Below are 144,179 nucleotides of genomic sequence, written 5' to 3' on the forward strand. Positions count from 1 at the left end.
CAAGACCAAAACCGCACGCCATAAGAACAGTTTCTTTCCGTCTGCTACTGGCCTCTTCAACAAGGCCAAGGACTCCCATTGACATTCATTCACTTATTTAACTATAAGTCCATCTAATGGCAATTCAGTATGCATAAGCCACTTTATCTCAGTATCCGATTGCACTATGTTGACCATTCACGCTGTTCATTATTCTTATTTTTATATATATTTTATATTTAAATTGTTGTATTCTTAGATTGTTTAGTTCTTAGAAATAGTTAAACTTTTGTACTTTTACTTAATTTAAGATCTGTATATGTTTAGTGTTTTGCACCTCCCTGCCACAGTAAATTCCGTGTTTGTATAACATACATGGCGAATAAACCAAATTCTGATTCTGATTCTGATAAGGGGAATACTGCCCTTCGAGGTGTCCATTATCAGGAAATAATGAACTCGGAGAGGCAACCATTCTGGCCTCCCCGTTGTCCTTTCCTGATTATGAACACCTTGTCGGGCATCATCCCTTACTTTTATTTGTGGAATACTTTGCATCTGAAGTGTCAGGAACATCAGGCAAACAGGAAGAAATAAAAAGTCTGTTTATCAAAAAGCACAAGAGTTGGAAAAAGACAAACATGTAAATAAAAATGTTGCTGGATTAAATCATGCAAATTCAGACCACTTAGAAGAGTAAGTACAGGCAGAGGCGATTCTAGGTTTTAAAACTGGGGGTGCAAAGGGTAGTGAATAATTAGTTTTTGCTTACAAAACATACTCAAAATTAAGTCTTAAAATGTACAATTTATCATTAGAGTACAACAAACCATGATAAAACATACAACTCTGACATCACTTAAAAATGTTCTAAAAACATTTCATTGTTTTTTTTACATTAATTTGAAAATGTTAATGTTTTCATCCCAACAGTAGGGGATGTAAATGCACCAGTGGCGACTGCTGGTCTTTCAAATAGGGGAAGCTCATTTTCGGCCTACATATACATTTTCCATTTATTTTGCTAGTTCACTGGCTAGTTCATCCCTACGACACTAGCCTACCCTAATGTATGAATGAACGAACGATCTAACTATTAAACTCGAAGCAAATGTGGGAATTAGATTAAACTGAAACAAGGAATGTGGTGTAAAATTGTATGAAATGTATGATGAATATTGGCTAGCAATTCCGCCAAGCAAATACCAAGAAATAGGTTGTGTGAAGGAATGATAACATACTGCTGATCAATGCTGCTATACCAATCACTACCTCATATGTATACACAAATGTCATGTAATGCTTAATACTAATATATACATACAGTTAGGTCCATAAATATTTGGACATTGACACAATTTTCATCATTTTGGCTCTGTATACCACCACAATGGATTTGAAATGAAACAATCAAGATGTGCTTTAAGTGCAGACTTTCAGCTTTAATTTCAGGGTATTTACATCCAAATCAAGTGAACGGTGTAGGAATTACAACACATTTTATATGTGGCCCCCCCCTTTTTAAGGGACCAAAAATAATTGGACAAACTAACATAATCATAAATCTAATTGTCACTTTTAATACTTGGTTGCAAATCCTTTGCAGTCAATGACAGCCTGAAGTCTGGAACCCATAGACATCACCAGACGCTGGGTTTCGTCCCTGGTGATGCTCTGCCAGGCCTCTACTGCAACTGTCTTCAGTTCCTGCTTGTTCTTGGGGCATTTTCCCTTCAGTTTTGTCTTTAGCAAGTGAAATGCATGCTCAATTGGATTTAGGTCAGGTGATTGACTTGGCCATTGCAGAACATTCCACTTCTTTGCCTTAAAAAACTTTGGTTGCTTTCACAGTATGCTTCGGGTCATTGTCCATCTGCACTGTGAAGCGCCGTCCTATGAGTTCTGAAGCATTTGGCTGAATCTGAGCAGATAATATTGCCAGAAACACTTCAGAATTCATCCTACTGCTTTTGTCAGCAGTCACATCATCGATAAATATGCTGGGACAGTAACTCTTCGCTGCTTAAGGACGAGTCAGACCGGCTGGTCTGACTTGCAGTTTGGATATACTCTGTTCTGAGGTCACATTCCCTTGGAGACCCTGCCCCTGTTCCCCCCCTTTCACACCTGCATTCCCTTGGAGACCCTGCCCCACCTTTCCCCATACATCATCGACCCTGGCCTGGTCTGCCTCACCCCTTCTCCTGGAGACACGACCCCCCCTTCCTGGGAGGCGCAGCTCCCATCTCCCTGCACGCCATCAGGACCTTGGGGCGATCTACTCCCTTCCCTGGAGCCCCCCCCTCCCTTGGATTACCTCAGACCTGTGGGTCTTGTCTGCCCCCCTCCCTGAGTAGACCTGTGGGTCTTCTCCGCCCCCTCCCTCTCCGAACATCACCAGATCCTTGGACTGGCCACCACGAACGCCCTGGACATTTAATTGGACAACCACATTCCCACCCCACGGTCTTCTGACCAATCGCCTGTCACAGTCCTCCCTTTCTGGGGGATACAAGACCTGTCTCCCGAGGACAGGGAGACAGATCTTGGTGTGGGCAGAACTCTCTCTGATCTCTGTCACAACCACTTTCTCAACGAAGGCCTTCGTTTGTTCTATTCTGAGACTCTGTTTCTGTGAGACTGCTGTTGCATCATCGATTGATTCATTGTATTAGACTACGAACATCCTGGTGTGTTGTTTTCATTGTGTATCTTGTGATTGCATCATTACTTATATTAAACTACAAATAACTTGGTCCGATATTTAACCGTGTATGATTCTCCACTACCCAGTTACACCATCCTTAACAGTTGCAGCAGTTAGTCTTTCAGCTAAAGTTGCTAAATCCGCAACGGGACTGAGTTCGAATAGCTTCGGCAACTTTTTATAGTACAAAATCGCTGTCAATCAAAAGGAGATGCAGTCTTTCGACAGACCCTCCAATAATCACGCCGGCATCCATGCCAGCCCACTCCTCCATTCACCCCCAGAGAAGCTGAGCGGTGGTTTATATATGGTGGTTTATACGGGACATTATCGCAGCATTTATCCAATGACCGTATAGTTTCGAAGCACTGAAAACAAAGTTCAAAGCAGCCCAAGTTCATGGAAGCTGGGAACAGGGAAATGCACTGTGAGGCTACGGGAATGTATGAAAAGGAAATCAGTCAGTCGATCCGGACCGACCTGCTAATATATGTAGCCAGGGGCGCCGTATAGGGGGGAAAAGTTAGGACGATTCAAAAAAAAAAAATAGGCAAAAGGTAATATAAAATTATATTATATAAACCATCATCGAGTATATAATACATTAAAAATATAATAATACAATGAATGATCTCTTTGTTTTTACTTGTGTTTGGCAATAAAGGTTAAATATTCCTATTGACCAAAAAGTAAACATCCATATTGACCGACCATCCCCCTGTATCTGCATGAAATGGTTTGATCCTGCCTTAGCGCACTTATCGGCAGTGTTGCCAGGTCTGCGGTTTTCCCGCGGAATTGGGCTACATTTGAAGTGTTCCCGCGGGTTTAATTTTTTGTCCGCTGGTTCGGGTAGACCTATTTTGCATGCAAATTACATGAATATCTTTAAATAAAAATCCATATTTTAAATGAAATTATTTATACCCAAATCCTACCAAACTGACTCCAGATCAGCACTTACACACATTGACATGGGACAAGCCCTCATACACACATGCACTGTGCTTGTGCTGAACCTCCTTGAAACAAGCTATTCTAAGTAACAACGTTGTCACCGGCAGTATTGGATAGAATAGCCATTGAAACAGTACCATCTGCTAAATGAAAATGCCCCCAAAAAACTTAAATAAGCTTGACATTTATTTAGGGGGAAATGGCTAATTCAAAAGAAGTTTGCTGGAAGCGATCATTGTCAGTAACAATGCCAAATACGACCATTTGATCTTAGACTAGAGCCCTGCACGGTGGAGAAGCTGGCCTCGGTACAGTAAATTGTGCTAAGCTAGCCTAGCTGCTGTTGCTAGCCAAACTTAAGGGGATTGTTTGAATGTGCCGGACATGAAAAAAGTTTCTTTTGACATCAAGTTTAGGCTGTGGAATTGAAGACAGCGACACACCACACAAGCTTGAGTTTAAATACATTATTTAATGTGAAATTACTTACTGTACATGCAAGTCTTGAATTACTTAAATGTATGATGCTGCCAGTAGCCTACTGTGCGCAACAGACTTACTACATCTATGCATGTTGTAGTTATGCGACGTTGCTAACGTGTGCTGACGTTGTGACGTTGGGCTGATTCCCTTTGGTGACAAAAAGGGGAGGGGGGGGGTGCAATTTTTTGCTTTTTTTTTCTCCAAATTTTTTTACATTTTAGGGGAAGCAGAGCTTCCCTTGCAGTCTTAAAGAAATCGCCACTGAAACGCACCCCCTGCACCTGCGGTAAAATCGCCTGAGTACAGGTATACTATTTTAATGACAAATATAAGGTAAGGCTATGAATATGGGAATTTTCATGTTTCAGACTTGCAGGTATTAAAATTCAATGACACAAATTACACAATTCTCTTTTCCATCCATCATATCTTCCTGTCAGGGTGTGAGGAGGGGTAGGACCCAAATGCACGAGAGATGCGAGGCATGGTCGAAACAAGGGTTTTAATTCTCAAAAACGGGGAACAGATAGGGCACTCACAGGGACAGGTATGGTAAGGACAAGACAAAGACTGGACACAAAACAGAAACCTAAATACACAGAACCAAACGACACACAGGTGGACACTAACGCTAACGAGAACAGGTGAAGACAATGACAGGGAAACACTAGGACAGGGCAAAAAACTGAAACCAGGGGGGGCACGGCTGTGGCCGTGACAGTACCCCCCTCTCAAGGGACGTCACCTGACGTCCCACAAGGCCGGAGCAGGTCCGGGGGTCGGCCCGGAGGCAGGGCAGAGGGCCGGGGCAGGTCCGGGGATCGACCCGGAGGCAGGGCAGAGGGTCGGGGCAGGTCCGGAGGTCGACCCGTAGGCAGGGCAGAGGGCCGGCGCAGGTCCGGGGACCGGCCTGGAGGCTGGGCAGAGGGTCGGGGCAGGTCCAGGGGTCGACCCGGAGGCAGGGCAGAAGGCCGGCGGCCCGGAGGCCGGAGCAGGTCAAGGGAACCACCCGGGGGCAGGACGGGCACAGGGGACGGGCACAGGGGACAGGAGGCGCCTGGGAGCGCGGACGAGGGGGCGCCTGGGAGCGCGGACGAGGGGGCGCGGACGAGGGGGCACCTGGGAGCGCGGACGAGGGGGCGCCTGGGAGCGCGGACGAGGGGGCGCCTGGGAGCGCGGACGAGGGGGAAGGCTGCGGCCAGGAGTCCTCGGGCGGAGGAGGCGGCCAGCAGTACTCGGGCGGAGGAGGCGGCGGCCAGAAGTTCTCGGGCGGAGGAGGCGGCCAGAAGTCCTCGGGCGGAGGAGGCGGCGGCCAGGAGTCCTCGGGCGGAGGAGGCGGCGGCCAGGAGTCCTCGGGCGGAGGAGGCTGCGGCCAGCAATCCTCGGGCGGAGGAGGTGGCCAGACGTCCTCTGGCGGAGGAGGCGGTGGCCGGGGCACAGGGCAGGACCGAGGCTGGGGCACAGGGCAGGAACGAGGCTGGGGTACAGGGCAGGACCGAGGCTGGGGTACAGGGCAGGACCGAGGCTGGGGTACAGGGCAGGAACGAGGCTGGGGCACAGGGCAAGAACGAGGCTGGGGCACAGGGCAAGAACGAGGCTGGGGCACAGGGCAGGACCGAGGCTGGGGCACAGGGCAGGACCGAGGCTGGGAACAGGGCAGGACCGAGGCTGGGGCACAGGGCAAGACCGAGGCTGGGGCACAGGGCAGGAACGAGGCTGGGGCACAGGGCAGGAACGAGGAACAGCCTCGGTGGTCTGGGTGCTGGGCGGCGCAACCTTGTTCGTCCGGGCGCAGGGCGGCACAACCTCAGAATGAGGCAGGGGCACAAGGCAGGATCGAGGCAGGGGCCCAGGGCAGTACCGAGGCTGGAGTACAGGGCAGGAACGGGGCTGGGTACCAGCGGCAGGCGGCCAAGACTCCACGGCAGGAACAGCCTCGGTGGTCTGGTTGCTGGGCGGCACAACCTTGTTCGTCCGGGCGCAGGGCGGCACAACCTCAGGACGAGGCAGGGGCACAGGGCAGGATCGAGGCAGGGGCCCAGGGCAGGACCGAGGCTGGAGTCGGTGTTCCGGCTGGGGCTGGAACCAGGACTTGGGGTGGGCCTTGAGCTGCAGGCTTCGGGGTCCACCAAAGGCCAGGCGGGTCCCTAGGAAAGGGTTCAGGGAACTCTCTGCTGGGTCCATTTGTGGTCTTGTCCTTCTGTCAGGGTGTGAGGAGTGGTAGGACCCAAATGCACGAGAGATGCGAGGCATGGTCGAAACAAGGGTTTTAATTCTCAAGAACGGGGAACAGATAGGGCACTCACAGGGACAGGTATGGTAAGGACAAGACAAAGACTGGACACAAAACAGAAACCTAAATACACAGAACCAAACGACACACAGGTGGACACAATAACGGGGGGGGGGGGCCGTGACACTTCCTCTGTCAATTGTTTTCAACATAGGCCTAATTATGGGAACAGACCTCCATGATGTAAGCACATTTCAACTTGAGCAAGGCTGTGAAATGAATCATGATAGAATAAAATTCAACATTGTGGTCTTAAAATGTCTTTGTTTTCTTAAAGAGAGGCAAACCACATTTGAACGTCAAAATTATGGATTTCATACAACATTCAACCCCAAAATCAATGCTACAACTTTGCAGTGTTTGTTCTATGACATACTTCCGAGTGTTGAATAAAGTTTCTTCATATTGACCGAACCTTATATTTTGATGCCATTAACAAATCTATCTTTTCCTTTTCAAACATGATGGAAGTATTTGGTTACGAATTTGAGTCAGTGTAATACCATACATGACAGGGTTGACTATTGGAGGAACTATAATCATTTCTGTTGACAAGAAATTCTGAAGACTTTGTGATAAATCTGAGGAGCCATATCGCATATACATGACATCAAATAGAGCAGAAATGACGACGTTGAATAATGCCATTAAATGTGGAACACAAGTTCTCATGAACTTTCCTCTGTTCTCCAAGGACACCAAACATGATCTGATCAACTGTACATAAGTGAAAACAATGAAAATGCTGAGAATAACATAAAACATTATTGTCACATTAGCAACTACATTGATTGGTGTGGTTGAAGTCATCCAACTGGTCGGAGCACAGGACAGCTTAGCAATCAACCAAGGAGCACAATATAGTTTCTGTATGTGTGAGCCACACAACTTCAACAAGGAAATAAATATAATAATAGTAGATATAAGTCCTAAAGGAACAAGCCAGGAGAAGGTGAGTAACTGAGCAACCCTCTGCCTGGTCATAACAGAGTGATACTCCAGTGGTCTACAGATTGCTACATACCTGTCATATGCCATCACTGATAACAGACAAATATCAATGCACACAGTGGAGTATATTACTAAAATTTGAATCATGCATCCTGTATAAGAGATGACCTGGTGATGAGACAATAGATCCAAAAGGAATTTGGGGTAAAATCCTGCAGTTCCAAAAAGTCCATTTACGCACAAACTACACAGGAAAATATACATTGGCTCATGGAGGTTTCTATTCATGATAATGGTCACAATGAGAGCAACATTTACTATACAAATCATGCAGTAAAACAGTAAAGTGAGACAGAAGAACGTTAGTTTGTAACCCAATATCTCATTGAACCCAGACAGAGTAAACTCTATTAGAGATGTCACATTTTCCATTCCAAGGGAACACCAAACTATCTGTAAAATAAAATATACCTTGTCGTCTCTGTCACTGTTACGAACCTTGATATTCTTATTTACAATAAATAATATGACTAAATAAGATATCTCAAGCTAAATTAAACATTACATACAATAGAAAGGTCGCTTTCTAGAAATACACTATAGTGTCCATACAGTATAGTGCATATTAAGTCTGCTGTGTAGTTCCATCAAATGTTCTCCCCCTTGTGAAGGTCAGTGTCTCTTTCTCATCGTATAAACACATGAGCAGGTTGTTCTGGGAATCAAGGTGTCCAATCAGTGATTTCCATTTAGATTATTAAGTTCAATGAGCTGTTTAGCATGACATAGCCTAAAGATGATGTGTTTGTACTCTGCTGTCCCTGCAGATGTGTTGCTAGACAGAGAGATCTATGGGGGAACAGGCCCCTACTCATTATACGTACAGTTCAGGGAGGTACGTTTTATATCAGCTTTGGTAGGGACATTAATAATTATTGCCCATTTTAATTTTTTTTATGTAATATAATACGTTGGACTAATATAATACGTTGGACTAACGTTGGATACGTTATTATTATGTTTGAGTCAAAATAAGATGATCAGTTGGATTATTGTATAAAAACTTTCTTTAGTTTCATAATGTTTTCTTAGCCTACATTGATTCTGACTTATGTGCTGACACCTGGACTTTTGTGTGTGCGCTGCAGTGGCTATTATGGCAAGCACCGAAGAGCGCATGGATATGTAATTCTGCGGTCACGCATCAGTTTGTGTTTTTGGTTAAACTGCCCCAGTAAAAAGGGTCTGTCCCTGCTTTATGGGCCGGTCGTTGGCCAATTAAAAAAATATATATATCTTTTTTTGTTGCTAATTTTAATGGAACATGTTTTTTGTCATGTCTTGATATACTTGCAGTGTTGAGTGAGAGATATTAATGTCCTGCCACTCTGTTAATAAAAGATTAACAAAACATGTATTTGGATGTTTTTATTTTTTTAACTGACACATTGACCCCAAATGTTATTACATGCAAACTGTTTCTACTACACTGATGCTTTGCAGTTTAGAAAAAACTAACGAATAATAGCCTTTATACCATGGTCTGGGTGAATATTCGATTCTGATTGGCTGCAGGGGTGTCCGTTATCGGGTGATAACGAACACCTACTACGTAATTGCAGCAAAACTGTCTTTTCACCGTTCTAAATTATTGCGCTGCCTACATAGTATCATGAGCCTGTACAAAGTGTCTGAAATAAGTAACCATAACAACAGGGACGGAGTCAAAGCCTCCATTTACAATTTTTAAAGACTTTAACAAGCTAACTTGTATTTACAACAATGAGTGACTTCAATATTTATTTTAACCTATTTGAAAAATGTTACTTTTCTAAATGTAGTGTGTCAGTGTTACGTAACCGCTCATCTCACATCCCATTCGCTATTCACCTCGCTAGTTAATCTACTGCAGACAGGCTGCGGCCAACACGACAGTAGCAGCAACTCTACACATGGCCAATTATTTTCTTCTTAAAAATCTTGATTTAATTTGGGGACAATGACATGGCTCGATAGCTGGCTAGTCATGTTGTTAAACATACTGTCAAATTATAATTACTGTTTGGAGAAAATGTCAACTTTGATGCGGTCATCTCACATCCATTTGCTATTCAACTCGCTCCACAGGCTGCGGCCCTACTGTAGTCTAGTACTAGTATGGCCGATACTTTGTTCGTGAAAATCTTGATATTGATTTTGGGACAGTGACATGGCTGGTTAGCTAGCAAATTCTTATTGTCAAACATACTGTAAAATTATATTTACTGTTTGTCAACCGTACACAATGGTATTGCCTCTGAATCTTGCTAGCACAACGTTAGCTTTCGGGCTAATAGCTCAGCCAAGGGAAAGCCGGTGTTGGTTCAATGAGCTGAGCGGTCTATAAAATATCAGAGTTGGCTAACGTTAAAAAACGTTAGATTTCTTTTGCAAAACGCCTGAAAACATAAATTAATGTTTGTAAAAAAAAAAATTGTTGGCAAGTGACCATGGTATAAGCGGGATAATGCCCAACGAGGTGTCCAATATCACATGAAAATGGCGACGCATTCGAACAAGTGAAGCATTTCTATATGGATACTTATTGTAACAGCAATAATGGAATCGTCACATGGTGACTTCATTAGACTGTGAATGTCAGGCCTGCTGGGTGGCAGTCAGCAGAGAGGGAAACCAGGTACGTGTGTCTGCTGGCTGCTGCTGCAGTTCGTGAGCAATAACATTACGCGCACATTTTCAAAAGAGGAGCGAACCATGGACCAAACCATTTTTTTAAAGAAGGGTGTTATTGCTCGGAAAATAGAAACTTTTTTTTTTTGGCTTGATTTTGTGGCTTTGTTTTAACTCTGATGCATTAGTATGAGTATTAGTTAGGCCTATGCATAATAATTTAGTCATAGAAAGGGAAGCCTACATAATAGGCCACTGGGGTTTTGTGGGCCCCCCCTGGGCTGTGGGCCCCTAGAATTGTCATCACCTTTCACCCCTAAACGACGGCCCTGCAAGGGACTTAAATTACATTGGATGAACGATCTGGCTAGGTGTAGGGCAGACATGCATGAACCTAGTTGTATCCCATACAGGAAAGTGCTTATGATACAGGTTGGTAAAAGGATAAACCCTCGGCCCTGGTCATCAGAATGGCTTCAAACACCAAATGTGAGACTGCATCATGGCAGACCAACTGGACCAAGTGTTGCCTCTGTCAAACAGAGAACAGCGAATGCCTAACATCTCCACTTGAAAATCCTGCCCGAAGGGTAAAGGATGGATACAGCCTCTTAGGGAGGAATATTCCTCTATTTCATGCAGTAAATGCACTACCGATCAAGATGGACCCACAAAGGCTTGATGACGGCAGTGGGATAGAGGCAACCCTGAGGTAAAATCAAGCACAGTACCATGCTAGTTGTAGGCTTCTGTTCATCAACACTTAGTTACAAAGGGCAGAAAAGAAAACGTCTCCTGCGATGGATGAGAACAGCAGCAGCGGCAGCAGCAAAATACCACGGACAATGTCAGACCCCAAACGGATAGAATGTTTCATATGTGAGGAGGAGGTAGATCTCGATGACTTTAGACAAGCTATGACCATTAAACTGAACAAGAGAGTCAAGAAGTGTGCAAAGACTCTCAATGATGGAAAGCTGCTTGCCAAACTGAGTGCTGGAGATGTGGTGGTGCAGGAACTGAAGTACCACAGTGCATGCTTGGCTGGTCTCTACAACTGAGAACAAGCTCATCTACGTCTACGTCTGCGAGTGTTGTAATGAGCGGGAATGCTGAAGAAACACATGCTAGTTATGAATATGTTCTAGGTAGAATAGAATACAAATAGGTTGATACTTATCAGAAGAGGTGATCCGCCTCGTCGGCCGTCCTCGGTGGACTCCCGCAAGTAGACTCCCTGTCTTTGTTCGACCAAGTCTTAATGCACCGAGGCTGCCAGACGAGGCTGCCTCTGCAGTGCTAGCCGCCTTAAATATGCTAAAGGCGCAGCTGACAATGGCCCTAATTGTGTAAACAAAGCCAGGGTCTCACGCGGCGGAGAGTACCCTGAAGGTCGACCTCTAGCTTACCCTCTGTCCTTGAGACAAAGTTTTAGCTAAACACAAATGAATGAAACAAACTCTGGTTACTTACAGTCAAGATGGCAGTCACGAAGTACACTCAGTAAGACACTATTCAAACATCATGGACGTGATGTCCTACTGGCCATTAAGAAGGGTGTAGGGTCAATTATTGCACAAGCAAGCACATATGGAGAAGCCTTTCATCTTGCAAAGGCTGCTGGAATGATAAGACGTGAAATGCTTCAACACAAATCACAGTGGAATGGCACATTCCATGATGGGTGCCTAGAAGATGCTGTACCGTCATCACTGCTTCAGTTTGTTTGCATGATTGAACATGGAGCAGACATCAAGTCACAACTCCAACATGGAGCCTCAAAGTCTGACCTTGCTATGGCTCAGCTCTTACAGTACAACTGTTTTGCCAAATACAAGGCCGGATCTCACGTCCACAGACATTCCAAGGACCGGGAGACACTATTTTTTTGTGTACATGGGCATGTCTGTGTTTGCAAAAACAAGGAAGAGGAAGCTCATAGACATGCTCCATGACAATGGACTCAGCATCACCTATGATAGAGTCTTAGAAATCTCAGCCCAGCTTGGAGAAGCTGTTGTAGCGCAGTACGTGGATGATGATAATAATAATAATAAGACTTTATTTATAAAGCACATTTCATACAAGAATTGCAGCTCAATGTGCTTTACATAAAATCAATAAAAAACAAACAATAATAATAAAAACAATTGTGATAAAAGTAATACAAATAAAAAAATAAAAAATAAATACAATAAAATGTAACACAACAAAATACAAGCCGCAGTCTTTGCGGGAATCAAAAGTCCATATAAGCCGCAGTCTTTGCGGTGTCTCGAGTCCGTCTTAGACTCGAGCTGCCTTTGCAGTTTCCAAAACATATAACAACCCAGACTAGCCGCAATCTATCTGCGGTCTCTCTAATCCGTCTTGGACTCAAGCTGCTTTTGCAGTTTCCAAAACATATAACAAACCGGACTAGCCGCAATCTATCTGCGGTCTCTCAAATCCGTCTTAGACTCGAGCTGCCTTTGCAGTTTCCAAAACATATAACAAACCAGACTAGCCGCAATCTATCTGCGGTCTCTCGAATCCCATTATGGAGTTGTCTGTCCACCAGTGTTGAGGAAACAAGTGTTCACAACGTCCGCGGTTGACAACATCGACCACAACCAACAGCGACTACAGCTCAAGAACCCCAAACCTCCAGCTGTGCCAAGCAAATTATACCAAGCACTACACTCAATCCAGTCACACCTGAAGGAAGAGTACAAGTGGCTACAAGAGGTGTCTGTCACTGAGAGTGTGGGTGATACTCTCAGTATCACATGGGCAGCCCACCATGCAGCACAGAAGAGGAGCCAGCCTTTTGAAGTGAGAATGACATCATTGTTGCCTTTGATACGAGACCAGGCTCACTCGGTTGCAACAATCAAACATGCCATGGGGAAGATTCGAGATACAGTGGCTTTCCTCAACCCAGGGTAGACCCCGGTCATAGCTGCTGACCAACCACTGTTTGCACTAGCAAAACAAATTCAGTGGCAGTGGCCTGAGTATGGAGTGGACACATTTGTTATCATGTTTGGGGGACTTCACATAGAGAAGGCTGCTCTTGGTTCCCTTGGAAAACTACTGGAACAGAGTGGCTGGACCAGTGCTATTGCTGAAGTAGGGGTGGCCTCGTCCGGTACAGCTGAGTCATTCCTGACTGTGTCAAGTATCACCAGGACAAGATTGGCCACGGGTGTACACTGCGATTTACTACATTTGTGGAATTGCTTTTACATTTGTGGAACGCGATGACAGACATAAAACTGCCTTTACAACGGGTGATAGCTTATATCAGTTTAAGGTTATGCCTATGGGTCTTAAGAATAGTCCACCAACGTTCCAAAGACTGATGGAACTGGTCCTCAGAGGACTACATTGGACGAAGTGTGTAGTTTATTTAGATGACATAATCTGCATGGGAAAAGACTTTGAGGATCATATGGCAAATCTCACAGAGATTTTGACCAGGTTTAGAGAAGCAGGTCTCAAGCTCAACCCTAAAAAATGTTTTAGTTTTGTCAAGCATCTGTGAAGTACATGGCTCACATTGTGTCAAAGGAGGGTTTGGCTCTTGACCCAGCTCATAGTCAGCGCGTTAGAGATTGGCCAACACCTAGGTCTCCCACTGAGGTACGAACTTTTCTGGGATTGTGTAGTTTTTATTGGCGATTTGTTCCAAACTATGCTGTTAAAGCTCAACCCTTACACAGACTGACTCATAAGGATGTCCTCTTTGAATGGACAGATGACTGCTCAGTGGCATTTCAGCAGCTGAAAGATGCTCTGACTTCGCCTCCTGTCATGGCGTTTCCAAACTTTGATCAGCCATTGAGCACAGATGCATCTTATCTGGCAATTGGTGCTGTTTTGTCCCAAATCCAACGTGTTGTGGCATATGCTAGCCATGTACTGTCTCCTACAGAAAGAAAATGGTCCACTTACGATAAAGAATTATGGGCAATAGTTTGGTCGTTTCTGCATTTTCGTCATTACTTGAGCAACTGCCCTTTTACAATCGTGACGGATCACAAACCTCTTGTTGGTCTTAGAAAATTAAAGTTTGACATTGGTCCCAAAGGACGTATAGGTCGGTGGACTATGGACCTAGACCCGTATGAATGGGTTATTGTACATAAGGAAGGACGGAAACACACTAATGCAGACGCTATGTCTAGAATTCCTGTGGATTTATCTAAACCACTGGACGCTCTTACAAAGACAGTGGCTATACAAACTGAAGAGTTAACTGACATCTCTCGGACAGGCGTTGTTTCTGGAGTCAGTCATTTGGACAGTCGTACTAGTTTGCAGCCTCTAAGTTGCTTGACTCCGGGTGGTAATGACACAAACATTGAGTCTACTGTAAACCCTTTGCAGGTTTCTCTGAGTAGTGAGGGAAAGGACATTTCACAGTCCCAGAAAAGATCCTCATCTCTCACAGGTTTTTAAGTGGCTTCAGAACAAAAAGAGACCTAATCTTAGACAGGTTACAGGGAAATGAAGACAAGTCTGGTGGCAGTTTCCCCACCTGGTGTTACGTGGTGACGTGCTATGTCGTACTGCTCACCTAGCTCCAGGTCAACCTGAAATGTACCAAGTAGTGATTCCTGAGGCTGTTGTCCAAGACACTTTGCATTGCTTACATGGTGATCCTTGTGCCGGACACTATAGTGCAGAGCGCACACTTAAACAAGCTCGGAGTTGGGGTTTTTGGCCAGGAATGAGAAGTGCAATTGAACAATATCCTGAGTCATGTGAAGCTTGTGAATCTAGGAGGAAGCCGGTTCCTGAACGACGGGCACCTCTTCAGTCTATTAGTGCTGATAGGCCTTTTCAGCTTGTGTGCACTGATATTACCGAAATGCCTGTTACTTCTGGAGGAAATAGGTATGTGTTGGTAGTACATGATAATTTCACTAAATATGTTAATGCATATTCCATGGTAGATCAGAAGGCCAGCACAGTAGCACAGCTGTTCTGCGAACAGTATATACCCGAGCATGGGGTTCCAGAGGAAATATTGTCAGATCAGGGCCGTCAGTATGAGTCGGAGATCATACATGACATTTGTCAAAGACTTCAAATAAAAAAGAAAAGGACCACCCCGTATCATCTACGTGGTAATGGAATGGTAGAACGATTCAATAGGACGCTGAAAGATCAGTTGTCCAAAGTTCTTTTCAACAAGGATGGTGAATGGGACCAGTATTTGTCGGCAGTTGTACTATCATTTAATGCTACACCTCATTCTAGCAGTGGTTACTCTCCATTTTTCCTAGCTCATGGTAGGGAGCCTCGTTTGCCTGTACACATACAGATTGATTCCCCTATGGAAGTTAATTTGGAGACCCCTCAGAACTATGGCTCTATGGTTGAGCGCATGGAAACTATGTTTAGAGAGGTGCTTAGTAATGGGATGGATCAGAAACTCAAACGGGAATATTACTTTAACAGGTATGCAAAGTTTCTGCCTTTTAAAGTTGGAGACATGGTGTGGATGAATGATCCGACCACACTAAGAAAGAAGTTAGAGCCCAAATGGAAAGGGCCATATCGTATCATTTCTGTGGACATGGATGGTATAATTTACTCAGTGTTAAACTTAAGGGATGAAAAAGCAGGACTCAAAGTTGTGCACTATGATCGTTAAAAGCCGTATAGATCCAGCTGGAATATTCAAACTAACCAGTCCACCGGTAATGGTCAGAATGGAGAGGAAGAGGTACCCGAAGCAAGACCAACATATACATCTTTATCAGGATCTCTTCCTTTGACGGCACAAGTACCTGAGGCTGCAGAGAATAGCACTCCAACCCTGATGGCTCGTCCCTACATCCGTAGGCCATCAGGACGCATACCTCCTGTTCAGCAGCCGATACAACAGCCATCTCAAGGGCTGGAAGGTGGATCTTCTGTAGTGGGAGAGCCCTCGTCAACTGAGGGGGTAGTAACTCGTTCAGGGCGGATTAGCAAAAGGCCTAGGAAGTTTATATGACCTGTTATATAGCATAGTTGCTGTTTTGCTTAAAAAAAAACAATAAAAAAACATGTACAGGTTACACTGATACTTAAGTGGTAAGCATTGTTTGTTACACAATGTTGTGTTCTTCTTATAATATGGCACGCACATTAGTGGCCAGAGAAAGGCAATATATATATGCAAGAATGATAATATATATTTCTATACTTTTTTTCTATTATTTGAAATGAGGACATTTCTTTTTCTCAGGGGGGGAATAGTGTGAGATTTACTTTTCTGTTTAATATTTTGTACAATTAGAGTTTTAAATATTGTATTTTATTTTACACATATGTGGAAGTGACGTATTAAGTTGAGGTTGATTAGAGACATGCGCAGAAGAGAGCGCGGGTAGAATCGTATCTGTGTCAAATGTTAACAAATTTGGCTCGGCTAATAAATTAAGTCTGTACAGCTTTATTTTGTGTGCCTGCATCATCTTTCTAACCTACGTTGAAGACTGGATTATTAATAAGCTTTCTTTAACCCCTCTTACACTAATAGCATAGATTTTCGTAAAGTTCACATTATATATCTGCTTCTTGATCGGACTTGTACCCCATTCTGCCAGTTTTCTAACTCCACTGCAATGCCCAGGTGGAACCCCTGAACCCTAGTTCACTTGATACACAGTAGCCTATGTAATAAAACTTTACTCATAATGTAATTGAATAATGTGATTTAATGTTTTCAAACCTGTTGAAAAAAACAAATGACTCTACTATTGTTTGTTAATTTCAGTTCTTAAAAAATGGAATAACAATTCATTAAGGCTTAGCATCTAAAGTCTCAGAAACATCGGTTATATAATAAGAATTCCAAAGTATGTTTTGAATAACAGGGGTGCACAATTCAACATAATAAATCTTTAAACATGTTTCATTGTAGCATCGACTCAATTAGAAAGTTCAACTTTGCAAATTTTTCTCACTCTATAGGATAATTTGATGAGTAATATTTCCTTTTGCCTTTTTCTTCCAATCTCTTCTGTGTCCTTGGGTATAAATTAGACACACTTCAACTTTTCTTCTGCAAACATGGATGCAATATTTGGTTACGAATTTGAGTCAGTGTCAGACCATAAATGAGGGGGTTAACCAATGGAGGAACAATAATCATTTCTACAGACAAGAAGTTCTGAAGACTTTGTGGTAAATCTGATGATCCGTATCGCATGTACATAACATCAAAAAGAGTAGCAATTATCACATTAAATAATGCAATGAAATGTGGGACACAAGTTCTCATGAACTTTCCTCTGTTCTCCAAGGACTTAAAACACGATCTGATTAGCCGCACATAAGTGCCAACAATAAAAATGCCAATAAATGTATAGAAGAGAATCATTATATATGCACTTATATTAGTTGGTATGGTAGAAGTCATCCAACTAGTTGCAGCACATGAGAGTTTAACAACCATCCAAGTAGCACAGTAAAGTTTCTGTATGTGGGAGCCACACAACTTCAATCTGGAAGCAAATATTAAACCAGAAGATGAAAGACCCAAAGGAGCAAGCCAGGAGAAGGTGAGTAACTGAGCGACCCTCTGCCTGGTCATAACAGAGTGATACTCCAGGGGTCTACAGATCGCTACATACCTGTCATATGCCATCACTGATAACAGACAAATGTCAATGCACACAGAAGAGTATATTACAAAAGCTTGAAACAGGCATGCCGCATAAGAGATGACCTGCGCATGAGACAGTAGATCCAGAAGGAACTTGGGATAGAATCCTGCCGTCCCAAAAAGTCCATTGATGCACAAATTACAAAGCAAGGCGTACATTGGCTCATGGAGGTTTCTATCCATGGTAATAATAACAATGACAGCAACATTTACCATAATAATAACACAGTAAAACATTAAAGTGAGACAGAAGAACGTTAGTTTGTAATCCAATATCTCATCAAACCCAGACAGAGTAAATTCTTTTACAGATGTCACATTTTCCATTATAAGGGAAAAAAAATGATCAAAAAGACATCTACTGTCCTCTCCCTCCCTTGATTGTCTTATTTACACTAAACAACACAACTAAATGAGATATACATAGATAGCTATACAGATGAATACTGTCTAACACTGAAGATTACAACAAATAAAAAATACAGAAATTACACAAAAAGTATATATGTAATTACTCTATGAGCCTGTGCTGTAACCTACAGAAGCACTCTCCTCTCTTCTCACTCCTTGCTGACTGTCAGTATACTCTCTCCCTACATGTATAAACACTAGACAACGTTGCTCTGGGATTCAAGGTGGCCAACCAATGATCTTCTTTAGATGATGTAAGTTAATAGTTAGATAACCTAATGTTTGATGCAGTCAGCTATCCCTGTTGGATTGAGCAGATTAAGAGGTGGGCTGGTCAGTGTAGAAATGGTTTTCACCTGAAGAGGTCTGTCCTTAACCACTGATCAGTTGATTACTTTATTACTTTTTCACTGTTTGGAATGCTCTGAATATAATAAACAATGTTTGATCGATACCCTGCTATATTAAGCTCATGAGAACATAACCCTTCTTTGGTTATGTCCAGGAGAGAAATATGCCTATCTATGAATTATGTTGCTTGTATCATTGATAAACTGACATTAGGTTTGCTCATGCCTTCATAAGTTAGTTCTTTGTAAGTTGCGACTAGGAAATGCCTGTGATACTAGTGTAGGTCAGAGGTCACAATATTACCAAAGTGTATAATGCCATGGAACTTTGAACGAGGAAGTAATAAAATAATCATTATCTTTAATTATTTTTAACTGATCATAGATGATTTTACCGCGGGTGCAGGGGGTGCACCCCTACTGTTGAGATGAAAACATTAAAATGTTCAAATTAATGTAAAAAAACGATTAAATGTTTTTAGAACATTTTTAAGTGATGTCAGAGTTGTATGTTCTATCATGGTTTGTTGTACTCTAATGATTAATTAAAAAAAATAAGATCCAGTATTAATTTTGAGCATGTTTTTGTCAGCAAAAAGAATCACTACCCTTTGCACCCCCAGTTTTAAAACCTAGAACCGCCTATGCTGTAGGCTATAGCTGAACACTGAATGTTCACTTGGCCCGCAAAACGTCTGTAACGTTATAGCCAAGTTTTGCGTACTTAGCAATTTTAGCTTGAGTTTGAAAGTATTCAAACCAAAATATCCCAACCCCTCACTTAAAGCCACTCCCCAAAACTCATGATAGCGCTGCCTCACTATTGACAGGAGGCAGACAGACAAGTAGGCTGTCCAGTCATTGCATTCGGTCCTTAAAGTACGGTGGCCGACGTGCAAACGGCTGCAAATTAAGAAAACACATGCAAATAGACAAAACACAAGCAAATTAAGAAAACATCTTCATGAATTTGACAACACATGCGCAGCATTCAGCAAACGCGCTGCAAATACACACAACACAACCAAATACATAAACGCGCTGCAAATACATAAACGCGTTGCAAAAACGAAAGCACGCAAACCAAAAACGCTGCAAATACATAAACGTGTTGCAAAAACGAAAGCACGCAAACCAAAAACGCTGCATCCAGTTTTCACAAGGGAAGTTGACCAGGCCTCTAGGGGGAGCGCTAAGTGGAACAGCTTGATTTTTGGCCCCACGGAGCTAAAGAGAGAGAGCATATGAGAAGTGAATATGAGAATGAAGACGCTGAAATGCTGTCTTCATTCCTGTTAATATATTTCTGTATTGACCAGGAACTGAAAGACAGCCAACAAAATCATTTGTTGCTGTGGCCCATCAGCCTTGGAACCCGTAACTCGTCATAAGGGGAAAGGTTACCTCCCCTGTCTCTGCTTTGCCCACCCAGAGAATTGGGCCCGCCAATGAGAAAATGAGCTATTGGTTTTTCCTCAAGAGACACCATGGCTTGTAAACGACTGAAGCATGGCAGTTAGCTCCACCTCTTTCCTCCTCATAGCATTTAAAGCTACAGACACAGAAATGGCACGTCCTAAGGAAAGCTCATTGTGGGACTGCTCATAGTGGCTGTAATTCTGCACCAAGGCTGAATTTCGGTAATTTTCCCGAATGGGAAAATGTGTCCAAACTTAGGACTGGTACTGTATATCATGAAGTGCTTCTCATTAACATTACCTACCCTGCCTTTAAGTTAACACCATTCAATATGTAACAAATATGTAATATATGTGTTCTCTTACATGTCATCTAATGTGTGGTAGATGAAAGTGTCTAAAATACAATTGCGTTGTGGAAATCAATGTAATTATTTACAACCTATTGTACTTGTCTTAAGGAAATGTTTAATAAGCAGCATGTCTTGTGTTTATCTTTAGTTTCCATGGTGCAAATGTGATGCTCATTATTCCAGAAGAATAAAAATAGTACACCTGTTAGGGACTCTGCTATGATTGTAGCCAATATCTGCTACAGCTTATATTTTATATAGAAAATAGTTATTACAGTATTTATAAAGTCTGATCATGGAGAAGCATAATAGTATATTATATTTTACAATTTTACAATAACTGCACAGTCTAGAGCATTTGTACTCATTTTGTTAACTCATTATTATTAAATAATTGTACATTAAAACATTGAGGCCTACGCATTCAGTATCTCATGCATTATCTGTATGAAACACTGTTAGAAAGTGTTATCTGTATATATATACAATCACATACTAAAACCTTACTCATTATTTATAATTGAATGACATTTGAATAATGTTTCACAAAACTCTTACTCAGATTGATGTACATTTTGGGTCGTAAAGAAGACTTTGTGGTCAATCTATATGAGAACACATTAATTTATATCAAATGTATTAGTTATGTGGTACAGATGAAAACACCACACATAACTCTAGCGTACATGTATTTATCAAATAAGTACTGTATAATTCTAAAATAACTTTAGAGTACACATGAAAAGCTATACACAAGCAATCTGCAACATGCCCTGTTTTCATCAGGCTCATAAAAAGCCTCAAAGCAGACGGGGGGGAGGTCGTGAGAAGCTTCACTGAGGGAAGAACATTCCATGAAACAAACTGGCAGAAACCACAATGCAGGTTATACACAAGCACAACACTAATGAACAATGCAGGACAGGTGTGCAGCAGGTTAGACGGTTGGAGAAGCAAGGCCAGAGAAGCAGGTGAAAGGTAAAACCTGGACCGGAACACACCTGGAATACAGGCAAGAACAAGTGACAGGCAACAGAGAAACAGGGAGGAGCAGAGGTCAAGAGGACCTACCAGCTGAACAATGACCTGACAATTTTAACATACACTCAAAACTCCAAAGTCAATGTACCGCTAACAAATATTTAAGATTCATCTATAACAAACAATCTTTCATTTAAAGTAACGTAGTTTGCAAAGAAAAAAATAATTGAACCATCTAATTGTCATTGAAAGTAATGGAAATGTAGTTATAAAGTATAACCTGATATTTTAAAGATTATGTTTTAAGAGATCATTTTCTGAAATGACAACAATTTTAAAATGTGTTTTCTAATTTCTGGCAACTTCAAACCATAAATAAGAGGATTCAAAATGGGAGGAATAACTACAAACTCCAATGATAAATTACTAGTATAAAAGGATTCAGTTCATTAGGTTCATAACGACTCAGAGTAATTTCACAGAATGTGGTGATTGAATAGTTAACAAATGTAACAATATGAGGTAAACAGGTTTGTAATGCTTTTCCTCTATACTCTGTGGAACTTTTCCGACAAACTAATAGAATTCTTAAGTAAGTATACAAAACAAAGACCAATGGTAGAAATATTGAAGTAATAGTCCCCAACATTCCTATAGCATTGTTCAGTCTTGTGTCCACACACGACAATCGAACCACAGCCCAATTTGAACAAAACATTCTTGCTATTCTGTTGTCACACAATGGTAGCTTGACAGAAAGGTACACGATTAATCCTACAATGAACATAGGATAGGTCCACGCAAAGGCTATTAACTGACGGATCTTTAAAGTTACATTGTTATGGTAATGCAACGGTTGACATATTGCAACATATCTGTCATAAGCCATGATCCCCAGAATGCTAAATTCATATGATGCATACAAGTAAATGACACATATTTGTGTGAAACAAGCAGGACGGGAGATTAGATGAATATCAGAAAGAAGATCCATCATGAATCTTGGGAAGAAAGCAACAGAACCATAAAGAGAATTGATTGAGAGACATGAAATTAAAAAATACATGGGTTTATGCAATGTTTCCTCAAGAGAAACTACAATTATTATAATAATATTTGATGTGATTATAGCAATGTACAAAGGCAAGCACATACAAAAGTAAAGATATCTGTAGAGTCCTTGGTCCTCAAACATGATGAAGTTGAAATAAAATGGAGAAGTTCCATTCTCCATGTCATTGATGTTTAGTAGAGGAAAACCTTGGTGAAAAAAACTGGTGATGATGCTGTAAAAAAAAAGAAGTGAGGACCACAAAATATTGTGTTTGGAAAATGAACAATGAATGAATGAGCTTACCACTTTAGATGATTCAGTGTACAGCTAGTGTACTCACGCTTGGCACGTCTTTTTATGTAGTTCATCTAGTGGGCGAGGTGGAATATATCCCAGATGGAATATAGTGCTCATCAATAGAAGATGGTTGGATTACTATGGGGTTTTATTGTGAATCTGAATTAGTATCTCCTTCCAACGGTCAAATACTATGTTTATCCAGATAGTTACTATACCAATACAGAACACATCAGATAATGATCCTTCAATTGTCTATTTTAAAGCTGTGTTTTATTTGTATTCTTCATTATCTAGGAGGCCTTGCTCAATACACTTCCTTTGTAAAAGTGTAAATGTTATAACAGTTAGATCAGAAAATACTTTGAAAATAAAGAAAATAGCAGAAAATCTGGTTTCATAACAATTCACACATATTGCACACACATGTATTGTAGGAAGGTTATAAATTGCTCACAAATCCCTTTTTGTTCATTCTCTTCTTATTTGTCACAATGTATGTTTATTGATGAAAGTGCAAAAGAGACATATGACACTCTCAGGTTGTATAAAAGACTTGCAGGGGAAAATGGTTAATAAGTAGTTAATCTGTTTCATTGTTTTATTCTAGAGTGCTTCATATAGGTCTTCCTCCTTCAGTACTGTTATCCAACATTGAACATGAGGCCAAAACAGTGTTGAAATGTCCACTGTATTGTTCTCAACGGAACGGAAGTTCAAGTATATACAGTACAAAACATTAGCTGAATTAGTAAATTGCGTAGGTATGAAAGAAATAGTTATTATGATTTTGGAAAGCATGTGACAAATTGGAGCAGTGCTAATGTTATGGCTTTGGCGCGTTGGTGGTCTTTAGTCAGTGTTCCTGGACTCCTCTGATGACATAAATTAACTTACTGGTGTGATCTGTAGCTATATTACATTCTGTACGGACTCTGTGATCCCTACCAAGGAAGTTAGAATATTCCCAAATAATAAACCCTGGGTTTCAAAAGACTTGAAGAGTCTTTTAAATCAAAGGAGAGCTGCATTTAAGTAATAGAGGAGTTATAGCCAAGGTTAGAGAGTTGAGAAAAGAGCTACGGGCTGAAATTAAGAAAGCAAGTTTCAAGTTTAACTACAGAGACAACATAAAGACAGAATTTAGAAGTAATAATCTAAGAAAAGCTTGGAATGGCATGAAAAAGATGACTGGATGTCATATGAGGGGGTAATAAGGCAGTCAGTCTGGAGGGTTTTAATTCTGACAGTCAATTAGCTGATAGTTTGAATGATTTTTATTTAAAGTTTGATAAACAAGATTTTAATAAACAGATAGACGAGATGAGGTGCAATACTAAGTCGAGTCAAACATTGACCATTGATGTTGACTTTGTTGCGAAACTGTTTAGGCACACCAACAGTAGGAAGAGTCCAGGCCCTGATAAGTGGCAAAGTACTAAAGACTTGTGCTGATCAGCTCTGCAATGTTTTTCAGGTTATTTTTATGAAATCTCAGGAGTTACAAAAGATTCTGGAAACATTAAATTATTGTCCCTGTCGCTAAGTGTACAAAACCCTAAGTCCTTAAATGATTTTAGACCGGTAGCACTTACATCATTACTTATGAAGGTTTTAGAGAAAGTGGTGGGACGGGCTGTTAGGCAGCAGACCCAGGGTTCTCTGGATCCTCTGCAGTTTGCTTACAGAGCTGGTAGGGGTGTTGAAGATGCCTCTCTGATGCTGCTGAACAGCTTGTATCATCACCTTGAGGGCCCACTAACTCATGCCAGACTTCTGTTCATTGATTTTTCTTCTGCTTTTAACACTATTAAACCACACTTGCTAGTAGAGAAACTTCTCTCTGACTTCAATCTCGATATTAATATTATTGGATGGATCTTAGACGTTATGACATAAAGATTACAGTGTGTGAGAGTTACTGGCATCCTCTCAGACAAGCTCCATTCATTCATTGCCTCACCACAAGGTTGTGTGCCCATTCCTAGATTCAAAACTATTGAGGGGATTGAGATTGATTTTGTTGAGAATTATAAATATGTGGGTACTGTGCTTGATAACAGGCTGTAACTTAAGACCAACACAGATGCCATCTCTAAAAACGTACAGCAACGTCTCTATTTCCTGAGAAAAATTAACTCTTTTAAGGTGTGCACCAAAATGATTTATAGAACTTTTATTGAGTCGGTGCTGACCTTTTGTGGTGTGGTTTGGGAATCTGAATCTGAACAGGCTTGATCGGCTTGTCAGAGTGGACAGTAAAGTCATTGGGGTAAACCAAGTTTAGCTCTCTGAGCTTTATGTTAGGCAGGTTGTAAGGAAGACCCAGGCCATATTGGCTTGTACTGACCATCACCTGAAGGGGGAGTTTGCGCTCTTGCCTTCAGGAAGAAGGTATTGAGTTTCCACCCACAGAACAAAAAGATTTGGGGACTCTTTTGTTTGTTTTGCTATTGGGAGGCTACATTTGCATAAATTAATGGCACTAAGTATTCATTGACGGAACTTATTTCTGGGTTTCAACATTAAGTGATCCTTGTACTGTACTGTGTTGTGTTGTTGTCTCTGTGTGGTGTCAGGTATGCTGTTTATGTAGTATTTATGATGGATTGAATGTGTTAAACTGTAATACCTGTCTAGGATAGCATGCAGCAAGACAATGTACTGCCAGAAAAGGTTTTCGGTTCTGTGATGGCATTTTTTGATATAGTTACTAAGAATGTATTTTTAATAGACTGAGGTTGTGTTTAAACAAATGGATGTTGCAGTTGGTCTTAAGGTATTTATGGTGTTGGGTTATGATGCCTGATTGAGAAGCTAGGGGCACGGAGGTTGGGGGATGTTTGAGTTCTGTGGCCTAAAGGGAGATAGGTCAGTTGATCTAGCAGCCCTGACCTTTTGGCCGAGGAGATTGTGTCCTGTGTCCTGTTTGTGTTTCATTAAGGGTATCTTTACTGTCCTCATTTAGAGAAAGAGCCGTGACATCAAAAGACTTTGGTCACTTGACCTGGGGGGTTATATTGTCTTAACTGTCACTGAGCAGTGCTGACCAATCACAGAGTTCAGAAAAACCATTTGATCTAAAGTTTATATAAGGCAGGGTTTTAGGGTTGTTCTGGATCACTCTGGCGAACGACCTGTGGCTAGCACCTCCTTCGTTATGACTGATCACAAAGTACTTTGTTAAATCATGATCTGTATGAGCAAAATAAATTGTAATAAACCCACATCTCTTGACTACTCAGATCTACACAGTGCCGCTTGAATTTCCACCATTACAGTTCTAAAAAGTGTTTCAGTGCCAGAAAGTGAGAAACTATAGGCGGGTGTTTGACATGCTTGACTGGAAACTAAGACAAAAGCAAAAAGCTCCCATCACTATAAACAGAATCGGGCTATTAGTCCAAAGGTTGCCGGTTCGATTTCTGGCCGTGCAAAATGACGTTGTGTCATTGGGCAAGGCACTTCACCCTACTTGCCTCAGGGGGAATGTCTCTGTACTTACTGTAAGTCGCTCTGGATAAGAGCATCTGCTAAATGACTAAATGTAATGAAAGGGATTTTATCTTACAGCTCTTGTCATATGAAGAAATCCCCCGGGAGAGATGCAGCCCTAATGGTATGACATGGTATGACTTTCAGACAGAGACCTAATGGTTACTGTAACTGCAATAGAAATAGCGTGTTTACTAATATTAGTGTGTTGCATTAACTAACAACCACATTGTTACATATTTTGAATACAAAAGAAAAGCACAAAGGTTTTTGGAGAAAAAGCCCATGGCATATGTGTTCATACATTAAACACAATTCAACTAACTGAGGCCTGGTTTTAGGTTTTGGATTTATTTGTATTTGATTAATGACACATTTTAGCAGAAATAAATAAGAGGAATAACAGGATGGTCTTTGAAGTTACTGATGTTGACCGCTACAGTTGACAGTTGCATATTGCAATAACATTGTAAAGCCCTTTATGAATCCAGGCTGTTTAAAATAGTGAATTAATATGTGAAATACAAAATGTTTTGTATAACCTTCACATGTTGATGAACTAAAACACACCATGGTTAACTGAAACACAAAAAATGTGTGAGTAAAAAATAAAAGCCTCCATCTGGAAATATTACCTCTTGGCTGAAGCAAAGGGGTCGTTCTCTACAACCACTCAGGGTTCCTACTGCCCGCTGATGCTTTTAGATGTGAAGGATGTAGAATGGAATTAACACTTGCATGAGGCCCTATGTATTATTTACATTTCACTCTATTAGAATTTCTCACAATAACTCAGTATTCTCTTTCTCACTTTACTCAGTTTAAGGCCATAAATGAGGGGGTTAAGAATCTGAGGAACTATCAGAAACTGTAAGGCCAAAAAGTTCTGAAGACTTTGTGGTAAATCTCTTGAGCCATATCGGGTGTACAATACATCAAAAAACAAAGCAACTGTTACATTTAGTAATGACAGTAAATGTGGCATGCATGTCTGCATGAACCTACCCCTGCTCTCTATGGACTTCAAACATGACCTGATCAAATATACATATGAACACACAATAAAAATGACATGCCCAAAAAAGAAAAATATGACAATATATCCAACAATGTTGTTTGTAATTGTGGAAGAGCAAGCGAGTTTAACTACAGACCAGTTCTCACAGTAAAGTTTCTGTATCTGAGAACCACATAGTTGAAGTCTGGATGTTAATCCCACTAAAACGGACATGCAGATATAAGGACTCAACCATGACAAAACTATTAAAAGGCAGACCCTCCGCCTGGTCATAACAGAGTGATACTGCAGTGGTCTACAGATTGCCACATACCTGTCATAAGCCATCACTGCTAGAATAGAAAAGTCACAGCATACTGAAGAATATATTACAAAAGCCTGAAATAGACATCCTGCATAAGAGATGACATGAGCACCAGACAGCAGATCTAGAAGGAACTTGGGGTAGAATCCCGTAGCACCATAAAGTCCACTGATGCAGATATTACACAAAAAAATGTACATAGGTTCATGGAGATTCTCATCCAAGATGATAGTTAAAATGAGACCAACATTTAACAGAACAATCACAAAGTAACACAATAAAGTGAAAGAGAAGAGTACGCCTCTATAGTGCATTGTCTGATTCAACCCAGAAAGAGTAAACACTGTAATAATGGATGCATTTTCCATTGTATACAACCTACAATAATATTGTCTATATATTGATAAATCTCATTTCAATAATGTGTGTCCTTCAATTTACACTATCCATGAGATCCCAAACCATATTTACCTGTACCTTACATCTAAAATCAGCCAACTGGTTCTTCAAAAATTCAAACAAGGTCTATGATCAATATGACCATATAGGAAAACATACGTGTCTGATGTTTTCTCAGTAGTGGGCATCTCCGGCCTTACACCATCAGATCTCACCTGTTAACCATATTTATAGTCTCTCCAGCTGCGTGATGGCAGCATCTTACTGCTCTGGGACTTCAGAGAGATCCGTTGCCTGAACTGAGCTCTGCTCCAATCAATGACTCCATGTTTGATCTGTCATCAGTTGTTCATGAGAGACAATTATCAGTGAATTACAGAATACAAACCTATTGATGTGACAATGAAAGAAAACTAATAAGTAACATGCTGGTATATTCTCAATGAGCATGTATGAAAACTGTTGTGCGCAATTCATATATTGTGTAATTTTTCATAGGTTGTGTAAACGTATAGTACCCTGTAATGGTGTGATCATCCTGGTTCACAGGAGTAGGTAAGATTAGGACATGGTTAAAGGTATTAAGCTTTCCACGCATTGCCCATTTTTACATTAGGCTTATTTCAAGAAAAAGGTAGAATATTTTAGCTAATTTTAAAGGTAGAATATTTTAGCAAATTTCAGCACTTACTGTGTGAGCATTTTTTGAGTATTTCCTCAGGAGTGTTGATACATTTGTAGTCAATAAATGAAAAGCCCTGCAGCAAATGTTTGTGTCACAAAGTATGGCAACGTTACATTACTCAATTTCATTACTTAATTGAAATGCATTTTTGCTTTGAATCCCCTGATGAATCCTATTGTGTCAGTATCAAAATAGAGGAAAAGTTATCATCTCAGTGTGATACAAAAATCTATAACATAACATAAAAGGACAGGAGCTAAACCTGACTCACAGAGAACTTGGGTCCAGGGATGGAAAACTATGTGTTGTTTATGCTCATCCACTCAATGTAAGTAAATTACACCTGTGCCTGTTCTAACAAATTCTTATAAAACTGTTAAGAAATCATAATTATGATGCATTTATTTTCAAATGCTTCTATTCAGAATGATGACCTTTAACGTTTCTCTGTAGTGATGCTTCTGTAGGCCCAAGTCTGCACATAACCTTTCTGCTGGTCTTGGGGAGGTCAGCATCACCACTCTGACCCTCTGTGGGTCTCTGTGGGTCTAGTGACACTCCCTTTCACCAATACTTGTACTTATTTGATAGCTAGGTATAATTATTCTGACAGTTGTTGTGAAACTGGGTATGTTTAGCTTTACATAGATGGTACAAGAAAAGGTCTGAGCGTTATGCATACAGGCATTTATTAAGCTTAAATCAAACCTTTTTAAACAAAATGGAAACATTTACAATTGTTCTTGCGTTTCTAAAATACCTATTACTACCTGGAGACCCTGCGATTACATCATAAGAGTTTCTGTTTTCCCTGAAATTATGATGACAACATGTTTTGAATGAAACCCTTATTAGTTACAGTAATGACCTTCCAAGGGCCACTATTATCAACAATTAGGAGCTTTAGCCGGTCCAGGTCCCGGAGGTCGTTTGCTTTCAGGCCGGAGGGTTGGTCCAGCAGGGACACGGACCCACAGCCGAGGCCTTCACTGGGGATGAAGTAGCTTAATGACACTCATTACTGTAAAGTTGCATCACTTCGGGGACACCGGATGACTTGTCCGGTACTGATTAGACTGTTAGCTGTCTTTTCGTCATGAATAGAACTATGAATCAGAATCTGATGAACTCTCAAGTCCCTGTCTCTTCTTTTACTGTATCTGTTCATTTTGGTGTGAAATTTAATGATTTGTAACTTATATTTTGTAACTTAATCATTTTTAACAGGGCAGGTCCATAATGCTCAATAAGACAGGGGCTATGTGATTACACACAGATGTGTGTTGGATATGCCACTACATACACATATACTGGACAGTCAAAGTTGTTGCATTACGAGATTAATTTAACACACAGATGTTTAACACTGTTACATTCCATATAAAACGCAAGTTCATTCATGTTCCTATGTTGATACCCCACAAGGCCCGTAGCCTGGTTCTGAGATTAGCATAACCTGACCTCAGTCACATGGGTTCAAACAACATGATCAGGTATGTTTGCCGAATCTAAAATTCTACACAAGTACATGTAAAAACATTAAAAACACTTAGTTCAAGATTTAGTATTGATGGATAACACATCCACTTTATTTACTCTTTCTGGATTGGATATGACAATAGACTACAGAGCAACACTCTTTTCTCTCACTCTAATGTGTTACTGTGTGATTATTATGGTATATGTTGCTCTAATTTTCACTATAGTCCTGGATGAAAACCTCCATGAGCCAATGTACATCTTCCTGTGTAACGTGCATCAGTGGCCTGTTTGGGACTTCAGGATTCTATCCCAAGTTCCTTCTGGATCTGCAGTCTCATTCTCATGTGAATTTGTATGCAGGATGTCTAATTCAAGCTTTTGTAATATATTCTTCTGCCTGTAGTGACTTTTCAATTCTAGCAGTGATGGCAGTTAAACTGTGTTTAGTTTCACATGATTGTTCCTGCTGACTGTGCCAGCTGAAAAAAAGTCTACATTTCAAGAGCTAGGCTCAATGAATGAGTTTTTGGACCAGAGTTAAACATGCAAGCTGTCATTGTTGTTTACTGTTAAATGTACCACATTTCCATGCTCTTAGACTTTGATGTGCTTGGATGTTTTAAGTAAGAGATTTGTCTTTTGATATACAGAATGACTGAATGTTTTCTTGTGTGAATATACAAACTATACATCTATGCAGTTTTGCACTGAAATTAAATTATGAACTGGTGAAAAGACAGTCTGGGATACAAAGTACTCAATTATTGGTACCAGAACAACATGAAGTTCCATATTAACTGAAGTCTAACAACTGTACCTTATGAAAAAATAACTGCCTCATAAAAAATTTGCTGTACTAGGAAATGCCTTCCAAAATATAACATGTACTTTGTGTCTTTTAGCATATTGTATCTCTCTGGAATTGACACCTATGTTCCCATATGCCAGGTTGCAGAGAGTTCTCTGACTTCACATCTGTGTGAAATGTCGGCCTAATATCTTTGATATGACAACACCAGTTTGAACATGAGTGATCAGATTTGGTAAAATGCCTGTGGTTTAAAGTGTGGGCAACAGCATTTACTTGACAGTTTTGGATATTTATCACTTTATTACCGACATTTGTTTATTTATGGCCCTGGGGAGGAGTCCATGAGAAAACTAAAAACTTAATGAACGCTGTCATTGTGTATTTTGTAATATATATCTTAAATTGCTTCCTCAATTTCAGGGTGGTTTGATTCCCAAAAGTTAATTGTGAAGACTTGGAGTAACATATACAATAAATCCTGATATCAATTAAAGTGCAACAACCATGAAATATCAATGTAGCACAGCAACACAGACGACAGAAAATGTAACCAGTACAAAGCAAACCAGGGCTGGCCCAAGCCTTTATGGGGCCTTAAGCAGAATTGATTTTGGCGCCCCTCGGCGTTGCTTTTTTATATATATATAAATATATATATTTTTACATTAAACTGTTATTTCATTTGATCTTGGGGGCCCTCTGGTGGCCATGGGGGCCCTAAGCAGCCGCTTAGTTCGCTTATGCCTTGGGCCGGCTCTGAAGCAAACACACAATTAACCATATATACTGTACATACATAACATAACATAAGGAGCTAAACCTGACTCACAGAGAATTTGGGACCAGGGATGGAAAACCATGTGTCATTTACGGTCATCCACTCAATTTATCTAAATTACACAGTGCCTGTTCTAACAAATGCTTATAAAACTGTTAAGAAATTATAATTATGTTGGTTTAGCTCTCGCTTTACTACATTGTGTTTTAGCCATTAATTAAACTGCCTAGATATAATGGAATAACAGGATCACATATAACATTTTTATCATTTCATCAGCATAGAGAAGCAACGATTTCAACTGAGTGCATGTCACCAGCGACACAGCAGGTTTCTTAATGACAGCAATTTAACCGCTCAGCCTCCAATAGTTTCTGTGTTGAGTGAGAGCAATGGTGCCAACTCCTGTGATTTCAATAACTTTAGGATTCTAGTGAGTCAGTTATATTAGATGTATGTATCACAAGCAGATTGATTTGTCTTGGATATTAATTTAGATTGCATGACATGTCTGGCCTTTTACTCATCTTAGCCCTATAATTGTTGTGGATGGTTTGGAAAAGGCTTCTTCAGCTGTAGCAGTTGTCTAGCTAAGCAGTTTGGAGGCAGTTATCTTTTTGGCTTTGCCCCACAGTGTTCTCAGTGTCATTCTACCATCTTCAGCCACAAGCTTCTTTCTTTAAATTACATGTATTTTATGGCTCGTGAAGCAACAATCTTACTAACAATATATGGTCAACTGTCAACCAACTCTGTGAAAAGTATAAACAGTTATACGCTATAGCACAATACTTGTATTTAATTGCTAGCTTTCGTTAAAGGGGGCATTCACTGTTTTATTTTCAAATGCATCTATTCAGAATGATGACCTGTAAAGTTTCTCTGTAGTGGTGCTTCTGTAGGCCCCGTCTGCACATGACCTTTCTGCTGGTCTTGGGGGAGGTCAGCATCACCACTCCGACCCTCTGTGGGTCTCTGTGGGTCTAGTGGCAGTTGGCAACAAAGATCTTTGTTTTGTCTTGTGCTCATTTGGTCTCACAGGTCTGTAGTATGTAAATTGACATCAAAGGATTGAGGACTAATGACCTGATGAGCAAATAATAGATGTTTATTTTATTTTATATTTTATTGTATAGTTTATTTTAATCTAATTCCATTGCTAGTTATGTACCCTTAGTTTGCTAGTTATGTACCCTTAGTATAGTTAGTCCTCATATTTAAATTTTAGATTCCTATATGTTTAATGTTTGCACCTTCCTGCCAAAGCAAATTCCTTGTCTGTGCAAACTTTCATGGCGAATAAAACCCATTCTGATTCTGATAAGCATGTTTATGCTTTCATAGTTACCCTCCCTTTCACCCTTTCATTATTTTGACAGTTGTTGTGTCACTGGGTATGTTTAGCTTTACATAGATGGTACCAGAGAAGGTCTGAGAATTATACATACAGGCATTTATTAAGATTAAATCAAATCTTTTTAAACATTATAGAAACATTTACAATTGTTCTTGCGTAAAATACCTATTGGTACCTGGAGACCCTGCGATTACATCATAAGAGTTTCTGTTTGAGTTGTTTTCCCTGAAATTATGATGACAACATGTTTTGAATGAAACCCTTATTAGTTACAGTAATGACCTTCCAAGGGCCACTATTATCAACAATTAGGAGCTTTAGCCGGTCCAGGTCCCGGAGGTCGTTTGCTTTCAGGCCGGAGGGTTGGTCCAGCAGGGACACGGACCCACAGCCGAGGCCTTCACTGGGGATGAGGAAGCTTAATGGCACTCATTACTGTAAAGTTGCATCACTTTGGGGACACCAGATGACTTGTCCGGTACTGATTAGACTGTTAGCTGTCTTTTCGTCATGAGAAAAACTATGAACTCTCAAGTCCCTGTCTTTTTTTTTACTGTATCTGTTCATTTTGGTGTGAAATTGAATGATTTGTAACTTATATTTTGTAACTTAATCATTTTTAACAGGGCAGGTCCATAATGCTCAATAAGACAGGGGCTATGTGATTACACACAGATGTGTGTTGGATATGCCACTACATACACATATACTGGACAGTCAAAGTTGTTGCATTACGAGATGAATTTAACACACAGATATGTTTAACACTGTTACATTCCACATAAAACGCAAGTTCATTCATGTTCCTATGTTGATACCCCACCAGGCCCGTAGCCTGGTTCTGAGAATAGCATAACCTGACCTCAGTCACATGGGTTCTGAGGTCACCATAACCTGACCTCAGTCACATGGGTTCTGAGGTCACCATAACCTGACCTCAGTCACATGTTCAAACCTTTAGAAGCCTTGCAATAATTTACACGACGTCAATCAGTGACCATCTCTGTTGATATGCAACAACTGGTCGGGGTTAGAGTGAAGGTTAGTCAATAGTACGTTAATGTGTATCAATAATGTTTTGAGATTTGATGCAAAAACTATTCAAATAGTGTTACCATCGCCTATGTTACAATGACACATTTTGTGAGCACATAAAGTAAATGTAACACTTGTTCCACACTGAATATGTCAACAAAGTTTACTGTTGCTATGTAGTCATTGTCAATGGTCCTGATGACCATTTGTAAACAGGCCTGTGAGAAACATTAAGCTGCCACAAGCAGCATGAGAAATCACATTTGTGGAATGAGCCAAGACAAGGTATCTTTACTTCCATGACGAACAATCAGTACATGTTCAAGATTTAGTATTGATGGATAACACATCCACTTCATTTACTCTTTCTGGATTGGATATGACAATACACTACAGAGCAACCCTCTTTTCTCTCACTCTAATGTGTTACTGTGTGATTATTATGGTAAATTTTGCTCTAATTTTGACTATAGTCCTGGATGAAAACCTCCATGAGCCCATGTACATCTTCCTGTGTAACTTGTGCATCAGTGGCCTGTTTGGGACTTCAGGATTCTACCCCAAGTTCCTTCTGGATCTGCAGTCTCATTCTCATGTGAATTCTTATGCAGGATGTCTAATTCAAGCTTTTGTAATATATTCTTCTGCCTGTAGTGATTTTTCAATTCTAGCAGTGATGGCAGTTAAACTGTGTTTAGTTTCACATGATTGTTCCTGCTGACTGTGCCAGCTGAAAAAAAGTCTACATTTCAAGAGCTAGGCTCAGTGAATGAGTTTTTGGACCAGAGTTCAACATGCAAGCTGTCATTGTTGTTTACTGTTAAATGTACCGCATTTCTATGCTCTTAGACTTTGATGTGCTTGGATGTTTTAAGTAAGAGATTTGTCTTTTGATATACAGAATGACTGAATGTTTTCTTGTGTGAATACACACTATACATCTGTGCAGTTTTGCACTGAAATTAAATTATGAACTGGTGAAAAGGCAGTCTGGGATACAAAGTACTCAATTATTGGTACCAGAACAACATGAAGTTCCATTTTAACTGAAGTGTAACAACTGTACCTTATGAAAAAGTAACTGCCTTCTCAAAAATTTGCTGTACTAGGAAATGCCTTCCAAAATATTAAATTTACTTTGTGTCTTTTAGCATATTGTATCTCTCTGGAATTGACACCTATGTTCCCATATGCCAGGTTGCAGAGAGTTCTCTGACTTCACATCTGTGTGAAATGTCGGCCTAATATCTTTGATATGACAACACCAGTTTGAACATGAGTGATCAGATTTGGTCAACTGCCTGTGGTTTAAAGTGTGGGCAACAGCATTTACTTGACAGTTTTGGACATTTATCACTTTATTATCGACATTTGTTTATTTATGGCCCTGGGGAGGAGTCCATGAGAAAACTAAAAACTTAATGAACGCTGTCATTGTGTATTTTGTAATATATATCTTAAATTGCTTCCTCAATTTCAGGGTGATTTGATTCCCAAAAGTTAATTGTGAAGACTTGGAGTAAAATATACAATAAATCCTGATATCAATTAAAGTGCAACAACCATGAAATATCAATGTAGCACAGCAACACAGACGACAGAACATGTAACCAGTACAAAGCAAACCAGGGCTGGCCCAAGCCTTTATGGGGCCTTAAGCAGAATTGATTTGGGCGCCCCTCAGCGTTGCTTTTTTATATATATAAATATATATTTTTTACATGAAACTGTTATTTCATTTGATGTACTGTACATACATAACATAACATAACATAAGGAGCTAAACCTGGCTCACAGAGAATTTGAGACCAGGGATGGAAAACCATGTGTCATTTATGGTCATCCACTCAATTGAACTAAATTACACAGTGCCTGTTCTAACAAATGCTTATAAAACTGTTAAGAAATTATAATTATGTTGCTTTAGCTCTCGCTTTACTACATTGTGTTTTAGCCATTAATTAAACTGCCTAGATATAATGGAATAACAGGATCACATATAACATTTTTATCATTTCATCAGCATAGAGAAGCAACGATTTCAACTGAGTGCATGCCACCAGCGACACAGCAGGTTTCTTAATGACAGCAATTTAACCGCTCAGCCTCCAATAGTTTCTGTGTTGAGTGAGAGCAATGGTGCCAACTCCTGTGATTTCAATAACTTTAGGATTCTAGTGAGTCAGTTATATTAGATGTATATATCACAAGCAGATTGATTTGTCTTGGATATTAATTTAGATTGCATGACATGTCTGGCCTTTTACTCATCTTAGCCCTATAATTGTTGTGGATGGTTTGGAAAAGGCTTCTTCAGCTGTAGCAGTTGTCTAGCTAAGCAGTTTGGAGGCAGTTATCTTTTTGGCTTTGCCCCACAGTGTTCTCAGTGTCATTCTACCATCTTCAGCCACAAGCTTCTTTCTTTAAATTACATGTATTTTATGGCTTGTGAAGCAACAATCTTACTAACATTATATGGTCAACTGTCAACCAACTCTGTGAAAAGTATAAACAGTTATACGCTATTGCACAATACTTGTATTTAATTGCTAGCTTTCGTTAAAGGGGGCATTCACTGTTTTATTTTCAAATGCATCTATTCAGAATGATGACCTGTAAAGTTTCTCTGTAGTGGTGCTTCTGTAGGCCCCGTCTGCACATGACCTTTCTGCTGGTCTTGGGGGAGGTCAGCATCACCACTCCAACCCTCTGTGGGTCTCTGTGGGTCTAGTGGCAGTTGGCAACAAATATCTTTGTTTTGTCTTGTGCCCATTTGGTCTCACAGGTCTGTAGTATGTAAATTGACATCAAAGGATTGAGGACTAATGACCTGATGAGCAAATAATAGATGTTTATTTTATATTTTATTGTATAGTTTATTTTAATCTAATTCCATTGCTAGTTATGTACCCTTAGTTTGCTAGTTATGTACCCTTAGTATAGTTAGTCCTCATATTTAAATTTTAGATTCCTATATGTTTAATGTTTGCACCTTCCTGCCAAAGCAAATTCCTTGTCTGTGCAAACTTTCATGGCGAATAAAACCCATTCTGATTCTGATAAGCATGTTTATGCTTTCATAGTTACCCTCCCTTTCACCCTTTCATTATTTTGACAGTTGTTGTGTCACTGGGTATGTTTAGCTTTACATAGATGGTACCAGAGAAGGTCTGAGAATTATACATACAGGCATTTATTAAGATTAAATCAAATCTTTTTAAACATTATAGAAACATTTACAATTGTTCTTGCGTAAAATACCTATTGGTACCTGGAGACCCTGCGATTACATCATAAGAGTTTCTGTTTGAGTTGTTTTCCCTGAAATTATGATGACAACATGTTTTGAATGAAACCCTTATTAGTTACAGTAATGACCTTCCAAGGGCCACTATTATCAACAATTAGGAGCTTTAGCCGGTCCAGGTCCCGGAGGTCGTTTGCTTTCAGGCCGGAGGGTTGGTCCAGCAGGGACACGGACCCACAGCCGAGGCCTTCACTGGGGATGAGGAAGCTTAATGGCACTCATTACTGTAAAGTTGCATCACTTTGGGGACACCAGATGACTTGTCCGGTACTGATTAGACTGTTAGCTGTCTTTTCGTCATGAGAAAAACTATGAACTCTCAAGTCCCTGTCTTTTTTTTTACTGTATATGTTCATTTTGGTGTGAAATTTAATGATTTGTAACTTATATTTTGTAACTTAATCATTTTTAACAGGGCAGGTCCATAATGCTCAATAAGACAGGGGCTATGTGATTACACACAGATGTGTGTTGGATATGCCACTACATACACATATACTGGACAGTCAAAGTTGTTGCATTACGAGATTAATTTAACACACAGATGTTTAACACTGTTACATTCCACATAAAACGCAAGTTCATTCATGTTCCTATGTTGATACCCTACAAGGCCCGTAGCCTGGTTCTGAGAATAGCATAACCTGACCTCAGTCACATGGGTTCTGAGGTCACCATAACCTGACCTCAGTCACATGTTCAAACCTTTAGAAGCCTTGCAATAATTTACACAACGTCAATCAGTGACCATCTCTTTTGATATGCAACAACTGGTCGGGGTTAGAGTGAAGGTTAGTCAATAGTACGTTAATGTGTATCAATAATGTTTTGAGATTTGATGCAAAAACTATTCAAATAGTGTTACCATCGCCTATGTTACAATGACACATTTTGTGAGCACATAAAGTAAATGTAACACTTGTTCCACACTGAATATGTCAACAAAGTTTACTGTGGCTATGTAGTCATTGTCAATGGTCCTGATGACCATTTGTAAACAGGCCTGTGAGAAACATTAAGCTGCCACAAGCAGCATGAGAAATCACATTTGTGGAATGAGCCAAGACAAGGTATCTTTACTTCCATGACGAACAATCAGTACATGTTCAAGATTTAGTATTGATGGATAACACATCCACTTCATTTACTCTTTCTGGATTGGATATGACAATAGACTACAGAGCAACCCTCTTTTCTCTCACTCTAATGTGTTACTGTGTGATTATTATGGTAATTTTTGCTCTAATTTTGACTATAGTCCTGGATGAAAACCTCCATGAGCCCATGTACATCTTCCTGTGTAACTTGTGCATCAGTGGACTTTTTGGGACTTCAGGATTCTACCCCAAGTTCCTTCTGGATCTGCAGTCTCATTCTCATGTGAATTCTTATGCAGGATGTCTAATTCAAGCTTTTGTAATATATTCTTCTGCCTGTAGTGACTTTTCAATTCTAGCAGTGATGGCAGTTAAACTGTGTTTAGTTTCACATGATTGTTCCTGCTGACTGTGCCAGCTGAAAAAAAGTCTACATTTCAAGAGCTAGGCTCAGTGAATGAGTTTTTGGACCAGAGTTCAACATGCAAGCTGTCATTGTTGTTTACTGTTAAATGTACCGCATTTCTATGCTCTTAGACTTTGATGTGCTTGGATGTTTTAAGTAAGAGATTTGTCTTTTGATATACAGAATGACTGAATGTTTTCTTGTGTGAATACACACTATACATCTGTGCAGTTTTGCACTGAAATTAAATTATGAACTGGTGAAAAGGCAGTCTGGGATACAAAGTACTCAATTATTGGTACCAGAACAACATGAAGTTCCATTTTAACTGAAGTGTAACAACTGTACCTTATGAAAAAGTAACTGCCTTCTCAAAAATTTGCTGTACTAGGAAATGCCTTCCAAAATATAAAATGTACTTTGTGACTTTTAGCATCTATTGTATCTCTCTGGAATTGACACCAATCTTCCCATATGCCAGGTTGCAGAGAGTTCTCTGACTTCACATCTGTGTGAAATGTCGGCCTAATATCTTTGACATGACAACACCAGTTTGAACATGAGTGATCAGATTTGGTCAACTGCCTGTGGTTTAAAGTGTGGGCAACAGCATTTACTTGAAAGTTTTGGACATTTATCACTTCATTATCGACATTTGTTTATTTATGGCCCTGGGGAGGAGTCCATGAGAAAACTAAAAACTTAATGAACGCTGTCATTGTGTATTTTGTAAGATATATCTTAAATTGCTTCCTCAATTTCAGGGTGGTTTGATTCCCAAAAGTTAATTGTGAAGACGTGGAGTAACATAAACAATAAACCCTGCTATTAAAGTGCAACAACCATGAAATATCAATGTAGCACAGCAACACAGACGACAGAAAATGTAAACAGTACAAAGCAAACCAGGGCTGGCCCAAGACTTTATGAGTCGCTTTTTTATATATATAAATATATATTTTTACATTAAACTGTTATTTCATTTGATCTTGGGGGCCCTCTGGTGGCCATGGGGGCCCTAAGCAGCCGCTTAGTTCGCTTATGCCTTGGGCCGGCTCTGAAGCAAACACACAATTAACCATACATACTGTACATACATAACATAACATAAGGAGCTAAACCTGACTCACAGAGAATTTGGGACCAGGGATGGAAAACCATGTGTCATTTATGGTCATCCACTCAATTTAACTAAATTACACAGTGCCTGTTCTAACAAATGCTTATAAAACTGTTAAGAAATCATAATTATGTTGGTTTAGCTCTCGCTTTACTACATTGTGTTTTAGCCATTAATTAAACTGCCTAGATATAATGGAATAACAGGATCACATGTAACATTTTTATCATTTCATCAGCATAGAGAAGCAACGAGTTCAACTGAGTGCATGTCACCAGCGACACAGCAGGTTTCTTAATGACAGCAATTTAACCGCTCAGCCTCCAATAGTTTCTGTGTTGAGTGAGAGCAATGGTGCCAACTCCTGTGATTTCAATAACTTTAGGATTCTAGTGAGTCAGTTATATTAGATGTATGTATCACAAGCAGATTGATTTGTCTTGGATATTAATTTAGATTGCATGACATGTCTGGCCTTTTACTCATCTTAGCCCTATAATTGTTGTGGATGGTTTGGAAAAGGCTTCTTCAGCTGTAGCAGTTGTCTAGCTAAGCAGTTTGGAGGCAGTTATCTTTTTGGCTTTGCCCCACAGTGTTCTCAGTGTCATTCTACCATCTTCAGCCACAAGCTTCTTTCTTTAAATTACATGTATTTTATGGCTCGTGAAGCAACAATCTTACTAACATTATATGGTCAACTGTCAACCAACTCTGTGAAAAGTATAAAACAGTTATACGCTATTGCACAATACTTGTATTTAATTGCTAGCTTTCGTTAAAGGGGGCATTCACTGTTTTATTTTCAAATGCATCTATTCAGAATGATGACCTGTAAAGTTTCTCTGTAGTGGTGCTTCTGTAGGCCCCGTCTGCACATGACCTTTCTGCTGGTCTTGGGGGAGGTCAGCATCACCACTCCGACCCTCTGTGGGTCTCTGTGGGTCTAGTGGCAGTTGGCAACAAAGATCTTTGTTTTGTCTTGTGCCCATTTGGTCTCACAGGTCTGTAGTATCTAAATTGACATCAAGGGATTGAGGACTAATGACCTGAAGAGCAAATAAGCATGTTTATGCTTTCACAGTTAACACAAAGGGGGGGTTGCATAAGAGGACTGTTAATTAAGCCCAATTTGTCCAGTTAAGTTGTTTTCAACAACAACTACTCATTTCCAAGTTCTTAAACTAATTTGCACCCATGACACTCCTTTTCACCAACATTTGTTCTTATTTGATAGCTATGTACATTTAGTCTGACAGTTGTTGTATAACTGGGTATGTTTAGCTTTACATAGATGGTACCAGAAAAGGTCTGAGCATTATGCATACAGGCATTTATTAAGCTTAAATCAAACCTTTTTAAACAAAATGGAAACATTTCCAATTGTTCTTGCGTTTCTAAAATACCAATTAGTACCTGGAGACCCTGCGATTACATCATAAGAGTTTCTGTTTGAGTTGTTTTCCCTGAAATGATGATGACAACATGTTTTGAATGAAACCCTTATTAGTTACAGTAATGACCTTCCAAGGGCCACTATTATCAACAATTAGGAGCTTTAGCCGGTCCATGTCCCGGAGGCGTTTGCTTTTAGGCCGGAGGGTTGGTCCAGCAGGGACACGGACCCACAGCCGAGGCCTTCACTGGGGATGAGGTAGCGTAATGACACTCATTACTGTAAAGTTGCATCACTTCGGGGACACCAGATGACTTGTCCGGTACTGATTATACTGTTAGCTGTCTTTTCGTCATGCCACACTGATGAACTATGAACTCTCAAGTCCGTGTCTCTTCTTTTACTGTATCTGTTAATTTTGGTGTGAAATTGAACGTAACTTAGTAACTTATATTTTGTAACTTAGTCATTTTTAACAGGGCAGGTCCATAATGCTCAATAAGACAGGGGCTGTGTGATTACACACAGATGTGGGAGTCCGGTGGCTGAGCGGTTAGGGAATCGGGCTAGTAATCTGAAGGTTGCCAGTTCGATTCCTGGCAGTACAAAATGACGTTGTGTCCTTGGGCAAGGCACTTCACCCTACTTGCCTCGAGGGGAATGTCCCTGTACTTACTGTAAGTCGCTCTGGATAAGAGCGTCTGCTAAATGACTAAATGAAAATGAAATGAATGATGTGTGTTGGATATGCCACTACATACACATATACTGGACAGTCAAAGTTGTTGCATTAACTTCTGAGATTCAACCAATGATGTAATATAGCTAACAAGGTTAATAAACTAACAACTGAGACCTCCTTGATTATATATACAACTATTTATTACAATTAAACCCACCTCTACCACTCTATCCAGTCAATAGTATGTTAATGTGTATCAATAATGTTTTGAGATTTGATGCACAAACTATTAAACTATAAACAAGGTCTAGATCATTCTGATTTAAAGTATTCCATATGTATATCTACAACAACAGTATGGCTTTAATTTGTCTTTAAATTTGTCATACATATATTAGTTATTGCACTCTACACTGTTGGCAATAAACAAATGGATGAATGATAACTTTCTTAAATTAAATGAAGACAAAACCAAAGTCCTACTATGTGGCCCCAAATCCAAAAGAGAGATGCTTACTAAAAACTACTGTACTACTGTAACGCACTTTTCACTGGTCTTCCCAAGAAAACCACTGAAAGACTACACAGCTCATTCAAAATTCTGCAGCTAGATTATAACCAAAACTAAAAGGAGAGAACATATTAGTCCTGTCCTAGCTACTTTACACTGGCTCCCCGTTACCTTCAGAATTGACTTTAAGGTCTTTTTCCTCACATACAAAGCTCTACACGGACAAGGACCTAGCTACATTGCTAACTCCCTTATAAACTACACACCAGCTAGAACACTGCGATCATCAAATACAGGCCTATTAGAGGTCACCAGAAGCAGTCATAAGAAGATTGGTGATTCGGCCTTTGTCAATTACGCCCCAAAACTATGGAACAAATTACCCATAAATATTAGGGAAGCAAATACGCTAGACATTTTTAAAAGACAGCTTAAAACCTACCTTTTTACCAAAGCATTTAAGTAATTTTATCTCAGAAGGGTTTTACTACTTTTATTAGTTATATTATTGTTTTTATAATTTGCTATTTTAATTATTACTTTTATCACTTGTATTATTGTTTTTATTGATTTTATGTAAAGCACCTTGAGCTACAATTCTTGTATGAAATGTGCTATATAAATAAAGTCTTACTTACTTAATTACATTGTACTATAAGTAACTCACCACAGCAGAGACCTAATGGTTACTGTAACTGCTATTGAAATAGTGTGTTTACTAATATTAGTATGTTGCATTAACTATCAACCACATTTTTCCATATTTTGAATACAAAAGAAAAGCACAAAGGTTTCTGGAGAAAAACGTACAAGATTAGCAGCCCATAGCATATGTGTTCATACATTAAACACAATTCAAATAACTGAGGCCTGGTTTTAGGTTTTGGATTTATTTGTATTTGATTAATGACACATTTTAGCAGAAATAAATAAGAGGAATAACAGGATGGTCTTTGAAGTTACTGATGTTGACCGCTACAGTTGACAGTTGCATATTGCAATAACATTGTAAAGCCCTTTATGAATCCAGGCTGTTTAAAATAGTGAATTAATATGTGAAATACAAAATGTTTTGTATAACCTTCACATGTTGATGAACTAAAACACACCATGGTTAACTGAAACACAAAAAATGTGTGAGTAAAAAATAAAAGCCTCCATCTGGAAAATATTACCTCTTGGCTGAAGCAAAGGGGTCGTTCTCTACAACCACTCAGGGTTCCTACTGCCCGCTGATGCTTTTAGATGTGAAGGATGTAGAATGGAATTAACACTTGCATGAGGCCCTATGTATTATTTACATTTCACTCTATTAGAATTTCTCACAATAACTCAGTATTCTTTTTCTCACTTTACTCAGTTTAAGGCCACAAATGAGGGGGTTAAGAATCTGAGGAACTATCAGAAACTGTAAGGCCAAAAAGTTCTGAAGACTTTGTGGTAAATCTCTTGAGCCATATCGGGTGTACAATACATCATGTACAATACATTTAGTAATGACAGTGTGGCATGCATGTCTGAATGAACCTACCCCTGCTCTCTATGGACTTCAAACATGACCTGATCAAATATACATATGAACACACAATGAAAATGAAATGCCCAAAAAATAAAAATATGACAATATATCCAACATCCATGTTGTTTGTAATTGTGGAAGAGCAAGCGAGTTTAACTACAGACCAGTTCTCACAGTAACGTTTCTGTATCTGAGAACCACATAGTTGAAGTCTGGATGTTAATCCCACTAAAACACACATGCAGGTATTGTAGATCAGGTATGTTTCCCCTTTCTAAACTTCTACGAAAGGATGAGCAGTCAGAAATACAATTTGGCTAACTACATAATTTTTTCTCCAACCCTCCCCTCCTGATCAATGATGTAATATAGCTAACCAGGTTAATAAACTAACAACTCAGGCCTCCTTGATTATATATATAATTATTTATTACAATTAAACCCACCTCTACCACTCTATCCAATTACAACAATATTGATGATGAAACCACATTATTAAGTTTAGTAATATTATTGTAGGCGTATCTTTAACTTCAACTTAAATTGACTATTAATTTTATACTTCTCAACCATACCTAGCCATGTTCAAACCTTTTGAAGCCTTGTAATAATTTACACGACGTCAACTAGCTGTCAATCTCAACCATTTGTATGCAACAAATGGTTGAGGTTAGGGTGAAGGTTAGTCAATAGTACATTAACGTGTATCAATAATGTTTTGAGATTTGATGAACATTTCAAACTATTAAAATAGTGTTACATTCACATCTGTTACAATGACACATTTTGTGAGAATATAGAGTAAATGTAACACTTGTTCCACACTGAATCAACAATGTTTACTGTTGCTATGCAGTCAGTGTCAAGGGTCCTGATGACAACTTGCAAACAGGACTGTGAGAAACATTAAACTGCCACACGCAACATGAGGAATCGCATTTGTGGAACGAGCCAAGACAAGGGATTTTTACTTCCATGATGAACAATCAGTACATGTTCAAACATTAAAAACACTTAATTCAAGATTTGGTATTGATGGATAACACATCCACTTTATTTACTCTTTCTGGATTGGATATGACAATACACTACAGAGCAACACTCTTCTCTCTCACTCTAATGTGTTACTGTGTGATTATTATGGTAAATTTTGCTCTCATTTTGACTATATTCCTGGATGAAAACCTCCATGAGCCCATGTACATCTTCCTGTGTAACTTGTGCATCAGTGGCCTGTTTGGGACTTCAGGATTCTACCCCAAGTTCCTTCTGGATCTGCAGTCTCATTCTCATGTGATTTCTTATGCAGGATGTCTCATTCAAGCTTTTGTAATATATTCTTCTGCCTGTATTGACTTTTCAATTCTAGCAGTGATGGCTTATGACAGGTATGTTGCAATATGTAGACCACTGCAATATCATTCTGTTATGACTAAGCAGTGGGTCACTCAGTTAGTCTTTTATCCCTGGCTCTCTACATGCTGTTTTTTCACTACTGCTTTTACATTAACCAGTACATTGAGGTTGTGTGGATCCCATATAGATAGACTTTACTGTGATAACTGGTCTATTGTTAAATTATCTTGCACTTCAACCATTCCAAACAATATCATTGGATACATAATCATAGTCTTCTATTTTGGTCATTTTATTTTCATTGTGTGTTCATATGTATATCTGATCAGATCAAGTTTAAAGTCTATTGAAAGAAAGGCAAAGTTCATGCAGACCTGTATGCCACATTTTCTGTCATTATTTAATGTAACCGTTGCTTTGCTTTTTGATGTATTATATACTCGATATGGTTCAAGAGATTTGCCACTAAGTCTTCAGAACTTTTTGGCAATAGAATTTCTTGTTGTCCCACCAATTCTTAACCCCTTAATTTATGGCCTTAAATTGACTCAGGTTCAAAACAGAATACTTAGATTATGTACGAAAGTTAAAACAAATAAAATGTCTTTAATGTAAAATATATTTTCTTGCTGACTGTGCCAGCTGAAAAAAGTCTGAATTTCAAGAGCTAGGCTCAGTGAATGAGTTTCGAACCAGCGTTAAACATGCAAGCAAGCTGCCATTGTTTTTTTTACTGTTAAATGTACCACATTTCTATGCTCTTAGACTTAGATGTGCTTAGATGTTTTAAGTAAGAGATTTGTCTTTTGATATACAGAATGACAATGTTTTCTTGTGTAAATATACACACTATACATCTGTGCGAAGTTTTGCACTGAAATTAGATGATCATCTGGTGAAAAGAAAATCTGGGATACAAAGTACTCAAATAACATTATTGGTACCAGAACAACATGAAGTTCCATGTCAATTGAACTGTACATTATCCAAAAGTAACTGCCTTATCAAAAATTTGCTGTACCAGGAAATGCCTGCCAAATATACAAATGTACTGTATGTCTTTAAGCATCTATCATGTCTCTCTGGAATTGACACCAATGATTCCATATGGCAGGTTGCAGAAAGTGATCTGACCTCACATCTGTGTGAAATGTAAGCCTAATATCTGTGATATGACAACACCAGTTTGAACATGAGTGATCAGATTTGGTCAACTGCCTGTGGTTTAAAGTGTTGTCAACAGCATTTACTTGACAGTTTTTTACATCTATCACTTCATTACCGACATGTGTTTATTTAGGAACCTGGGGAGGAGTCCATGAGAAAACTAAAAACTTAATGAACGCTGTCATTGTGTATTTTGTAAGATATATCGGTAACACTTTACAATAAGGGTGCATTAATGAGCGTTCATTAATGCTTTAACTAATGCATGAATCATCATAAGTTAATACATAACGTAAAAGGTACTTAATTATGCATTGACACATCATTTGTTGATAGGGAGTCAAATATGATTTACTATTAATTAAATCTGGCATCATGGATCAATTCCTATTGATATTAACCCTTGTGTTATCTTCGGGTCGTTCTGACCCATCAGTCATTGTGACCCACCGTTGTATTGCGACAACTTTACCGCATACAAAAACAAAGTGAAGCATTTTCTTTTAACCGTTGGGCTGTCTCAGACCCCCCACATTGCGAAGGTTAAAAGAAAATTATTTTTATTTGTTTTTGTATTGGGTAAAATTGGGTAAACACAACGATGGTTCGTTATGAACCTTTGGGTCATGTGACCCGAAGGCAGCACGAGGGTTAACACATGAACTGATAGGTGAGTTAACTGCTTTAGTTAAACGTGTAAACTAATACTGTTAGTTAACTGTGTGAACTAAAACCCTGAGTTAACAGGGTAAACTAATGGTAATACCGTTAATTCATGTGTTAATTACCACAATGGCGGCATCCATGGATTGAGACAATACTTAATCATTTGTTAATAGTCATGTGCCTCCCCAGGTAAAGTCATAATATAATGATACATTCACAAATCATTAAAGATCCTGTAAAGTAAATTCCATGTTTTGCTTCTAAGTACATTATATATGTGTGAAATGAGTTCCTGAAAGCATATGCAAAGCGCTAAAACTTTGTCGCACTGAAATGTGGAGTTAGACCGAAGAACAGTTTCTCTTCCGTTTTCAGATCAGGTTTTAATGGGCGGAGCCCAAAAACTACCTATCTACGTCATTTCGACCTATCTACGTCAGATCACTGAATGGCTCCTCCTGCTGTACTGTTATTGGGTGTGCTTTGCCTTCGGCAAGGGCACAACCTTTGTTCTCTCACATATATATTATTATTATTGGGTGTGCTTTGCCTTCGGCAAGGGCACAACCTTTGTTCTCTCACATATATATTATTATTGGGTGTGCTCAAGCCTTCGGCGAGAGCACAACCTTTGTTCTCTCACATATATATTATTATTATTATTTTTATTTATTTTTGCCCCCCTAAAACTCAGTCAATATTTGGCCTACATAGACAACGTAGGTGTCAAAAGTTTCGTCTTGGTAGCGATTGAGTTGCTTCTATTGGAATTTACGTTCCGTTGCATGGTTTAGGCTGAAGTTAAGTTTTTGTGGCGAAAAGTGAAGCGAACGGTGGCTAATTTGCTAGCCACAGTCACTGACGTTACTAACGTCACTACGTCACTAACGTCACGAAAACACGCGTGACTGTAGCAGAACATTCGTTTCGCATCTGTTAACTTGGGGGATAGCTAGGCTAACTATAGCTTTACTGCAAGGCAGCTGCAGAAACGCCACAAGCAAAGAGGCCAGGGTGATAACTATTTACTCATTTTACTTTGTGATATGACACACAATTGTGATGTGTAATGTACAGTATAAGCTGATATTATTAAGGAAGTACATCTACTTTCGGAAACAGTAGTCTACTATTTCACTGAAGTATTAGCATCATGACATTAGCCTGTGTTGCCCGGGCAACACATACTACAGTGGTCTATGATGTAGCGTTATCTGTTTTCAATCGTTAAAATAAACATTCCTCACATATACATTTTCGTTGTAGGATTTATTCTGACATTAGTAAACGATGTGTTGGTGAAATTACCATTACCTGTGGTTTCAAACCAGTGTAGCTCACTGGAACGCTGTAGCTTACGCGAGACACACGACAAAAACATCTAACTTACACAGCTGTTTAGGAAGTCAAACGGCGACAGAACATGTTCGGCACTCCCCTTACTTAAATCAAAAGTCTATCTAACTACTAACCTGAACTTCATTGCCACAGCCTAAACGTTGTCAATCTGTTCATGAAAATAATTAATTTCAGCTTAAACCGTACAACGGAACGTTAAATCCAATTCAACCAACGCAATCGCTACTGTACCAAGACGAACACAGCAGTAGTCTAGTACTGTACCGTAGTAGTACAATTTACCGGGGCAGCTTCTCCACACAGGGCTATATCGCATTTTGCGTTGTTACTGACAATGATCGCTACCAGTGAGCTTTTTATAAATGAGCGATTTTCCACTAAATAAATGTCAAGCTTATTTACGTTTTGGGGGTATATTTTCAGTTAGCAGATGGTACTGTTTGAATCGCGATTCCATCTTCTACTGCCGGGTAACGTCGTAGAATGGTCTTCAAAGGGGGTTCTTTATTAATGAATGAATGCAATGAGTAGGCTAAATGCCTGAAAATATCATGAAAAGGGAAAAACTTAAAATGACGTTTAAATCATAGAGATTAGGTCAATTTTTACACCGGTCTGCCAAATTTATTAGTTTTGATTCAACGATGAGGCTGCCTCTTGCAGGGGAAATGAGAAGACATCTATTTCATTCTAAACTTCACTCGTATTTTCAGTTGTAAATGAGCAGCAAAAAAAATATGCTTTTAAATCTATGTAATCTTTATAAATAATAAGTATGCATTTTTATATAACATATACAGAAATATCAGTTGTAAAAATGTCATTCAAAAACGGACCCCTGTGCAACCGACGCAAGCAAGCACACCCCTCAATTTCCCCAGAAATTGTACCCTCTCTAGTTTTAATAACATTGTCAATTTTCTTGAACATTCATGCAAATTATCAGGTATAAACCTGATCTTGACAAACAGGTTTACATATTGAGACATTTTGAGTATTTCCAAATAAATAATTGATCATATCTAGTTTAGCAGTTCATAATCGTCTATATAAATACATTGTAACTTTTATCTTCCTGTTTCAGTCTCTACATATCTAACAGTTTAGAAATATATACAGTAGTATATGCAGAAGTCTTTCCCAACCAAGATTTTTTCACATGAATGTTGTCTTTTTTAATTGTGGCTAAGACTTCTGCACAGTACTGTATAGACCTTTTTTGGAAGATCAGTTTAGAACGTAAGGCCCTGAACTACATCCGGCTATCCGAAGTGTAAGGCCTGAATATACTCTTTGTATTGGACAAAAACTCATAGAACTGGTAACTCTTGGAGCTAACAACAATCTCCGTTTATTTCCTTTCTCCACACTTTTCTCTCCGTCGCTCTCTGCACGTCATCAACATGCCACACCGGCCTTAACAACAACATTATAACCATAGATATATATAAAGGCTAGATGTCTCGTCCGCGTTGCCGGACAACGGAGTCGAATGTCCGCACATGGCGGCCATCTTGCTACAGTCAACTCGCTCACCCATGTGCGGACGTTCTAGACTCCGCCATAAGACATCTAGTCTTATGACTGACTAGGGAGTCAGGTGGCTGAGCGGTTAGGGAATCGGGCTAGTAATCTGAAGGTTGCCAGTTCGATTCCCAGCCGTGCAAAATGACGTTGTGTCCTTGGGCAAGGCACTTCACCCTACTTGCCTCGGGGGGAATGTCCCTGTACTTACTGTAAGTCGCTCTGGATAAGAGCGTCTGCTAAATGACCACCGAAACACTGTATATTTCAACTCTACACTACGTTACCATCGAGTTAACATGACTAGCGCATATTACCATCAATTAACTGGCTGTGAATAGCAGCGATACATCGAATAGTGTCCCCTAACCGACCCACTGGATCAGAATGTTATTTATTTTAGGCTATAATTTATTTTAAGATGATCTGAAATGTGTAGCCTAGGTAGAGCTACTGTACAGCTAATCTATCCCGATGTCTACCACTATTTCAAATAGGCCTAGTACCTACCAATACAATTAGCCTAACAAATAGTATTTGATAGAGTGCGTTTACAGTAAGGAAAGAGGCTACGGAAGCCTACAAAAGTCTGATGCCTACAACAATTTTTTAATGGGAGTCAACAAACAATGCACATATTAAGACAGAGACGGCTTAAAAAGACTGAGACCACCAGCTGTAATGCCTGCATACTAAAAAGCAACAGGGAGGTGTGTGCAGCACCAGCGGGTAGACTATGTTTATTTGCTGGTTACTTGTTGAATAATTGCTGTGAAATTGTAGTAATTAATAACCACACCGATAAATGTTCAATATGATCTGCTGTTTTTACATCACCAACCTGTCATTTCTGAACCCACACAGACAGACAAAGATTTCTTACATTATACTATGGATGACAGCAGTGGTATTAAACAATCCCGATGCAGAATTGAGAGATGTTTTCATGGAACCATCTAGGATCGGACATGACGTGGGGGGTTCTGTGATCAACACCACCTGTTGTTTTCCTGACTACTCCTAATCTCTCGAAGAACAACTTGGTAACATACAGGAGCTTCTGTTCACATACAGCCATCATCATCATCATGTAGGATCCCTTCTCATGGGCATCACTGATGCTGCAGTCAACAATATAGCAGATTAACCTGACTTGTTGCTGCACCAGTACATCCTATTCAGTCTTCTCAAGTGCTCCACACAACTCTTCAGATTAGCAACAGTCAGACGATTACATCTTTTTTGGATACAGACCTGTGCATTAATTTTCATTAGAGTTCTAAAGGTTTACAGTATGACCACATTTAGCAACACCCCTCCTCCCTTCACTCCTTTCAAATCCAAACAGTGTCAAGGGCCTGAATTCCCTGTCCTTCCACATGGTATGAGGTAATCGTGCAAGAGGGCATAAAATACTGCTACATGTAGGGTGCCATTAGGGTTAAGATCTCATCTATGGTGTGTCCCAGCACCAAGTAATATACATGTTTGTGCTGTATTGGTCGCTATTACAATGTTACACTGTATGTCTCTTTGCAGACACGTTATATATTGTGTAAAATTAACATATTAGTAGTTATACTATAGTCAGCCTATATCATTGACTTTTTTAATCCTTTGATTTCTTCACAGAAATCAAATGACCTTTAGTGACAATGCATCAACAGTGACATGGTTTATTCTTTCTGGCTTTGATGAGATGATGGAACACAGAGCCACGTTCTTCTCTCTTACTTTACTGTGTTACTGTGCGATTATACTAGTAAATGTTGCTCTTATTTTGACCATCATCCTGGATGAAAACCTCCATGAGCCCATGTACATCTTCCTGTGTAACTTGTGCATCAGTGGCCTGTTTGGGACTGCCGGATTCTATCCCAAGTTCCTTCTGGATCTACTGTCTGATCTGCAGGTCATATCTTATGCAGGATGTTTAATCCAAACTTTTGTCATTTATTCTTCTGCCTGTGGAGACTTTGTAATTCTATCAGTGATGGCATATGACAGGTATGTGGCAATCTGTAGACCACTGGAGTATCACTCTGTTATGACCAGGCAGAGGGTCGCTTGGTTAGTGTCTTATCCTTGGCTCTCTACATTCTGTTTATTCACTGTTGCTTTAGTAATGACTACTAGACTCAGGTTATGTGGATCACATATAGAGAAGCTCTACTGTGCAAACTGGCTTATTGTTAAACTTTCCTGCTCTTCAATAACAGTGAACAATATAATAGGGTATATTGCTATTCTGTTCTATGTTACACATATAATATTAATTGTTTGTTCATATGCATATATTATAAGGTCATGTTTGAAGTCTATTGAGAATAGAGGAAAGTTTATGCAGACCTGCATGCCACATTTACTGTCCTTAATTAATGTAGCAGTTGCTCTGTTGTTTGATGTTCTGTACAGTAGATATGGTTCGGCAGACACATCACAAAACTTTCAGAATTTTATGGCAGTACAATTTTTAGTTATTCCTCCAATTTTAAACCCGCTTATTTATGGTCTGAAACTGAAGCAGATTAGAAACCGAATTTTGAGTTTCTGTATGATAAGTACGAGAAATAAAAATGCTTTAATGTAAAGAGAACCGTATTAGGTTTTGGGGAGAATAGTAATTTAAGTACCACTTTACAAAGTTTGTAAAAAACCTGGTAGAGAGCAGTACCTGACCAATGATACAATCTCATTCAGCCTTACTGTACTCTATGGCAGCATTCAACATATCCCTCCTTCACTCTTTTCAAATCTAAACAAGTATCAAATTATTTAATTTCCCTGTTCATCTAGCCTACATGGCACAAGGTTATTATGCTAGTTCATAACAATTTCATCTCATGTTAAATGTATCATTCCTCTAAGAAGATCTCATCTACATGCAAACATTCAACAGCAGGTCAAGTCTGTGTTAACTGGGTACATGGATAGGTTACATGTTGTGCAACCTTACTGCACCATTTAGCATAAGCAGCTATACTGTGTTCTTACAGTAACTTTTAGGGAGGTGATTGTTAGTATTTTCTATACTTGTATTTGTTTTACAGATACCACCATGACCTTTAGAGTGTGTGAGTGATGTTAGATTGTAATGTTTTTAATTATGTTACTTAGAATCCTTCATTGTGTTTCTTGAATAAAGAGTCGAGGACGACATGTTATGGAGAGAGGACTTTATTGATGTAGTTGCCAGCAATGTCAATGGTGTTACAAGTCTCACACTTTCTCTCTCTATTTCGGTAAGTTTTCTTATAAGACTTATAACAGTGTGAAAACGGTGTTTGGTGAAGAAACAGGGGCCTGTTATAATGGTGCCTCGTGGACCTACATATCCAAACTATGATAAAAAATACCAGCCTTGTGCTTATCAGAAGGCCAGGTGTTCTGTCAATTTACTCTACTATGTCAGATTTTCCTACCGTAACACTAAATTGACTGTAATCCTAATCTTGGTGTGTGCATGTGCCATGAGCCCTGGTAGGACAATCTGACAGGTGGGTTCAAATGTCAGGACACCTGCACCCTGCTACAGACTCACACACCCTACCTTCTGCAAGCCTCCATGCTGACATCTATCTGAACGGCTTTTACGATGAGTTCACAAAACAGATTTTAACAGATGTAACAGATTTACAAAACAAGTCAAATCTCACATTCCCCTAATATGAATACTGAAACTTAAAGCAAATAGTCAAATACATACTATATATGTATACACTAAGTAACAAACAGTAGTGAAAAAAAAAGAAATTCAGCATGAAAATTCTGCATTAGGAATACATTTCTTTCGACCTTCTTAGATAGTTCTAAAGGTTTACGGTATGACCACATTTAGCAACACCCCTCCTCCCTTCACTCCTTTCAAATCAAAACGGTGTCAAGGGTCGGAATTCCCTGTCCTTCCACATGGTATGAGGTCATCGTGCTAGAGGACATAAAATACTGCTACATGTAGGGTGCATGGGTGAGTCCTAAAATATCCCATCGATGGTGTATCCCAACACAAGGTGATGTACATGTATGTGCTGAATGTATTTCTCATGTACCATTGTAGTCATTGCACTGTTACACTGTATTTTTCTCTACTAATATTTTACATATTGTGTAACCTTCTTACTTCTACTAGCCGGCATACTTTGATCATTTACATTTAGTCATTTAGCAGACGCTCTTATCCAGAGCGACTTACAGTAAGTACAGATCAGTCTATCTGTAAGGAGCACAGTGATTGAATTAGACAATAAAATGCTTTTGAAACCCTTTTTTTCTTCTTCACAGATATGACCTTTAGCGACAATGCATCAACAGTGACATGGTTTACTCTTTCTGGGTTTGATGAGATGATGGAACACAGAGCCACATTCTTCTCTCTTACTTTACTGTGTTACTGTGCGATTATACTAGTAAATGTTGCTCTCATTTTGACCATCATCCTGGATGAAAACCTCCATGAGCCCATGTACATCTTCCTGTGTAACTTGTGCATCAGTGGCCTGTTTGGCACAACAGGATTCTACCCCAAATTCCTTTTTGATCTACTGTCTCATCTGCAGGTTATCTCTTATGCAGGATGTTTAATCCAAACTTTTGTCATTTATTCTTCTTCCTGTGCAGATGTTGTTATTCTAGCAGTGATGGCTTATGACAGGTATGTGGCAATCTGTACACCACTGGAGTATCACTCTGTTATGACTAAACTGAGGGTCACTGTGTTAGTCTATTATCCCTGGCTCTCTGTATTCTTTATATTGACTGTTTCTGCTATATTAACAAGTAAACTGAGATTATGTGGATCACTCATAGAGAAGCTCTACTGTGCAAATTGGTCTATTGTTAAACTCTCTTGCTCTTCAATTACAGCGAACAATATAATAGGGTATATTGCTATTCTGTTCTATGTTACACATATAATATTAATTGTTTTTTCATATGCATATCTTATCAGGTCATGTTTGAAGTCTATTGAGAACAGGGGAAAGTTTATGCAGACCTGCATGCCACATTTACTGTCCTTAATTAATGTAGCAGTTGCTCTGTTGTTTGATGTTCTGTACAGTAGATATGGTTCTGCAGACACATCACAAAACTTTCAGAATTTTATGGCAGTACAATTTTTAGTTATTCCTCCAATTCTAAACCCGCTTGTTTATGGTCTGAAACTGAAGCAGATTAGAAACCGAATTTTGGCTTTATGTGTGAGAAGTACTAGAAGTAAAAAGTCTTTAATGTAAAGAGAACTATGTTAGGTTTTGGGGAGAATATTAATTGTAGTGCCACAGTAAAAAGTTGCTGTCTAACAACCCTGGTAGAAAAGCAGTACCTGTTTAATACTCTCAGTTCTGACCAATTATTTAATTGGGTGTGCTCAAGCCTTCGGCGAGAGCACAACCTTTGTTCTCTCACATATATATTATTGGGTGTGCTTTGCCTTCGGCAAGGGCACAACCTTTGTTCTCTCACATATATATTTATTTATTGTTTATTTTCGCCCCCCTAAGGATCAGTCAATATTTGGACTACATACACAACGGCGGTGTCAAAAGGTTCGTCTTGGTAGCGATTGCGTTGGTTGTATTTTTATTTACGTTCCGTTGCATGGTTTAAGTAGAAATTGCATTTTGTGGTGAAAAGTGAAGCTAACGGTGGCTAATTTGCTAGCCACAGTCACTGACGTTACTAACGTCACTACGTCACTAAAACACGCGTGACTACCTGTAGCAGAACATTCGTTTCACATCTGTTAACTTGGGGGATAGCTAGGCTAACTATAGCTTTACTGCAAGGCAGCTGCAGGAACGCCACAAGCAAAGAGGCCAGGGTGATAACTATTTACTCATTTTACTTTGTGATGTGAAACACAATTATGAAATGTAATGTACAATATTAGCTGATATTATTAAGGAAGTAGGCCCACATCTACTTTTGGAAACGGTAGTCTACTATTTCACTGAAGCATTAGCATCATGACATTAGCCTCTGTTGCCCGGGCAACACATACTACAGTGGTCTATGATGCATCTGTTTTCAATCTTTAAAATAAACATTCCTCACAAATACATTTTCGTTGTAGGATTTATTATGACATTACATTACAAGTAAACGATTTGTGGGTGAAATGATCATTACCTGTGGTTTCAAACCAGTGTTGCTCACTGCAACGCTGTAGCCTACGCGAGACACTACAAAACCATCTACACAGCTGTAGGAAGTCAAACGGCGACAGAACATGTTCGGCACTCCCCTTACTTAAATCAAAAGTCTATCTAACTACTAACCTGAACTTCATTGCCACAGCCTAAACGTTGTCAATCTGTTCATGAAAATAATTTATTTCAGCCTAAACCGTACAACGGAACGTTAAATCCAATTCAACCAACACAATCGCTACCGAGACGAACACAGCAGTAGTCTAGTACTGTACCGTAGTACAATTTACCGGGGCAGCTTCTCCACACAGGGCTATGTCGCATTTTGCGTTGTTACTGACAATGATCGCTACCAGTGAGCTTTTTATGAATGAGCGATTTTCCACTAAATAAATGTCAAGCTTATTTACGTTTTGGGGGGCATATTTTCAGTTAGCAGATGGGACTGTCTGAATCGCGATTCCATCTTCTACTGCCAGGTAACGTCGTAGAATAATCTTCAAAGGGGGTTCTTTATTAATGAATGAATGCAATGAGTAGGCTACATGCCTGAAAATATCAGAGAAGGGAAAAACTTAAATTGACGTTTAAGTCATAGAGATTAGGTCAATTTTTACACCGGTCTGCCAAATTTATTCGTTTTTATTCAACGATGAGGCTGCCTCTTGCAGGGGAAATGAGAAGACAGCTATTTCATTCTACACTTCACTCGTATTTTCAGTTGTAAATGAGCAGCAAAAAAAAAATGCTTTTAAATCTATTTAATCTTTATAAATAATAAGTATGCATTTTCATATAAAATATACAGAAATCAGTTGTAAAAATATCATTCCAAAACGGACCCCTGTGCAACCGACGCAATCAAGCACACCCTACAATTTCCCCAGAAATTGTACCCTCTCTAGTTATTATTCTTTTTGCCCCCCTAAAACTCAGTCAATATTTGGCCTACATAGACAAAGTAGGTGTCAAAAGTTTCGTCTTGGTAGCGATTGAGTTGTTTCTATTGGAATTTACGTTCCGTTGCATGGTTTAGGCTGAAGTTAAGTTTTTGTGGCGAAAAGTGAAGCTAACGGTGGCTAATTTGCTAGCCACAGTCACTGATGTTACTAACGTCACTACGTCACTAACGTCACGAAAACACGCGTGACTACCTTTGGCAGAACATTCGTTTCGCATCTGTTAACTTGGGGGATAGCTAGGCTAACTATAGCTTTACTGCAAGGCAGCTGCAGAAACGCCACAAGCAAAGAGGCCAGGGTGATAACTATTTACTCATTTTACTTTGTGATATGACACACAATTGTCATGTGTAATGTACAGTATAAGCTGATATTATTAAGGAAGTACATCTACTTTCGGAAACAGTAGTCTACTATTTCACTGAAGTATTAGCATCATGACATTAGCCTGTGTTGCCCGGGCAACACATACTACAGTGGTCTATGATGTAGCGTTATCTGTTTTCAATCGTTAAAATAAACATTCCTCACATATACATTTTCGTTGTAGGATTTATTCTGAAATTAGTAAACGATTTGTTGGAGAAATTACCATTACCTGTGGTTTCAAACCAGTGTAGCTCACTGCAACGCTGTAGCCTACACGAGACACACTACAAAAACATCTACACTACACAGCTGTTTAGGAAGTCAAACGGCGACAGAACATGTTCGGCACTCCCCTTACTTAAATCAAGTCTATCTAACTACTAACCTGAACTTCATTGCCACAGCCTAAACGTTGTCAATCTGTTCATGAAAATAATTAATTTCACCTTAAACCGTACAACGGAACGTTAAATCCAATTCAACCAACGCAATCGCTACCGAGACGAACACAGCAGTAGTCTAGTACTGTGCCGTAGTAGTACAATTTACCGGGGCAGCTTCTCCACACAGGGCTATATCGCATTTTGCGTTGTTACTGACAAGGATCGCTACCAGTGAGCTTTTTATGAATGAGCGATTTTCCACTAAATAAATGTCAAGCTTATTTACGTTTTGGGGGGCATATTTTCAGTTAGCAGATGGTACTGTTTGAATCGCGATTCCATCTTCTACTGCCGGGCAACGTCGTAGAATAATCTTCAAAGGGGGTTCTTTATTAATGAATGAATGCAATGAGTAGGCTAAATGCCTGAAAATATCATGAGAAGGGAAAAACTTAAAATGACGTTTAAGTCATAGAGATTAGGTCAATTTTTACACCGGTCTGCCCAATTTATTCGTTTTGTTTCAACGATGAGGCTGCCTCTTGCAGGGGAAATGAGAAGACATCTATTTCATTCTACACTTCACTCGTATGTTCAGTTGTAAATGAGCAGCAAAAATAAATGCTTTTAAATCTATGTAATCTTTATAAATAATAAGTATGCATTTTTATATAAAATATACAGAAATATCAGTTCAAAAAATGTCATTCAAAAACGGACCCCTGTGCAACCGACGCAAGCAAGCACACCCTACAATTTCCCCAGAAATGGTACCCTCTCTAGTTGTAGCTTACATCAGCTAGCTGGCTAGCTTCAGGATGTCTCCCACCACCCGCAACTGCATCTTCCCTGATGCAAGAACTCCAGCTGCGCTGCAACGCCATTTAAGTTCCCTATTGATAATGAAAGGAAAAATAGGTGGATAGATTTTGTGAAGAGCCACGCTCATGGAAAGCTTCGGATAAACTACAACAGCCGCCTCTGCACTGACCATTTCACGGCGGACAGTTTTAACATGGACCAGAGACAGACGGGGTTCACCAACACACGGCTTCTCTTGCAGCGCGGAGCCGTACCGAGCATCGCCCCCCCGGCCGTTCATCCTCCGGTCGCACCTGGACCATCCACCGCCGCCAGCAGTTCATCACTCAGTTCCGTGTGCTTGTTATAATTATACTAGATAATTTTCCAGAGTCAGGTGGCTGAGCGGTTAGGGAATCGGGCTAGTAATCTGAAGGTTGCCAGTTCGATTCCCGGCCGTGCCAAATGACGTTGTGTCCTTGGGCAAGGCACTTCACCCTACTTGCCTCTGGGGGAATGTCCCTGTACTTACTGTAAGTTGCTCTGGATAAGATAATCTGCTAAATGACTAAATGTAAATGTAGAATGATGGTATTTTGGTGAAATGGTAGCTAATGTGCTAGAAGTAGTTGGAGAGCTCACTGTCTGCTGTCAATTTTTACTCCTGTGTTACAGCTCAGGGGAACATTTCATTTATATGCATCTGTATGTTTCACTCATTGAACAAATACATTCTAATTCTATACTGTTTTGTTCGGCTTGACGTAGCGTCCATTATCTGGGTCGTAGGTAGCTTACTTGAGAGAGGTGGCACCTTCCAGCGAGGGGCGGAGCTTCAGCTCCTTCAGGCGACACGCCCCCCCAGTCTCGAACAGAGAAGACTGCTGATTTTCTTACGATTTCAAAGCCTAATTTAACATACTTGTCTGTGTTTTTATTTTTATTTGGATGGGTAGTTATTAACACATTATTCTGTGGAGTGGTGAACTTGAAACTCGTTTTTAATTCCACTTTACAGGATCTTTAACTAATTATTCACTAAAACAAATAATTAGTTTTTTTCAGAGAGACAACATTTAAATAAACTATTATGAGTTGGAATCCTGCATTACAGTCAAAAACGAATTGATAACTACCATGCCGTTCGCAAAAATGTTTTCACTCGGACAACACATGCAAGGCCACCTTTCTAAGACGATGAAGTCCACTCAAATTTTCGATCAGATCTTCTGTAGAACATGCCTGGCTGCAACACATCCTGGAGTCTGGGCCAATCCATGACGGTGAACTTCTATCTTCGAATGTTAACTTTCCACTATCCCCTAAGCTCAGCATCAACTTGAAAAGGGTGAAAGCTGACAGAGAAGAATTTAGCCTTTGAAGGGTAAAGGCAAACTACGTAGAGCTGACTGCCCTCCTCAACTCATACAAACTTAACAATGCTTTCTCCATGGGTGACTTGCACTATCACCTTACAGCATGAAGGTCTATGGTTCGATTCCCACTTGGAGCACAGTTTGGTCTTGGGTGTCACCCTGGCTTGTCTGTTCTCCCCATGCACCCATGGGTTTCCTCCCCCCAAAAAATCATGCTAAAAAGATGGCCAGGATATTGGTGAGCACTGGAACTTGGCCCGCGGTTGCGTTGAAATGGCTGGTCAGTGCACCTGGCTGGTCAGCTTTGCTTCAACAATCACTGTAGTATTCATTGAAAAACCAACAAGACTCATAGAAACTAGCTACTGCATACGGAATGGGTTTCACAAGAAACCAAAGAGTCAAGGATAGGTTTCCTGTTATATGAGGAAGCCGTCAATAGAGGTAAAGCATGGCTTTTGTCACCACATTAGTTTGGGATAAATGCTGTCTCTCAGCAGCTAACGTGAGCAAGAAAACTACCCACATGAAAAACTAGTTGTATGGCCAGCTTGCTTTAGTAGAGGCTAAGCTGACAGCTGAAGTTATTCAGGAAATTGTGAAACATGGAAATGTACAAGAGAATGCACATTCTGTCTAACTGGAAAAACTGGCAATGAGGCACAGTCTGAAAAAATCGATATAGCAGAAGATACATTCACACTTCATAACTACTCAGTTTTGGGCTCTGAATGTGTCTGTATGAGCTTGCTTTAACAATGTGTCATGTCACCACAATGAAGTGTCAGAGTAGCTTGGCAGTATCGTTTTCCTCCTCACATTCCCTGCACCAGACCTTTACCAGTGAAGGTCCTTTACCTACGAACATAACAGACATCTTGTCATAAACATTGTTTCAGTCAGCTACAGGGTCAAAGATCCAACAACTTAACCCTTGTGTTATCTTCGGGTCATTCTGACCCATCAGTCATTGTGACCCACCGTCGTATTGCGACAAATTTACCGCATACAAAGACAAAGTGAAGCATTTTCTTTTAACAGCTAGGCTGTCTCAGACCCCCCACATTGCAAAGGTTAAAAGAAAATTATTTTAATTTGTTTTTGTATTGGGTAAAATTGGGTAAACACAACGATGGTTCGTTATGAACCTTTGGGTCATGTGACCCGAAGGCAGCACGAGGGTTAAGAGGCTGGTTGAGCTATGTTTACATGTTAAATTTAAAATGTATAGGTATGATAGTAGATTATCCCGTATGTTTCCTGCTAATATTAGACAGCCCTGGCTTAAATGTGTACAGATATCCAACTTGAAGCCTATTTTAGGTCTATATATTTGTGACATAAGCAACAAAAATCTTAGAAGCAAGATGGCGTATAATCATTGTGCTGTAACACTTTCAAATTTTGTAGAATTTGTTTACAAAGAGTTGACTCAAACATAGGACTATATTTACATACATTTGGTATTCTCTCATTTAGTCAAAGTCAAGACAACATCCTCTAAGGCTTTGTGAGTTGCCGCTGTATAAAACTACCACATCTATCAGTGCCTACAGTGTTGTAAAGTGCAAAGTGTTGTGATCACACAGGTCCCTTCTATGGAACCACCAAGCACACAAAACAGGTATCTGCTTTCTCTTTTTAAATACATGTTTTATAAGGAGAAAACACTTGAATTTCTTAATAAGCTTGAGCGGTCACAATATGGTGAGAAAACCATGTACATTGTATGTATAAAACTAATCAATAATAATTGAAAATGTCTTCTTTCTTCCCAGATATGATTTTGGATGAAAATGTCTCTATCATTACAGTGTTTACTCTTTCTGGGTTGGGTGAGACAATGGACTACAGAACCACTCTCTTCTCGCTCACTTTATTGTATTACATTGTGATTATTATGGTAAATGTTGCTCTCATTTTGACTATAATTTTGGACGGAAATCTCCATCAACCCATGTACATCTTCTTGTGTAACTTGTGCATCAGTGGACTTTTTGGCACTTCAGGATTCTATCCCAAGTTCCTTCTGGATTTGTTGTCCTATCATCATGTCATCTCTTATGCAGGATGTCTGTTTCAAGCTTTTGTAATATATTCTTCAGCCTGTAGTGACTTTGCTATTCTGTCAGTGATGGCTTATGACAGGTATGTGGCAATCTGTAGACCACTGGAGTATCACTCTGTTATGACTAAGCAGAGGGTCACTCAGTTTGTCTGTTATCCATGGATTTTGACTTTTTCTTTATTTACTATTGCTGTTACAATTAGCAGTGAAATGAAAACTGTCAAACTCATATTGAAAGACTTTACTGTTCAAACTGGTCTGTGGTTAAGCTCTCTTGTAGTTTAACCATACCAGATTACATTGTTGGATACATAATCATACTTTTCTCAATTGGACATTTTATTTTCATTCTATGTTCATATACCTATCTGGTTAGATCATGTCTGGAGTCCATCAAGGACAGGGGAAAGTTCATGCAGACCTGCATGCCACATTTACTGTCATTATTCAATGTTTCACTTGCTTTGCTTTTTGATGTTCTGAACAATCGATACGGTTCTAGAAATTTACCACAAAGTCTTCAGAACTTCATGGCAATAGAATTCCTTGTTGTCCCTCCAATTCTAAACCCTATCATTTATGGTCTTAAACTGACTCAGCTTCGAAACAGAATTCTGAGAGGATTTATGAATGGGAAAAAACTATTTTCCAAATAAATTACACTGGCTAAGTAGTTTAGCAAAACCGAATAGTCTATAATAATAAATTGTAACTTTAACCATTTGTAAAACTTGTAACTGCAACCTGCTTCAGTCTCTAAATATCTTAAAGTTAATAAATTAGTATAAAATATACTGTGCAGAGGTCTTAGGCACCCAATATTTTGTTTTACATGTATTTTGTCTTATACATGTATTTTACTGTCCTCTGTATTTGTGCGACAGTATAAAAGTGCAAAGATGTTTGTTTCATCTTTTCATTTAATAATTTCTTAAAGCATTTTAGCTTTACTTTTTAATTATAATCTTTTTACTGTGCCAAAGACTTTTGCTCAGTAATGTATATACATCACCTTTTTTATATGTTACAAAAAACACGAGATTCTGCTTTGTATTATTGATGGATCATTCTATTCTACGCAAAATATAAGACTATGCACATTTATTAGACTAATTATTTTATGATAATTATAAAGATGTATCTATCTGTGGGTTACCCCTCTGTTCTATTGTTATAGCTCAATCTGATACTGAACTTGAGTTTGTACACTGCTCTCACCATCATCTTTTTTCTTGTGGAATGATGTATGGAATATGTTCTTCTAGCCATTCTTCTAGTCATCGTTCATTTATTTTTTTATTGTTTTGAATAAAATATTGACATGGGGTGAGAGGCCTAATGAAGCATGGATTGTGTTTGTTATCATAGTACACTTCAGATTTTAGTATTTAATTTTTACTTGAAGGCAAAGTATAAATAAAAGTTGAAAAGTAAAATGTTCAGGTTCATCCAGCCTTGTGGCTGTGGACTAATAAAATGTGGGGGTGAAGTTGCATCTGTGTTTAAAACTATCACCAACATCTGACCTTTTTGTTGTACCACCAGAATAAACGGATTACCAAAATGTTTCCCAGATTTCATACATTCACTAGAGAGGGTACCATTTCTGGGGAAATTGTGAGGTGTGCTTGTGTCCGTTGCAGATGGGTGCGCAATATAAAAGTTATATTTCGGTAATTTATTATGCATATTTAAGTATGCATACTTATTATTTATGAAGATTATAGATTAAAAAGTTTACATTTGTTGCTGCTCATTTACACTTCAAAATAATAAGAGTGAAGTGTATAATGAAACAGTGTTCTTTTCTCATTTCCCTTATCATACCCTGCAAGAGGCAGAGGCAGATCTACCGGGGTGGCATGGGGTGGCAAATGCCACCCTAAAAATAGCCCTGACACCCCAGTTGGCAGCTTTGAAAACAAAGAAAAGTTGTGGCTCATCGGACTTTTGCGAGAGCGAATTTCTAATATCCCACTGAAAGTGAATGCAGCACTAGACGACTCCAACCACCCTCCCCACTCCGCCGAGTCCGACATTAAGGGGGTCAGATGGCTGAGCGGTTAGGGAATCGGGCTATTAATCAGAAGGTTGCCAGTTCGATTCCTGGCCGTGTCAAAATGACGATGTGTCCTTGGGTAAGGCACTTCACCCTACTTGCCTTGGGGGGAATGTCCCTGTGTTACTGTAAGTTGCTCTGGATAAGAGTGTCTGCTAAAATGACAATGTAATTTGCGAGAGCGAATTTCTAATATCCGAATGCAAGTAAATGCAGCACGAAACGACTCCATCCACCCTCCCCACACCGCCACCGAAGTTGCTTTCATTTGAACGCAAGGAAGGCGCGAACTGACCATAGAAGGCTCCAACTCAAGGAAGAAATCATCGGCACAGACAGCAGACCACACCAGAGGAATGAGGTGTTAAGCATTTATCTATTAATGACTAAGAATAATGATAAAAGTGCAGGGATAACGGAATTGAGCTTAATAACGTTAACTCGTGAATGCTTCGGGAAAGCAACAACAAAGATGACTGTGGTAAAGCAGGGCTGCCAACTCTCACGGTTTCGTCGTGTGACACGCATTTCAACCAACCATTTCACACGCTCTCACGCCACATCTTGTATATCTTACGCTGAAAAGGCAACGCCAACCATGTAGCTCTGCTAACGTTGTAAACAGTAACGGACGAGGCAACATAGACGCGCTAACAGTCCTGAAAACTCGGCTGTGGGGGGGGGGGGGGGGGGAAGCTCGCCTCGGGGGGGGGGGGGGGGGGGGAGTGAAGCTCGTGAAAGCTTGCCTCGGTGTGTGTGTGTGGGGGGGGCTTTGCAGGAAAATTGTGGTTGGCCTACCAAATCTCACTCCAAGGTTTTTGGAAAAGTTTAAAAAAAAAGCTGTGATGGCATTTTTTGATATAGTTACTAAGAATGTATTTTTAATAGACTGAGGTTGTGTTTAAACAAATGGATGTTGCAGTTGGTCTTAAGGTATTTATGGTGTTGGTTTATGATGCCTGATTGAGAAGCTAGGGGCACGGAGGTTGGGGGATGTTTGAGTTCTGTGGCCTAAAGGGAGATGGATAGATGGATCAGTTGATCTAGCAGCCCTGACCTTTTGGCCGAGGAGATTGTGTCCTGTGTCCTGTTTGTGTTTCATTAAGGGTATCTTTACTGTCCTCATTTAGAGAAAGAGCCGTGACATCAAAAGACTTTGGTCACTTGACCTGGGGGGTTATATTGTCTTAACTGTCACTGACCAGTGTTAGCCAATCACAGAGACCACTGCATTGATGAATTGAACATTTATTAGGGGATATGTTTTAAGTGTATAAAAGCACAAGCTTTATGATTGTTCTTTATCACTCTGGCGAACGACCTGTGGCTAGCACCTCCTTCGTTATGACTGATCAGCAAAGCTTTGTTTAATATTACGTAATTGTATAGTCCAAATAAATTGTATTAAAACCACATCTCTTGACTATTCAAATCTACACAGTGCCGCTAGAATTTTTCCTGAACAAAGCCTCCTGCCTTCTCTTAAAAGAATGCCACCAGCCAAGCGTTCAGAGCTCAAATTCAATATACACCGCTTGTTTTATGAGGCAGAGGCTGAGTTGCGGGCCACAGAGTGAAAGCCTACTAAATAAAAATGTGTCACTGACAGAATCTTGTGTCCATTTTATGTAATTGGTACTATGAATCGTTGGTATAATTTTTGTTTAAACATACACAAAGGATCTGTAATGTTTGGACTTATCACTTTCACAATCTGGAGGAAGTCGCTTTGGATAAAAGCGTCTGCTAAATGCATAAATGTAAATGGAGGGTGTTTAGTATTATTTTTCAGTATTTAACTATTTCTACATTGTCTATGTACTGCAAATATTCAGGTTTATTTAGGGTTGGGAAAAAAAATACAAATAAATATATATATGACATAACAATAGGTTGTGCTCTTGCCAAAGGCAACACACCCAATTACACAAATGCTGTCAGTGTGTGAGGTAGGGTAGAACCCAAATGCAAGGGAGTTGCGAGGCATTGCGTTGAACGGAGGGTTTATTATCAAAAACCGGGAACACAGCTAGGGTACTCACAGTGACATGGGTAGTAAAGACAAGACAAAGACTGGACACAAAACAGAAACCTAAATACACAGAACCAAATGACACACAGGTGGACACAATGAAGCTAACGAGAAAGGTGAAGACAATGACAGGGAAACACTAGAGCAGGGCAAAAAACTGAAACCGGGGGGGCACGGCTGTGGCCGTGACAAATGCTGTAAATTTTAAACACTGATTAGACATTGGAGGTGTTGTGTACTGCAAGGCCAGAACAAGCAGACTTCCATGACATTAACACATCTGTAGTTTGTAAAGATCTATGGTCAATACTATGACATTTAAATAAATCACTAAATTGACCAAACATATCTAGACAACAGCCCCTCACTATAACATAAAATATAATGACAGTGATTTGAAGTATGTGATTCTCTAGTCAGTTGAAAAGGTCATCAAAATGGATGGTTTGACATTAAACCAACAAGAGGTGAAGGCGACGCCTACTTCATGTCATGTAGCACCTTGGGACAGACCCCTCAATTCCCTGTCAAGAGTCTTTCTGCAACAACACAATGCTAACCTATAACAGCATCAAAACTCTTCCACCTCACCCCACTTCCACTGAGCAGGGAGGCAACAGCTGAGGCAGCAGATATTCTGAACCAGAGGGGTCTGTATAATGTACATATATAACTTGTGAAGAATGACATGTCAATGACTGAATACTAAATACCTGATGTTCATTATCAATGATATCAGTTAGGGTATATATACGCATTACCTTGTGAGTTTAACTTTTTCAAGATTTTTTATATGATCCCATTTACATGTTCTGTATCTAAAGATTTAAACATAAACCTGGATATACTTCATTTATACTTCATATTTTTACAATAATTGCTGCGAATTCACCACTGTGTGACCAGCTGCTGTACTGATCTTTGTTTTGTCTTAAGTTACTGTACATCCAGCACCATCAGTAGGTCACATGGAAAATGACACTTCTCCATTCTACTTCACCCTCACCCTCTTTAAGGACCTAGGATTGTACAGATATCTTTATTTTATGATATGTTTCCTTCTGTATGCTTTAATGTTGTCTCTAAACATCATGATCATAGTAATCGTATTGTTGGAGAGAACACTGCACGAACCCATGTATGTTTTTATTTCATGTCTATCCATCAATTCTCTTTATGGCTCTACTGGTTTATTTCCTAGACTCATGGTGGATCTCTTCTCTGACACGCATCTAATCTCCCGTCCTGCTTGTTTTACACAGATTTATGTTGTTTATACGTATGCATCCTATGAACTCATCATTCTGGGCATCTTGGCTTATGACAGATATGTTGCAATATGTAAACCGTTACATTACAACAGCATCATGAATTCAAAGACTGTTGTTCTCTTAGTGGGTCTTGGCTGGGCCTATCCAATTTGTTCCATTGGATCTTTACTGTACCTATCTGTTAGGTTGCCGTTATGTGGTAATGAAATAGCAAGGGTTTTTTGTGTCAACTGGCCTGTAGTCCAGCTTTCATGTGTGGACACCACACAAAACAATGCTGCAGGACTGCTTGTTACTATTACAACAGTATTTTTACCACTGGGCTTTGTTTTGTATACTTACTTTAGAATTATACTTGTTTGTCAGAAAAGCTCCACTGAATACCGTGGGAAAGCCTTAAAAACATGTTTACCTCATATTGTCACATTTGTTATGTATTCCATAGCTTTGTTTTGTGAAGTATCTCTAAGTCGATATAAACATGATGAACTGAATCCAGTTGTGACTGTGATTCTGTCACTTGAGTTTTTAATAATTCCACCTATACTAAATCCACTTGTTTATGGTTTAAACCTGCCACAAATTCGAGGCATGATATTGAGATTGTTACAGACACCTAGAATAGTTGCCTGCATGTTACGATAATTACCTTCTATTTCAAGGCAAAAACAGAGCCTTCCTGCACATGGAAGGCAGTATGGATGTACATTTTCTTCTGTCTTTTTCAATGTGATACTTGGCTGGTCAGGAGGAAGAGTTACTTAGCAGCAGAGCAGGATTTTGCAAACTGATTAAGTTCTTACTCTCATTTCTATACTTTTTTCAAACATTTGTTTCCAACTTAATATTTATAGTCTTCTTTTTTCTCATAATGCTTTGATTGTACACCATTTATTTATGGCTTTCATCCAGGACAATAAAAGTAATAAATACAACTCATTCTCTAGATCTCTGATTTGTACAGTATCTGGATACAACAGGTTTACTCTATGACCTCGTTCAGTAACCCTCCACCCCCCTCATATCCACATCAGTATCAAAGGACCTGACCCATATGTTCATCCACAAGGAATATGATCATAACGTTACCTTTGGACAATAAATAACGATGACATGTTGTGTGAACTGTAAGAAGCTCTCATCTAAAGTTCCTCCCAACCTGAGGAACAGTATCTGCTGACAGTATCTCTCTGTGTCCAACTGCTACGTGGAAGGAGCACAGTGGTAGAATTTTGAATGAAATGTTTTTGCTTCACTGACATGATGAATAATGCATCAGTAGTTAAATTGTTTACTATTTCTGGGTTTGATGAGATAATGGAAAACAGAGTAACACTCATATCTTACATTACTGTTACTGTGTGTTATACAATTAAATTTGCTCTTATTTTATTATTTGATAAAACACCTAAAGAAGCCCATGTATATACTTGTGTGTGACTTGTTCATGAGTGGACTTTTTATGGTCTTAAACCGAAGCAGATTAGAAACAGAATGTTGAGTTATAACAAGTGAAATAAAGAAAGAACTGTCAAATACCTGCATTTCTGCTGAAATCGATGTGTTTCAATGGAACATTTCAAAGCATACACAGTCTCAAATGTAAGAATTATGTTTATTTCAAAAGATAATCAACTAATGTAACAAGGCCACATGATGTAAATGAAACATATTGTTGCTGTGAATGTTTGGTCATCATTCCTTACATTTTAGCCTTCATTCAACAAAAATCTCCCGTAATAAAATACACCAACACTACATAATGAAAGATAATGAAATGAAGACTGAAGAAAAAGAATTTCAACATTGCACTTTTATACTGCAGAACAAATACCCAAAATATTGGGTGTTAGCTGACTTTTGCAAAGTACTGTAAGTAATAACAAAGCAGTTTGTGTGCAATCAAAGATTGTTTTTTGACTTTAACATACAGCATCGTCACAATATGGTTTTCGGGTTGGAGTTTAGTCGTAGACTGTCTATTGAAATAGCATATTTAGATTTTAAACAGCCCCATCTTTAGGTGCTGCTCTTTCTCTGAGTTCACTAAATAGATAATAACAGATTTAATTTGCATAATTAGCCAAATCCCATAGTCCCCCTATGATTATAGAAATGTGAAGCAATCAAACCAAAACATGTATAAATTATGCAATCAAACAGGATGAAAGACAATAAAATGGAACAAGAACATAAAAGAAAACATAATAAGTCATGAGGGTAATGTTGTGTGTATATATTGTAATCATGATAATCACAGTAAAAGTATTAACCAATCCCTATGTGGAATATCGAGATGGTTATGGTCTGGGATCGGACATGATTATGGTATGCTCGTGAGCGGGGTCTGTGAAAGGTGATCAGCACCACCTGCTGTTTTCATATACCTGACTACTCCCAATCTCTAGAAGAACAACTTGGTAACATACAGGATATTCTGTTCACGTACTGCCATCATCATCATCATGATGTAGGATCCCTTCTCATGGGCGTCACTGATGCTGCAGTCAACAATGTAGCAGATGAACCTGACTTGTTGCTGCTCCAATACATCCTATTCAGTCTTCTCAAGTGCTCAACAGTACATCTTTTTTGGATACAGGCCTAAACTTTACTTTTAATTACTCATTAGAGTTCTAAAGGTTAAATAGGTTTAATAAATTTCTTCGACCTTCTTAGAGAGTTCTAAAGGTTTACAGTATGACCACATTTAGCAACACCCCTCCTCCCTCCACTCCTTTAAATCCAAACAGTGTCAAGGGCCTGAATTCCCTGTCCTTCCACATGGTATATTATATGTATTTACATTTAGTCATTTAGCAGACGCTCTTATCCAGAGCGACTTTCAGTAAGTACAGGGACATTCCCCCAAGGCAAGTAGGGTGAAGTGCCTTGCCCAAGGACACAACGTCAGTTGGCATGACCAGGAATCGAACTGGTAACCTTCGGATTACTAGCCCGATTCCCTCACCGCTCAGCCACCTGACTCCCTGAGGTAATCGTGCTAGAGGGCATAAAATACTGCTACATGTAGGGTGCATGGGTGACTCTTAAAATATCTCATCGATGGTGTATCCCAACACAAGGTAATGTACATGTATGTGCTGAATCTATTTGTCATGTACCATTGTAGCCCTTGCACTGTTACACTGTGATTTTCTTTACAAATTTACCATACCTTACTATGGTAAGGTATGGTATTATGGTCTCTGTGTAAGAAGCACAATTATTATAATATTTTTTTTCTTCACAGATATGACCTTTAGCGACAATGCATCAACAGTGACATTGTTTACTCTTTCTGGGTTTGATGAGATGATGGAACACAGAGCCACGTTCTTCTCTCTTACTTTACTGTGTTACTGTGCGATTATACTTGTAAACGTTGCTCTAATTTTGACCATCATCCTGGATGAAAACCTCCATGAGCCCATGTACATCTTCCTGTGTAACTTGTGCATCAGTGGTCTTTTTGGCACAACAGGATTCTATCCCAAGTTCCTTCTGGATCTACTGTCTGATCTGCAGGTTATCTCTAATGCAGGATGTCTCACTCAGTCTTTCGTTATATACTGTTCAGCCTGTGCAGATGTTGTTATTCTAGCAGTGATGGCTTATGACAGGTATGTGGCAATCTGTACACCACTGGAGTATCACTCTGTTATGACTAAACAGAGGGTCACTGTGTTAGTCTATTATCCCTGGCTTTCTATATTCTGTTTATTCAGTGTTGGTATAGTAATAACTAGTAAACTGAGGTTGTGTGGATCACATATAGAGAAGCTCTACTGTACTAACTGGTCTATTGTTAAACTTTCCTGCTCTTCAATTACAGCAAACAATATAATAGGGTATATTGCTATTCTGTTCTATGTTTCACATATAATATTAATTGTTTGTTCCTATGTATATCTTATCAGGACATGTTTGAAGTCTATTGAGGACAGGGGAAAGTTTATGCAGACCTGCATGCCACATTTGCTGTCATTACTCAATGTAGCAGTTGCTCTGTTGTTTGAGCTCATGTACAGTAGATTTGGATCATCAGATTTGTCAAGTTTTCAGAATTTCATGGCTGTTCAATTTTTAATATTCCCTCCAATTCTAAATCCTCTTATTTATGGTCTGCAACTGACACAGATTCGTATTCGAATGCTGAGTTTTTGTATAAAATCTGGAAACAATAACATTCTAAAATGAAAGGGGGAAAATGTATGCTGACCTGCAGCCACCCTTACTCTTAATATGAAACAGACAGTTGTTCAGCATTTTTGATTCTTTTTACAATTCAGATAGATTTGTATTGAAATGTTTTTAACAACATCATGTATGGAAAAATTTGATCTTACTATACTTTTTACACCAGTTAAAGAATCTACACCACAAATTCTATAGTCTGTCTACATTCATATGTTGGAAATGTCTAAATCTACAGTAAAATGCTATTCTTGCTACATTATATCAATGCTATATTGTGACTTAAAAGTACATGTATTTTTCGTTTTAACATTATTACAGCTCTGACATTTTATCTTTGTCATAAAAAACATCTATGAACCTTCGTTTGGGAGCATCAATGGAAAGCTAGATTACAATTTTTTTTAGACTGTATATGTTTGATCTTATTAAGCCTTGAACTGGATTTCTCTATAGTCTAGAACATTCCCCAGGGTGTTTAGACAGCCTCCGCATTGTGGCTTTAGCTCTGTGACTGACATCTGACATAAAGAAGCCAACAAGAACAAACAACAAAAAAACACAGAAACAGTTGATGGACAGGATTGGAATAGGACTAGGATACATAGACGCTTGGTTGGGAACAGTTGTGATTATGGTGATGAAAGAAATTGAATCACAGACGGAAAACAAAAAATATACATTGACATAGAAACCCTCTTCTAGACCAGTGGGCCTATACCCATTGTAGCTCTATTTGAATTAGGGTGGATTCAGCAAATGTAAACTGAAAAGGGACACTTTAAATTGCCATTCACATCTACAGAAAAAAAAAAAGAAAAAAAACATTATAACATTGTTGCTGCAACCTAAGAACTAGAGTCAGGAAGGAAATACAGCAATAAGATGATCATGTTCTCAGTGGCTCAGTTAATAATGCTAATAAAGAAAGGATCACATATAGAGAAGCTCCACTGTGCAAACTGGCCTATTGTTAAACTATCTTGCTCTTGAACCATATAAAACAATATTATAGGGTAGGGCTGACTGATTAATTGCATTTGCGATTATATCGCGATGTGACAAAACAAGATTTTGTAATCGCAAAGGCTGCAATTTTACTTTGGTGCACGTTATGGTACGTGTCCACTACAGCATTTTTTAACGCTCTGCACCGCTTGCCTTCCCACAGTACACTACGCTCTGGGGCGTGTAAGACAAGTTAATAAAGAGTTACATTACATTTACAATTAGTCATTTAGCAGACGCTCTTATCCAGAGCGACTTACAGTAAGTACAGGGACATTCCCCCGAGGCAAGTAGGGTGAAGTGCCTTGCCCAAGGACACAACGTCAGTTGGCATGACCGGGAATCGAACTGGCTACTTTGGATTACTAGCCCGATTCCCTCACCGCTCAGCCACCTGACTCCCCACCTGACCACCTGAGTTGTAGTTCTCTAAGGTCACTTTTGTAGTCATGGCCAAGCACACAGACTGAATTTAAAGATCCTGTAAAGTAAATTCCATGTTTTGCTTCTAAGTACATTATATACGTGTGATATGAGTTTCTGAAAGCATGTGCAAAGCCTAAAACTTTGTCGCACTGAAATGTGGAGTTAAACCAAGCCCCCACCCCTCGCCCCTCGGCTTGAAGCAACGGCCCCGGTGGATGTAGGTGGTATTGCATTTCTTGTTAGATTTCCGGCTCTTCCGGTCGTTTTTATTCTATTAACTCCAGTCAACATTTACAAAACTATCTCCCCCAATAATTTTTGTTCGATTCTCGAACCTGGCTCATACTACTAGCTTTTTCATAGAATAATTTTTCCTGATTTTTGCTAAGTTTGAAACCAATCCGAAATGGGTAAAGTAGCACCCCATTTATTTGCTTACGTCAATAAAAGTTGCCTGCAAATGTGCTCGCGGATACGAACAGGGCACGAGCACAAATGTTCACATTGGCCGATTGCCGATTTACCTGGAGCTGAATGAGACAGACTTATATTGAATGAGCACAGGGAAAAATGGCTTGAGTTGCCTGCCCTGATGTAGCAAGTTTAGCAAATGGTTGTCACACATACATGAAATGTTGTTAATATAGTTTATTCCCATTATTTTAAAACAGATTACATTTTTCATGATGGCAAATATTGGCCTATTGTTAAACTATCTTGTTCTTGAACCATACAAAACAATATTACAGGGTATATTAACATACTTTTCTTTGCTGGATATAGTATAATATTAATTATATTTTCATGCATCTTATCAGGTCATGTTTAAAGTCTATTGAGGACAGGGGAAAGTTTATGCACACCTGCACAGCACATTTACCGTCCTTGATGAATGTAGCAGTTGCTCTGTGTTTTGAGGCTTTCTGCGGTAGATATGGTTCAACAGATGTAGGCTATCACAAAACTTAAGGAACTTTATGGCAGTACTACAATTCTTAGTTTTTACACCAATTCTAAATCCGCTTATTTATGGTATTAAACTGAAGCAGGTTAGAAAATCAGATTTTCTTCATGACGAGTAAAAGAAAGATAAAGTCTTTAATATAAAGAAAACTCAAGTAGGTTCTGGTGAAAATATTAATTTGACTATAGACGCTGTTTAACAACCCAGGTAGAGTAGGCCTACCTGTGAAATACTTTTATTTCAGACCAATGATGAAATGTAATTCAAGATAAATTAAACTTTTTTATTTAATTCAGCTTGTTGAATATTTCAAAATAAAGTAAAATTAGCAATCAAACCTTGTATATTCGCAATATGTATTTAGTTCTGACTGTACAGTGTTGTTGGCGATTCTACAGCAGCAAACGGCGATTCTACATCAGCAAATGGCAGCTCAGAGTACCCACCCTTTTTGGAGTCTCTGGGGGGAGTGCTGGAAAGCCCTCCTCCCGGAGATGCCCTCGTCCTCCTGGGGGACTTTAATGCTCATGTGGGCAATGACAGTGAGACTTGGAGGGGCGTGATTGGGAGGAACGGCCCCCCCAATCTGAACCCGAGCGGTGTTTTGTTGTTGGACTTCTGTGCTAGACACGGCTTGTCCATAACGAACACCATGTTCAAGCATAAGGGTGTCCATATGTGCACTTGGCACCAGGACACCTGAGGTCTCAGTTCGATGATCGACTTTGTAGTCGTGTTGTCGGACCTGAGGCCAAATGTCTTGGACACTCGGGTGAGGAGAGGGGCGGAGCTGTCAACTGATCACCACCTGGTGGTGGTCCAAAAAAAAAAGGAGTTCGGCGAGGCCATGGAGAACGACTTCCGAACGGCTTCGAAAAGGTTCTGGACCACCATGCGGCGACTCAGGAGGGGGAAGCAGTGCATTGTCAACGCTGTATATGGTGGGGATGGTGCGCTGCTGACCTCGACGGGGGACATCCTGGATCGGTGGAAGGAATACTTTGAAGACCTCCTTAATTCCATCAACACGCTTTCCGATGTGGAGGCAGAGTCTGGGGACATCGGGGGGGGCCCTTCTATCTCTGGGGCTGAGGTCGCCGAGGTGGTTAAAAAGCTCCGCGGTGGCAGGGCCCCTGGGGTGGATGAGGTCTGCCCGGAGTTCCTTAAGGCTCTGGATGTTGTAGGGCTGTCTTGGTTGACACGACTCTGCAACATCGCGTGGACATCGGGTACAGTGCCTCTTGACTGGCAGACCGGGGTGGTGGTTCCCCTCTTTAAAATGGGGGACCGGAGGGTGTGTTCCAACTTTAGGGGGATCACACTCCTCAGCCTCCCTGGGAAAGTCTATTCAGGGATTCTGGAGAGGAGGGTCCATCGGATTGTCAAACCTCGGATTCAGGAGGAGCAATGTGGTTTTCGTCCTGGCCGTGGAACTGTGGACCAGCTCTACACCCTCGTCAGGGTCCTGGAGGGTGCATGGGAGTTCACCCAACCAGTCTACACATGTTTTGTGGATTTGGAAAAGGAGTTCGACTGTGTCCCTCGGGGGCTCATGTGGGGGGTGCTCCGGGAGTACGGGGTACCGGATTCCCTGATCGGGGCTGTTCGGTCCCTGTATGACCGGTGCCAGAGTTTGGTCCGCATTGCTGGCAGTAAGTCGAACTTGTTCCTGGTGAGGGTTGGACTCCGCCAGGGCTGACCTTTGTCACCGATTCTGTTCATAACTTATATGGACAGAATTTCTAGGTGCAGCCAGGGCGTTGAGGGGGTCCGGTTTGGTGACCTCAGGATCAGGTCGCTGCTTTTTGCAGATGATGTGGTCCTGTTGGCTTCATCGGACCGTGACCTTCAGCTCTCACTGGAGCGGTTTGCAACCGAATGCGAAGCGGCCGGGATGGGAATCAGCACCTCCAAATCTGAGGCCATGGTTATCGACCGGAAAAGGGTGGAGTGCAATTTCTGGGTCGGGGAGGAGATCTTGACCCAAGCGGAGGAGTTCAAGTATCTCGGGGTCTTGTTCACGAGTGAGGGAAGAATGGAACACGAGATCGACAGGCGGATTGGTGCGGCGTCCGCAGTGATGCGGGATCTGCATCGGTCCGTCGTGGTGAACAAAGAGCTGAGTCGAAAGGCGAAGGCTATTTACCAGTCGATCTACGTTCCTACCTTCACCTATGGTCACGAACTGTGGGTAGTGACCGAAAGAACGAGATCGCGAATACAAGCGGCCAAAATGAGTTTTCTCCGCAGGGTGTCCGGGCTCTCCCTTAGAGATAGAGTGAGAAGCTCGGTCATCCGGGAGGGGCTCAGAGTAGAACCGCTGCTCCTCCGCGTCGAGAGGAGCCAGTTGAGGTGGCTCGGGCATCTGATAAGGATGCCTCCTGGACACCTCCCTGGTGAGGTGTTCTGGGCACGTCCCACTGGGAAGAGGCCCCGGGGAAGACCCAGGACACTCAGGAGGGAATATGTCTCTCGGCTGGCCTGGGAACACCTCGGGGTCCCCCAGGAAGAGCTGGTGGAAGTGGCCGGGGAGAGGGAAGTCTGGGCCTCCCTGCTTAGGTTGCTGCCCCCGCGACCCGACCCACGGACAAGCGGCAGATGACGGACGGACGAATATTTCAGACACAAATTTCGGACTCAAGCCCAATTTATACTTAGGTCGCAGACACTTTTGAAATGGTCGCCGACAGAAATGACATAATGGTCAACACTTTAAACTGTCGCTTGGAAGTGTCGGCTACCAGGAGAAATTTCTACTGGCGATGATGTCATCACATAGTGTCGCGGAAGTGTGATTGGCTAGATAGACGGCACCCGTCGTTGACTTCATTGTTTTAATTTTCAGCGAGCGCTCAACAGCTGTTTTCCCATGCTCTCTTGCTAACAGCAATACTGTTAATAATTCCTCCTCCTCTAAACCAAATTCCTCCTCCACTGACATGCTCTCCTAATCAATCAAAATCCAAACCCTCTCTCTCCCTCGCCCCAACCCTCCTCCTCTAATGTACTCACTATCTCCATCTCAAAATTCGCTAAAGCCATTTTCTACGATCGATCACCTAAAAAGCGTTAACGATGTAAAGGTGAAATAATTCATTTGACGTTGTCCGCCTATGTCAGTACGTTGAGTGTCACGTGAACGTTGAGCACAGGCGACTGTTCGCCGAAGTATAAATGCAGCAGCCTGAGCAACGCTTTTTTTTTTTTGGCGACCATTTCAAAAGTGTCAGCGAAATAAGTATAAATTCAGCGTCAGTGTGCAAGGTGTGTGCAGTGTGCATGCTAGTATTACGTTAACACGTAATACTAGCATGGTAGTAGCATTGCTACAAGTATTATGCTAGATAACTTAGCCCAGAAGCTAACGTCACTGTGTCCAATCCCGACCGCTGTAAACTACTATTGTCCAAACCCGAACGGGGTTTGGACACTCAGTTTCCGGTCTTTTTGCCAGCATTTTCTTTTGCTATCGCCACCAAAGTATGTAAGTAGTATTATTTTAGGCATACCAAACAATCTACGTGTAAAATTTCATGAACATATATGGACGTTTACATGTCTAAATAATATAGGAAAGTTACTTTGGCCGAAAGACCACTCGGCGACACTCGGGCGACGCTTGGGCGACAATCTTTACTCTGACAAGTGTGTCTGTGTTGTCATCGTACTGCTACTATGGGTTAGCATATGAGTGTATTTCAACGCTAGATTAACATTACTTTGTCTTGCCAATGAAAATACACGATCATGTGTGACGTGATCTGTAGTCGAGGGGAGGAAGGGATGGGGGCTAGCAAACTTTGAGAAGAGTTCAACAAAACATCCAGCAGGTGGTGGTATACAGTCAAATTGAGATTTTATCGCATAGTTTGGAGATGTTGAAGCGTGATATCTTATTGTGGAGGACATAACTACGTCCCGGATATGTTGACAGCATTGATGGTCAGTTTGGTGACCCTGGATCAAGTTAATATACCCGGAAAAACCGCAGCGGCCAGTGTTTAGAAGTGCGGTCGGGTTTGGACAAGGGTAGCGCACGGCTAATTTACCGGCGCCAGCATCATTTTACCGGCTCTAGTAAAGGCTAAGCTAACTTAGCTCGAAAGGTAAGAAGTTAAAGCTTAACGTGAAGTCAGTAAATCAGCTGAAAACGTGATAAGATACGATACATACATTACGCACTTACTTTCGTTTTCGAAGTAAACAACGGCATGCTGTAAGATCGCCTACTCGTGCATTACTTGGTATCATTGTTCCCGTATCAAGTGCGACATATATTCGAGTGCGGTTTATACTCAGATTTACAAACACAAAGCTTCCATTCTGGTGGGGTGCTGCTTTTAGAAAATGTGGCTTATTTTCCGCAAAATACGGTATGTTGCTAATAAATACATTGCCATGCTTCAATGTCAACCCATCATCTCAACATTGGTCTTTACGTTTTTGTTGTGACTACTTGCAAAATGTAGGTTCTTCGAATGTACTGTGTTTTTGTGGAAATGTTTTCCCCTTCACTGGTGACATGAATATCTCACCCTCCACATACTTTACATATTGCAGCTTATCTAAGGAGCAGCACAGTGGTTTAATTCTGACTGAATTGTTTTCCTCTTGCTTCACAGATATGACCTTGATAATGCATCAACAGTGACATGGTTTACTCTTTCTGGGTTTGATGAGATGATAGAACACAGAGCCACATTCTTCTCTTACTTTACTGTGTTACTGTGTGATTATACTAGTAAATGTTGCTCTCATTTTGATGATAGTCCTGGATGAAAACCTCCATGAGCCCATGTGCATCTTCCCGTGTAATTTGTGCATCAGTGGCCTGTTTGGTACTGCAGGATTCTACCCCAAGTTCCTTCTAGATCTACTGTCTGATCTGCAGGTTATCTCTTATGCTGGATGTTTAATCCACACTTTTGTCATTTATTCGTCTACCTGTGGAGAGTGTGTTTGGTGAAGAAACAGGGCCCTGTATAAACGGTGCCTCGTGGACCTACGTATCCAAACTGTAATGAATTACTTGTCTTGTGCTTATCAGAAGGTGTTCTGTCCATTTACCTACCTTGTCAGATTTTCCTACCGTAGCGCTAAACTAACCGTAACCCTGATCTTGCTGTGGACATATGCCATAAGCCCTGGTAGGACAATCTGACAGGTGGGTTCAAATGTCAGGACACCTGCACCCTGCTACAGACTCACACACCCTACCTTCTGCAAGCCTCCATGCTGACACCTATCTGAACTGCTTTTACGATGAGTTCACAAAACATATTTTAACAGATTTAACATATTTACAAAACAAGCCAGATTTCACACCCCCCCGCTATGAATACTGATATTTGAAGCAAATAGTCAAAATATGTTTACTCTAAGTAACAAACAGTAGTGGAAAATAAAATGAAATGCAGAATTAAAATTCTGCATTAGGAATACATTTCTTCGACCTTCTGATTAGAGTTCTAAAGGTTTATAGTATGACCACATTTAGCAACACCCCTCCTCCCTTCACTCCTTTCAAATCAAAACGGTGTCAAGGGTCTGAATTCCCTGTCCTTCCACATGGTATGAGGTAATCGTGCTAGAGGGCATAAAATACTGCTACATGTAGGGTGCCTTTAGGGTTAAGATCTCATCTATGGTATGTCCCAGCACCAGGTAACATACACATGTACATTTGTGCTCTATTTTTCTCTCTTGTACCATTGTAGATATTACAAAGTTACAATGTATGTCTTTATTTCATACACATATGTTGATATGAGTTGATATATTATGGTCAGTCTATATTTAAGATGGTTGACTTTTTTAATCCTTTGATTTCTTCACAGATATGACCTTTATTGATAATGCATCAACAGTGACATGGTTTACTCTTTCTGGGTTTGATGAGATGATGGAACACAGAGCCACGTTCTTCTCTCTTACTTTACTGTGTTACTGTGCGATTATACTAGTAAATGTTGCTCTCATTTTGACCATCATCCTGGATGAAAACCTCCATGAGCCCATGTACATCTTCCTGTGTAACTTGTGCATCAGTGGCCTGTTTGGCACAACAGGATTCTACCCCAAGTTCCTTCTAGATCTACTGTCTCATCTGCAGGTCATCTCTTATGCAGGATGTCTCATTCAGTCTCTTGTCATTTATTCTTCTGCCTGTGGAGACTTTGCAATTCTAGCAGTGATGGCATATGACAGGTATGTGGCAATCTGTAGACCACTGGAGTATCACTCTGTTATGACCAGGCAGTGGGTCACTTGGTTAGTCTTTTATCCATGGCTCTCTACATTCTTTTTATTAGGTATACAAAGTATTTTAACAAGTATACTGAGATTATGTGGATCACACATAGAGAAGCTCTACTGTGCAAATTGGCCCACAGTTAAACTGTCTTGCACTTCAACAACAGCAAGCAATATAATGGGGTATATTAACACACTTTTCTATGCTGGACATTTAATATTCATTGTGTGTTCCTATGTATATCTTATCAGGTCATGTTTGAAGTCTATTGAGGACAGGGGAAAGTTTATGCAGACCTGCATGCCACATTTACTGTCATTGATTAATGTAACAGGTGCTCTGCTGTTTGAGGTTTTCTACAGTAGATATGGTTCAACAGTGATATCACAACACTTTCAGAATGTTATGGCAGTACAATTTTTAGTTATTCCTCCAATTCTAAACCCACTTATTTATGGTCTTAAACTGAAGCAGATTAGAAACCGAATTATGAGTTTGTGCATAAGTAAAAGAATGTCATTAAAAAAGACATTACAGTAATATAAAGGCAACCATAGTAAGTTTTGGGAAGAGTAGCAATTTAAGTATCACAGTACAAATTTTACATTTTACTATGTAACAATGTTGACAAACCTGTTTAGTGGTTTTAGTATTTTTTATACTTTTGTTTGTTTTACAGATACCATCACTGTGATGTTTTTTATGATGTTACTTAGAATCTTCCATTGTGTTTCTTGAATGTATGCAGTTGCCGGCAATGTCAATGATGTTACAAGTCTCAGACTCTCTCTCTCTCTCCCTCCCTCCCTCCCTCCCTCCCTCCCTCCCTCCCTCCCTCCCTCCCTCCCTCCCTCCCTCCCTCCCTCCCTCCCTCCCTCCCTCCCTCCCTCCCTCCCTCCCTCCCTCCGTCTCTCTCTCTCTCTCTCTCTCTCTCCCTCTCTCAGCTTTACTCATAACAGACTAATAACAGTGCAAAAACACTGTTTGGTGAAAAACATTGCAGTTTTCCTTCTGTAGGTCAAAACTAACTGTCACCTTAACCTTGGTGTGGGCATGGACAATCTGACAGGTGTGTTGAAATGTCAGGACACCTGCACCCTGCTACAGACTGACACACTCTACCTTTTGCAAGCCTCCATGCTGACACCTATCTGAACTGTCGGGGACACACACAGATTTCTGGAATTATAGATAGATAGTACAGTACTAGGAGGTTTAACCCCCTGGTTTAAACCAAAGGTGACAAATCTCGGTGTAATCCTGGACTGAGTTTTGAATTTCAACTCTCACAAGTGACCAAAACAGATTTCTTTCACCTCAGGAATATAGCGAAGGTACAACCATTTATAAACCAAAATGATGCAGAGAAGCTAATTCATGCTTTTATATCCAGCCGGCTGGACTACTGTAACGAACTATTCGCTGGTCTTCCCCCAAAAAACACTGAAAGACTACAGCTCATTAAAAACTCTGCAGCTTGATTATTAACCAAAACTAAAAGGAGATAACACGTCATTAGTCCTGTCCTAGCTACTTCACACTGGCTCCCTGTTACCTTCAGAATTTACTATAAGGTCCTTTTCCTCACATACAAAGCTCTAAACGGACAAGGACCTAGCTACATTGTTAACTCTCTTACTAACTACACACCAGCTAGAACCCTGCGATTATCAGATGCAGGCCTATTAGAGGTCACCAGAAGCAGTCATAAGAAGATTGGTGATGCGGCCTTTGTCAGTTACGCCCCAAAACTATGGAACACATTACCCATAAATATTAGGGAAGCAAACACGCTAGACATTTTAAAACCTATCGTTTTACCAAAGCATTTAACTAATTTGATCTCAGAAGGGTTTTATTACTTTTATTAGTTGTATTATTGTTTTTATTGATTTTTGGGATTCCTGCAAAGACTGTGGCTTGTGTTTTGACTTGTATTATGTTTTTATTGATTGTGTTTTGGATTCCCGCAAAGATTGCGACCTGTGTTTTGTTACATTTTATTTATATTCGGAAACCACAATGACTGTGGCTCAAGATACCGCAAATACTGTGGCTCGAGATACCGCAAAGACTGTGGCTCGAGATACTGCAAAGACTGTGGCTCGAGACACCGCAAAGACTGCGGCTTGTAATCAAAAGGCTTGAGCAACATGGCCTTTTGGACTGCTATGCAAAAGGTCTGAGATTGTTCTGGATTACTGCAAAGACTGCGGCCTGTGTTCAGAGGGATTTTATTACTTTCATTACTCATAATATTGTTTTTATTGATTTGATGTAAAGCACTTTGAGCTGCAATTCCTGTATGAAATGTGCTATAAAAAAATTAAGTCTTATTGTTATTATTATTATTACCCGTACTGTCATTTTTCTCAGTAGCTTTGGTACCTACATTTCTCAGATCACATGACATTCTCAAAAGTACTTGTTCAAACTCCACATCATTAAGTCACTAATGCACATATTATTATTTTAATAAGATTGCTAATGTTCTGGAACATTCATACAAATTATTAGGCATAAATCTGATCTTGACAATCAGGTTTGCATATTGAGGCATTTTGAGGATTTCCAAATAAGTAATTGATCATATCTAGGTAGTTTAGCAGTTCCAAATCGTCTACAAAAACATCTACATTGTATTTTTTATCTTCCTGCTTCAGTCTCTACATTTCTAATAGTTTAGAAATATATATAAAATATATACAGTAGTATATGCAGAAGTCTTTCCCACCCAAGATTTTTTCACATGAATGTTGTCTTTTTAAATTGTGGCTAAGACTTCTGTACTGTATATAAAAAAATACATAAATACCACCTTTATTTGTATGTTGTAAAACAACATAAGACTAATTATTTTATGATAATTATAAAGGTATATTTATCTGTGACTTACTCCTGTGCTCTATTGTTATAGCTCCCTCTGTTGACCGAGACTGGCCCTCAGTTTGTACACTGCTTTCACCATCATGCTTATCTCTTTCCTTGTGGAATGACACTACAGTATGTTGTAGGTTCTAGCAAATTGTTTTCATTTCTTTTTTTAGCATTTTGATTGAAATATGAACACAAGTCGAGGTACCTAATGAAACATGATGAGATTGTGTTTGTTATCATAGTCATCAACTCACAGGGAGTCAGGTGGCTGAGCGGTTAAGGAATCAGGCTAGTAATCAGAAGGTTGCTGGTTCGATCCCCGGCTCTACCAATTGACGTTGTGTCCTTGGGCAAGGCACTTCACCCTACTTGCCTCGGGGAGAATGTCCCTGTACTTACTGTAAGTCGCTCTGGATAAGAGCGTCTGCTAAATGACTAAATGTAAATGTAATGTAACTCAGATTTTATCATCTCGTTTTTTTACTTACATTTACATTTAGTCATTTTTAGTCATTTAGCACTGCAATGTATAAATAAAAGTAGAAAACTGCAGGTAATCTTCCAGTCATTTCTGTGGTGCATTCACCACCCTTATGTCTGTGGACTGACAAGATGTGGGGGTGATTTGAAGTCTATTTCTATTAAGTCAGATGAAAAGGTCATCAAGATGGCTGGTTTGACATTAAACCAGTAGGCGACGCCTACTTCATGTCATGTAGCACCTTGGGACAGACCCCTCAATTCCTGTCAAGAGTCTTTCTGCAACAACAAAATGCTAACCTATAACAGCATCAAAACTCTTCCACCTCACCCCACTTCCACTGAGCAGGGAGGCAACAGCTGAGGCAGCAGATATTCTGAACCAGAGGGGTCTGTATAATGTACATATATAACTAGTGAAGAATAACATGTCAATGACTGGATACTAAATACCTGATGTTCATTATCAATGATATCAGTTATTATTAATACTCATTACCTTGTCAGTTTAACTATTTTCATGATTATTTAAATGATCCCATTAACATGTTCTTCATCTAAAGATTTACACATAAACCTGGATATACTTCATTCGTACTTCATATATTTTACAATAATTGCTGCAAATTCACCCCTGTGTGACTGCTACTGTACTGATCTTTGTTTTGTTTTCAGTTACTGTAGCTCCAACAGCACCAATAGGTCACATGGAAAATGACACTTCTCCATTCTATTTCACCCTCACCCTCTCCCACCTATTACTCAACACTAGTAGGACTGACAGGGGTCCTGACAACAGGGGACATAACTTCAGAGTGTCAGCTTTCAAAAGAGATCATTTACATGCATGTACTCCAAATGGTTCAAGAACAGCTTCCAATTTACTTTGGGTATGCTGTTTAGGCGTTTTTAGGCACATTTAACAGGAGGCTTAAGAGGTGGACCTAGGATTGTACAGATATCTTTATTTTAGTATATGTTTCCTTCTGTATGCTTTAATGTTGTCTCTAAACATCATGATCATAGTAATCGTATTGTTGGAGAGAACACTGCACGAACCCATGTATGTTTTTATTTCATGTCTATCCATCAATTCTCTTTATGGCTCTACTGGTTTATTTCCTAGACTCATGGTGGATCTCCTCTCTGACATGCATCTAATCTCCCGTCCTGCTTGTTTTACACAGATTTATGTCGTTTGTACGTATGCATCCTATGAACTCATCATTCTGGGCATCATGGCTTATGACAGATATGTTGCAATATGTAAACCGTTACATTACAACAGCATCATGAATTCAAAGACAGTTGTTCTCTTAGTGGGTCTTGGCTGGGCCTATCCAATTTGTTCCATTGGATCTTTACTGTACCTATCTGTTAGGTTGCCGTTATGTGGTAATGAAATAGCAAGGGTTTTTTGTGTCAACTGGCCTGTAGTCCAGCTTTCATGTGTGGACACCACACAAAACAATGCTGCAGGACTGCTTGTTACTATTACAACAGTATTTTTACCACTGGGCTTTGTTTTGTATACTTACTTTAGAATTATACTTGTTTGTCAGAAAAGCTCCACTGAATACCGTGGGAAAGCCTTAAAAACATGTTTACCTCATATTGTCACATTTGTTATCTATTCCATAGCTTTGTTTTGTGAAGTATCTCTAAGTCGATATAAACATGATGAACTGAATCCAGTTGTGACTGTGATTCTGTCACTTGAGTTTTTAATAATTCCACCTATACTAAATCCACTTGTTTATGGTTTAAACCTGCCACAAATTCGAGGCATGATATTGAGATTGTTACAGACACCTAGAATAGTTGCCTGCATGTTACGATAATTACCTTCTATTTCAAGGCAAAAACAGAGCCTTCCTGCACATGGAAGGCAGTATGGATGTACATTTTCTTCTGTCTTTTTCAATGTGATACTTGGCTGGTCAGGAGGAAGAGTTACTTAGCAGCAGAGCAGGATTTTGCAAACTGATTAAGTTCTTACTCTCATTTCTATACTTTTTTCAAACATTTGTTTCCAACTTAATATTTATAGTCTTCTTTTTTCTCATAATGCTTTGATTGTACACCATTTGTTTATGGCTTTCATCCAGGACAATAAAAGTAATAAATACAACTCATTCTCTAGATCTCTGATTTGTACAGTATCTGGATACAACAGGTTTACTCTATGACCTCGTTCAGTAACCCTCCACCCCCCTCATATCCACATCAGTATCAAAGGACCTGACCCATATGTTCATCCACAAGGAATATGATCATAACGTTACCTTTGGACAATAAATAACGATGACATGTTGTGTGAACTGTAAGAAGCTCTCATCTAAAGTTCCTCCCAACCTGAGGAACAGTATCTGCTGACAGTATCTCTCTGTGTCCAACTGCTACGTGGAAGGAGCACAGTGGTAGAATTTTGAATGAAATGTTTTTGCTTCACTGACATGATGAATAATGCATCAGTAGTTAAATTGTTTACTATTTCTGGGTTTGATGAGATAATGGAAAACAGAGTAACACTCATATCTTACATTACTGTTACTGTGTGTTATTCAATTAAATTTGCTCTTATTTTATTATTTGATAAAACACCTAAAGAAGCCCATGTATATACTTGTGTGTGACTTGTTCATGAGTGGACTTTTTATGGTCTTAAACCGAAGCAGATTAGAAACAGAATGTTGAGTTATAACAAGTGAAATAAAGAAAGAACTGTCAAATACCTGCATTTCTGCTGAAATCGATGTGTTTCAATGGAACATTTCAAAGCATACACAGTCTCAAATGTAAGAATTATGTTTATTTCAACTAATGTAACAAGGCCACATGATGTAAATGAAACATATTGTTGCTGTGAATGTTTGGTCATCATTCCTTACATTTTAGCCTTCATTCAACAAAAATCTCCCGTAATAAAATACACCAACACTACATAATGAAAGATAATGAAATGAAGACTGAAGAAAAAGAATTTCAACATTGCACTTTTATACTGCAGAACAAATACCCAAAATATTGGGTGTTAGCTGACTTTTGCAAAGTACTGTAAGTAATAACAAAGCAGTTTGTGTGCAATCAAAGATTGTTTTTTGACTTTAACATACAGCATCGTCACAATATGGTTTTCGGGTTGGAGTTTAGTCGTAGACTGTCTATTGAAATAGCATATTTAGATTTTAAACAGCCCCATCTTTAGGTGCTGCTCTTTCTCTGAGTTCACTAAATAGATAATAACAGATTTAATTTGCATAATTAGCCAAATCCCATAGTCCCCCTATGATTATAGAAATGTGAAGCAATCAAACCAAAACATGTATAAATTATGCAATCAAACAGGATGAAAGACAATAAAATGGAACAAGAACATAAAAGAAAACATAATAAGTCATGAGGGTAATGTTGTGTGTATATATTGTAATCATGATAATCACAGTAAAAGTATTAACCAATCCCTATGTGGAATATCGAGATGGTTATGGTCTGGGATCGGACATGATTATGGTATGCTCGTGAGCGGGGTCTGTGAAAGGTGATCAGCACCACCTGCTGTTTTCATATACCTGACTACTCCCAATCTCTAGAAGAACAACTTGGTAACATACAGGATATTCTGTTCACGTACTGCCATCATCATCATCATGATGTAGGATCCCTTCTCATGGGCGTCACTGATGCTGCAGTCAACAATGTAGCAGATGAACCTGACTTGTTGCTGCTCCAATACATCCTATTCAGTCTTCTCAAGTGCTCAACAGTACATCTTTTTTGGATACAGGCCTAAACTTTACTTTTAATTACTCATTAGAGTTCTAAAGGTTAAATAGGTTTAATAAATTTCTTCGACCTTCTTAGAGAGTTCTAAAGGTTTACAGTATGACCACATTTAGCAACACCCCTCCTCCCTCCACTCCTTTAAATCCAAACAGTGTCAAGGGCCTGAATTCCCTGTCCTTCCACATGGTATATTATATGTATTTACATTTAGTCATTTAGCAGACGCTCTTATCCAGAGCGACTTTCAGTAAGTACAGGGACATTCCCCCAAGGCAAGTAGGGTGAAGTGCCTTGCCCAAGGACACAACGTCAGTTGGCATGACCAGGAATCGAACTGGTAACCTTCGGATTACTAGCCCGATTCCCTCACCGCTCAGCCACCTGACTCCCTGAGGTAATCGTGCTAGAGGGCATAAAATACTGCTACATGTAGGGTGCATGGGTGACTCTTAAAATATCTCATCGATGGTGTATCCCAACACAAGGTAATGTACATGTATGTGCTGAATCTATTTGTCATGTACCATTGTAGCCCTTGCACTGTTACACTGTGATTTTCTTTACAAATTTACCATACCTTACTATGGTAAGGTATGGTATTATGGTCTCTGTGTAAGAAGCACAATTATTATAATATTTTTTTTCTTCACAGATATGACCTTTAGCGACAATGCATCAACAGTGACATTGTTTACTCTTTCTGGGTTTGATGAGATGATGGAACACAGAGCCACGTTCTTCTCTCTTACTTTACTGTGTTACTGTGCGATTATACTTGTAAACGTTGCTCTAATTTTGACCATCATCCTGGATGAAAACCTCCATGAGCCCATGTACATCTTCCTGTGTAACTTGTGCATCAGTGGTCTTTTTGGCACAACAGGATTCTATCCCAAGTTCCTTCTGGATCTACTGTCTGATCTGCAGGTTATCTCTAATGCAGGATGTCTCACTCAGTCTTTCGTTATATACTGTTCAGCCTGTGCAGATGTTGTTATTCTAGCAGTGATGGCTTATGACAGGTATGTGGCAATCTGTACACCACTGGAGTATCACTCTGTTATGACTAAACAGAGGGTCACTGTGTTAGTCTATTATCCCTGGCTTTCTATATTCTGTTTATTCAGTGTTGGTATAGTAATAACTAGTAAACTGAGGTTGTGTGGATCACATATAGAGAAGCTCTACTGTACTAACTGGTCTATTGTTAAACTTTCCTGCTCTTCAATTACAGCAAACAATATAATAGGGTATATTGCTATTCTGTTCTATGTTTCACATATAATATTAATTGTTTGTTCCTATGTATATCTTATCAGGACATGTTTGAAGTCTATTGAGGACAGGGGAAAGTTTATGCAGACCTGCATGCCACATTTGCTGTCATTACTCAATGTAGCAGTTGCTCTGTTGTTTGAGCTCATGTACAGTAGATTTGGATCATCAGATTTGTCAAGTTTTCAGAATTTCATGGCTGTTCAATTTTTAATATTCCCTCCAATTCTAAATCCTCTTATTTATGGTCTGCAACTGACACAGATTCGTATTCGAATGCTGAGTTTTTGTATAAAATCTGGAAACAATAACATTCTAAAATGAAAGGGGGAAAATGTATGCTGACCTGCAGCCACCCTTACTCTTAATATGAAACAGACAGTTGTTCAGCATTTTTGATTCTTTTTACAATTCAGATAGATTTGTATTGAAATGTTTTTAACAACATCATGTATGGAAAAATTTGATCTTACTATACTTTTTACACCAGTTAAAGAATCTACACCACAAATTCTATAGTCTGTCTACATTCATATGTTGGAAATGTCTAAATCTACAGTAAAATGCTATTCTTGCTACATTATATCAATGCTATATTGTGACTTAAAAGTACATGTATTTTTCGTTTTAACATTATTACAGCTCTGACATTTTATCTTTGTCATAAAAAACATCTATGAACCTTCGTTTGGGAGCATCAATGGAAAGCTAGATTACAATTTTTTTTAGACTGTATATGTTTGATCTTATTAAGCCTTGAACTGGATTTCTCTATAGTCTAGAACATTCCCCAGGGTGTTTAGACAGCCTCCGCATTGTGGCTTTAGCTCTGTGACTGACATCTGACATAAAGAAGCCAACAAGAACAAACAACAAAAAAACACAGAAACAGTTGATGGACAGGATTGGAATAGGACTAGGATACATAGACGCTTGGTTGGGAACAGTTGTGATTATGGTGATGAAAGAAATTGAATCACAGACGGAAAACAAAAAATATACATTGACATAGAAACCCTCTTCTAGACCAGTGGGCCTATACCCATTGTAGCTCTATTTGAATTAGGGTGGATTCAGCAAATGTAAACTGAAAAGGGACACTTTAAATTGCCATTCACATCTACAGAAAAAAAAAAGAAAAAAAACATTATAACATTGTTGCTGCAACCTAAGAACTAGAGTCAGGAAGGAAATACAGCAATAAGATGATCATGTTCTCAGTGGCTCAGTTAATAATGCTAATAAAGAAAGGATCACATATAGAGAAGCTCCACTGTGCAAACTGGCCTATTGTTAAACTATCTTGCTCTTGAACCATATAAAACAATATTATAGGGTAGGGCTGACTGATTAATTGCATTTGCGATTATATCGCAATGTGACAAAACAAGATTTTGTAATCGCAAAGGCTGCAATTTTACTTTGGTGCACGTTATGGTACGTGTCCACTACAGCATTTTTTAACGCTCTGCACCGCTTGCCTTCCCACAGTACACTACGCTCTGGGGCGTGTAAGACAAGTTAATAAAGAGTTACATTACATTTACAATTAGTCATTTAGCAGACGCTCTTATCCAGAGCGACTTACAGTAAGTACAGGGACATTCCCCCGAGGCAAGTAGGGTGAAGTGCCTTGCCCAAGGACACAACGTCAGTTGGCATGACCGGGAATCGAACTGGCTACTTTGGATTACTAGCCCGATTCCCTCACCGCTCAGCCACCTGACTCCCCACCTGACCACCTGAGTTGTAGTTCTCTAAGGTCACTTTTGTAGTCATGGCCAAGCACACAGACTGAATTTAAAGATCCTGTAAAGTAAATTCCATGTTTTGCTTCTAAGTACATTATATACGTGTGATATGAGTTTCTGAAAGCATGTGCAAAGCCTAAAACTTTGTCGCACTGAAATGTGGAGTTAAACCAAGCCCCCACCCCTCGCCCCTCGGCTTGAAGCAACGGCCCCGGTGGATGTAGGTGGTATTGCATTTCTTGTTAGATTTCCGGCTCTTCCGGTCGTTTTTATTCTATTAACTCCAGTCAACATTTACAAAACTATCTCCCCCAATAATTTTTGTTCGATTCTCGAACCTGGCTCATACTACTAGCTTTTTCATAGAATAATTTTTCCTGATTTTTGCTAAGTTTGAAACCAATCCGAAATGGGTAAAGTAGCACCCCATTTATTTGCTTACGTCAATAAAAGTTGCCTGCAAATGTGCTCGCGGATACGAACAGGGCACGAGCACAAATGTTCACATTGGCCGATTGCCGATTTACCTGGAGCTGAATGAGACAGACTTATATTGAATGAGCACAGGGAAAAATGGCTTGAGTTGCCTGCCCTGATGTAGCAAGTTTAGCAAATGGTTGTCACACATACATGAAATGTTGTTAATATAGTTTATTCCCATTATTTTAAAACAGATTACATTTTTCATGATGGCAAATATTGGCCTATTGTTAAACTATCTTGTTCTTGAACCATACAAAACAATATTACAGGGTATATTAACATACTTTTCTTTGCTGGATATAGTATAATATTAATTATATTTTCATGCATCTTATCAGGTCATGTTTAAAGTCTATTGAGGACAGGGGAAAGTTTATGCACACCTGCACAGCACATTTACCGTCCTTGATGAATGTAGCAGTTGCTCTGTGTTTTGAGGCTTTCTGCGGTAGATATGGTTCAACAGATGTAGGCTATCACAAAACTTAAGGAACTTTATGGCAGTACTACAATTCTTAGTTTTTACACCAATTCTAAATCCGCTTATTTATGGTATTAAACTGAAGCAGGTTAGAAAATCAGATTTTCTTCATGACGAGTAAAAGAAAGATAAAGTCTTTAATATAAAGAAAACTCAAGTAGGTTCTGGTGAAAATATTAATTTGACTATAGACGCTGTTTAACAACCCAGGTAGAGTAGGCCTACCTGTGAAATACTTTTATTTCAGACCAATGATGAAATGTAATTCAAGATAAATTAAACTTTTTTATTTAATTCAGCTTGTTGAATATTTCAAAATAAAGTAAAATTAGCAATCAAACCTTGTATATTCGCAATATGTATTTAGTTCTGACTGTACAGTGTTGTTGGCGATTCTACAGCAGCAAACGGCGATTCTACATCAGCAAATGGCAGCTCAGAGTACCCACCCTTTTTGGAGTCTCTGGGGGGAGTGCTGGAAAGCCCTCCTCCCGGAGATGCCCTCGTCCTCCTGGGGGACTTTAATGCTCATGTGGGCAATGACAGTGAGACTTGGAGGGGCGTGATTGGGAGGAACGGCCCCCCCAATCTGAACCCGAGCGGTGTTTTGTTGTTGGACTTCTGTGCTAGACACGGCTTGTCCATAACGAACACCATGTTCAAGCATAAGGGTGTCCATATGTGCACTTGGCACCAGGACACCTGAGGTCTCAGTTCGATGATCGACTTTGTAGTCGTGTTGTCGGACCTGAGGCCAAATGTCTTGGACACTCGGGTGAGGAGAGGGGCGGAGCTGTCAACTGATCACCACCTGGTGGTGGTCCAAAAAAAAAAGGAGTTCGGCGAGGCCATGGAGAACGACTTCCGAACGGCTTCGAAAAGGTTCTGGACCACCATGCGGCGACTCAGGAGGGGGAAGCAGTGCATTGTCAACGCTGTATATGGTGGGGATGGTGCGCTGCTGACCTCGACGGGGGACATCCTGGATCGGTGGAAGGAATACTTTGAAGACCTCCTTAATTCCATCAACACGCTTTCCGATGTGGAGGCAGAGTCTGGGGACATCGGGGGGGGCCCTTCTATCTCTGGGGCTGAGGTCGCCGAGGTGGTTAAAAAGCTCCGCGGTGGCAGGGCCCCTGGGGTGGATGAGGTCTGCCCGGAGTTCCTTAAGGCTCTGGATGTTGTAGGGCTGTCTTGGTTGACACGACTCTGCAACATCGCGTGGACATCGGGTACAGTGCCTCTTGACTGGCAGACCGGGGTGGTGGTTCCCCTCTTTAAAATGGGGGACCGGAGGGTGTGTTCCAACTTTAGGGGGATCACACTCCTCAGCCTCCCTGGGAAAGTCTATTCAGGGATTCTGGAGAGGAGGGTCCATCGGATTGTCAAACCTCGGATTCAGGAGGAGCAATGTGGTTTTCGTCCTGGCCGTGGAACTGTGGACCAGCTCTACACCCTCGTCAGGGTCCTGGAGGGTGCATGGGAGTTCACCCAACCAGTCTACACATGTTTTGTGGATTTGGAAAAGGAGTTCGACCGTGTCCCTCGGGGGCTCATGTGGGGGGTGCTCCGGGAGTACGGGGTACCGGATTCCCTGATCGGGGCTGTTCGGTCCCTGTATGACCGGTGCCAGAGTTTGGTCCGCATTGCTGGCAGTAAGTCGAACTTGTTCCTGGTGAGGGTTGGACTCCGCCAGGGCTGACCTTTGTCACCGATTCTGTTCATAACTTATATGGACAGAATTTCTAGGTGCAGCCAGGGCGTTGAGGGGGTCCGGTTTGGTGACCTCAGGATCAGGTCGCTGCTTTTTGCAGATGATGTGGTCCTGTTGGCTTCATCGGACCGTGACCTTCAGCTCTCACTGGAGCGGTTTGCAACCGAATGCGAAGCGGCCGGGATGGGAATCAGCACCTCCAAATCTGAGGCCATGGTTATCGACCGGAAAAGGGTGGAGTGCAATTTCTGGGTCGGGGAGGAGATCTTGACCCAAGCGGAGGAGTTCAAGTATCTCGGGGTCTTGTTCACGAGTGAGGGAAGAATGGAACACGAGATCGACAGGCGGATTGGTGCGGCGTCCGCAGTGATGCGGGATCTGCATCGGTCCGTCGTGGTGAACAAAGAGCTGAGTCGAAAGGCGAAGGCTATTTACCAGTCGATCTACGTTCCTACCTTCACCTATGGTCACGAACTGTGGGTAGTGACCGAAAGAACGAGATCGCGAATACAAGCGGCCAAAATGAGTTTTCTCCGCAGGGTGTCCGGGCTCTCCCTTAGAGATAGAGTGAGAAGCTCGGTCATCCGGGAGGGGCTCAGAGTAGAACCGCTGCTCCTCCGCGTCGAGAGGAGCCAGTTGAGGTGGCTCGGGCATCTGATAAGGATGCCTCCTGGACACCTCCCTGGTGAGGTGTTCTGGGCACGTCCCACTGGGAAGAGGCCCCGGGGAAGACCCAGGACACTCAGGAGGGAATATGTCTCTCGGCTGGCCTGGAACACCTCGGGGTCCCCCAGGAAGAGCTGGTGGAAGTGGCCGGGGAGAGGGAAGTCTGGGCCTCCCTGCTTAGGTTGCTGCCCCCGCGACCCGACCCACGGACAAGCGGCAGATGACGGACGGACGAATATTTCAGACACAAATTTCGGACTCAAGCCCAATTTATACTTAGGTCGCAGACACTTTTGAAATGGTCGCCGACAGAAATGACATAATGGTCAACACTTTAAACTGTCGCTTGGAAGTGTCGGCTACCAGGAGAAATTTCTACTGGCGATGATGTCATCACATAGTGTCGCGGAAGTGTGATTGGCTAGATAGACGGCACCCGTCGTTGACTTCATTGTTTTAATTTTCAGCGAGCGCTCAACAGCTGTTTTCCCATGCTCTCTTGCTAACAGCAATACTGTTAATAATTCCTCCTCCTCTAAACCAAATTCCTCCTCCACTGACATGCTCTCCTAATCAATCAAAATCCAAACCCTCTCTCTCCCTCGCCCCAACCCTCCTCCTCTAATGTACTCACTATCTCCATCTCAAAATTCGCTAAAGCCATTTTCTACGATCGATCACCTAAAAAGCGTTAACGATGTAAAGGTGAAATAATTCATTTGACGTTGTCCGCCTATGTCAGTACGTTGAGTGTCACGTGAACGTTGAGCACAGGCGACTGTTCGCCGAAGTATAAATGCAGCAGCCTGAGCAACGCTTTTTTTTTTTTGGCGACCATTTCAAAAGTGTCAGCGAAATAAGTATAAATTCAGCGTCAGTGTGCAAGGTGTGTGCAGTGTGCATGCTAGTATTACGTTAACACGTAATACTAGCATGGTAGTAGCATTGCTACAAGTATTATGCTAGATAACTTAGCCCAGAAGCTAACGTCACTGTGTCCAATCCCGACCGCTGTAAACTACTATTGTCCAAACCCGAACGGGGTTTGGACACTCAGTTTCCGGTCTTTTTGCCAGCATTTTCTTTTGCTATCGCCACCAAAGTATGTAAGTAGTATTATTTTAGGCATACCAAACAATCTACGTGTAAAATTTCATGAACATATATGGACGTTTACATGTCTAAATAATATAGGAAAGTTACTTTGGCCGAAAGACCACTCGGCGACACTCGGGCGACGCTTGGGCGACAATCTTTACTCTGACAAGTGTGTCTGTGTTGTCATCGTACTGCTACTATGGGTTAGCATATGAGTGTATTTCAACGCTAGATTAACATTACTTTGTCTTGCCAATGAAAATACACGATCATGTGTGACGTGATCTGTAGTCGAGGGGAGGAAGGGATGGGGGCTAGCAAACTTTGAGAAGAGTTCAACAAAACATCCAGCAGGTGGTGGTATACAGTCAAATTGAGATTTTATCGCATAGTTTGGAGATGTTGAAGCGTGATATCTTATTGTGGAGGACATAACTACGTCCCGGATATGTTGACAGCATTGATGGTCAGTTTGGTGACCCTGGATCAAGTTAATATACCCGGAAAAACCGCAGCGGCCAGTGTTTAGAAGTGCGGTCGGGTTTGGACAAGGGTAGCGCACGGCTAATTTACCGGCGCCAGCATCATTTTACCGGCTCTAGTAAAGGCTAAGCTAACTTAGCTCGAAAGGTAAGAAGTTAAAGCTTAACGTGAAGTCAGTAAATCAGCTGAAAACGTGATAAGATACGATACATACATTACGCACTTACTTTCGTTTTCGAAGTAAACAACGGCATGCTGTAAGATCGCCTACTCGTGCATTACTTGGTATCATTGTTCCCGTATCAAGTGCGACATATATTCGAGTGCGGTTTATACTCAGATTTACAAACACAAAGCTTCCATTCTGGTGGGGTGCTGCATTTAGAAAATGTGGCTTATTTTCCGCAAAATACGGTATGTTGCTAATAAATACATTGCCATGCTTCAATGTCAACCCATCATCTCAACATTGGTCTTTACGTTTTTGTTGTGACTACTTGCAAAATGTAGGTTCTTCGAATGTACTGTGTTTTTGTGGAAATGTTTTCCCCTTCACTGGTGACATGAATATCTCACCCTCCACATACTTTACATATTGCAGCTTATCTAAGGAGCAGCACAGTGGTTTAATTCTGACTGAATTGTTTTCCTCTTGCTTCACAGATATGACCTTGATAATGCATCAACAGTGACATGGTTTACTCTTTCTGGGTTTGATGAGATGATAGAACACAGAGCCACATTCTTCTCTTACTTTACTGTGTTACTGTGTGATTATACTAGTAAATGTTGCTCTCATTTTGATGATAGTCCTGGATGAAAACCTCCATGAGCCCATGTGCATCTTCCCGTGTAATTTGTGCATCAGTGGCCTGTTTGGTACTGCAGGATTCTACCCCAAGTTCCTTCTAGATCTACTGTCTGATCTGCAGGTTATCTCTTATGCTGGATGTTTAATCCACACTTTTGTCATTTATTCGTCTACCTGTGGAGAGTGTGTTTGGTGAAGAAACAGGGCACTGTATAAACGGTGCCTCGTGGACCTACGTATCCAAACTGTAATGAATTACTTGTCTTGTGCTTATCAGAAGGTGTTCTGTCCATTTACCTACCTTGTCAGATTTTCCTACCGTAGCGCTAAACTAACCGTAACCCTGATCTTGCTGTGGACATATGCCATAAGCCCTGGTAGGACAATCTGACAGGTGGGTTCAAATGTCAGCACCCTGCTACAGACTCACACACCCTACCTTCTGCAAGCCTCCATGCTGACATCTATCTGAACTGCTTTTACGATGAGTTCACAAAACAGATTTTAACAGATTTAACATATTTACAAAACAAGCCAGATTTCACACCCCCCCGCTATGAATACTGATATTTGAAGCAAATAGTCAAAATATGTTTACTCTAAGTAACAAACAGTAGTGGAAAATAAAATGAAATGCAGCATTAAAATTCTGCATTAGGAATACATTTCTTCGACCTTCTGATTAGAGTTCTAAAGGTTTATAGTATGACCACATTTAGCAACACCCCTCCTCTCTTCACTCCTTTCTAATCAAAACGGTGTCAAGGGTCTGAATTCCCTGTCCATCCACATGGTATGAGGTAATCGTACTAGAGGGCATAAGATACTGCTACATGTAGGGTGCCTTTAGGGTTAAGATCTCATCTATGGTGTGTCCCAGCACCAGGTAACATACACATATACATTTGTGCTCTATTTTTCTCTCTTGTACCATTGTAGATATTACAAAGTTACAATGTATGCCTTTATTCATACACATATGTTGATATGAGTTGATATATTATGGTCAGTCTATATTTAAGATGGTTGACTTTTTTAATCCTTTGATTTCTTCACAGATATGACCTTTATTGACAATGCATCGACAGTGACATTGTTTACTCTTTCTGGGTTTGATGAGATGATGGGACACAGATCCACGTTCTTCTCTCTTACTTTACTGTGTTACTGTGCGATTATACTTTTAAATGTTGCTCTAATTTTGACGATAGTCCTGGATGAAAACCTCCATGAGCCCATGTACATCTTCCTGTGTAACTTGTGCATCAGTGGACTTTTTGGCACAACAGGATTCTACCCCAAATTCCTTTTTGATCTACTGTCTCATCTGCAGGTTATCTCTTATGCAGGATGTTTGATCCAAACTTTTGTCATTTATTCTTCTTCCTGTGGAGACTTTGTAATTCTTGCAGTGATGGCTTATGACAGGTATGTGGCAATCTGTAGACCACTGGAGTATCACTCTGTTATGACCAGGCAGAGGGTTGCTTGGTTAGTGTCTTATCCTTGGCTCTCTACATTCAGTTTATTAACTGTTCTCATTATTTTAACAAGTAAACTGAGGTTATGTGGATCACATATAGAGAAGCTTTACTGTGCAAACTGGTCTATTGTTAAACTCTCTTGCACTTCAACCACAGCAAACAACATATCTGGTTATACTGGCATTCTGTTCTATACTGGGCATGTAACATTCATTGTGTGTTCCTATGTATATCTTATCAGGTCATGTTTGAAGTCTATTGAGGACAGGGGAAAGTTTATGCAGACCTGCATGCCACATTTACTGTCATTGATTAATGTAACAGGTGCTCTGCTGTTTGAGGTTTTCTACAGTAGATATGGTTCAACAGTGATATCACAACACTTTCAGAATGTTATGGCAGTACAATTTTTAGTTATTCCTCCAATTCTAAACCCACTTATTTATGGTCTTAAACTGAAGCAGATTAGAAACCGAATTATGAGTTTGTGCATAAGTAAAAGAATGTCATTAAAAAAGACATTACAGTAATATAAAGGCAACCATAGTAAGTTTTGGGAAGAGTAGCAATTTAAGTATCACAGTACAAATTTTACATTTTACTATGTAACAATGTTGACAAACCTGTTTAGTGGTTTTAGTATTTTTTATACTTTTGTTTGTTTTACAGATACCATCACTGTGATGTTTTTTATGATGTTACTTAGAATCTTCCATTGTGTTTCTTGAATGTATGCAGTTGCCGGCAATGTCAATGATGTTACAAGTCTCAGACTCTCTCTCTCTCTCTCTCTCTCCCTCCCTCTCTCTCTCCCTCCCTCCCTCCCTCCCTCCCTCCCTCCCTCCCTCCCTCCCTCCCTCCCTCCCTCCCTCCCTCCGTCTCTCTCTCTCCCTCTCTCCCTCTCTCCCTCTCTCAGCTTTACTCATAACAGACTACTAACAGTGCAAAAACACTGTTTGGTGAAAAACATTGCAGTTTTCCTTCTGTAGGTCAAAACTAACTGTCACCTTAACCTTGGTGTGGGCATGGACAATCTGACAGGTGTGTTGAAATGTCAGGACACCTGCACCCTGCTACAGACTGACACACTCTACCTTTTGCAAGCCTCCATGCTGACACCTATCTGAACTGTCGGGGACACACACAGATTTCTGGAATTATAGATAGATAGTACAGTACTAGGAGGTTTAACCCCCTGGTTTAAACCAAAGGTGACAAATCTCGGTGTAATCCTGGACTGAGATTTGAATTTCAACTCTCACAAGTGACCAAAACAGATTTCTTTCACCTCAGGAATATAGCGAAGGTACAACCATTTATAAACCAAAATGATGCAGAGAAGCTAATTCATGCTTTTATATCCAGCCGGCTGGACTACTGTAACGAACTATTCGCTGGTCTTCCCCCAAAAAACACTGAAAGACTACAGCTCATTCAAAACTCTGCAGCTTGATTATTAACCAAAACTAAAAGGAGATAACACGTCATTAGTCCTGTCCTAGCTACTTCACACTGGCTCCTTGTTACCTTCAGAATTTACTATAATGTCCTTTTCCTCACATACAAAGCTCTAAACGGACAAGGACCTAGCTACATTGTTAACTCTCTTACTAACTACACACCAGCTAGAACCCTGCGATTATCAGATGCAGGCCTATTAGAGGTCACCAGAAGCAGTCATAAGAAGATTGGTGATGCGGCCTTTGTCAGTTACGCCCCAAAACTATGGAACACATTACCCATAAATATTATCGTTTTACCAAAGCATTTAACTAATTTGATCTCAGAAGGGTTTTATTACTTTTATTAGTTGTATTATTGTTTTTATTGATTTTTGGGATTCCTGCAAAGACTGTGGCTTGTGTTTTGACTTGTATTATGTTTTTATTGATTGTGTTTTGGATTCCCGCAAAGATTGCGACCTGTGTTTTGTTACATTTTATTTATATTCGGAAACCACAATGACTGTGGCTCAAGATACCGCAAATACTGTGGCTCGAGATACCGCAAAGACTGTGGCTCGAGATACTGCAAAGACTGTGGCTCGAGACACCGCAAAGACTGCGGCTTGTAATCAAAAGGCTTGAGCAACATGGCCTTTTGGACTGCTATGCAAAAGGTCTGAGATTGTTCTGGATTACTGCAAAGACTGCGGCCTGTGTTCAGAGGGATTTTATTACTTTCATTACTCATAATATTGTTTTTATTGATTTGATGTAAAGCACTTTGAGCTGCAATTCCTGTATGAAATGTGCTATAAAAAAATTAAGTCTTATTGTTATTATTATTATTACCCGTACTGTCATTTTTCTCAGTAGCTTTGGTACCTACATTTCTCAGATCACATGACATTCTCAAAAGTACTTGTTCAAACTCCACATCATTAAGTCACTAATGCACATATTATTATTTTAATAAGATTGCTAATGTTCTGGAACATTCATACAAATTATTAGGCATAAATCTGATCTTGACAATCAGGTTTGCATATTGAGGCATTTTGAGGATTTCCAAATAAGTAATTGATCATATCTAGGTAGTTTAGCAGTTCCAAATCGTCTACAAAAACATCTACATTGTATTTTTTATCTTCCTGCTTCAGTCTCTACATTTCTAATAGTTTAGAAATATATATAAAATATATACAGTAGTATATGCAGAAGTCTTTCCCACCCAAGATTTTTTCACATGAATGTTGTCTTTTTAAATTGTGGCTAAGACTTCTGTACTGTATATAAAAAAATACATATATACCACCTTTATTTGTATGTTGTAAAAAAACATAAGACTAATTATTTTATGATAATTATAAAGGTATATTTATCTGTGACTTACTCCTGTGCTCTATTGTTATAGCTCCCTCTGTTGACCGAGACTGGCCCTCAGTTTGTACACTGCTTTCACCATCATGCTTATCTCTTTCCTTGTGGAATGACACTACAGTATGTTGTAGGTTCTAGCAAATTGTTTTCATTTCTTTTTTTAGCATTTTGATTGAAATATGAACACAAGTCGAGGTACCTAATGAAACATGATGAGATTGTGTTTGTTATCATAGTCATCAACTCACAGGGAGTCAGGTGGCTGAGCGGTTAAGGAATCAGGCTAGTAATCAGAAGGTTGCTGGTTCGATCCCCGGCTCTACCAATTGACGTTGTGTCCTTGGGCAAGGCACTTCACCCTACTTGCCTCGGGGAGAATGTCCCTGTACTTACTGTAAGTCGCTCTGGATAAGAGCGTCTGCTAAATGACTAAATGTAAAATGTAAATGTAATGTAACTCAGATTTTATCATCTCGTTTTTTTACTTATATTTACATTTAGTCATTTTTAGTCATTTAGCACTGCAATGTATAAATAAAAGTAGAAAACTGCAGGTAATCTTCCAGTCATTTCTGTGGTGCATTCACCACCCTTATGTCTGTGGACTGACAAGATGTGGGGGTGATTTGAAGTCTATTTCTATTAAGTCAGATGAAAAGGTCATCAAGATGGCTGGTTTGACATTAAACCAGTAGGCGACGCCTACTTCATGTCATGTAGCACCTTGGGACAGATCCCTCAATTCCTGTCAAGAGTCTTTCTGCAACAACAAAATGCTAACCTATAACAGCATCAAAACTCTTCCACCTCACCCCACTTCCACTGAGCAGGGAGGCAACAGCTGAGGCAGCAGATATTCTGAACCAGAGGGGTCTGTATAATGTACATATATAACTAGTGAAGAATAACATGTCAATGACTGGATACTAAATACCTGATGTTCATTATCAATGATATCAGTTATTATTAATACTCATTACCTTGTCAGTTTAACTATTTTCATGATTATTTAAATGATCCCATTAACATGTTCTTCATCTAAAGATTTACACATAAACCTGGATATACTTCATTCGTACTTCATATATTTTACAATAATTGCTGCAAATTCACCCCTGTGTGACTGCTACTGTACTGATCTTTGTTTTGTTTTCAGTTACTGTAGCTCCAACAGCACCAATAGGTCACATGGAAAATGACACTTCTCCATTCTATTTCACCCTCACCCTCTCCCACCTATTACTCAACACTAGTAGGACTGACAGGGGTCCTGACAACAGGGGACATAACTTCAGAGTGTCAGCTTTCAAAAGAGATCATTTACATGCATGTACTCCAAATGGTTCAAGAACAGCTTCCAATTTACTTTGGGTATGCTGTTTAGGCGTTTTTAGGCACATTTAACAGGAGGCTTAAGAGGTGGACCTAGGATTGTACAGATATCTTTATTTTAGTATATGTTTCCTTCTGTATGCTTTAATGTTGTCTCTAAACATCATGATCATAGTAATCGTATTGTTGGAGAGAACACTGCACGAACCCATGTATGTTTTTATTTCATGTCTATCCATCAATTCTCTTTATGGCTCTACTGGTTTATTTCCTAGACTCATGGTGGATCTCCTCTCTGACATGCATCTAATCTCCCGTCCTGCTTGTTTTACACAGATTTATGTCGTTTGTACGTATGCATCCTATGAACTCATCATTCTGGGCATCATGGCTTATGACAGATATGTTGCAATATGTAAACCGTTACATTACAACAGCATCATGAATTCAAAGACAGTTGTTCTCTTAGTGGGTCTTGGCTGGGCCTATCCAATTTGTTCCATTGGATCTTTACTGTACCTATCTGTTAGGTTGCCGTTATGTGGTAATGAAATAGCAAGGGTTTTTTGTGTCAACTGGCCTGTAGTCCAGCTTTCATGTGTGGACACCACACAAAACAATGCTGCAGGACTGCTTGTTACTATTACAACAGTATTTTTACCACTGGGCTTTGTTTTGTATACTTACTTTAGAATTATACTTGTTTGTCAGAAAAGCTCCACTGAATACCGTGGGAAAGCCTTAAAAACATGTTTACCTCATATTGTCACATTTGTTATCTATTCCATAGCTTTGTTTTGTGAAGTATCTCTAAGTCGATATAAACATGATGAACTGAATCCAGTTGTGACTGTGATTCTGTCACTTGAGTTTTTAATAATTCCACCTATACTAAATCCACTTGTTTATGGTTTAAACCTGCCACAAATTCGAGGCATGATATTGAGATTGTTACAGACACCTAGAATAGTTGCCTGCATGTTACGATAATTACCTTCTATTTCAAGGCAAAAACAGAGCCTTCCTGCACATGGAAGGCAGTATGAATGTACATGTTTTCTTTTGTCTTTTTCAATGTGAAACTTGGTTGGTAAGGAGGAAAAGTTACCTAGCAGCAGAGCAGGGTTTGGCAGACTAAGTTCTAACTCTTATTTCAATACTTTTTTCAAAACATTTGTTTCAATGTTTTGAAAAATATTTATATTCTTATTTTTTCATATAATGCTTTGATTGTACACCATTTGTTTATGGCTTTCATCCAGGACAATGAAAGTAATAAATAAAACGAATTCTCTAGATCTCTGATTTGTACAGTATCTGGATACAACAGGTTTACTCTATGACCTCGTTCAGTAACCCTCCACCCCCCTCATATCCACATCAGTATCAAAGGACCTGACCCATATGTTCATCCACAAGGAATATGATCATAACGTTACCTTTGGACAATAAATAACGATGACATGTTGTGTGAACTGTAAGAAGCTCTCATCTAAAGTTCCTCCCAACCTTAGGAACAGTATCTGCTGACAGTATCTCTCTGTGTCCAACTGCTACGTGGAAGGATCACAGTGGTAGAATTTTGAATGAAATGTTTTTGCTTCACTGACATGATGAATAATGCATCAGTAGTTAAATTGTTTACTATTTCTGGGTTTGATGAGATAATGGAAAACAGAGTAACACTCATCTCTTACATTACTGTTACTGTGTGTTATACAATTAAATTTGCTCTTATTTTAGTATTTGATAAAAAACCTAAAGAAGCCCATGTATATACTCATGTGTAGCTTGTGCATGAACATGGACTTTTTATGGTTTTAAACCGAAACAGATTAGAAACAGAATTTTGAGTTTCTGAATAACAAGTGAAAGAAAAAAAGAACTCAAGAGCTCTCTCTTGTAAGTCGCTTTGGATAAAAGCGGCTGCTAAATGACTAAGTGTAAATGATGTAACATACAGCATAGTCACAATATGGTTTTTGGTTTTGGTTTAAGGAGTTTAGCCATAGACTGTCTATTGAAATAGCATATTTTAAACAGCCCCATCTTTAGGTGCTGCTCTTTCTCTGAGTTCACTAAATAGATAATAACAGATTTAATATGCATAATAAGCCAAATCCTGTAGTCCCCCTATGATTATAGAAATGTGAAGCAATCAAACCAAAACATGTATAAATTACGCAATCAAACAGGATGAAAGACAATAAAATGGAACAAGAACATAAAAAAAACATAAGAAGTCATGTGGTAATGTAGTGTGTATATATTGTAATCATGATAATGACAGTAATAGTATTAAACAATCCCTATGTGGAATAGCGAGATGATTATACTGAAACATCTGAAATTGGACATGATTATGCTAGTGAGCGGGGTCTGTGTAGGGTGAACAGCACCACCTGCTGTTTTCATATACCTGACTACTCCCAATCTCTAGAAGAACAACTTGGTAACATACAGGAGTTCTGTTCACGTACTGCCATCATCATCATCATCATGATGTAGGATCCCTTCTCATGGGCATCACCGATGCTGCAGTCAACAATGTAGCAGATGAACCTGACTTGTTGCTGCTCCAGTACATCCTATTCAGTCTTCTCAAGTGCTCCACACAACTCTCCAGATTAGCAACAATCGGACGAGTACATCTTTTTTGGATACAGACCTAATTTCTCATTAGAGTTCTAAAGGTTTAGAGTATGACCACATTTAGCAACACCCCTCCTCCCTTCACTCCTTTCAAATACAAACAGTGTCAAGGGCCTGAATTCCCTGTCCTCCCACATGGTATGAGGTAATCGTGCTAGAGGGCATAAAATACTGCTACATGTAGGGTGCATGGGTGAGTCCTAAAATATCCCATCGATGGTGTATCCCAACACAAGATAATATACATGTATGTGCTGAATTTATTTCTCATGTACCATTGTAGTCATTGCACTGTTAAACTGTATTTTTCTTTACAAATAGTTTAAGTATTGCGCAACCTTCTTACTTACTTACTTCTATGAGCAGGAATACTATGGTATGGTATGGTATTATGGTCTCTGTGTAACGAGCACACTTAATAGTTTTTTTCTTCTTCACAGATATGACCTTTGTTGACAATGCATCAACAGTGACATGGTTTACTCTTTCTGGGTTTGATGAGATGATGGAACACAGAGCCACATTCTTCTCTCTTACTTTACTGTGTTACTGTGCGATTATACTAGTATATGTTGCTCTCATTTTGACCATCATCCTGGATGAAAACCTCCATGAGCCCATGTACATCTTCCTGTGTAACTTGTGCATCAGTGGCCTGTTTGGGACTGCCGGATTCTATCCCAAGTTCCTTCTGGATCTACTGTCTGATCTGCAGGTTATCTCTCATGCAGTATGTTTAACTTAGTCTTTCGTTATATACTGTTCAGCCTGTGCAGATGTTGTTATTCTATCAGTGATGGCTTACGACAGGTATGTGGCAATCTGTAGACCACTGGAGTATCACTCTGTTATGACTAAACAGAGGGTCACTGTGTTAGTCTATTATCCCGGCTCTCTTTATTCTGTTTATTCACCGTTGCTATAGCAATAACTAGTAAACTGAGGTTGTGTGGATCACATATAAAGAAGCTCTACTGTGCAAACTGGTCAATTGTTAAACTTTCCTGCTCTTAATAAATAAACAGATAGAGTACACCAAGTAACCTCTTGACTCCAAGAGAGGAGTCTTAATACACAAAAAATACATACAGGAGCTTCTGTTCACGTACAGCCATCATCATCATCATTGTAGCAGAGCCAACAGACAAACCACGTACCATCACACCTTTCCCCTACCCCCGACAAGGAGAAAGGGGGTTTTCCCCCTTGTCCTTATCTCCAGAGCAGGAGATAAAAGCTTCAAAGCTTCTGGCCCAGCATGGGGTCAGAAGGTAGACCAAAATGGCCTTACAGTATGGAGACAAAGGATTTTAAGGAAGAACTAACTTTTCTGGATTTACAAACATATTCTCAAGGACTACATGGCTCATGGACACTATTTCAATGACAGTAGTTGATGTGTTATAATGTATGCTTTCCCTTTAATGCTGTGTTGATATAATTTGATGTTTTAATGTAACTTCCTTTCCTGTTATGATAAATCAGTCAATCTTGATATCAAAATGATTCTAATCTACAAACTAAACCATTTATTAATGTTGTATTGTTATAGTTCGAAGTATAAGCAATACATGGACATTTGAAATAGCTGAACTCTGAAAAGTTATCAACCACTTCACACCCATACGTCAATCTCAGGATGGACGCCCAGGTGGGAGTAACTGACCAATCAAAGAGTTCACCTCCAAAAGGATACCCCCTTTCTCAAGGATTATAAAACCTTGACGCGCAAGCAATCCGGGCTTTTTCGCAAGGATTCACCGGAAGTGTTCGCGACACATCTGACCTATCCTTCTCAATCAGCAACTCACTGGACCACTAGGAACTTGAACGAAAGATTCCTTTGCTCTAACCGTTTGACAACGACGAACGGAACCTTGACTCTTCTTCTTCAAACTGACAACAGTAACTGCGATATTGCTACATTTCTTACTTGTGAACATTGGCATATTGTGATTTAATTTGTTACGTTTGATTTTAGTTTGCAAATGATTTAACCTAACTTTCGTTAGGATTAGTTAACATACTCTCCCATTGTTCTCCAGAAGCCTATCTCTCTCTCTCTCTCTCTCTCTCTCTCTCTCTCTCTCTCTCTCTCTCTCTCTCTCTCTCTCTCTCTCTCTCTCTCTCTCCCTTCCCCCTCCCCACGCGCTCTCAACCTACCATCTTGTACCAACCCTCATCATAGTTTAGGACCTACCGTATGCAGTTCAACTCAACTCACTTTCAACTAACCTATAACTTCTCTGGTATTTGTTCATTATAATTACATTTCCTTAAATAAATCATTGTTTATAATACTCGCGTTATCCCTCACGTTATCTGATCTGCTCTACTTTCATAGAATTCACTACTTAAGATTAGACTGATTATTACGAAGGCTATTATTCAATATTATTCAATAAGGTTTCCTCTGTCCCTTTAACAAATAAGAGGTGGTGCCCCCAAGAACTACATACTTTATTATAAATTAAGTATTGCTAATCTTAAACGAGCAAACCCCGCTACATCATGATATAGGATCTGTTCTCACCGATACTGCAGTCAACAATGTAGCAGATGAACCTGACTTGTTGCTGCTCCAGTACATCCTATCTTCTCAAGTGCTCCACACTACTCTCCAGATTCGCAATAATCAGATGAGTACAGCGCCAGGAATGCAGACCCCGGACAGTGTTGGGATTGTTCCTGTACTGTTGTTTAGTATGCTTAGGTGTATGTTGAGAACCTTCTGGACTTTTACAGGTCCCTAGTTACATTTTCCCTTGGCTGAGCATAACGATGAAAATGAACGACAGTGTCAAAGCAGTCATGATGCCACGTGTGATTCCTGCAAAAGCAAAACCTCCAGTAGGTAACATGTTCCCACCAGTTGAAGGGCAGAGTAGATTATGCTCTGTGGTCGCATGTCCAAAGAGTGTTATTCAGTCATCCTTTCCACCCCTGCGTGGCCCCAGGAGTGAAGCTTTGTACTTAGATGAGACAGCAGTCTCATTCTTATTAATGAACCCTCTATTCTTCTAAGAGGAGAAAGTAGGGAATAGTAGGAGGGTCAGGTCATCGATGGATCTGGACTTCCCCCTCTTCCTCTCCACAGTGAAGAGGTCTGTCCTTAAACCACTGATCAGTTAACAACAGTTGAAGATAATGATTGCTTTAATACTTTTACACTGTTTGAAATGTTCTGAATATAATAAACAGTGTTTGATCTGTACCTTGCAATACTAAGTTCATGAGCACATAACCCTTGGTTATGTCCAGGAGAGAAATATGCCTATATATTAATTATGTTTCTTGTATCATTGATAAACTGTCATGATGCTGTTTTCTTATGCCTGCATAGTCATAAGTTAGTTCTTTGTAAGATGCAACAAGGAAAGGGCTGTGTCACTAATGTAAGTCAGAGGTCACAATATTTCCCAAGTGTATAATGCCATGCAACTTTGAATAGGAAAATAGAAGGAGCGACAAGGCCATTTCTTGGAGCCCTATCTAAAGACCTAAACAAAAGCTATCTAGCACACATAGTTTTTTTTCTGTGCGTGCAAAAGCTATGCTAATCATCTTGTATCCTCCCATATTGTGATACCATATATCCCTTGATTTCCTGTATTCATTGTTCAGTCATCTGTGATACTCAACTTGAGTGTAACAGACACCTGCACCTCACATACGTATGTGTAATAAATACATTGATCTTGTCTTGAACATTGTCTTAACTATTCCTTTCATTGACTTGGTACTTTCAGAGCAATTGGGTATTATCTAATACGTCTTCAAGAGTCAGGTAGTTCTGTCGCAGAGGAACTCAATTTTCATACTTAATGAATGCAGCTATAATGTATTTTGCATGAAAATGCCTTTTTGGTTACAGGGGTATACATTTCTTTGAACTTCTCATGAGAGTTCTAAAGGTTTACAGTATGACCACATCTAGCAACACCCCTCCTCCTTTCACTCCTTTCAAATCCAAACAGTGTCAAGGGCCTGAATTCCCTGTCCTTCCACATGGTATGAGGTCATCATGCTAGAGGGCATAAAATACTGCTACATGTAGGGTGCATGGGTTATTCTTAACATATCTCATCGATGGTGTATCCCAACACAAGGTAATGTACATGTATGTGCTGAATTAATTTCTCATGTACCATTGTTGTCATTGCACTGTTACACTGTATTTTTCTCTACTTTTATTTTACATATTGTGTAACCTTCTTACTTCTACTAGCAGGTATACTATGGTCAGTCTAATGTTTAAGGAGCGCAATGATTGAATTTGAAAATAAATGGCTTTTGTAACCCTTTTATTTTCTCAACAGATATGACCTATAGCGACAATGCATCAACAGTGACATGGTTTACTCTTTCTGGGTTTGATGAGATGATGGGACAAAGAGCCACATTCTTCTCTCTTACTTTACTGTGTTACTGTGTGATTATACTAGTAAATGTTGCTCTCATTTTGACGATAGTCCTGGATGAAAACCTCCATGAGCCCATGTACATCTTCCTGTGTAACTTGTGCATCAGTGGCCTGTTTGGCACAACAGGATTTTACCCCAAGTTTCTTCTGGATCTACTGTCTGATATGCAGGTTATCTCTCATGCAGGATGTCTAACTCAGTCTTTCGTTATATACTGTTCAGCCTGTGCAGATGTTGTTATTCTAGCAGTGATGGCTTACGACAGGTATGTGGCCTGTAGACCACTGGAGTATCACTCTGTTATGACTAAACAGAGGGTCACTGTGTTAGTCTATTATCCATGGCTCTCTATATTCTGTTTATTCTCTGTTGCTATAGTAATAACTAGTAAACTGAGGTTGTGTGGATCACATATAGAGAAGCTCTACTGTGCAAACTGGCTTATTGTTAAACTATCTTGCTCTTCAATTACAGCAAACAATATTATAGGGTATATTGGCATTCTGTTCTATGTGGTACATATACTATTAATTATATGTTCATATGCTTATCTGATCAGGTCATGTTTAAAGTCTATTGAGAAAAGGGGGAAATTTATGCAGACCTGCATGCCACATTTACTGTCCTTAATTAATGTAGCAGTTGCTCTGTTGTTTGAGCTCATGTACAGTAGATTTGGATCATCAGATTTGTCACAAAGCTTTCAGAATTTCATGGCTGTTCAATTTTTAATATTCCCTCCAATTCTAAATCCTCTTATTTATGGTCTGCAACTGACACAGATTCGTATTCGAATGCTGAGTTTTTGTATAAAATCTGGAAAAAATAACATTCTAAAATGAAAGGGGGAAAATGTATGCTGACCTGCAGCCACCCTTACTCTTAATATGAAACAGACAGTTGTTTAGCATTTTTGATTCTTTGACAACCAATGCTCGAGAGAATTACTCCCAATAATTCAGACAGATTGATATTGAAATGTCTCTAACTTTTTTAACATCATGTATGGAAACATTTGATCTTACTATACTTTTTACACCAGTTAAAGAATCTACACCACAAATTCTATAGTCGGTCTACATTCATATGTGAGAAATGTCTAAATCTACAGTAAAATGTTATTCTTGCTACATTATATACATGCTATATTGTGACTTACAAGTACATGTATTTTTCGTTTTACCATTATTACAGCTCTGACATTTTGTCTTTGTCATAAAAAACATCTATGCACCTTCGTTTGGGAGCATCAATGGAAAGCTGGATTACAAACTTTTTTAGACTATAGATGTTTGATTTTATTAAGCCTTGAACTGGATTCAGAGTCTAGAACATTCCCCATGGTGTTTAGACAGCCTCCTCATCGTGACTGACATCTGACATAAAAAAAAGCCAACACGAACAAACAACAAAAAAACACAAAAAGTTGACTAGCAAATGATAAACAGACATTGGAATAGGATACATAAACAATTGGTTGGGAACAGTTGCGATTAAGGTGATGAAAGAAGTTGAATCCCTGACGGACAACAAAAAATATATATTGACATAGAAACCCTCTTTGAGACCAGTGGGCCATACCCATTGTAGCTCTATTTGAATTATGGTGGATTCAGCAAATGTCAACTGAAAAGGGACAAATTGCCATTCACATCTACAGACAAAATATACAAAAAATACAAAAACATTATAACATTGTTGTTGCAACCTAAGAACTAGAGTCAGGAAGGAAATACAGCAATAAGATGATCATGTCTGTCCTCATGTTCTCAGTGGCTCAGTTAGTAATGCTAATAAAGAAAGGATCACATATAGAGAAGCTCCACTGTGCAAACTGGCCTATTGTTAAACTATCTTGCTCTTGAACAATATAAAACAATATTATAGGGTAGGGCTGACTGATTAATTGCATTTGCGATTATATCGCGATGTGACAAAACGAGATTTTGTAATCGCAAAGGCTGCGATTTTACTTTGGTGCACGTTATGGTACGTGTCCACTACAGCGTTTTTTAACGCTCTGCACCGCTTGCCTTCCCACAGTACACCACGCTCGGGAGTAGGGCTGTGCAATTAAGCAAATTTTGATCGCAATTCCGATTTTTGGGTCAAACGATCTCCAAACTCGTATAATCGAGTTGAAACGATTAATTTGGCATTTTTCGTTTTACAGTAGGCCTAGAGAGTTTCTGAAAGAGACGCGCACGCGCAATTCAGTCCTTCCCCCAAAAGTATTCAACGCGGCGAGAGGGAGTTCAATCTTTAACCTGCATGTGGCATCATGAAGTATATGCCATTGGCAGGAGGCGGGACATGCCAGTGAGCCGCCAATCAGCAGCATCGACCGTTGACAGCCAATTGCACGAACGAATACCGAGCGAGTTCGTTGTTAAAATGTAATTTATCTACAAGCTAATAAAAGTTGTAGCAGACCTACAGTGTGTTGAATATTAAAGTTTCAGTAACGTTACAGTTTGATAGTCAAGTCATTTGTCAGTATGTGTTCGTGCATTTGGCAGTCAATGCTGGTCGATGCTGCTGATTGGCGGCTCACTGGCATGTCCCGCCAGTGGCATGTACTTCTTCCTCATGCCACATTAGACACAGTTAAAGATCTAACACCTACTGAACGCGGCCCTACTGACTAGCAACACTCACTCACTAGCAGCGGTATTCAAAAAACAGCAAAAACAGCTCGACTCGAAAATGGCAGAAGGAAGACAGCACCGTTTGACCGTGAAAAAGGGGAGAACAATTTCGATGGTATGGGAACACTTCGGATTCGAAGTATCTGACGAGGAGCAGCGTCACACAATGTGCAAGATTAGCTATAAGGTGATAGCTGCACCACATGGCAACACAACTAATTTATTTAACCATTTGAAACTAAAACACAGAGTTACTCACGACGAATTGATAAAGAAACAAAAAGATAAGGCCACAACCCCCACGACATCAACACATAGTCAGAGATCAATTTCATCCACACTGTTTAATTCAACTCTGTATCCGTCAAATTCAGAAAGGCACAAAAAAATTACGGAACATTTTGTGTATTTTTTTAAGTCAAAATTATCGTTTGAATAATTGTGATTTCAATATTGACCAAAATAATCGTGATTATGATTTTTCCCATAATTGAGCAGCCCTACTCGGGGGCATGTTAGACAAGTTAATAAAGAGTTGTAGTTCTCTAAGGTCACTGTTGTAGTCCTGGCCAAGCACGCAGACTAGGGTTCATGTACTCACAATATCGATAAAAATACCACTTTTACACAACATTTGTGTAAAAATACAGAATTTTTACTTGTGCAAGATTACAGTAGAATACATCTTACGCCACCGGTCACTCAACTAGTCGTTTGTAGGCTAGGTTAGCGAGCTAGCAGTGGCACAGAACAGTCACATAATGTGATTAGACTGAATTTAATAGTATAAAAACACACCAGGGACACTGACAACATCGGCAACCCTGCACCATGCATTATTATTATTTGAATGTAATCTTTAAATTCAGGCTCGTCACATTACGTAACTTTGTTCTGAACAGAGCTGGGTGTGCAGACACATACGATAAGTTTCTCCTCCATCTTGAAATTGTAAAACCTAGAAATGTTTACCATGACCAACAGTTGCTACGTTACATTCAACAAGAAACCAATCCGATTGGCCAACGCTAGCGTTTTCACGCTCCTCATTTACATAAAGTTGAGAAAATCCAACTTGCAACGCTCCGCTCGCCTTCCCACAATGCCCTACGCGAGCGTCAACGCCCGATTTCATTGAAAATGAATTGGAAGCCGACGCCCCACGCCGCCCGCTGCGCTGTAGTGGACACACACCGTTACACTTTACCTTGACCTGTAGGATGGCCTCAGGCTCGACAGAACCTGACACTACAGACACTTTGCCAATTTTGCCTGTAAAAAAGATGCTGCGCAGTGTCAAGTATTGTGCAAAACCTGCCTGGCAATTAGCTTATTTTCTGAAATTGTTCAGCCCTATTATAGGGTATATTAACATCCTTTCTTTGCTGGATATGAGTTCTATTTTCATACATCTTATCAGGTCATGTTTAAAGTCTATTGAGGACAGGGGAAAGTTTATGCAGACCTGCACAGCACATTTACTGTCCTTGATGAATTTAGCAGTTGCTCTGTGTTTTGAGGCTTTCTGCGGTAGATATGGTTCAACAGATGTATCACGAAACTTAAGGAACTTTATGGCAGTACTACAATTCTTAGTTATTCCACCAATTCTAAATCCGCTTATTTATGGTATTAAACTGAAGCAGGTTAGAAAATCAGATTTTATTCATGACAAGTAAAAGAAAGATAAAGTCTTTAATGTAAAGATAACTGAAGTAGGTTCTGGTGAAAATATTAATTTGACTAGACGCTGTTTACCAACCCAGGTAGAGTAGGCCTACCTGTGAAATACTTTCATTTCTGACCAATGATGAAATGTAATTCAAGATAAATTAAACATTTTAATTTAATTCAGCTTGTTGAATATTTCAAAATAAAGTAAAATTTGCGATCAAACCTTGTATATTCGCAATATGTATTTAGTTCTGACTGTACAGTTTTGTTGGAGATTCTATAGACTCTCTTGTAATGTATGACAGCATTCAGCATATTCCTATTTCACTCTTCAAACCCAAACAAGTATAAAAAGAACTGAATTCATCCACATGGCTATTATGGCTATTCATTAGATTTTCTTTCTCATGTTGAGTTTATCATCCCTCCCTTAGGTCTCATCTAAATGCTACCACTCAACAGCAGATTCAGTCAGGTTCTACTGTATCTCTACACGCCTTAATGTATCAAGACATCGGTAACACTTTATAATAAGTCAACGCTTTTTGGCATTTACAAAGTGTTAACTAATAGTTAGTTAATCCTTTATAAAACATTTTGAAACATTAACAATACATTATTAAATAGTTAATAAGCTTATTATTAAACACTATGTTGATCATTAATAAACACTGTTAAAAATTATGCATTTTATTCACAATACAATTCATAAGGTGGATGGATTAAAGGATTTGAACGCTTCAGGCTTGCTTCTGGATTGAAAGAAAAAGACAAAGCTTACCAGGTGAATTCTCTCATTTACACAATGGGTGATAAAGCTGACGATATCCCGAGCTCATTGCAGTTGGCTGAGGATAAACAAAATGACTATGACGAGGTAAAAAATGCTTTTGATGGACATTTTGTAGGAGTGCATAATGTAATTTTTGAACGAGCCAAGTTCAATAAACGAAGTCAGGAAGTTGGCGAATCTGCAGAGAACTTTATCACAGCAGTGCACAAGCTAGCTGAACATTGCAAATATGGCGTCTTGCGTGAAGAGCTGATCCGAGACAGGATTGTTGTCGGGATACGTGATGCCAAATTGTCTGAAAAGATGCAGCTCAACCCAAAATTGGATTTAGCTACAGCCATAGTTCAAGTGAAGCAGCACGAAGAGGTGAAAAAGCAGCAAATTGTTCTCCGGTCAGCCGATTCACCAGAGCAAATAGATGCAGTGTCTTACAACAGCAAGAGACAGGCTTATAGGAAAAATTCTGCTCAACGTGTAAGCCGTTTTCAGCCTCAGCCTGCCTCTACCAGCCCAAAGCAGTGTGGGAAGTGTGGCAAAACCCCTACACATGCATGGACTGAATGCCCAGCAAAAGATGCTGAATGTAGAAAATGTCAAAAGAGGGGACACTTTGCATCTGTGTGCAGATCAGCTCAAAACCTAGAATCCATTGAGGAGGATTATGGGGCGGCTTATTTGGGAGCTGTTGACTATCCACAGTTGTCTACATGGACTGAAATGCTTACCATAAATGGTGGCCCGATGTGCTTTAAAGCACATCGGGCCACCACATTCACAAAGCTTGATGCAACATCAGGCTTTTGGCAAGTACCGCTCCATCAAGACTCCATGCTGTTGACCACGTTCATCACACCAGAGGGCCGATATTACTTCAAGAGGTTACCTTTTGGTATATCATCGGCCCCTGAGCACTTTCAAAAGAGGATTTCCCAGCTGATTGATGGCATTGACGGAGTGCTATGTCATGCTGATGATGTCCTTATCACAGGAAAGGACCGGGCAGAACACGACGATAGGCTGCACAGGGTGCTACAGAAATTCAGAGAGTCTGGACTCACTCTGAATGAAAAATGCCAGTTCGCATTGACGGAAGTCCGTTTTCTGGGCCATGTCGTAAACTCCCAGTTCATCAGAGCAGACCCGGATGAGATAAAGGCGATCCGTGACATGCCTGAGCCGAAGGATGTGGCAGATGTTCGCCGTTTCATGGGCATGGTGAACTTTGTAGGGAAATTCTCACCACGCCTGCCTGACTTGACAAAGCCCATCCGCGATCTGTTGAAGACAGAGAACAGCTGGACATGGGGAGCACCCCAACAGAAAGCGTTCCTGGACACTAAGAAAGAATTAGGGTCAGAGACTGTGTTAGCCCAATACAGCCCAAACCATGAAACCATGGTGTCAGCGGATGCCTCTTCGTATGGACTAGGAGGTGTCTTAACACAAAAACAGCTAGGTGGTGAGTGGAGACCTGTCGTCTTCATTTCAAGAAGTTTGACTAAAGCCGAGTCAAGATATGCCCAAATAGAAAAAGAGGCTTTAGCTACAACCTGGGCATGTGAGCGCCTGCGCGGATACTTGAGCGGCCTAGATTTCACTATAAGAACAGATCACAAGCCACTCATAACACTCCTGAAGTCCAGAGCACTGGATGATCTTCCGCCGAGGATTATCAGATTCAGATTAAGGCTGCTCAGATTCAATTTCAACATCATCCATGTCCCAGGTAAAAACCTGATAACAGCTGATGCTCTGTCCAGAGCGCCTCTTCCAGACACAGCCACGAAGGCGGAGCAAGACCTGGAAAAGGAATGCAAAGCTTACTTGGACAGTGTAGTAGAAAGCCTGCCAGCCTCACCGACAAAGCTGGAACAAATTAAGAGCGCACAAACCTCTGACAACACCTGCAAACGTCTCAGTCGATACATTGCAAACGGCTGGCCTGAACACAGACGAGATATGCATGAGCTGCTGTTGCCCTACTGGCCTGAAAGGTCAGTCCTGCATGAAGGAGGAGGACTGCTCATGAAAGGTGAGAGACTCATCATCCCTGAACACATGAGACCTGACATCCTACAGAGATTTCACCAGGGACATCAGGGTATCAACAAATGCCTAGCTAGGGCTAGAGAATCTGTCTGGTGGCCAGGCATCACGTCTGTTGTAAAGCAGATGGTCGAGAGATGTGAGATTTGTGCACGTGAAGCTCAAACACCTGTCGACTGACCTCCCAAGCAGACCATGGCAGAGGGTCGCAGCAGATCTTTTCCAATGGCAGAATGGGAACTATTTAGTCATGATAGACTACTTCTCTCGCTATATTGAGGTTTGCACCCTACCTGGAGGCACAACAGCTAAACAGACTATTGCAAGATTTAAAGCTGTGTTTGCTAGGTATGGATGCCCAGAAGTGCTAGTCACAGACAACGGTCCTCAGTTTTCCTGTCATGAATTCTCTCAGTTTGCAAGAGATTATGACTTCACACATGTGACAAGCAGCCCCCGTTATCCCCGCAGCAATGGGGAGGCTGAACGGGCCGTCAGAACTGTTAAGTCTCTCTTAGAGAAAGAGGGAGATTTCCACAAAGCTCTGCTGGCCTACAGGTCTACTCCATTGGCACACGGGACCTCCCCAGCACAACTACTGATGGGGAGGAGACTCAGAACACCAGTCCCAGTGTCACCGCTGCAGCTACAACCACAGTGGCCTGATCTCAAAGACTTCAGAGAAAAGGACACTGCGTTGAAACTGCAACAGCAACAAACATTCAACCGGAGACACCGCACTCAAACCCTGCCACCTCTTTGGTCGGGACAGCAGGTGTGGATCGGACCCACACGCACCAGAGGGACAGTTGTGGGCCCTGCACCCACACCACGCTCATACGAGGTGGAGACCCCGGATGGAGGACGACTGCGACGCAACCGGTCACACCTCAGGGAAGTACCAGTGCCCCCAACATCAGGTGACATGTCAATGACTAGGTCAGGGAGACTGTCTAGGGCTCCTGAAAGACTGGACCTTTGAACACTAAACACACCTACACACTACGGAGGACAGAAAAGACGTTAAAACAAAAGAAAAGTCAATGTTCAGTTTAAAAAGTGAAATGTTTAGTCGAAACGCTATGTTCTGATTTAATGCATCTAGTGAGTAATCTCATAAAATAGCTACAGTATAATTTCTTCTGTTAGTTTCTCAGTTTAGGCTTTTAAGTTTTAATAAGGATTTGAGTGAACTTTGAGTGAAATTATAGGATAAGTTAGGAAATGGGAAAGTAGCCATATAGTTGAATGCACTTTGTCATCTTGAGGTTCTAACAAAGCAGTTGAACATTCATCTAAAAGGGGGAGATGTAGTGGCCGGCTATGGCCTGGTGATGGCGCACTGATATGATGTTACGATACACGTGGGAGATGAAGTATAATAAAAGTTGTCGAGTTGCATTGTTACGTCCCCCCCTATCTGTCTGTTTCAGTGTGCCTTGAGCGTGTTGGTGTTCTCTGTGTTGTGTTCCTGTGTGTGTTCTGTTCTGTGTGTTCTGCAGGTGGTGCTGGTTCGCCCCTGGTTTTCCGCTCATCCATGCCTCCCTCCCTTCCGTGATGCCGTTCACCTGGGTCCAATCAGCAATCATCCCATCATGCCCTCCTGTATAAATTGTGTTTGTTCTGTGTTTTGGGGGCTCTCTTGGTACAGAGTAGGCATCCACTCTGCTTTGTGGTCCGTGTGTTTGTGTTTTGGTGAGCATTACTGTTTCTGTGTTTGGCCAGGTTTGTTTTCCCTGGGGGAAGGGGACGCACTTGGGGAGTGTGTAGGCTAGAGCCGCCCGCGGGCATACATCACCCGTAGGGAAAAGGTCTGTGTCTATACACACTAGGCTAGTTCTGGGCGGACCCCCCCTTGTACTTTGGTTAGGGCACCTGATTAGTGTGCCAGGTTAGTTAAGTTTTGTGTGTGGTAGATTAGGACAGGTTAGGGGTGGGTACTTTATGTTTGTTTCTTTGCTTTGGTACCGTCCAGCCCCTTTCCCCGAACATACCGCCGTGTTATAATGTTTGCTTACCGAGGCGAATAAAGCCCTGCTTGACCGTGGTTGCTGTTTGGCATTGTTATTGGTGTTTTGCTCACACACATCTGGGGGTCCTTGGGCTGTGGGGTGTCGGGTCCCCCTCTTACGGGAGGTAGACTATAACATGCATCCTGATGGTTGTGTCCTTGAGTACCGAGTATATAGGCACAATACAATAACTAACATATTTACTTATGTCTTTAATTAATGTATGCCAAGTCGAATACAGGATGTACACTATGCTTTGCAGATATCTTAACAACTATTTTATAAAGACTTACTAATGATGCAACTTCTGATTAGTAATGCAAGTTTTTAAAGCATTTACTAACTGTTAGTTAAGGCTTTTGCGTGACCTAAAGTGTGAACTATTTATGCCTTATTAAGCATTTATAGAAAGACTATAGGCCTATAGATGTTGTGTTTTTGTTTTTTAGAAGAAATAGCTGTTAATTTATTTACCTGGGTAATAAAATAGTATTTTATTTCCATTAAGAAGCAATACAGTAGAATTGGTATAAAAGTTGGTTACCCGAAGCTGTATTTTATTTTCCAAAAATGGCTGTAATAAACTGCAAATGTTTAGCTACTCCTCGACAGGTCTGCAAACGCCTTTGAAAGCAGAGATTTGTTAAAACGTTTGTTAACCGAGATCGTAGGTCGAGGTTTACAAACAAATCGTTTTAACACATTGAGGCGACAAAGCGTTTGCTGACCTGTCGAAGAGTAAACATTTGGTTTCTTATATACTACAACAATACGTGGGAAGATCCCAAATCAAACACGGCGAATCTGGAGCAGACGCCATCTTGTCAGAGCAATCAGCTGCACTTGTACTGGTGACGTCACTACATCTCCAAGGCAACATATCAACAACTCTTTTGAGAATGTCTTCTGAACCAATAAGAACAGCATATTGGTTCAATTGCAACAACAGTACGAGCGTTCTGATTGGCTAATGGGTAGTCATGACAGCCGCGTATTAAGTCTATATATATCTATGCGCGTATTGACCTCATCTGCGGTCTGATACGTATTCTTATTGCCCTCCGCTGATGTCATCTTCAAAATGAGCGAGATCGAGGAGTTTTACTATCCAGATGACAATGAAGACATCAACAGCGACGAGGAAATTCTTAACTTTCTAAAAGAGCAGAAAAGTGTGAACACAGAGAGATAAACGACAAGCGCTAGGCAGATTGCTAGGTTTGGTTGCTCAGATTTCAGATTGGTTCCTTGAGGGTTTAGGTTGGTTGAGGGGCAGTTCTATGGGCATATGTGAAGCCCTCTGTAACATGCTTGCGTGTGAAAAGGGCTATACAAATAAATTTGATTTGATTTGCTAGGTGCTAACACCTGAAACACACCGTGAGAAGACGTGTAGAGCTGAACAAAACTACATGTTTTAAATGAAAATAGCTAAAAATGCCATATAATAAACAACTTACTAACCTCGACCGTTCAGTCATGCCGGGAAATATCAAACTGAGGTTTTAACGTATCGACCGCTGTCACTCTCGGCTAGTAGAGCTAAGTAGTTAGTAAGACACATGCCTGTCATTACTTCAATAAAATAGTAATTTTGTGTATCACATTGTGTTGTGTCTGTTTCCTTTTGAGAAACGTATGTTCAGCCTTTGTGAATGTGAGGTTCGAGAATGGACAAGAATACCTAAATAACTTATAAATGTTTAATAAGGCAGAGATAGTTCACACTAGATTAGGTCACGCAAAAGCCTTAACTAACAGTTAGTAAATGCTTTATAACTTGCATTACTAATCACAAGTTGCATCATTAGTAAGTGTTTATAAAATAGTTGTTACGATACCTTTGTGAATGTGAGGTTTGAGAATGGACAAGAATACCTTAATAAATAACACAAAAGCCTTAACTAACAATTAGTAAATGCTTTATAACTTGCATTACTAATCACAAGTTGCATCATTAGTAAGTGTTTATAAAATAGTTGTTAAGACATCTGCTAAGTATTAGTGTACATCATGTATTCGACTTGGCGTACATTAATTAAAGACATAAGTTAATATGTTAGTTATTTACTCATGCTTTGTAAAGGTAATGTAAATGGTTTGTTCACCATTTGCTAATGCTTTCTATACCAGCTCATGTACCATTAACAGATTATAAACTACTGGTTTGCAACTATATTAACAAGCTGTCTATAAAGTATGGTAATGCAGTTATCAAACACCTTATGAATTGTATTATGAATCAAATCCATAATGTTTAACAGTGTTTATTAATGATTAACATAGCATTTAATAATAAGCTTATTAACTATTTAATAATGTATTGTTAATGTTTCAAAATGTTTTATAAAGGGTTAACTACCTATTAGTTAACACTTTGTAAATGCCAAAAAGCGTTGATTTATTATAAAGTGTTACCAAGACATCTTATTAAAAACACAGATTGCATACTGCGCAACCTTACAGTATGTAAGTAGGGCTGCAACTAACGATTATTTAAATAATCGAGAGATGTCGTTATGCCACTGCATAATTCTATTCTATTAAAAAAAAAAAAAAAAACATAATTATTCATAAGTATGCAGTGGCATAACGACATCTCTGACGTTGATAACAAACCAAACCGTTTAAAAATCGGTTGAAAATTGAGCAAGTTATGGTTATTTGAAAAAGTAGGCTACATGTAGCACCAACAAAATGTTATGGGTGAGCGAGTTGACTGTAGCAAGATGGCCGCCATGTGCGGCCGTTCGACTACGTTGGCCGGCAACGCGGACGAGTCATCTAGCCTTTATCTATGATTTAACCTGTTAACCCTTGTGCTGCCTTCGGGTCACATGACCCAAAGGTTCATAACGAACCATCGTTGTGTTTACCCAATTTTACCCAATACAAAAACAAATAAAAATAATTTTCTTTTAACCTTTGCAATGTGGGGGGTCTGAGACAGCCCAACGGTTAAAAGAAAATGCTTCACTTTGTTTTTGTATGCTGTAAAGTTGTCGCAATACGACGGTGGGTCACAATGACTGATGGGTCAGAATGACCCGAAGATAACACAAGGGTTAAGGAGTAGCGTCGCACATATGTGATCGTTCGAATGCGGGTCTCACAGCGACTTCGAACATTCCAACTGAATATTTTTAGATGGACAAAATGTATGCCACAAACGCTTTAGTATGGCTTCAAAATGTACTAATGAGAAGGCTAACAAGTAACACTAGCATGGTAGTAGCATTGCTACGAGTATTATGCTAGATAACTTAGCCCGGAAGCTAGCTAGCTACCGTTTTTGTTGTGACTACTTGCAAAATGTTGGTTCTTCAATGTGCTGTGTTTTTGTGGACATTGTTTCCCCTTCACTGGTGACAAAGATTAACATCTAAAAACGGAAGTGATCTGTGGTATACCAACATTCAACATAACCTCCCCCCCCCCCCCCCCCACACACACACACACACACTTTAAAATTCAAACAAGTCTCCAAGGACCTAAATTCCCTGTTCATTTACAAGGTGTGATTGTATTGGGCTGGAGGGCATAAAATAGTGCAACTTGTTGAGTTCATGAGTACTCAAACAAGGTCTCATCTATGGAACCAACTAACCACAGGTAATGTACAATAGAGTATGGTAAATCTCTTTTTCCCTTGAATGAATATCTCCCCCTCCACATACTTTACATATTGCAGCTTATCTAAGGAGCAGCACAGTGGTTTGATTCTGACTGAATTGGTTTCCTCTTGCTTTGCAGATATGACCTTGATAATGCATCAACAGTGACATGGTTTACTCTTTCTGGGTTTGATGAGATAATGGAACACAGAGCCACGTTCTTCTCTCTTACTTTACTGTGTTACTGTGCGATTATACTAGTAAATGTTGCTCTCATTTTGACGATAGTCCTGGATGAAAACCTCCATGAGCCCATGTACATCTTCCTGTGTAACTTGTGCATCAGTGGCCTGTTTGGGACTGCAGGATTCTACCCCAAGTTCCTTCTGGATCTACTGTCTTATCTGCAGGTTATCTCTTATGCAGGATGTTTGATCCAAACTTTTGTCATTTATTCTTCTGCCTGTGGAGACTTTGTAATTCTAACAGTGATGGCATATGACAGGTATGTGGCAATCTGTAGACCACTGGAGTATCACTCTGTTATGACCAGGCAGAGGGTTGCTTGGTTAGTCTCTTATCCCTGGCTCTCTACATTCTTTTTAATAGATGTGCAATGTATTTTAACAAGTAAACTGAGGTTATGTGGATCACACATAGAGAAGCTCTACTGTGCAAACTGGCCAATTGTTAAACTCTCGTGCAGTTCAACATCAGTAAGCAATATAATGGGATTCATAATCATAGTTTTCTATCTGTGGCATATACTTTTTATTCTGTATTCTTATGCATATCTTATCAGGACATGTTTGAAGTCTATTGAGAATAGGGGAAGGTTTATGCAGACCTGCATGCCACATTTACTGTCCTTGATGAATGTAGCAGTTGCTCTATTGTTTGATGTTCTGTACAGTAGATATGGTTCTGCAGACACATCACAAAACTTTAGGAACTTTATGGCTTTACAATTTTTAGTTGTTCCTCCTATTATGAATCCGCTTATTTATGGTCTTAAACTCAAGCAGGTTAGAAACCGAATTCAGAGTTTTTGTAAGACAAGTAAAATAAATAAGTAGTCTTTAATGTGAAGATAACCATAGGTGAGAATAGTAATGTAAGTACCGGCCTTTGCTACATACTATAGAAGGCTATATGAAGAGGAAGCAGACCCCCATAAAAATGAGAAGTAAGTAATAAGTAAGAGGAAAGAGGAAGTAATAAGTAAGAAGAAATAAATGCCTGCAATGTTCATCATGGGCAATAAAGTAAAAAAAAAAAAAAACAGTAATGTAAGTACCGCAGTACAACATCGTTGTCTGACAACCTGGTAAAGGAGTAATACCTGTTTAATACTCTCAGTTCTGCCAATGAGGAAATCTAATTCAAATAAATACTTACTTGAATTACTCATGTTACTGATGGATCTTCCAATAAAATAATTAAACCTGATACATGAGTAAAATGTATTTAGTTATGAATCAACAGTCCTGTGGGATATTCTTCATAGTTACTTTATAATAGCATTCAGCATAACCCCCGTCAATCTTTTTTTTATCCAAACAAGTGTCAAAAGACTTGAATTTTCTGTTCATCCACATGGCATGAGGATATTTTTCCAGTTCAGAACATTTTCATCTCATGTTGAGTTTATCATTCCTCTAAGAAGGATTTATTTAAAGGGCCCTATTTTAAGGATCTGAAACGCAAGTATCAAACGCGAAACGCAAGTAACGTTGTGGGCGGAACTCGGGCACTGTTGCTATGAGATGCTGTGCAGTGTCAAGTATTGTGCAAAACCTGCCTGGCAATTAGCTTATTTTCTGAAATCGTTCAGCCCTATTATAGGGTATATTAACATACTTTTCTTTGCTGGATATTAGTTCTATTTTCATACATCTTATCAGGTCATGTTTAAAGTCTATTGAGGACAGGGGAATGTTTATGCAGGCCTGCACACCACATTTACCGTCCTTGATTAATTTAACAGTTGCTCTGTGTTTTGAGGCTTTCTGCGGTAGATATGGTTCAACAGATGTATCATAAAACTTAAGGAACTTGATGGCAGTACTACAATTCTTAGTTTTTCCACCAATTCTAGATCCGCTTATTTATGGTATTAAACTGAAGCAGGTTAGAAAATAAGATTTTAAGATTTTATTCATGACAAGTAAAAGAAAGATAGAAGTCTTTAATGTAAAGATAACTGAAGTAGGTTCTGGTAAAAATATTAATTTGACTATAGACGCTGTTTAACAACCCAGGTAGAGTAGGCCTACCTGTGAAATATGTATATTAGCTAAATGTATTTAGTTCTGACTGTACATATTTGTTGGATATTCTACAGACTCTCTTGTAATGTATGACAGCATTCAGCATATTCCCACTTCACTCTTTTCAAACCCAAACAAGTATGAAAATAACTGAATTCATCCACATGGCTATTATGGCTATTCATTAGATTTTCTTTCTCATGTTGAGTTTATCATCCCTCCCTTAGGTCTCATCTAAATGCTACCACTCAACAGCAGATTCAGTCCGGGTCCACTGTATCCCTACACGCCTTAATGCAAGGCTGTAGCCATGGAGTCAACATTGAAAAACAGGGCCCTGTATAAATGGTGCCTTGTGGAAATACGTATCCAAACTGTAATGAATTACTGGCCTTGTGCTTATCAGAAGGCCAGGTGTTCTGTCGATTCATCCAACCTTGTCGGATTTTCCTACCAAAGCGTTAAACTAACTGTAACCCTGTCCTTGGTGTGCGCATGTGCCATAAGCCCTTGTAGGACAATCTGACAGGTGGGTTCAAATGTCAGGACACCTGCACCCTGCTACAGACTCACACACTCTACCTTCTGCAAGCCTCCATGCTGACACCTATCTGAACGGTGTCGGGGACACACACAGATTTCTGGAATTATAGATAAATAGTACAGTACACGTACTGTCGTTTTTCTCAGTAGCTTTGGTACCTACATTTCTCAGATCATAATTGACATTCTCAAAAGTACTTGTTCAAACTCCACATCATCCAGTCACTAATGCACATCTTTTTATTTTAATAACATTGTCAATTTTCTTGAACATTCATGCAAATTATCAGGTATAAACCTGATCTTGACAAACAGGTTTACATATTGAGACATTTTGAGTATTTCCAAATAAATAATTGATCATATCTAGTTTAGCAGTTCATAATCGTCTATATAAATACATTGTAACTTTTATCTTCCTGTTTCAGTCTCTACATATCTAACAGTTTAGAAATATATATAAAATATATACAGTAGTATATGCAGAAGTCTTTCCCAACCAAGATTTTTTCACATGAATGTTGTCTTTTTTAATTGTGGCTAAGACTTCTGCACAGTACTGTATAGACCTTTTTTGGAAGATCAGTTTAGAACGTAAGGCCCTGAACTACATCCGGCTATCCGAAGTGTAAGGCCTGAATATACTCTTTGTATTGGACAAAAACTCATAGAACTGGTAACTCTTGGAGCTAACAACAATCTCCGTTTATTTCCTTTCTCCACACTTTTCTCTCCGTCGCTCTCTGCACATCATCAACATGCCACACCGGCCTTAACAACAACATTATAACCATAGATATATATATAAAGGCTAGATGTCTCGTCCGCGTTGCCGGACAACGGAGTCGAATGTCCGCACATGGCGGCCATCTTGCTACAGTCAACTCGCTCACCCATGTGCGGGCGTTCTAGACTCCGCCATAAGACATCTAGTCTTATGACTGACTAGGGAGTCAGGTGGCTGAGCGGTTAGGGAATCGGGCTAGTAATCTGAAGGTTGCCAGTTCGATTCCCAGCCGTGCAAAATGACGTTGTGTCCTTGGGCAAGGCACTTCACCCTACTTGCCTCGGGGGGAATGTCCCTGTACTTACTGTAAGTCGCTCTGGATAAGAGCGTCTGCTAAATGACCACCGAAACACTGTATATTTCAACTCTACACTACGTTACCATCGAGTTAACATGACTAGCACATATTACCATCAATTAACTGGCTGTGAATAGTAGCGATACATCGAATAGTGTCCCCTAACCGACCCACTGGATCAGAATGTTATTTATTTTAGGCTATAATTTATTTTAAGATGATCTGAAATGTGTAGCCTAGGTAGAGATACTGTACAGCTAATCTATCCCGATGTCTACCACTATTTCAAATAGGCCTAGTACCTACCAATACAATTAGCCTAACAAATAGTATTTGATAGAGTGCGTTTACAGTAAGGAAAGAGGCTACGGAAGCCTACAAAAGTCTGATGCCTACAACAATTTTTTAATGGGAGTCAACAAACAATGCACATATTAAGACAGAGACGGCTTAAAAAGACTGAGACCACCAGCTGTAATGCCTGCATACTAAAAAGCAACAGGGAGGTGTGTGCAGCACCAGCGGGTAGACTATGTTTATTTGCTGGTTACTTGTTGAATAATTGCTGTGAAATTGTAGTAATTAATAACCACACCGATAAATGTTCAATATGATCTGCTGTTTTTACATCACCCACCTGTCATTTCTGAACCCACACAGACAGACAAAGATTTATTACATTATACTATGGATGACAGCAGTGGTATTAAACAATCCCGATGCAGAATTGAGAGATGTTTTCATGGAACCATCTAGGATCGGACATGACGTGGGGGGTTCTGTGATCAACACCACCTGTTGTTTTCCTGACTACTCCTAATCTCTCGAAGAACAACTTGGTAACATACAGGAGCTTCTGTTCACATACAGCCATCATCATCATCATCATCATCATCATCATATAGGATCCCTTCTCATGGGCATCACTGATGCTGCAGTCAACAATATAGCAGATTAACCTGACTTGTTGCTGCACCAGTACATCCTATTCAGTCTTCTCAAGTGCTCCACACAACTCTTCAGATTAGCAACAGTCAGACGATTACATATTTTTTGGATACAGACCTGTGCATTACTTTTCATTAGAGTTCTAAAGGTTTACAGTATGACCACATTTAGCAACACCCCTCCTCCCTTCACTCCTTTCAAATCCAAACAGTGTCAAGGGCCTGAATTCCCTGTCCTTCCACATGGTATGAGGTAATCGTGCAAGAGGGCATAAAATACTGCTACATGTAGGGTGCCATTAGGGTTAAGATCTCATCTATGGTGTGTCCCAGCACCAAGTAATATACATGTTTGTGCTGTATTGGTCGCTATTACAATGTTACACTGTATGTCTCTTTGCAGACATGTTATATATTGTGTAAAATTAACATATTAGTAGTTATACTATAGTCAGCCTATATCATTGACTTTTTTAATCCTTTGATTTCTTCACAGAAATCAAATGACCTTTAGTGACAATGCATCAACAGTGACATGGTTTATTCTTTCTGGCTTTGATGAGATGATGGAACACAGAGCCACGTTCTTCTCTCTTACTTTACTGTGTTACTGTGCGATTATACTAGTAAATGTTGCTCTTATTTTGACCATCATCCTGGATGAAAACCTCCATGAGGTTTTCTGGGAGGACTACCACAAGGCCGGGGGCCATGCAAGTGGCGACAAGATGGTGTCTCTCTTGAGGAGAAGATTCTACTGGGTAGGAATGAGCACAAGTGCACGGACATGGGCAGCGGAATGTACTTCTTGCATAGTGGGAAAGTTGGGTGCGCCACCAAAAGCCCCATTATGTTCTATCCCCTCTAGCTACCCCTTTGAGACCGTGGCATTGGATTTCCTGTCCCTCGGACGACCTTCAGACACCTACCAGTACATCCTTGTCATCACTGACCTCTTCTCCCGCTACGCTCTGGCCGTACCAACCAAGGATCAAACTGCTTCAACAACTGTAAAGGCTCTATGGACGGCTCTCATAGTCCCGTTTGGCTGCCCGGAACGCATACTTACGGACCAGGGGGGAGCCTTTGAGTCAGCGCTGATGCAGCAATTGTGTATGATGTATGGCTGTAAAAAGGTACACACTACACCCTACCACCCGCAGGGAAATGGAGCCTGTGAACGTTTCAACCGTACCCTTCTGTCTCTGCTGGGCACTATCGAGAGCAGCTCCCAAACTCATTGGCCGAGTTTACTTCCTGCCCTGCTACAAGCATATAATAACACCACACATGCGAGTACAGGCATACCCCCTCATTACGTTGTCTTTGGGCGCCATGCCAGACTACCCGTAGACATGCTCCATGATGTTGCACCCCCCCAGCGTAGAGAGGACCTGGAGGGATGGGTCCGAAGCCATCACCAAACACTCCTGCAGGCTTATGCCACTGTCAAGGGAAATGTAGAACGACGAACCCAATGGAACCAAGACCGCTACAATCGCAATGCACGGATTATGCCACTGTTGCCTGGGGAGCGAGTGCTCATAAAGAACTTTCGACGTCGGGCCCAGGGGAAGCTAGCACCCCAGTGGCTACCTATACCCTTTATCGTAGTCACCCAACCCTACCAAGATAGCCCAGTCTTCACGATACGCCCCGAAGGGAAGGAAGGACCCCTTCGGACAATTCATCGCAACAACCTCCGCTCATGCCCAGGTGATGTACCCTTGACAAACGACAACAATCCACCAAATGAACAACTCGCGACTCCTTGGCCAAGTGGCCCCCTCGCTCTGTTCCCACCAGCTCAACCGCTGCAGCTCGAACCTTGGGCAGCAATGCCAGGGCCAGCCGAAAAACCACCCAGCTTTGAAACACAGACAATTCCTTCTCTTGCCTCAGTCAACCCGTCTCAGGAAGCCCCTGGCCCAGAGTCACTACCGACTGTAACTGCATGTGATCAAATATTTCCACCTTATGTGACACCAGCTCACGACCCAATTCCAACACACCAAAAGACTGAACCAACCACTGCTAGGCGGTACCCAAACCGCTCTACTCGTGGTATGCCTCCGGCACGATACGAACCGTGAGTCAGATTGGACACTGTTGGCCATTGCGACATAGAACACTGAACATTGGCCATGGTAGTGGTCGGGGACGACCACCATTAAAGAGGGGGGAAGAATGTAACGGGGCGACAATGTTTGGGTGTTTTGTGATTGTGACATGTAAATATTGGCTGTTGGTAGGGGGCGGTGTTGAACAATTGTAAGTGATCATTTTAGAATGGTGTATGGTTTGTAGCGTTCCCCAACAGGTGTGCCAAATGGTCTCTAATGAGACCGACGTGATTGGTGACGGGAGGAATTAAATGCGGAGGACGGCATTCAACGGGGGCTGGTTGGTGGCAGGCGCGTAGAAAGGACTCAACTACGAACCTCCACAGAGTGGAACAACAGCAACCGTTACGATCGAGCAGAAGGACCATACAACGCACTCAACGAAACAACGTCAAGAAACGCTGGAGAACACTGGTATCGTGAGCACCGCCAAAAGACGTACAACGCTCTCTATTTCGGCAGCAAAGGGAAGGGAAATACTCTTGCCTGTACCACATTGCCGTGTAACAGCCTGGTGGTTTAACTTCACTGACGGTGCGGGTCCTGATTTATCTTGTTTTTCTTCCGCAGTTCTCTGGGAAACGAACGCCACCGCTGTGAAAGGACAGTTTTGGTGGAACTGCGGTGCGCTTGCGGCTGCATTACACTGGAGCCCTGAGTCATCAGCTGGGTCGTGAGTGGTGTCTGGACTGGTGGTATAGCTGGACAAATCCTCTCATGAGTGGACTTTTTTTTAACTTACTTTTACATTAATCTGGATCTTCTGCTACTTCCGTGAGGGACTGGGGGTTATGAGCCTATCGCCGTTTTGCGGCATACGTTTATGGTGTACTATAATGTTTGCAGTGTTGTGGGTTTGCAGTGAAATTGCTGTGGGTTTGCAGTGAAATTGCTGTGGGTTTTGCTGTGAATTTGATGTGAATTGCTGTGGATTTGCTAACATTAGCTTTTGGCACCAGGTGTAGAGCTGCGATTTGCTCATGACTTAAGTCTTCTGTTTTTTTTTAGAACTGTATTAATAAAGGGATATTGTTTGTAAATTATTTCACCGTGTTGGTTGTGTGCCTCAAGGATCCGAGTTAAAACTCCTATCCGTTACAGTTACAGGGTGACTTCAATACACTAAAATAAGTACCAGAATAGAGGCTGTAAAACCTTTTCTTTTACAGAACATCATGTGAACAGGTAGATATTCCCTTGAGGACATTTATGGCAAATATGATTTAAGGTACGGTCTATAAGCAGTCTGGAACTTGAGGCCCTATATATATACACAGATCTGGAAGAAATGAAGAGAACACTGCACCTTTTTCTTTCATTAAAACAAGTTGAAAAGGACCATTTTGAGTAGAGAACAGAAGGTTAAAATTTGCAGTGGCTTAAAAAAAATTCAGGGCTGTATATGTACAGTAAGTATTGGCAGTGTTTTGCAAAGTTTGCTGGTTCAGAATTTGTAGATTATTTTTCACGTGTTTCTGTGGTATACTGGAAAACTATATTACGTATTTCATATGTTTTAAAGGCTTTTATTGTCAAACAAATTCAATATATACAAAGAGTCCCACTTTTTAGAGCAATCAATCTTCTCTTATAATCCAGAATTAGAATTATAGAAGTGATTTCACCTGACACTAACTCATTCACACTTTCCCATGTGCTGATGATATGACTTGAAATTATATTAACCAGTCATTTTATGCCAGGGCCCCAAATCAGTGAAATGTGGGTATTTGTGATGTTCATTTTTTGGGCCAATCAAGCTTTTAATATGCATCTGATCACTCTGCACAATAATCGACAAACAGGGTGAATCAACACCTGAACAACTGAAGCAAACTTGCAAACAAACAATGTACTGACAATACTTTTGGCCATGACTGTATATCTGGGTAAAGTACACAGAGTAATCTCTTGAAAGGAGTCCTAACACACAAAAACTCATCCTTTCTGTTAGGATCTCTGGAAGACCAACTTGGTAACATACAGGAGCTTCTGTTCACATACAGCCATCATCATCATTGATGTAGTCAATATTTATCAAGTATTTTGTATGGAAGTGTGTCTTTTTGGTTTTGAGGGAATACATTTCTTCGTACTCATCATTAGAGTTCTAAAGGTTTACAGTATGACCACATCTAGCAACACCCCTCCTCCTTTCACTCCTTTCTAATCCAAACAGTGTCAAGGGCCTGAATTCCCTGTCCTTCCACATGGTATGAGGTCATCATGCTAGAGGGCATAAAATACTGCTACATGTAGGGTGCATGGGTTATTCTTAACATATCTCATCGATGGTGTATCCCAACACAAGGTAATGTACATGTATGTGCTGAATTTATTTCTCATGGACCATTGTAGCGCTTGCACTGTTACACAATTTTTCTCTACTTATATTCTGCATATTGTGTAACATTCTTACTTACTTCTACTACCAAGTATACTATGGTCAGTCTATGTGTAAGGAGCACAGTGACTGAATTAGAAAATAAAATGTTTTTGTAACCATTTTATTTTCTTCCCAGATATGACCTTTAGCGACAATGCATCAACAGTGACATGGTTTACTCTTTCTGGGTTTGATGAGATGATGGAACACAGAGCCACGTTCTTCTCTCTTACTTTACTTTGTTACTGTGCGATTATACTAGTAAATGTTGCTCTAATTTTGACCATCATCCTGGATGAAAACCTCCATGAGCCCATGTACATCTTCCTGTGTAACTTGTGCATCAGTGGACTTTTTGGCACAACAGGATTCTACCCAAAATTCCTTCTGGACCTACTGTCTCATCTGCAGGTCATATCTTATGCAGGATGTTTAATCCAAACTTTTGTCATGTATTCTTCTGCCTGTGGAGACTTTGTAATTCTAGCAGTGATGGCATATGACAGGTATGTGGCAATCTGTAGACCACTGGAGTATCACTCTGTTATGACCAGGCAGAGGGTCGCTTGGTTAGTGTCTTATCCTTGGCTCTCTACATTCTGTTTATTCACTGTTACTTTAGTAATGACTACTAGACTCAGGTTATGTGGATCACATATAGAGAAGCTCTACTGTGCGAACTGGTCAATTGTTAAACTTTCCTGCTCTTCAATTACAGCAAACAGTATATTAGGGTATATTAACATACTTTTCTATGTTGTACATATACAATTAATTATATGTTCATATGCATATCTTATCAGGACATGTTTGAAGTCTATTGAGAACAGGGGAAAGTTTATGCAGACCTGCATGCCACATTTACTGTCCTTAATTAATGTAGCAGTTGCTCTGTTGTTTGATATTTTGTACAGTAGATATGGTTCTGCAGACACATCACAAAACTTTCAGAATTTCATGGCAGTACAATTTTTAGTTATTCCTCCAATTCTAAACCCGCTTGTTTATGGTCTGAAACTGAAGCAGATTAGAAACCGAATTTTGAGTTTCTGTATGATAAGTACAAAAAATAAAAATTCTTTAATGTAAAGAGAACCATATTAGGTTTTGGGGAGAATAGTAATTTTAGTACCACTGTACAAAGTTGATAAAACCTGGTAGAGAAGCAATACCTGACCAATGATAAAATCTTATTCAGCCTTACTATACTCTATGGCAGCATTCGATATATCCCTCCTTCACACTTTTCAAATCTAAACAAGTATCAAAGGACCTAATTTCCCTGCTCATCTTGCCTACATGGCGCAATATTATTATGCTGTTCATAACAATTTCATCTCATGTTGAATTTATCATTCTTTTAAGTAAATCTCATGTAAATGCAAACATTCAACAGCAGGTCAAGTCTGTGTTAACTGGGTACATGGATATGTTACACGCTGTGCAAACTTACTGCACCATTTAGCATAAGCAGCTATACTGTGTTCTTACAGTAACTTTTGGGGTGGTTATTGTTAGTATTTTCTATACTTTTATTTGTTTTACAGATACCACCATTACATTTTGAGTGTGTGAGTGATGTTAGATTGTGATGTTTTTTAATGATGTTACTTAGAATCCTCCATTGTCTTTCCTGAATAAAGAGTTGAGGATGGCATTTAATGGAGAGGACTTTATTGATGTAGTTGCCAGCAATGTCAATGATGTTACAAACCTCTCTCTCTCTCTCTCTCTCTCTCTCTCTCTCTCTCTCTCTCTCTCTCTCTCTCTCTCTCTCTCTCTCTCTCTCTCTCTCTCTCTCTCTCTCTCTCTCTCTCTGTCTGTCTCTCTTTCTGTCTCTGTCTCTCTCTCTCTCTATTATTTACTCATAACAGACTTATAACTGTATGAAAACGGTGTTTGGTGAAGAAACAGGGCCCTGTATAAACAGTTCCTCGTGGATATACGTATCCAAACTGTAATGAATTACTTGCCTTGTGCTTATCAGAAGGCCAGGTGTTCTGTCGATGTATCCTACTTTGTCAGAATTTCCTACCGTAACACTAAACTTAATGTAACCCTGACCTTGGTGTGCGCATGTGCCATAAGCCCTGGTAGGACAATCTGACAGGTGGGTTCAAATGTCAGGACACCTGCACCCTGCTACAGACTCACACACTCTACCTTCTGCAAGCCTCCATGCTGACACCTATCTCAACTGCTCTTTCTATGAGTTCACTAATCAGATCCTACCAGATTTCAATGACAAAACAAGAACAATTCCACAGTCCCCCCTATGATTATTGAAATATGAAGCAAGTAATCGAAAGCATATATGTAGACAATAAGAATACAACTGTATAAAGAGAGAATGGAATTGAATGTGGGAATGGTAAAGAAAACACAAGAAGTAATGTGGTTATGTAATGTGTATAGATCGTAATCATGATAGTGACAGTAGTAGTGTTAAACAATCCCTATGGAGAATAGAGAGATGGTTATTGTTGCAATGATTTCAATCGGTGGCCATGGAAATGCAGACACAATTGAAAAGGGTAGACTGAGTTTATTGATGCGAGTTTGGATCATTACCGTAAACCATGCAAGGCTCGCACTTGGTGGTCAAAGGAATGACATGGGTTGGTTACAGGGTGATTTAAATACCCTGAAATTAACAAGAACAAGAAAAGTGGCTATATATGAATATATCTATAGATAGATAGAGTACAACAAGTAACCTATTGACTCCAAGAGAGGAGTCTTAATACACACAAAAGCTCATCATTTCTGTTATACAGAAACATCTGGGATTGGCAATGATCTATGCTCATGAGGGGGGTCTGTGTAAGGTGAACAGCACCACCTGCTGTTTTCATATACCTGACTACTCCCAATCTCTAGAAGAACAACTTGGTAACATACAGAAGCTTATATATTACACACAGGCCTATACATTTCTTTGAACTTCTCATTAGTGTTCTAAAGGTTTACAGTATGACCACATTTAGCAACACCCCTCCTCCTTTCACTCCTTTCAAATCCAAACAGTGTCAAGGGCCTGAATTCCCTGTCCTTCCACATGGTATGAGGTCATCATGCTAGAGGGCATAAAATACTGCTACATGTAGGGTGCATGGGTTATTCTTAACATATCTCATCGATGGTGTATCCCAACACAAGGTAATGTACATGTATGTGCTGAATTAATTTCTCATGTACCATTGTTGTCATTGCACTGTTACACTGTATTTTTCTCTACTTTTATTTTACATATTGTGTAACCTTCTTACTTCTACTAGCAGGTATACTATGGTCAGTCTAATGTTTAAGGAGCGCAATGATTGAATTTGAAAATAAATGGCTTTTGTAACCCTTTTATTTTCTCAACAGATATGACATTTAGTGACAATGCATCAACAGTGACATGGTTTACTCTTTCTGGGTTTGATGAGATGATGGGACAAAGAGCCACATTCTTCTCTCTTACTTTACTGTGTTACTGTGTGATTATACTAGTAAATGTTGCTCTCATTTTGACCATCATCCTGGATGAAAACCTCCATGAGCCCATGTACATCTTCCTGTGTAACTTGTGCATCAGTGGCCTGTTTGGGACTGCCGGATTCTATCCCAAGTTCCTTCTGGATCTACTGTCTGATCTGCAGGTTATCTCTCATGCAGGATGTCTAACTCAGTCTTTCGTTATATACTGTTCAGCCTGTGCAGATGTTGTTATTCTAGCAGTGATGGCTTACGACAGGTATGTGGCAATCTGTATACCACTGGAGTATCACTCTGTTATGACTAAACAGAGGGTCACTGTGTTAGTCTATTATCCCTGGCTCTATTTATTCTGTTTATTCACCGTTGCTATAGCAATAACTAGTAAACTGAGGTTGTGTGGATCACATATAGAGAAGCTCTACTGTGCAAACTGGTCAATTGTTAAACTTTCCTGCTCTTCAATAACAGCGAACAATATAATAGGGTATATTGCTATTCTGTTCTATGTTACACAAATAATATTAATTGTTTGTTCATATGCATATATTATCAGGTCATGTTTAAAGTCTATTGAGAATAGGGGAAAGTTTATGCAGACCTGCATGCCACATTTACTGTCCTTAATTAATGTAGCAGTTGCTCTGTTGTTTGATGTTCTGTACAGTAGATATGGTTCGGCAGACACATCACAAAACTTTCAGAATTTCATGGCAGTACAATTTTTAGTTATTCCTCCAATTCTAAACCCGCTTATTTATGGTTTAAAACTGAAGCAGATTAGAACCCAAATTTTTAGTTTCTGTATGATAAGTACGAGAAATAAAAAGTCTATAATGTAAAGAGAACCATATTAGGTTTTGGGGAGAATAGTAATTTTTAGTACCACTGTACAAAGTTGGTAAAAACCTGGTAGAGAAGCAGTACCTGACCAATGATAAAATGTAATTCAGCCTTACTGTACTCTATGGTAGCATTCAACATATCCCTCCTTCACTCTTTTCAAATCTAAACAAGTATCAAATTATTTAATTTCCCTGTTCATCTAGCCTACATGGCACAAGGTTATTATGCTAGTTCATAACAATTTCATCTCATGTTGAATTTATCATTCCACTAAGATCTCATCTACATGCAAACATTCAACAGCAGGTCAAGTCTGTGTTAACAGGGTTGTCGTGGAAATTTTGGAATACAGTTATATTGTGTGTGTTTCATATATGAGGAATGTGTTTTAACGGAAGTCTAAAGTTGATTAAGAAGAGTCAACTCCATTTGGTAGAGATGCCATTTGCAGTTTATGACACCTGGGGGGAAGAGACAGCTGGTCTGGAGACAATGTGGATTCAATTGTATTGTTAACTGATTAAGCTGCTCTGACCCTTCCTGTTGCATTGGGTGGGGTTAATCAAATACTTGTTTGAAGTTGCCCACACAAAGGACAGTTGACCATTTGACTGGTGAACTCCTGTGGTTTTACTATCTATTGGTTTGGGGAGAGAGGCCACATTAAAGAACTGTGGGAACTTGATATGAAGTCAAACTGTCACTGAGCAGTGCTGACCAATCAACAGAGTTCAGAGGAATCATTTGATCTAAAGTTTATATAAGGCAGGGTTTTAGGGTTGTTCTGTATCACTCTGGCGAACGACCTGTGGCTAGCACCTCCTTCGTTATGACTGATCACAAAGTACTTTGTTAAATCTTGATTTGTACAAGCAAAATAAATTTATTGTAACCGCCATCTCTTGACTATTCAAATTTGCACAGTGCCACTAGAATTTTTCCATAACAGGGTACATGAATATATTACATGCTGTGCAACCTTACTGCACCATTTAACATAAGCAGCTATACTGTGTTCTTACAGTAACTTTTAGGGAGGTGATTGTTAGTATTTTCTATACTTCTAATTGTTTTACAGATACCACCATGACCTTTTGAGTGTGAGAGTGATGTTAGATTGTGATGTTTTTTAATGTTACTTAGAATCCTTCATTTTCTTTCTTGAATAAAGAGTTGAGGACGACATGTTATGGAGAGAGGACTTTATTGATGCAGTCGCCAGCAATGTCAATGATGTTACAAGTCTCAGACTTTCTCTCTCTCTCTTTCTGTACGTTTTCTTAACAGACTTATAACAGTGTGAAAACGGTGTTTGGTGAAGAAACAGGGGCCTGTTATAACGGTGCTTTGTGGACCTACATATCCAAACTATGATAAAAATGACTGGCCTTGTGCTAATCAGAAGGCCAGGTGTTCTGTCGATTTATCCTACCCTGTTAGATTTTCCTTCCGTAGCACTAAACTAACCGTAACCCTAATATTGGTGTGCGCATGTGCCATAAGCCCTGGTAGGACAATCTGACATGTGGTTTCAAATGTCAGGACACCTGCACCCTGCTACAGACTGACACACTCCACCTTCTACAAGCCTCCATAATGACACCTATCTGAACGGTGTCGGGGACACACACAGATTTCTGGAATTATAGATAAATAGTACAGTACACGTACTGTCGTTTTTCTCAGTAGCTTTGGTACCTACATTTCTCAGATCATAATTGACATTCTCCAAAGTACTTGTTCAAACTCCACATCATCCAGTCACTAATGCACATCTTTTTATTTTAATAACATTGTCAATTTTCTTGAACATTCATGCAAATTATCAGGTATAAACCTGATCTTGACAAACAGGTTTACATATTGAGACATTTTGAGTATTTCCAAATAAATAATTGATCATATCTAGTTTAGCAGTTCATAATCGTCTATATAAATACATTGTAACTTTTATCTTCCTGTTTCAGTCTCTACATATCTAACAGTTTAGAAATATATACAGTAGTATATGCAGAAGTCTTTCCCAACCAAGATTTTTTCACATGAATGTTGTCTTTTTTAATTGTGGCTAAGACTTCTGCACAGTACTGTATAGACCTTTTTTGGAAGATCAGTTTAGAACGTAAGGCCCTGAACTACATCCGGCTATCCGAAGTGTAAGGCCTGAATATACTCTTTGTATTGGACAAAAACTCATAGAACTGGTAACTCTTGGAGCTAACAACAATCTCCGTTTATTTCCTTTCTCCACACTTTTCTCTCCGTCGCTCTCTGCACATCATCAACATGCCACACCGGCCTTAACAACAACATTATAACCATAGATATATATATAAAGGCTAGATGTCTCGTCCGCGTTGCCGGACAACGGAGTCGAATGTCCGCACATGGCGGCCATCTTGCTACAGTCAACTCGCTCACCCATGTGCGGACGTTCTAGACTCCGCCATAAGACATCTAGTCTTATGACTGACTAGGGAGTCAGGTGGCTGAGCGGTTAGGGAATCGGGCTAGTAATCTGAAGGTTGCCAGTTCGATTCCCAGCCGTGCAAAATGACGTTGTGTCCTTGGGCAAGGCACTTCACCCTACTTGCCTCGGGGGGAATGTCCCTGTACTTACTGTAAGTCGCTCTGGATAAGAGCGTCTGCTAAATGACCACCGAAACACTGTATATTTCAACTCTACACTACGTTACCATCGAGTTAACATGACTAGCACATATTACCATCAATTAACTGGCTGTGAATAGTAGCGATACATCGAATAGTGTCCCCTAACCGACCCACTGGATCAGAATGTTATTTATTTTAGGCTATAATTTATTTTAAGATGATCTGAAATGTGTAGCCTAGGTAGAGATACTGTACAGCTAATCTATCCCGATGTCTACCACTATTTCAAATAGGCCTAGTACCTACCAATACAATTAGCCTAACAAATAGTATTTGATAGAGTGCGTTTACAGTAAGGAAAGAGGCTACGGAAGCCTACAAAAGTCTGATGCCTACAACAATTTTTTAATGGGAGTCAACAAACAATGCACATATTAAGACAGAGACGGCTTAAAAAGACTGAGACCACCAGCTGTAATGCCTGCATACTAAAAAGCAACAGGGAGGTGTGTGCAGCACCAGCGGGTAGACTATGTTTATTTGCTGGTTACTTGTTGAATAATTGCTGTGAAATTGTAGTAATTAATAACCACACCGATAAATGTTCAATATGATCTGCTGTTTTTACATCACCCACCTGTCATTTCTGAACCCACACAGACAGACAAAGATTTATTACATTATACTATGGATGACAGCAGTGGTATTAAACAATCCCGATGCAGAATTGAGAGATGTTTTCATGGAACCATCTAGGATCGGACATGACGTGGGGGGTTCTGTGATCAACACCACCTGTTGTTTTCCTGACTACTCCTAATCTCTCGAAGAACAACTTGGTAACATACAGGAGCTTCTGTTCACATACAGCCATCATCATCATCATCATCATCATCATCATATAGGATCCCTTCTCATGGGCATCACTGATGCTGCAGTCAACAATATAGCAGATTAACCTGACTTGTTGCTGCACCAGTACATCCTATTCAGTCTTCTCAAGTGCTCCACACAACTCTTCAGATTAGCAACAGTCAGACGATTACATATTTTTTGGATACAGACCTGTGCATTACTTTTCATTAGAGTTCTAAAGGTTTACAGTATGACCACATTTAGCAACACCCCTCCTCCCTTCACTCCTTTCAAATCCAAACAGTGTCAAGGGCCTGAATTCCCTGTCCTTCCACATGGTATGAGGTAATCGTGCAAGAGGGCATAAAATACTGCTACATGTAGGGTGCCATTAGGGTTAAGATCTCATCTATGGTGTGTCCCAGCACCAAGTAATATACATGTTTGTGCTGTATTGGTCGCTATTACAATGTTACACTGTATGTCTCTTTGCAGACATGTTATATATTGTGTAAAATTAACATATTAGTAGTTATACTATAGTCAGCCTATATCATTGACTTTTTTAATCCTTTGATTTCTTCACAGAAATCAAATGACCTTTAGTGACAATGCATCAACAGTGACATGGTTTATTCTTTCTGGCTTTGATGAGATGATGGAACACAGAGCCACGTTCTTCTCTCTTACTTTACTGTGTTACTGTGCGATTATACTAGTAAATGTTGCTCTTATTTTGACCATCATCCTGGATGAAAACCTCCATGAGGTTTTCTGGGAGGACTACCACAAGGCCGGGGGCCATGCAAGTGGCGACAAGATGGTGTCTCTCTTGAGGAGAAGATTCTACTGGGTAGGAATGAGCACAAGTGCACGGACATGGGCAGCGGAATGTACTTCTTGCATAGTGGGAAAGTTGGGTGCGCCACCAAAAGCCCCATTATGTTCTATCCCCTCTAGCTACCCCTTTGAGACCGTGGCATTGGATTTCCTGTCCCTCGGACGACCTTCAGACACCTACCAGTACATCCTTGTCATCACTGACCTCTTCTCCCGCTACGCTCTGGCCGTACCAACCAAGGATCAAACTGCTTCAACAACTGTAAAGGCTCTATGGACGGCTCTCATAGTCCCGTTTGGCTGCCCGGAACGCATACTTACGGACCAGGGGGGAGCCTTTGAGTCAGCGCTGATGCAGCAATTGTGTATGATGTATGGCTGTAAAAAGGTACACACTACACCCTACCACCCGCAGGGAAATGGAGCCTGTGAACGTTTCAACCGTACCCTTCTGTCTCTGCTGGGCACTATCGAGAGCAGCTCCCAAACTCATTGGCCGAGTTTACTTCCTGCCCTGCTACAAGCATATAATAACACCACACATGCGAGTACAGGCATACCCCCTCATTACGTTGTCTTTGGGCGCCATGCCAGACTACCCGTAGACATGCTCCATGATGTTGCACCCCCCCAGCGTAGAGAGGACCTGGAGGGATGGGTCCGAAGCCATCACCAAACACTCCTGCAGGCTTATGCCACTGTCAAGGGAAATGTAGAACGACGAACCCAATGGAACCAAGACCGCTACAATCGCAATGCACGGATTATGCCACTGTTGCCTGGGGAGCGAGTGCTCATAAAGAACTTTCGACGTCGGGCCCAGGGGAAGCTAGCACCCCAGTGGCTACCTATACCCTTTATCGTAGTCACCCAACCCTACCAAGATAGCCCAGTCTTCACGATACGCCCCGAAGGGAAGGAAGGACCCCTTCGGACAATTCATCGCAACAACCTCCGCTCATGCCCAGGTGATGTACCCTTGACAAACGACAACAATCCACCAAATGAACAACTCGCGACTCCTTGGCCAAGTGGCCCCCTCGCTCTGTTCCCACCAGCTCAACCGCTGCAGCTCGAACCTTGGGCAGCAATGCCAGGGCCAGCCGAAAAACCACCCAGCTTTGAAACACAGACAATTCCTTCTCTTGCCTCAGTCAACCCGTCTCAGGAAGCCCCTGGCCCAGAGTCACTACCGACTGTAACTGCATGTGATCAAATATTTCCACCTTATGTGACACCAGCTCACGACCCAATTCCAACACACCAAAAGACTGAACCAACCACTGCTAGGCGGTACCCAAACCGCTCTACTCGTGGTATGCCTCCGGCACGATACGAACCGTGAGTCAGATTGGACACTGTTGGCCATTGCGACATAGAACACTGAACATTGGCCATGGTAGTGGTCGGGGACGACCACCATTAAAGAGGGGGGAAGAATGTAACGGGGCGACAATGTTTGGGTGTTTTGTGATTGTGACATGTAAATATTGGCTGTTGGTAGGGGGCGGTGTTGAACAATTGTAAGTGATCATTTTAGAATGGTGTATGGTTTGTAGCGTTCCCCAACAGGTGTGCCAAATGGTCTCTAATGAGACCGACGTGATTGGTGACGGGAGGAATTAAATGCGGAGGACGGCATTCAACGGGGGCTGGTTGGTGGCAGGCGCGTAGAAAGGACTCAACTACGAACCTCCACAGAGTGGAACAACAGCAACCGTTACGATCGAGCAGAAGGACCATACAACGCACTCAACGAAACAACGTCAAGAAACGCTGGAGAACACTGGTATCGTGAGCACCGCCAAAAGACGTACAACGCTCTCTATTTCGGCAGCAAAGGGAAGGGAAATACTCTTGCCTGTACCACATTGCCGTGTAACAGCCTGGTGGTTTAACTTCACTGACGGTGCGGGTCCTGATTTATCTTGTTTTTCTTCCGCAGTTCTCTGGGAAACGAACGCCACCGCTGTGAAAGGACAGTTTTGGTGGAACTGCGGTGCGCTTGCGGCTGCATTACACTGGAGCCCTGAGTCATCAGCTGGGTCGTGAGTGGTGTCTGGACTGGTGGTATAGCTGGACAAATCCTCTCATGAGTGGACTTTTTTTTAACTTACTTTTACATTAATCTGGATCTTCTGCTACTTCCGTGAGGGACTGGGGGTTATGAGCCTATCGCCGTTTTGCGGCATACGTTTATGGTGTACTATAATGTTTGCAGTGTTGTGGGTTTGCAGTGAAATTGCTGTGGGTTTGCAGTGAAATTGCTGTGGGTTTTGCTGTGAATTTGATGTGAATTGCTGTGGATTTGCTAACATTAGCTTTTGGCACCAGGTGTAGAGCTGCGATTTGCTCATGACTTAAGTCTTCTGTTTTTTTTTAGAACTGTATTAATAAAGGGATATTGTTTGTAAATTATTTCACCGTGTTGGTTGTGTGCCTCAAGGATCCGAGTTAAAACTCCTATCCGTTACAGTTACAGGGTGACTTCAATACACTAAAATAAGTACCAGAATAGAGGCTGTAAAACCTTTTCTTTTACAGAACATCATGTGAACAGGTAGATATTCCCTTGAGGACATTTATGGCAAATATGATTTAAGGTACGGTCTATAAGCAGTCTGGAACTTGAGGCCCTATATATATACACAGATCTGGAAGAAATGAAGAGAACACTGCACCTTTTTCTTTCATTAAAACAAGTTGAAAAGGACCATTTTGAGTAGAGAACAGAAGGTTAAAATTTGCAGTGGCTTAAAAAAAATTCAGGGCTGTATATGTACAGTAAGTATTGGCAGTGTTTTGCAAAGTTTGCTGGTTCAGAATTTGTAGATTATTTTTCACGTGTTTCTGTGGTATACTGGAAAACTATATTACGTATTTCATATGTTTTAAAGGCTTTTATTGTCAAACAAATTCAATATATACAAAGAGTCCCACTTTTTAGAGCAATCAATCTTCTCTTATAATCCAGAATTAGAATTATAGAAGTGATTTCACCTGACACTAACTCATTCACACTTTCCCATGTGCTGATGATATGACTTGAAATTATATTAACCAGTCATTTTATGCCAGGGCCCCAAATCAGTGAAATGTGGGTATTTGTGATGTTCATTTTTTGGGCCAATCAAGCTTTTAATATGCATCTGATCACTCTGCACAATAATCGACAAACAGGGTGAATCAACACCTGAACAACTGAAGCAAACTTGCAAACAAACAATGTACTGACAATACTTTTGGCCATGACTGTATATCTGGGTAAAGTACACAGAGTAATCTCTTGAAAGGAGTCCTAACACACAAAAACTCATCCTTTCTGTTAGGATCTCTGGAAGACCAACTTGGTAACATACAGGAGCTTCTGTTCACATACAGCCATCATCATCATTGATGTAGTCAATATTTATCAAGTATTTTGTATGGAAGTGTGTCTTTTTGGTTTTGAGGGAATACATTTCTTCGTACTCATCATTAGAGTTCTAAAGGTTTACAGTATGACCACATCTAGCAACACCCCTCCTCCTTTCACTCCTTTCTAATCCAAACAGTGTCAAGGGCCTGAATTCCCTGTCCTTCCACATGGTATGAGGTCATCATGCTAGAGGGCATAAAATACTGCTACATGTAGGGTGCATGGGTTATTCTTAACATATCTCATCGATGGTGTATCCCAACACAAGGTAATGTACATGTATGTGCTGAATTTATTTCTCATGGACCATTGTAGCGCTTGCACTGTTACACAATTTTTCTCTACTTATATTCTGCATATTGTGTAACATTCTTACTTACTTCTACTACCAAGTATACTATGGTCAGTCTATGTGTAAGGAGCACAGTGACTGAATTAGAAAATAAAATGTTTTTGTAACCATTTTATTTTCTTCCCAGATATGACCTTTAGCGACAATGCATCAACAGTGACATGGTTTACTCTTTCTGGGTTTGATGAGATGATGGAACACAGAGCCACGTTCTTCTCTCTTACTTTACTTTGTTACTGTGCGATTATACTAGTAAATGTTGCTCTAATTTTGACCATCATCCTGGATGAAAACCTCCATGAGCCCATGTACATCTTCCTGTGTAACTTGTGCATCAGTGGACTTTTTGGCACAACAGGATTCTACCCAAAATTCCTTCTGGACCTACTGTCTCATCTGCAGGTCATATCTTATGCAGGATGTTTAATCCAAACTTTTGTCATGTATTCTTCTGCCTGTGGAGACTTTGTAATTCTAGCAGTGATGGCATATGACAGGTATGTGGCAATCTGTAGACCACTGGAGTATCACTCTGTTATGACCAGGCAGAGGGTCGCTTGGTTAGTGTCTTATCCTTGGCTCTCTACATTCTGTTTATTCACTGTTACTTTAGTAATGACTACTAGACTCAGGTTATGTGGATCACATATAGAGAAGCTCTACTGTGCGAACTGGTC

The 144,179-nt window shown here is 40.1% G+C and overlaps 16 protein-coding genes and 1 pseudogene across 16 annotated transcripts; 13 read left to right on the forward strand and 4 right to left on the reverse strand.

The window, feature by feature from the left end:
• Positions 1-6,860: 6,860 nt before the first annotated feature.
• LOC134017018 (olfactory receptor 10J5-like) lies at positions 6,861-7,802 on the reverse strand. Its single transcript, XM_062456264.1, has one exon. It carries the CDS (start codon positions 7,800-7,802, stop codon positions 6,861-6,863), a length of 942 nt encoding a protein of 313 aa, XP_062312248.1.
• Positions 7,803-17,070: 9,268 nt separating this feature from the next.
• On the reverse strand, positions 17,071-18,033 carry LOC134016919 (olfactory receptor 10J5-like). Its single transcript, XM_062456163.1, has one exon. The coding sequence runs from the start codon at positions 18,010-18,012 to the stop codon at positions 17,071-17,073; it is 942 nt and encodes a 313-aa protein (XP_062312147.1). The 5' UTR covers positions 18,013-18,033.
• Positions 18,034-21,601: 3,568 nt separating this feature from the next.
• On the reverse strand, positions 21,602-22,432 carry LOC134016920 (olfactory receptor 4B13-like). Its single transcript, XM_062456164.1, has one exon. The coding sequence runs from the start codon at positions 22,430-22,432 to the stop codon at positions 21,602-21,604; it is 831 nt and encodes a 276-aa protein (XP_062312148.1).
• A 4,384-nt stretch (positions 22,433-26,816) lies between these two features.
• LOC134017019 (olfactory receptor 1D2-like) lies at positions 26,817-27,734 on the reverse strand. The gene has a single exon (XM_062456265.1). The coding sequence runs from the start codon at positions 27,732-27,734 to the stop codon at positions 26,817-26,819; it is 918 nt and encodes a 305-aa protein (XP_062312249.1).
• A 17,156-nt stretch (positions 27,735-44,890) lies between these two features.
• Positions 44,891-45,919, forward strand: LOC134017021 (olfactory receptor 1D2-like). The gene has a single exon (XM_062456266.1). The coding sequence runs from the start codon at positions 44,984-44,986 to the stop codon at positions 45,917-45,919; it is 936 nt and encodes a 311-aa protein (XP_062312250.1). The 5' UTR covers positions 44,891-44,983.
• Positions 45,920-49,032: 3,113 nt separating this feature from the next.
• LOC134017022 (olfactory receptor 1D2-like) lies at positions 49,033-52,610 on the forward strand. The gene is made up of 2 exons (XM_062456267.1): positions 49,033-49,068; positions 51,675-52,610. Exons 1-2 carry the CDS (start codon positions 49,033-49,035, stop codon positions 52,608-52,610), a joined length of 972 nt encoding a protein of 323 aa, XP_062312251.1.
• Positions 52,611-54,303: 1,693 nt separating this feature from the next.
• LOC134017023 (olfactory receptor 1-like) lies at positions 54,304-55,374 on the forward strand. Its single transcript, XM_062456268.1, has one exon. The coding sequence runs from the start codon at positions 54,304-54,306 to the stop codon at positions 55,252-55,254; it is 951 nt and encodes a 316-aa protein (XP_062312252.1). The 3' UTR covers positions 55,255-55,374.
• Positions 55,375-61,819: 6,445 nt separating this feature from the next.
• LOC134017024 (olfactory receptor 8I2-like) lies at positions 61,820-62,784 on the forward strand (annotated as a pseudogene).
• Positions 62,785-66,760: 3,976 nt separating this feature from the next.
• LOC134016922 (putative gustatory receptor clone PTE03) lies at positions 66,761-68,351 on the forward strand. The gene has a single exon (XM_062456165.1). It carries the CDS (start codon positions 67,188-67,190, stop codon positions 68,133-68,135), a length of 948 nt encoding a protein of 315 aa, XP_062312149.1. The 5' UTR covers positions 66,761-67,187; the 3' UTR covers positions 68,136-68,351.
• A 2,394-nt stretch (positions 68,352-70,745) lies between these two features.
• On the forward strand, positions 70,746-71,690 carry LOC134017025 (olfactory receptor 4B13-like). The gene has a single exon (XM_062456270.1). The coding sequence runs from the start codon at positions 70,746-70,748 to the stop codon at positions 71,688-71,690; it is 945 nt and encodes a 314-aa protein (XP_062312254.1).
• Positions 71,691-76,785: 5,095 nt separating this feature from the next.
• LOC134016923 (olfactory receptor 8I2-like) lies at positions 76,786-80,914 on the forward strand. The gene is made up of 2 exons (XM_062456166.1): positions 76,786-76,804; positions 79,923-80,914. Exons 1-2 carry the CDS (start codon positions 76,786-76,788, stop codon positions 80,876-80,878), a joined length of 975 nt encoding a protein of 324 aa, XP_062312150.1. The 3' UTR covers positions 80,879-80,914.
• Positions 80,915-81,391: 477 nt separating this feature from the next.
• Positions 81,392-85,740, forward strand: LOC134017026 (putative gustatory receptor clone PTE03). The gene is made up of 2 exons (XM_062456271.1): positions 81,392-81,407; positions 84,632-85,740. The coding sequence occupies exons 1-2, from the start codon at positions 81,392-81,394 to the stop codon at positions 85,534-85,536; spliced, it is 921 nt and encodes a 306-aa protein (XP_062312255.1). The 3' UTR covers positions 85,537-85,740.
• A 2,395-nt stretch (positions 85,741-88,135) lies between these two features.
• Positions 88,136-89,080, forward strand: LOC134017027 (olfactory receptor 4B13-like). The gene has a single exon (XM_062456272.1). The coding sequence runs from the start codon at positions 88,136-88,138 to the stop codon at positions 89,078-89,080; it is 945 nt and encodes a 314-aa protein (XP_062312256.1).
• Positions 89,081-94,173: 5,093 nt separating this feature from the next.
• On the forward strand, positions 94,174-98,293 carry LOC134016924 (olfactory receptor 2K2-like). The gene is made up of 2 exons (XM_062456167.1): positions 94,174-94,192; positions 97,302-98,293. The coding sequence occupies exons 1-2, from the start codon at positions 94,174-94,176 to the stop codon at positions 98,255-98,257; spliced, it is 975 nt and encodes a 324-aa protein (XP_062312151.1). The 3' UTR covers positions 98,258-98,293.
• Positions 98,294-98,752: 459 nt separating this feature from the next.
• Positions 98,753-102,871, forward strand: LOC134017028 (putative gustatory receptor clone PTE03). The gene is made up of 2 exons (XM_062456273.1): positions 98,753-98,768; positions 101,967-102,871. Exons 1-2 carry the CDS (start codon positions 98,753-98,755, stop codon positions 102,869-102,871), a joined length of 921 nt encoding a protein of 306 aa, XP_062312257.1.
• A 5,983-nt stretch (positions 102,872-108,854) lies between these two features.
• On the forward strand, positions 108,855-109,799 carry LOC134017029 (olfactory receptor 1D2-like). The gene has a single exon (XM_062456274.1). The coding sequence runs from the start codon at positions 108,855-108,857 to the stop codon at positions 109,797-109,799; it is 945 nt and encodes a 314-aa protein (XP_062312258.1).
• Positions 109,800-131,236: 21,437 nt separating this feature from the next.
• Positions 131,237-134,953, forward strand: LOC134017030 (putative olfactory receptor 13C6). Its single transcript, XM_062456275.1, has 2 exons — positions 131,237-131,879; positions 134,892-134,953. The coding sequence occupies exons 1-2, from the start codon at positions 131,237-131,239 to the stop codon at positions 134,903-134,905; spliced, it is 657 nt and encodes a 218-aa protein (XP_062312259.1). The 3' UTR covers positions 134,906-134,953.
• Positions 134,954-144,179: the final 9,226 nt, after the last annotated feature.

This window comes from Osmerus eperlanus, chromosome 3 (genome assembly GCF_963692335.1).
Source record: "Osmerus eperlanus chromosome 3, fOsmEpe2.1, whole genome shotgun sequence".
Taxonomy (NCBI): domain Eukaryota; kingdom Metazoa; phylum Chordata; class Actinopteri; order Osmeriformes; family Osmeridae; genus Osmerus; species Osmerus eperlanus.

Excerpts from the sequence above, each read along its gene's own strand:
- LOC134016920 (XM_062456164.1), bottom strand. The coding sequence starts at position 22,432 with ATGGAGAATGGAACTTCTCCATTTTATTTCAACTTCATCATGTTTGAG.
- LOC134017019 (XM_062456265.1), bottom strand. The coding sequence starts at position 27,734 with ATGGAAAATGCATCCATTATTACAGTGTTTACTCTTTCTGGGTTGAAT.
- LOC134016922 (XM_062456165.1), top strand. The coding sequence starts at position 67,188 with ATGGAAAATGACACTTCTCCATTCTACTTCACCCTCACCCTCTTTAAG.
- LOC134016919 (XM_062456163.1), bottom strand. The coding sequence starts at position 18,012 with ATGGAAAATGTGACATCTGTAAAAGAATTTACTCTGTCTGGGTTTGAT.
- LOC134017030 (XM_062456275.1), top strand. The coding sequence starts at position 131,237 with ATGACCTTTAGCGACAATGCATCAACAGTGACATGGTTTACTCTTTCT.
- LOC134017023 (XM_062456268.1), top strand. The coding sequence starts at position 54,304 with ATGACCTTTAGCGACAATGCATCAACAGTGACATGGTTTACTCTTTCT.
- LOC134017027 (XM_062456272.1), top strand. The coding sequence starts at position 88,136 with ATGACCTTTAGCGACAATGCATCAACAGTGACATTGTTTACTCTTTCT.
- LOC134017025 (XM_062456270.1), top strand. The coding sequence starts at position 70,746 with ATGACCTTTAGCGACAATGCATCAACAGTGACATTGTTTACTCTTTCT.
- LOC134017022 (XM_062456267.1), top strand. The coding sequence starts at position 49,033 with ATGCCTGAAAATATCATGAAAAGGGAAAAACTTAAA. Across the intron at positions 49,069-51,674 it reads TGAAAAGGGAAAAACTTAAA|AATGCATCAACAGTGACATG; the intron begins ATGACGTTTAAA and ends ACCTTTAGTGAC.
- LOC134017029 (XM_062456274.1), top strand. The coding sequence starts at position 108,855 with ATGACCTATAGCGACAATGCATCAACAGTGACATGGTTTACTCTTTCT.
- LOC134017021 (XM_062456266.1), top strand. The coding sequence starts at position 44,984 with ATGGATAACACATCCACTTTATTTACTCTTTCTGGATTGGATATGACA.
- LOC134017018 (XM_062456264.1), bottom strand. The coding sequence starts at position 7,802 with ATGGAAAATGTGACATCTCTAATAGAGTTTACTCTGTCTGGGTTCAAT.